Source organism: Anguilla anguilla, chromosome 6, assembly GCF_013347855.1.
Source record: "Anguilla anguilla isolate fAngAng1 chromosome 6, fAngAng1.pri, whole genome shotgun sequence".
NCBI lineage: Eukaryota > Metazoa > Chordata > Actinopteri > Anguilliformes > Anguillidae > Anguilla > Anguilla anguilla.
This window is the reverse complement of record NC_049206.1, coordinates 24,675,162-24,818,637: the sequence shown is the minus strand read 5'-3', so window position 1 is coordinate 24,818,637 and position 143,476 is coordinate 24,675,162. Positions and strand designations below refer to the sequence as shown.

Below are 143,476 nucleotides of genomic sequence, written 5' to 3'. Positions count from 1 at the left end.
AAAAATGTGAGCACACACAATTGGTCTATTTAAAGGTAAGGTTACCAAGGCCTAGCTCTACATCCCACAATGCATAACTGGTAGAAGGGAAAACTAATAGAATATGGCTACTTTGTTGGGGGGGGGGGGGACTGAAAGGGATCAGAACTGGAATGAAGTAGTTCACTGTTGTTTGTCCCAGATCCACCCGCTGGAGGGTAAGGGTCTGAGGGATTACAGTGGTTCTGGAGTGGGGTTGAAGGGGGCACAGGGTTCATTTTTACCTGTTTCCAGAGTGCATCACCATCCTTCGCTGACAAAACAGTTCTGTTATTCTGTAGCAATTTCTGAAAATTATTTTTAAAAAGGCATACCAAACAGATCAGACATTTGTATTATACATACTGTTCACTTCCCAGAATCCAAAATTGCTTATGCCAGGGCTCTTCCTGGGTGTCTAAACTGAATGTTACATTTATATCAAAATACCACAGTAGAGGTCTTGGGTTAGACTAAACCTCGGCAAATAATTTTTTCTGAACTTGTCTGTTTCAGGCTATGAATAAGCACACATTTAGTAAGCAGTTCAATGTCATTTTGAAAACTTAAGTTATTATGTTAATGTTAAAAACATATTATTCAACTACATGCCAGAAGATTCATTAAAGTATTCAGGTGAAATACGTTAATCATGTATGGAATAGCACTGCATAACGTACATTACATTATGCTGCATTATTCCATTCATTTGCTGAGTCATTCTTGTCCAGAGTGTTGTACAAAGCTAAAATGTTATCCATATTTAATGTTGGGTATTTTTACAGAAGCTATTCAGGACAGATGACTTGCAACAGCGGTGCCCAGCATGGGATTGGAAACCCACAACCTTCTGGTTACCAGCCCACAGACAGTGAATTAAAGTGGCTATTGGTATAACTCAAAATAGGTAACATAATGATGTTAACATTCCTGTGTGAGTGTATGTGTGCATGTTTGAATGTTTGCTTTGTAATTACACACACACTTTGGCAATATAGTAACTCAGAAATAAGAAATATAAAATGTTTATTATTTCAGCTTTCGTGTTTATTTGAATATCACCAGTTGGAAGAAATGATCTGTTTCACAGCATTGGCAGGGAAATAACTTGCGAAGATAAGTAGTGAAGTGCATACAGCTGTGGAGCTGGTCTGAAAAGCAGGGCTATGCTGTTCTCCCCCAGTCAAGCATTGATTTCTATCAGGCTCCACTTGCCTTTGTCTTCATGTTGACCAAAGAGTCACCCAGTGTCTCAGTGCAGCTGCTCATACACTGGAAATCTGCAAGCAAAATGAACTGACATTGATATCCTCTGACAGTCATTCATTCAGCTGAGCTAAGCTTTCTGGATTATCTTCCAGGTACCCTAGCTCATGACAAAGCGGAAAGAAGAGGTAATGTCATCACAGAGGTAGCACAGTGCTCTCAAACTGAAAAAACGCAAGACCCACTGTACTGTACGTACTATCACATGGAATTAACAAAATAAAAACAATATTTTACAAACTGAATGGTTCTACAATTCTGAATGAACATCGGTCATTCACATAAAATAAGCTGTAATCGTGCATGGTCTTATTCTATGAAAAGTTTGAATGGAAATGGTTTGCTTTTCAATCATTTAACACATAATCTGCCTTGTGACGACATTGGGTGGGTGGCTCTTGTTAAATGGTCACACTCGTGAACTATTGAAAAATTACATAATAATTTAAAAACAAATAAACTGTTCATACATGCCCTTTGGGGTAAGACATGGGGAAGATCTATATTAATGCCAGGGCTTTCAAATCTTGGCATTGTTTCTGAATAATTTATTCAACTTGTTCAGGTTTTATCAAAATGTGTCATCTTCCTGACTGGGTGATTTCCCAGATTAGTGAATTTGTGATTAATTCATTCAATTTAGGTCCCATGAATTTGAATGTTGGGTTTTTGCCAAAGGTGTTAGTCATATGTGAGATATTTGCATTGCAGTTATATCAGTCTCATATAAACTGAGCTAAAATCTCTCTAACACAATTAATTCACAGTAAACTTGAGTTAACTTAACCGGTATGTTTCTTTCACAAGTACTTTTTGTCATACATGCCTTTTTCTCAAAAGTGTGAAACTACTTTATCCTAAGTTATTATGGTTGGTATAATGCTCCTCCAGAATTATAACATTGGTTACAATCATAAAATGACAGAAAAATATTCCAATAGTCATTCAGTATACCTCTGGTTTAACTCCATTTGATTAGCTGGTACCTTCTTGATCGTGTCACATTCCCACTGGAAATAAAATTATTATATACATGTCAATAAATTCTTGACAATTTGGGCTGAAATGCCCATGTTCAGGCCCCAGGCGGAATGATCTTTGATAGGTCTAAAGGTCTGTGGCCTAGACATATTTGTTCTTCCTCTCAAATGACAACTTAATCCCTTCAGAACAAAATTCGAAGAAACCGGGAAGACTTTGGGAAAATGGTGGGTCAGAGACCAGAAGTGCTGCCTGAGGAACTTAATTTTATTTACACAGGATGGAGAAACACTGAACGTCCCACCAGTGTTGACAGGTTGAAACAGAAACTTATTCTCCAGTTCTCCATGTCAAACCTTCCTCAAACAAAACCAACTATAAATACAGCCCAGTGCGGCTGAGGTGAGGTCCAGTGCTGTAGACTGGGTGGACGTGTGCCAGTTTAATGAGCTGTGAAAGCACGGCTCGGTCTCATTTTTTCACCACAGCACTAGAGAGGTGTGCAGTCAGACAAAACCTGTGAGAGCCGATTCGGCAAGGTTAAGGATAAGTGGTGTCCTCAGTTACTTCCAGCTCTCAGTGTGAGGACCTTGATGCACACAGAGATCTGGGTTTGAGAGAAAAAGAACAGTTTGCCCTTTGGCAATTGGAGCGATTAAACATCAGCAGTCTGCCTCTGTGTGTGTGTGTGTCTGTGTCTGTGTCTGTTTGCGGGCAAGGGGGTACAACTGTACATTCATCTAAACAGTCAGTGTTTAGCTAAACATTTTATATGAGGCTACAAGATATTGGGTAGGCCATGCAAGAGGATCCAGAACTTTCAAACTAAAATACCTTTGAGCTGACTCTTTCAAATGTAATTATGTGAATAATCTCAACAGCATTGCTATTAAATTGAATCCTTATGTGCATATGTCAAAGGAATGTATAGCCTGTACAGCCTTCCTTGAAAGAAAAAGAGGGAGGAGTCTTCAGCTCTTCTCTTGTGCTCTCCAGCACCATCTGGTGGAATCATGCTATTTTTACTAGAATAGTAGAATACTTGCTAAAATAATCACTGAATGGAAGAAAGAACACAATTAATTGCTGTTAATGTAAGTAAATGCCATTTATTATGATTCTGTAATGCCAGTTTTCTCTCATTTTCAAATCCAAACTTAATTTCCTTTACTTTTATGCATTATGTTGTTACCTCCTTTTTAATATATATATTTTTTGTTGTTCTTTCCCTTGAAAGATTTCTTCTTTATTTTTCACTGTTTTTCTTGTCTGTTCTACATCAGACATTAGGGTGACTTTAGTCTAAAATATCTGGCAGTCTAGGGGTTAAACTACAGTTGAATTTTATGTTGTGATGCAGCAGCTGAGAGGCATAGCTGCTCCAGTGTAGGACTACACAACTTATGTTAGCATTGCACTCATCCTGTGGTACAGGTTATATTACTGCAGACTGTTTCCATGTAAACTCTGCATGAATAACACTGCTTAAATTATTGATTAAACAGAAAACAAAATGGATACAAGAAACAAATGTATAATAAAAAATTTGTGACTGAAGCAAGTCCTTCAGCTGAGCAGAAGGTTCAGTGAAGATGTAGAATTAAACTATGGGAGACAGAAGGCAAATGCACAGAGAAGTCCTCACTGCTCTGGCTCTCCCTATCAGAGCATCATTTTCTGTAAAATTACTGAAAATGAAAATTGGCACACGTTTAAGAGGTACAAATTCAAACAAGACATAATAAAATACTACAGGAGAAACAAATATGTATCCCACTACCCAAGAAGCTCAGGTATCACAAGCATTTGACTCCAAGCTTGCAACTCTCTTGATTGAATCAACACCTGTGCTTTACTTTGACATACAAATAAAATGAAGTGTTTATTTTTTTTTCCCTCACTAACAATATTGGCTATTCCTCAACTTTCCAAACTGGGTTTTTGAAGGAAAAAACAACCCCTTGAATTTGTCAGTCAAAGTTTAGGAGAATGGTGGCTGGGTAGAGTAATCTGATTTTGGTGTTTATCGAAAGGTTAGGCTGAGACATTTAGTTCATCATCCATTCACAGATTTAACTGGTGAAAGACCTACTCCTTCAGCTCCCTGCTCTTGTGCTAACAATGACTTCACTGGTGTGATGCCATGCCTCAGATATTTCAGACACGTGGAAAAGAAATCCAGTGGTGTGCCTTCAAGCATTTGTTTGCAGTAACTTACAGAGTTCATTTAACATTACTGGCTCTCCACTGAGTTCCTGAAGGGAGCCATTTTCCGTGTTGCCTATCTGAGCCAGACATGGTAACAAGGTTATAAAAGGAGGCCACCACAGAATGCATGCTCCGCCCCCTGTGGATTTTGTGATTGCATGCACAAAGGCTATCTTTGGAATTGTGAAGGCAAGAATGTGAACCATTAAAAATGTGCAGTTTACATATTGAAACGGACTAAGTGTTCTTCCTGAAACATCCACTCATCTATAAAAGGCCCTGCTTGGCTTTAATTTGGTTTATACCTCAACTGGCTGGTTTCAGGCAGCCATTTTTTAATGTTATTTAAATTTTTTAAATGCAACACAAGATTGTGTATTCAGGACTTATAATCAAATACAGTTTATTCAACTAGAGCTCATTAAATCTAACATGACCAAAAAACCATGAAATCAAAACTCTGTTGTATGACAATCCAGTTATTAGGTCTACAACCGTAAGGTCTGCAATTGGATAGATACAATGACAGAAAGTATTCAAAAAGCAATAATAAAAATATTTAATGTTAAACATTATTTCCATAATATCTTTGCATGCTGTTTGCATGCTTTGCATTTATCTTGGGTAACATACTTTTAATACTATTTGCGGGCTTATTAATTCATTAATTCAGGCTGATTAATTCATTAATACTTACTGTTACTGTTTTCCACAGGGGAATATATATCGCAACTAATAATTCAACTCAACAAGTCCAATATTGCTCCTGACTCCAGATTACTTTTAATCAGTGCTGAATTGATTAAATATTAAATATGATTTCTTACTCGTATTTAATGTGTAAAATATGTGTTTACTTTATTTTAAATGCAAGTTTATAATCTAGTTTTGTTTTAGCTGCGTAATTATTGTAATTATCTTCGGTATAACTGCGATTTCATCGTACAAAGGACAAGGTACAAATGAGCCTAAACATTACAATATTTCAAAAGCATCTGAAAATGAATTGTTTAAAATTATAGACCCACTGTAGCTGGCTGATCAAGTTTAACACAAAAGTGAGGTCATTGATAGCAAGTAGCTACATTTAGCCTTAGGGTTACGTAATTTAAGCATTCCACATGCGTTCCGAGTGTCGACAAACACATTTTTTGAAACACTTAAAATAGGCTATTTAGAGACTCAGAAAGAGTGCGGCGACTTTCATCCGAACTCGAAATATTTACAATAACCTAAAACACCGCCCATGCGCTTGTACAACGCTTCGTTGATTTGGCTACATTTAAGAGCGTACTAAACTCGAAATTCGGGCATAAACTGAGAACTTTGCAAACAGGCTCATACGACACAAAGGGTTAATGACTTCGCGTACTCAAGAAGCTGAATTTGCCATTGCCATTTGGAATCCCCCTAAAGACGAACTCTCTTCAATCGATATAATATGTTAAGATTAGCATATATTACGTTAGAAGCGTGAAGGGGCTCACACAAAGACCCCTGGAAGCCCATAGGGGTCAGGAGGGTCCCGTATTGCCCATCATTTCTCTCTCTGCAATTGTTACTCCTCCTATGTGAATGAAGGATTGTGATGTTTTTGATGAATATAGACCAAGTTAACATAATATGTAGCCTAATCAATTTCCTATTTTTTTTTTTTTTTTTTACAAAAAAGAGCAATATGACAATCACAAACCTCCAAAGAGGCTAAGTAAACTAAATATGCGATTACAGCTTTTAAACAATACCGATTTGAAGATCAAAGAATAATAGCTTATGGTTGCACATACACATATTCACTTAAATCCCACCACACTCTCCAACAACTTCGCTGTCAAAGGGGCAGGGATTACATGGCTAAAATCATAATGGAACACTATGCTATAAAATATAACATATCTCTACAGTTAAATTTATCAATATGCATTGAACTGCATGGCTTTGGTCAGGATATATGAATTAAATGGACTTGGGTAAATGAATGTGAATGAGCAAAGAATGGATTCACCCCCCCCCCCCCCCCCCCCCAATTTTAGCAGGCAAATGCATTTGTCCAACATACATTTTCCTTTTCATTGAGCACTATTGCATTCTTGGCTTGCATCCAACACTGATTGGATTTGATACAGCTGAAAATGCCTTTGAGGTGTCCTAAAGCCAGTCCTCCTCACTGGGGGTGTTGGGGGGCAGGGGTGGGGTGGGGTGGGGTGGGGGCGGTGTCATTCAAAGGACTTAATATACTGTCGGCTGAGTGAAAAAAATCTCATTAAAATGCAGTTGAGAATTTTATAGTTATAGAGAATGAACAGCATTTAAATATCGCTCTGCAAGACAATTAGGCCATACTAACACAGCAGCGCAACTTCCTGGTGGTCGTCTAGGACCAATATATTTGTCCTAGGTGATCGTGAAAGTGGCACTGACCAAATTTAAGTTGGATAATTGAAAATAGACAAATGTAAAACTTTTTTTTTTGCTGCGATAAAAGTTTTTTTCACCTCGCACATGAGGTCAAGTTGTAAAGTTTTTGACTTTTCAATGCCTGACGAGTAGGGAATAATAGTCTATTTGCATAAGGAATGAACCGGGAACCCACTTGGAAGTGGGAGATCTAAAACAGATTCCAGAGAGAAACTGACAAGAGTGAAAGACACATTCAAGGTGTGGAATGTTGGGTGAGAGAATGCGTGGGTGTGTGTGGTGGTGGTGGGGTGTAGGGGGGTGTGTGGGGGGGCATCCACCTAATCCACCAATTTAAGTCTGTTTTCTCTGAAAAGGAGTCTTAAATAGGTGGATTTTCTTTAAGTCTGAAAGCAGATGTAAATGGGTGGATTTTCTAAAGACAGGGGAGATATCTTGAGGTGACTATGTGCTTGGAAGAGTTCTTCACAGGACTTTCAGCTCATTAGTGGAGTGGAAGCCAGAGTAGGCTACTCTGTATGTTCATGTAGCAGTCAGAATCTTGACTTGCTTTGACAGCTCTTCTTTTAAGCAAGTGCCCAGATAGACTGTTTTTGACCTGGTAGAGGTTGTGTAGCCCTTAGTAAATATTGAACCTTTGAGAAAGTATACAGTAGGCCAACTACTATTTGCCATGTCCCAGAAGCAAATGAAACTATTTTTCAGAGGTACGCTTAGATGTTACCATCTTAACCTGTCTTGTAGATCTTCTTTAGTCATGTATACACAGACCAACTGTAGATCCACTATACTTGAATCAAAGGTATTTTAAAAGGCCAGTGGACAGTTTCCCTCCTTATGTATTTATGACTTTTTTCACTTTATAGGGACAAGGGGAAAGCAGAGTGATAAACACAGAGATGGAATCACTGCACAGAAATGACCATGGTAGGGAATTAAACCCTTGGCTGTGTGGGGGAATTGCATATGGGTTGACCAGTCAGTCTGCCCCAGTCGCAGGTACTTAAACTGTGTTGACAGTCCCAGCCCACTCCAGGCATGACAGTACCCCACTAGCTCCAAAGCTAGGTCAGGTAGGGTGAAGAAAACTTTTATTTTTACCGTGTGCACCACACTACAATATCTGTTTTATCATGGCTACAGTAGAGGTTACTACGAAAGAGGATTAGGGCCACGTGAAATGTTTTTTTGAGTTCTGACTTTAAAGTCAGAATTTTGAGAATAACGTCAGAATTCTGACTTTAAAGTCAGAATTCTAAGATTAAAGTCAAAATTCTGACTGTCAGAACTCAAAAAAAAATTTCACATGTGGCCCTAATCCTCTTCCGTAGGTTACTGTCTTGTTCAGATATCATTGAAAGTTGATGCTGGAAAATTAACAAATGCTTAATTTCCTGAGCTGTGGATTCATTGGATCTGCATGCAATTGGCACCATTTCATCATTTGGCCTCATGATATTTTTTGTAATATTCTCCCAAAACAGGAATAGCAGAAGCAAAATATCATAGTCTCTCCCTCTATCAAAAGCCAGATAGGAACAACTCCAAACTGGCAAAGCAAAATGTTCATTGACAAACCATCGGCATCTATCAAAAATGACTGACTGATTGGTGTGTACAAATAATGCAGTGTTCAATAATTCACCAGTAGGCTAAATAATTGGTTTTATAATTGACTGTTAAATTCAACGAAAGAAAAATGTAAATTCAAAACATTTATGAACATAAATCAGGAATGCACGGTCAGTTAGTTGTTCTGGCTTTATACAGACACAACATGTTATTATTAACAACATATTTCCCTAGCATAAAAAACAGAAATCTAAATTTATATGCAATAAAATCTCTCTCTCTCCCTCTCTCTCTCTCTCTCTCTCTCTCTCTCTCTCACTCTCTCTCTCTCCCCAACTTATTTTTTTAAGTGACTATTGACTCATTGTTATAGATAACTGCGATAATGACATTACCATGTCACGTCAGCATTCGTTATAAATAAATAAATAAATAAATTCGCACGACATCCGCTATGAGCGTGGTGTTTTAAATTCTCTATCCACTACGCTACGTACACCAGTGCGCAAACATCCCAGAGTGCTGTGCGTTTCTACATAGCTAGCCATCTTGTCGAGTGAGAGAGGGAGGGAAGCAGTTTGTGAATTTCAGTTCCCTGGGAGTCTGTGAAAAAGAAGAGAACCAGTCTTGGAAAGCTGAACCACACAGATTCCCTATCTTTCGTATCATAACGGGAGTTAGAGGATATACAAGGAGTAAGGGCTTAAGATATACGTGTCTTTCAGGATGTCTTATATGCATGTTCTCAGATAGAAAAAGTGGTAGCTAGCTAGCAGGCTAATACCGAAGAGTGGTGGAGAGCGGGCCCGCCAGCTGAAGTAGCTAGCTGTAGCAACTGCGGAGCTGTAGCTAGCTAGGTAGCCTGTTATCTGCGACAGCGGCCTGCTGGCAACTCCGGAGCCGGGACACAATCTGGCAGAGCAGGCCGGCTTTGACGGATCAGAGGAAAGGGAAAAAGCTGTCAGGAGGAAACGGATCAGTTTGGAAGGAACTGGATCTCCCGAGTTCGCAAGGTTTGGTCTTGTATTTTTTTTAAATATATTTTTTGCTAAGTCAGAAAATGCAACAGGAGAGAAGAGGGAAGGAGATGACGTAGCTACAATCTTCTCGCTAACAGTTAAAAACTGTGAAATTGTTACCATATATTTTACGTCAGCATTTTTGTACAACTTGGAGAAGTCTGTCCGCTTATTACAGAGGATATATTCCATAGGTTTTCAAAATGTCTAAAATGCCGGCGAAAAAGAAGAGCTGTTTCCAAATCACTAGCGTGACACAGGCTCAGGTAGCGGCAAGCAGCATCACTGACGACACCGAGAGTCTGGACGATCCAGACGAATCACGGACCGAGGACGTGTCATCGGAAATATTCGATGTATCCCGGGCCGATTATGAACCGGAGATGTGTGACATTAGTTCATCAGAAGAAACCTTAAATAACGTAGTGGAGACGGAGACGCATATACCTCAAGATGGGCAGCTACCGACAGTATCGGGTCCTCCGAACGGGGGTTTTGCTTATAGAAATGTAGGGGTGGCAGGTGTAGCTCTTGTCAATCAGCATGTTGTGGGCGCCTCAGGTCCAACGGGCCAGCTCCCTACCACCGTAGCCGGAGTTACACAGCACCCTGCACCGGTCGCCTCTGGTGGTGTCAGTAATGCGTCAGTGACCGCGGCCCAGCCCACCGCAGCCGTCAGCTCGGTCAGTTCAACAACGACCTCTACCACCAGTTGCAGTTCACGTTTCAGGGTCATCAAACTTGATCACGGTACAGGGGAGCCCTTCAGAAGGGGCAGGTGGACTTGCATGGAGTTCTACGAGCGAGACTCTGAAGGCTCCGTCATCACCAGGACTGTGGATAGCATTCGACACGCCAACGCCTTGGACCACAGCGCGGACAGGGACAGCGGGCTCGGAGCGACGGGAGGCTCGGTGGCAGCCCCCACCACGCTCTCCGGACCGGGGCCCGACCCCGCTGCCTCGGACTGCGCCTACGCCAGCGGCCCTCACCTGCACCCGGAGCCCCTGCCGCAGAGTTACTGCGCGGGGCCTCAGGCCCACGCTGGAGCCTTCCAGCCGGCCGGCTACCCCACCGTCCCCAGCAGTATAGCGGTGACCATTCAGGCCCAAGGCGCCGTTCAGCCAATGGCGCCTCAGAGCCTCGTTCCCCCCGGGACCAATGGCGTGCACCCGAGCCTTTCCCTGCAGCACGTGCAGAAATCTCCCAGCATGCTTTCTGCCGGTCAGGCCCAGCAGTTTGGGTATTCGGCCCAGCAGCAGCAGCACCAGCAGTTTCTCTCTGGTCAGCTGCTGGGCCAACCCTCGCTGGCTCCCCCAGGACAGGCGGAGTACAGGCCGCAGCACCTGCCCGCCCAGACCCTCTCCGTGGGGCAGCCGGTCAGCCAGGGCCCGTCTCCGGTCATGACCCCCGCCACCGGGGTGGCCCCAGGCCTCGGGCCCCAGCCCGGGGACGGGTCGGGGCTCCCCGCCCCCCAGGGTCTCCTGCAGCAGCCCGGGGGCAGCGGGATGGCGTCCGCTCTGTATCAGCCCCCGGGGGCGTCCGCGGGGGGGCCCCACGCGGCGGTCTCTGGCGTCCAGAGCGCGGGGGCGTCTGCAGGCGGGCCCGGCGCTCAGGCGGGCGTGCCGAACCACGTCCCCGCTCCCGCGGCGCAGTCCCCGCTGAGCCAGTCCCAGGGGCCCCGCGCCGTTGTGGCCCCTGGGCCGCCGGGTGTCGCGACTGGCCTCGGCCAGGGAGAGAACGCTCGCAGGAAGTCGGACACGCCGCCTCAGCCCCTCGCCGTCTCCGGGAAGGACCTGATCAAACCGCTAATCCCAGAAGGCCTTGCGCTTGGCACACCTACCGTGAACAGCCTGTTTGGAATACCCATCAACATCGACGGGGACGAGGATGGGTAAGGCTGTGCTTTCGTCTGTCTGTTTATCTGTTAATTACTTTGGATTGGGCTAAAGTACGCACTTTTACTAATAGATGCCATGTGTATTTGAGCCTGGATTGTAGCATGTAAAAGCATTCCTGAAAACACTTATCAGTGTGCTCCTTAATGGAAACAAATTAAACTAAGGATCTGGCATCAGTAGCATACACTGTAAACTTACCAGTATGAACATATCTTCACACCCCCATCCTCATACTTATGCACTTCCAGTACCCCTCTCCACAAATAGGAGGGACTGTCACAGGAAGGCAGCCTTAGCCGTTTTCTGAAATTTATGACATTTATTTCTATTAATCCTTATTACTTTACATTTGCAATATTGACTGTCCCGGTAAGTTGTCCCTTTGTTGATATCTCAGTGTCACAATTTTCTGAAAGTGGCGTCCCCTGTTTTAGGTTTATTTGGAAATTAGCCTTGTTATTTTTGCAACCTGTTTGAAGCAGGTCCGAACAGAAGTGGGCTGTTAACAGAGATGTCAATTTAAGAGCGCAGTTACGTGGTATGAGCTGGTGTCTTGCCAAAGGCATTCATACATCAGTTTGTTTACACTTGTAAAAATGTTTGGTTACTGTAAAAATAGTTTCTACTTGTGCAGCATTGTTTGTACTTTTAACACACATTCACTTTCGCAAACAATGGGACTTCTGTGTGAGTGTGAATGGATGTTACATTGTTTCTGTTTAAAGCATTTTGAACTGCACTGCAAGAAAAGTGGTATACAGAAAGATATTACAACGGTGACTGTAGTCACTACCTGGTGGGTATAGAGAAAGCTGTACCATGGGCTAGACATTCTAAGCATTGGTTACCTGATTTATAATTATACTTAAGAACATAAAGCATGTTCATTTATATTGCTTTCTCATCTGGCTGTAAAGTTATATTTAGGAAGACCTAAGCTTGTGAGTTAAAGGGTGTACTTCACCACAAGATTTGTCTTGACAAATGAAACCTTAAAACTAGCTGTTAGAATATGATTCTGCCAGCAGGAAAACCACAGGCTACCAGCCTTGGTCGCTAATGTTAATTTACTGACAGCTAGATCTGGTAATCAGATGTTTTAACTGAGCAAGGTGTATAGCTGGCTTGCTGTAATCAGTCAATTTCATATTCATTTATCTTTTCTTTTTTAAAATTATGTTCATACATCCGTAAGGGGTTTGAATACTTTACTCAGCCTAAACTGAAGATTAGTTCAAGAGGGCCTCCATTTGTGGGTAAGGGGACTACATATCCTGGCTCCTTTAGGCTGTTCTGCGATCTCGACATGCATTGCATTGTAAGAGGAACCTAAGCAGGTTAAAGGGGCCCCCCTTTATGAGCGGGGTGTGTCTCCGTACTTTAAGCAATTAGCGTTCCCACAGCACAGCGCGTTTTAGCAGTGTTTGCTTTTCAAGTGAAAGAGCCGTGCCTCAAGGTAAGGTAAGGGTAAGGCTGTTTTTTTAAATTTCTGAACCGAGAACAGGTAAACAACTAGAAATCCCCTTTCCTTGAGTGGGGGGTGTTATGGTAGCGTAGTTTTTTTTTCTGAAGAGAAAGGCCCCCCGGCCTCCTCGACGTTTCTCCCTTGCTCTGGCTGAAAGGGGAAGGGGGCGGGGGGCCCACGGTCGGCCATCGCTGGCACTCAGGAAGGAAATATAGCGTTTGGCGTTTCTCATTACCACTTCAAAAAAATTGCTGGAACCGTGGCCCTCGTCGAGAAAACATCCATATCCTCCTCCCCCAGCATCGCTCTCCTCCTCCCAGCAGAAACTTCACATCCCTTCTGGGGTTGAGCTTTCTAGATAAGTCTTCCATAATGGATTCTTTGTTGCATTTCGGTCCCCTGCCCTACATTACTCTCTTTTTTTATGTTTTTTTTTGTTTTCCTCTGTTTTCTAATTGCAGTCGTCATCATTCATTCTCCCTAATGTTGTATTTAGGTCTTAAAATGATAGGCTTCTGTTTGACTCCAGAAATGAATTTGTATCTTGTATTATAAATATAAATAGTTATAAATATTATATATTTATGACCGTTTCTCAGGCGTTGATCTGTTCCTTTTAGCGCACAACAGCTTCACACCTGAGAAACAGTTTCTTGCAGTGTTAAAACCAACATGCAATACAAAACAACACTGTGCTGTGTGGGACTTGAAATGATAAAACTTACTTTCTCGAAAGTGCATCTGCAAATAGAAGCTTGTAATTCTGGGGAAATGTTGCGCGTGTGTGGGTCGTTGTATGTCGTGGCTGACCACAGAACACTGTTGGTTTTGCCTGACCTGCACAGCGTCGGTAGCCAGAGGCCAGGCTTCCACGAGTTGTTGCGGCAGTGCCCCCTTGCTGCCTACTGGGGAACTGCAGCTTACCAGTTATTATTATTAATACCACTACTACTACTAACAATAATAATGATGATAAACCCTATTTATAAAGCATCTTTCATACATGAAAATGCAGCTCAAACAGGTGCTGTACAAATGTGTCACTGAAGAAAGCATTAATGAAATGTTGATGGCCAGGATACGGGCCTTCTCCTTCACAGAACGGTGACTGTGATGTGTGGTAAAGGTCACTGATTTATGAGTAAGTGAGAGGAGCGCACGCACTTCAGCGCGTGGGCGGGGCAGAGCCGCGGTGACTCGGACGCGCGTGGCGCCGTCGTTAGGGAACCAGGCCCGTCGCTCAGAGGTTGCGGGTTCACTTCCTCGCTGCGCCCTGGAGCGAGACTCTTAACCTGAATTGCCTCAGTGAAAACAGCGTTTGTGTAAATGGATCGTATTTTAAAAGTTTAGTCCGTGAGGTGCTCTGTTTGAGAGCGCCAGAATGTCGACGCAAATGAGCGTGAAGGAAGCGCTCGGTTTCAGTTCGTGCGCAGGTAGTGACACATTCGCTGTGCGCTGCCTAGGTGTAAAGATAAAAATGCACGCATTTGCTGCGGATGGGTCCTCTTTGATGTGCACTTTTTTTCAAAAGGAAATTTAAAGTGTTGTTCTGCAGAATTAGTTCTCACAACAGAACTGCACATAAAATGCATGCTTGCATTCTAACTGCTTCAGTGCATTTTTATGACTGATGTGAGTCAGGTGGGACAAAAAAAAAAACTTAATTATGATATCTAATATTGTCATGCAGGTTTTATTGTGCTCTACAGACAAAGGGTGCCTTGTGTGGACGGTCAAGTGCTTGCACCCCTGTGTGGAGTGCCGGCTGCCCTGCGTGTGTTGTGTGTTATTCTGTGTTTTGCGCCATTTGTAATACGGCCCTCAGCGATTTCGACTATCGTCTGTAGCGCACACTGGAGGGCCGTCCAGTCCTGTCGGTAGAAAGCAAAGCGCTTCGCGGATCCGTAAGGCCGTCTTCCCCCTTCGGGGGGGGCGGGCGCCCCCCGTCCCCGGAGCGGAGAGAGCGAGGCCGGTTAAGAGCTTCCCTCGGGCTCGCACCCGTCATAAATCTCCGGGGTCTCTGGGGTGCCGACCCGGGATGGGTTTAGCCTTTTAGCGGGTAATTGGTGAGGCCAGCGTGCGGACGTGAACCTTATCCATTACTGGCTTAATGGGCTCGCTCTCTCGCTGCAAGGCGCTTTATGAACGCGGGCTCCTGTCGCATCTGGGTCCCGGGGCCTGGGGCCTGTTCCAGCTCTGTGAAGTCACAGACGTTTCAGCTCTGTGAAGTCACGGGCGGTCCAGCTCTGTGAAGTCACGGGCGGTCCAGCTCTGTGAAGTCACGGGCGTTCCAGCTCTGTGAAGTCACGGGCGGTCCAGCTCTGTGAAGTCACGGGCGTTCCAGCTCTGTGAAGTCACGGGCGTTCCAGCTCTGTGAAGTCACGGGCGTTCCAGCTCTGTGAAGTCACGGGCGTTCCAGCTCTGTGAAGTCACAGGCGTTCCAGCTCTGTGAAGTCACGGGCGTTCCAGCTCTGTGAAGTCACAGGCGTTCCAGCTCTGTGAAGTCACAGACGTTTCAGCTCTGTGAAGTCGCGGGCGTTCCAGCTCTGTGAAGTCGCGGGCGTTCCAGCTCTGTGAAGTCGCGGGCGTTCCAGCTCTGTGAAGTCGCGGGCGTTCCAGCTCTGTGAAGTCATGGGCGTTCCAGCTCTGTGAAGTCGCGGGCGTTCCAGCTCTGTGAAGTCGCGGGCGTTCCAGCTCTGTGAAGTCATGGGCGTTCCAGCTCTGTGAAGTCACAGGCGTTCCAGCTCTGTGAAGTCGCGGGCGTTTCAGCTCTGTGAAGTCACAGACGTTCCAGCTCTGTGAAGTCGCGGGCGTTCCAGCTCTGTGAAGTCATGGGCGTTCCAGCTCTGTGAAGTCGCGGGCGTTCCAGCTCTGTGAAGTCATGGGCGTTCCAGCTCTGTGAAGTCACAGACGTTCCAGCTCTGTGAAGTCGCGGGCGTTCCAGCTCTGTGAAGTCATGGGCGTTCCAGCTCTGTGAAGTCACAGGCGTTCCAGCTCTGTGAAGTCGCGGGCGTTTCAGCTCTGTGAAGTCACAGACGTTCCAGCTCTGTGAAGTCGCGGGCGTTCCAGCTCTGTGAAGTCATGGGCGTTCCAGCTCTGTGAAGTCGCGGGCGTTCGTGATTTTGGAGCGCGTGGGGAGCAGTCGCTCTCGGTGATGTCAGCGATGCGGTCCCATCCGACGGACCGGTGCCCGGAGCGTAATCGTTCACACGCGCGCTGCGATTTCGGCGCGCCAAGAAGCTCCGTCAGCAGGACAGCACGCGTCTTGGCGAGACGCACGCTGGGAACTGCGTCACCGGGCTGCAGCTTGATCTACCGCACAGCGCTGGCCAACGGATCGATATCACTCACCGTGTGGCCTAGCTTCAAATGTACAAATTCCTTCACAAGAACATTCATGAATTTGAAGAACTACTAGGACAACTAACATAAATTTATGCTGATTTATTATACTAATTATAGTATATTATACTTTAGTACAGATTTATTCATTAATATAATAATGTAAATCAAATCAAAACATCGTCTGAAGAGGGATTTCAGACACAGACGCACAGAAACGTTCTTAACGCGCAGAGGAACGTGTCCAAACAAAGTTGTGTAAGAGGGCCCTTGGCTCCGTCTTCGTCGGGTCGTCTGTTTGCGGTGAGCGCTCTCCTCCTGGATCCGAGCGGCCCGGCGTGTCGCCGTGACCCAGATCCGGTTTGCCGCTCGGCTCTGCCGTGTCAGAGCGGGACTTTCAGTTCCTGCCTCGCGAGTCGCTGGCACGCGGGACAGGAAATGACACGGCCGGTAAATCACGCCGCCTCCCCCTCGCCTGTTCTCCATTGCGACGGGGCCGCTGCCTTCCAGCCCTCAACGCCGGCGCAGAGCAGCCACTGCAGCGCCCAGCTTTACCCTGTACCACTTTCAGGAATACTGTTACCACCCTGTACCAGTTTTAGGAATCAAATTTCTACTCTGTACCACTTTCAGGAATACTGTTACCACTCTGTACCACTTCCAGGAATCCTATTACTACTCTGTACCACTTTCAGGAATACTGTTGCCACTCTGTACCACTTTCAGGAATCCTATTACTACTCTGTACCACTTTCAGGAATACTGTTACCACTCTGTACCACTTTCAGGAATACTGTTGCCACTCTGTACCACTTTCAGGAATCCTATTACTACTCTGTACCACTTTCAGGAATACTGTTACCACTCTGTACCACTTTCAGGAATACTGTTGCCACTCTGTACCACTTTCAGGAATACTGTTGCCACTCTGTACCACTTTCAGGAATACTGTTGCCACTCTGTACCACTTTCAGGAATCCTGTTACCACTCTGTACCACTTTCAGGAATCCTGTTACCACTCTGTACCACTTTCAGGAATACTGTTGCCACTCTGTACCACTTTCAGGAATCCTATTACTACTCTGTACCACTTTCAGGAATCCTATTACCACTCTGTACCACTTTCAGGAATACTGTTGCCACTCTGTACCACTTTCAGGAATACTGTTGCCACTCTGTACCACTTTCAGGAATACTGTTGCCACTCTGTACCACTTTCAGGAATACTGTTGCCACTCTGTACCACTTTCAGGAATACTGTTGCCACTCTGTACCACTTTCAGGAATACTGTTGCCACTCTGTACCACTTTCAGGAATACGGTTGCCACTCTGTACCACTTTCAGGAATCCTGTTACCACTCTGTACCACTTTTAGGAATCCTGTTTTACCACTCTGTACCACTTTCAGGAATCCTGTTGCCACTCTGTACCACTTTTAGGAATCCAGTTACCACCCTGCACAACTTTTAGGTGAAGTAAATCAAGCTGCTGGAATGCGAAGGTGCGGTTTTCACAGGTGCACAAACAGAATGGAGCGTGAAGTTTTGAATGAGTTGCGAAGGCCTCAGAACGGAGCGTCTCCATGGTGATGCGGACTTCCGGGCTCTGTTCCTTCGCCGATATCGTGGGACCCGGACGGGCCTTTCTATCGGAGAGGGGCCAGCATGAACGCAGGCGTGTGTCATCAGTCCACCGACTCCCTCTCACACAGTCTGCGGGGAGTCTGTGCTGTCTGTGCCTGTCCTAAGCACAGCTTTATCACTGCGGGGAGTCTGTGCAGTCTGTGCCTGTCCTAAGCACAGCTTTATTACTGCAGGGAGTCTGTGCAGCCTGTGCCTGTCCTAAGCACAGCTTTTTCACTGCGGGGAGACTGTGCAGCCTGTGCCTGTCCTAAGCACAGCTTTATCACTGCGGGGAGTTTGTGCGGTCTGTGCCTGTCCTAAGCACAGCTTTTTCACTGCGGGGAGACTGTGCAGTCTGTGCCTGTCCTAAGCGTAGCTTTTTCACTGCGGGGAGTCTGTGCAGCCTGTGCCTGTCCTAAGCACAGCTTTATCACTGCGGGGAGTTTGTGGACCAGAGTTGCCGTTTTGTATGCGGAAGTCTTTTTCAAGCCAGGGAATTTACCATCTGTAAGGTATGCATGGTAAGCCTGGATTTACCACTGCAGGTTACTGCTGGGTAACACCCTAACTTTCCAGTATTTTTCTTGTGAATATTATTAATGTTATTATTGTTCTGCTTGTGAATATATGGGTGTACATTTATTTGTATGTCAAGACCAAAGCCTAATTGTCATACCAGTTCATTGTCTCAATGATATTTCCCCTCATTTTTCAGCCTACACTATATTTCAAGACCATAAGTTATTTGTCCTAGCAGTGTCTGCCCAATTTCCTGAACAGTTCTTGAACATGTTTCAGTTTTGGACAGTTGCCTGGATATAGAGTTTGGAATTTTTTTCTTTCCAAGAAATGGACTGTTTTTGTCCTCACATCCTTATGTCTGTTTGTGTGCACATGTCTGTGTTTGCCTGTCTGTGTGTGTGCCTGTCTATGTGCCTGTCTGTGTGCCTGTGTGTGTGTGTGTGTGTGTGTGTGTGTGTGTGTGTGTGTGTGTGTGTGTGTGTGTGTGTGTGTGTGTGTGTGTGTGTGTGTGTCTGCCTGTGTGTGTGCCTGTCTCTGTGTGTGTGGGTATGTGTTTCTCCACGGTGAAGCCCGCGGGGCGGGGTGGCAGACCCCTACGTAGGCCCGAGCGGGTCGCTTTGGCGGCTGTAGGCTGCGGGCGGGCCGCTGCTCGTGCCCCCCGAGGGGTGGGGGGTGGGGGAGCCCCGCGGTACGCGCGGCAGGCAGAATGCAGGCGGCGGGGGGGGCCCCCCGAAGACGGGGCCCCGGCTCCTTTTCCAGCGATAGCGGCCCCCCGCAGACTCCCCGGGGCGCATTCCAGGGGCGCTCTGAATGGCTGCGATTGTCAGACGTCCCTCCCCTGCGCTCCATCACAGGGAGCCCTGTCATAGCCCCCCCTCCCCTTCTAAAGGGATGCCACGCAGCCGATAACCCCTCTCGCACGGCCAGATGATTACAGGGCTGAGGCCGCTTCTAAGCCCTCGCCCAGCGCATCGATGTCCACACGGAGGGAAAAGCGCAGTGAAGATTTAAGAGCCGCCAAAGTCTTCCTTTTTCATCACAGTCTAAGGGGGAATATGATCAGAGAGCCCAGAAAACTTTGGGGGGGGAGTAGTCTGAGCTGTTGGTAAACTGCACTGAGAAAATGAATAGATCTCTGTCGAGTGCTACAATGCTGTAGCACAGTCATGGTTATGGTATCAAAAGCATCTGCAGGAAGTATGAAAATAGGCATGTTAAATGCAATTTATATAATCTATTTGCAAAGTTAAAGTTATAATGGAGAGCTACACTCAATTATAGTTTGACTCACAAAACTTTAGTTTTTCTAAAAGAGTTCAGTTGATGGTTGTTGAAGATAATTCATCCAGGAGTAAGCATGCCATAATATTCTCCTTTCGGTCACGCATTACATTTGGTATTTAACAGGTTTATTGTTGTTACCCCCCCCCCTCCCCCGCCCCCCCCCCCCCCCAGCCCCAGCCCCCCGGGCTTGTCTCCTGACTGGACCAGAGGTGGAATATCCAGGTTGAATGCTTTTGGAGTTCACCCTCTTTACCTTTCAGGAATGCTGGAAATGTATACCATCCAGAGCGACTTACAAAGCTTCATTCATTCACTCATTTTATCTTGTACATATAGTACATTTGTACACAATGTACATTTGTACACAGAATTTAGGCTAACTTAAGCAAGTCAGGTTGTTCAAGGTTACAATGGCCCAGCTGGCCCAGCTTGAACCTGCATCCTTGAAAGCCCGGTCCTACGCTGTCGTCTATTTACGTACGTCGGCCGCCCTCATTTTCCAACCGAGAAGGCCAAAAGAAAACCTCTTTTTTTTTTTTTCAGCGGTCCCGATGTTACATATCGGGGGGGGGACGGGACGACAAACAAGCGGCCTTGTTTTGAGTTGAGCCATGCAAATTCAATTAATTTCCGTATTGCATAACGCGCCGTTCCGGGAGGCATAGGCCTCTCTCCGGTTTCACTTTGGGGGGGGGGGGGGGGGGGGGGGGGAAACATCACATCTGTCGACGGCGCGTTTGGCGTGTTCCCTCCCGCGCGCTCCTCCCGGAGTCCTGACTTGGCATAAAAAATGGCCGCCGAGCACAAAGCGCTCGGTTGGAACAAACGGGAAATTGGTCCCAGGTGAGAGATCCGTCTCCGCGACGTGACCAAAGCTAGGCCATAAAGAAAGTGCTTCTCCCTGCTTCTCTTTGGGTCACCGGGGCAACCTTTGGGGTTTTTTTTTTTTTTTTTTTTTTTTCCCCATGCCTAAAAAATCTTTTGTTTTTGTTTTTTTTTGGTTCCATGGGACCTTTCTCGTGCATTAAGTAAAACTGCAGTCATATTTCTCAACTGTAGTATTTTCACTGTTGGTTATATATATATATTTTTTTTTTGCTCTGGAAAGTCATGTGATTGTGATGGCAAGGAGGAGACCTGGTGGCTGCTATGGGACGTCGCTGCATGAAATGACGTACGTTTACATTGGTGCAATCTGATCGGCCTGAGTTCAAGTTCGCCCCTGTCACCGGTGCCTAAATGGCTGTCGTCACTTCGTTAATGATTGACGTGTAACAATGCTAACAATCTGTAAAAAAAAAAAAAAAAAGAACAAAGAAAAGAAACGACAGCCAAACGAGCTGGACGACTTCAGACTCTCAGGTCTGTCGTTCATCGCGCATCCCGAGGTCATTCGGTCAAGGTTGAGCGGGTTCCGTTCGCCTTTCGAAGCGTTCGGCTGCCGCCCGGTTACGGTCGCAGGCATCGAACGGAAAGCCTTTTTTTTTCGGAAGCCTTCTTTGCTTCGTTTTATCGACGGGCCCTTCGGATCCTGTAATTGCGGAATAATAGTCGCGTACATCTGGCAGCGGAATGCTTGAGCTCGGTCCCGCTCGAGCTCAACTCCCAGAGAAGGCAAACTCGGCTCATTTTAGAGGGGCCCTGCTCTTTTTTTTTTTTGGAGGGGGGGGGGGGGGGGGTGGGAGGTGTCGGAGCACGTTTCCTGCTTTCAGTTCCAGAGGAAGAAACGGAGGGAGCTCGGTGGCGCGATGTTCCCGCCGTCCAATCAGTCGACTCCGAGCGCTGGGCGTGCTACGGCGGCGGTCCGGCAGCTCTGACGCGGGAGACGGAGGGCGAGCGGCGGCTCTCCCTTCCGAGCGACCTTTCGCTTGGTGGGCGGGGTCAGCGTGGGACGGGCGCGAATGGAAAGAGTTTACGCGAGAGTCCTGCCTGACAGAATGACTTGGGGGGGGGGGGGGGGGGACGTTCTGTGAAGTTTCTGTCCAGAGGGTGCTCTCTGTTCAGCTTTGAACAAACTGAGGGGCCTCGTTTGGTGAAAGCCCCTGGGCATTTACCACTATCTTTTGCTGCCTTTTATCTTAGGAGTGACCCCACAGTGCAGTGCAGGGCAGTCGCAAGGCTAGCTGGTAAGTGATCTGGCCATTCGGAGCTAATTGGGAAAGACACTGAATCTGGCAACCCTCCGAAGCAGAATTTACAGGACGCTTGGTGAGGAGTGCAGCTTGGATCCCTCTTACAAATCCCCCCCCCCCCCCCCCCCCCCAAAAAACACCTACCTATAAAAGTTTATAGATGTGAGACTGGCTAATGCGGTACAGGGGGAGTTAATTTTAGGCCAGGCCAATTGGAAGGCCTGAGTAGCATCTTCCCCATTACTGTAATTGAGACCTGCAAGCTTATTCTTATACCAAATCAGCTAGTGCTTTCCGACTGCATGAAGTAGATGCAAACTAATCAGCCCTGAAAAGTTTCTGAAAACACTCACACCCCCGCTCAGTGGGCCTGGCGGTGGGAAGGAAGCCATCGCCCGGTTCAGTTTAGGGTAGCTGGAATTTCTGAGAAATTTTTTCCATTTCGGAGCAGTTCTCTTCCTGTGATTTTGACAGTTGATAGTGATCATGACCCCAAGGTGTACTATACCCAGTGCTAGACTGAACCTTCAAGGACCATTTTTGAATTCTTGAATGAACTTTGTTTTTAAGGAACATTTTAATGTTTATTTAAAAATGTTTTGGGCACGTGTATTTTATTCATGTATTTTGTGACTGTTGAGATTTACGGGGTTTGGAAAACAGACCCCTCACACCAAAAAAACGTCAAACTCATTGTTCAAATAACGCCTCGCTGTCGAGAAGTTGCATTCATTCACACCTTCAAACAGGGAGCTTACTAATGTAGCCTAAATGTATAGTTTTAATGCAGGGTCTTAAACTTTCTCAAATGATGAAACACTTTAACAAGGATTTGGAATATTGACTTTTAGCAACAGGTGCTCATTTTTTTTTCCAAATGGTTTACGCAATGACGAAGGTGCGTAAATGTGTTTCTTATAACCGCGCTTCCTTGTAATGCTAGTAGTGACATCATGCTCCCTTTCTGTGTGCTGGTGTTTTGGTATTCAGGACCCCTGTTATGTAAGAAGCGTTCAGGGGGGGGCCGGGATTCTTTGCGGGCGCGCACTGCAGTGACTGTGGGACTGATAAGGCCGTTAAAGGACGGCGTGTAGCACAGTGGGTAAGGAACTGGGCTTGTAACCGAAAGGTCGCAGGTTCGATTCCCGGATAAGGACACTGCCGTTGTACCCTTGAGCAAGGTACTTAACCTGCATTGCTTCAGTATATATCCAGCTGTATAAATGGATGCAATGTAAAATGCTATGTTACATTACATTATCCAGAGCGACTTACACAACTTGTACATAGCATTTTTTACATTGTATCCATTTATACAGCTGGATATATACTGAAGCAATTTCGGTTGTAAAAGTAATGTATGTAAAAGCTATGTAAAAGTTGTGTAAGTCGCTCTGGATAAGAGCGTCTGCTAAATGCCTGCAATGTAATGTAATGTAATGTAAAGCCGAATATGAGGGCTGGCGGTGTGTGCCTGCGTAAGTAAGCGCCGGTGCCACGAAAAGGTCGCGGAAAGGAGAGAGCGCCTGCAAGCGGCTCGCGGGCGATAGTTATTCGACGCGTTTACGGTTTACAGTCGCTGGTTTTTCTTCAGTCGCATTATTATGCTCGCGGGGTTATCTTTCCTCTTTTTTTTTTTTTTTTTAAAACGCGGAGTGCGGATTTGGCGATTTCTGAAAACGGCCTCGGAGGTTCCGGTAAGCGCGGTCGATTGCCCGTAATGACTCAACGGCTGCCGAGTCAGAGCGGAAAAACTCACAAAATTGTGAAATAAGGGGTTGCGTACTCTTGAGCCAAAATGGTGTCATGTACCTGTCATTCATGCTGTTGGGTAAAGGATATGTGCTAAGATGAGATGTGCTGGGGAATGGCTTTTTGACGGGCAGTTGTTGTGGCTTGCTCACTCTTGCTCTGGAGTCGTTTGTGACTCATGCGCAAAAACTTACCACCCTGCTCCCCCAGCGCCCCCCCCCCCCCCCCCCCCCCCCCCCCCCCCCGTCCCCCGTCCCCGTCCCTCCCCTTTCCTGTCGGAGCATCTGTCACCAGTCGAGCGCCACAGAGTCTCGTTTTGATGTTTTCTCAAGCGCCCCGGCCCGTCGGGGCTATCGCCGGTGACCTCTGACCCCCGGTGCGTGTTGTCACATCCTGTTTTGCTGCTCGGCCTGACGGGAGGCGGCGGGGGCGGGGCTCGAAACGCACTCCTGGCGCTTCTGCGTTTCCGTGGCCGGTTGAAATAATCAGCCACGCGTCCCCTGATTCGCTTATTATTCAGGTCCCGACGCCTCTGATTCAGGGGCGGCTGGAGAGGGTTCTGTGAAGAATGAGAGGATGCCTGCACTTATAGGCTACCCAGGCTCTAATACCATAAGACCCAATGGAGGCCAATAGTACGGCCAGTTTTCATTCTTCCCCTCCAATCAGGACTGATTTAAACCTGGGACACCAGGTGAGTGGCCAGTCTCGGGCCAATCAGCAGCAAGAATCAATCAGTAAAATTTAGTGTTCAAATGTACTGTTTGTAAAAAAAATATATTCCTGATATGCTCATCAGATTAAAGCGTATATTTTTGTTCTAGATAAGCAAAAAAAAAACACTTAAAGTTGAACACCAGGGAAGTTTGAGATATGACAAGTGTGCAGAAAATAGATTATATAGTTCTTCTGTGAATGACTTATACTTGGTACATGCGGCACATTTTAGGAAGAGGTGTGTAAATCTTATCATGGGGAATGTACGTACGTGCGTGTGCGTGTGTGTGTGTGTGTGTGTGTGTGTGTGTGTGTGTGTAGGCCCACTTCCACAGAAGTGTTTTGTTGTAAGGGTTGAGTCACTGTCCGTCTTCCACCTTCGACTGAAAAGCCCACGCTCTTAAACTGCACCTCTGCTTAAGAAACTCTGAACACCGAGCGCATTCTGGGTTGAGCACCCCTATGTTTACTGAAGCTGACCTTAAAGCCCTCATGCTGCTTACGACACTGCATCCTCAAACCCCCCCTTGTCCTTGCAGTGACACCGAGTGCTTCGTTCTCGCTTTGCGCAACGGTTCCTGCTGTCAGTCGCGACTGTAACAACCCCCCCCCCCCGTCCTTTCTGTGTGCTCGCCGTCGCTGCGGACGCCACGGCCTGCTAACGGACTAAAACTCCCAAGCGTGCGACATGAGGGGCGGATGTGCGAAGCGCTCAAAACTCGAGGCAGAGCGACTTCCTGCCTGCCGGAGGAGGGCACAGATCTGAGGCCGCTTTCGCTTCCCGGGCCTCAACTGAAGAAGCAGCAGCAGCAGCAGCAGACGCGCGGACTGAGCACGTGCGGCCCCTTTGCTGCCCCTCCGCCCCTCTTCGGCGGTAGGTGGGCGGCCCGCTGCGTCCCAAGGAGCGGACGGCGCCGGTCGACCCCCCCCCCCCCCCACACACCCCCCAAGCCCCTTCACTCGTTGCCGGGCGGGTTCGCTTCCGCGCCCGGCGACCGCGTGCCGTCCGGCTCCGAAGGAAAACGGCGCGATCCTGGGGGTCCGGGGTCTTCAGCTTTTGAATTCTGACCTCACTTCCTGTGGTTGGTACCGTTTGGTCTGGACCCCAGACGCCGCCCCTGCGGTGTCCGGAAAGCGTGCATTGCCAGCGTTGTCTCTCAAGTCATTGCCGCTTCCGTAAAGAGCACCGCTATCGTACTTCATCATAAGAAGCAGGCTAACGGGCTAACTGGACCGCTGGTTTATCATAAGAAGCAGGCTAACGGGCTAACTGACCGCTGGTTTATGAGCAAAGCGCATGAACCTTCAGAATTTGGGCCGCCTTATCTCACTCCGGAAAGCGCAGGCTTTGCGGTGCCGTAAGGTCACGAGCCTGACCGCACGGGACGGGTCGCGTTTGACCCCTCTTTCTTAGTCGCGGGCTCAATCCTGTCCCGCAATTGGCCGAGCCCCTGCCCGCCCCCTAGCTTCGCTCCCCGCCCACATTTGTCTGATGGCAAAAAGCTTTTATCGCCATGAGAGAGAGGCGTGCTTACCCTCCAGGTCTTCACCAGGCAGCCCGTAGACCACCAGGTGAATTTTAAGGGTTCCTTCACGCTGGCTGAACACGAAACCCTTCACTCACGCGGGACGCACTTTCACACCCCTCTCAGGGCTCGGTTAAGCTTTTAGTAGAAAGGTATGTTTTGAACTCGAAAGCTTCAAAATTGAAGCATTTGTTTTCCGTGACTGCGTTCCTTTTTTTTTTTTTTTTTTGACCGTTCTGGGATTTGACGTTCACGGTGTCCCCCAGAACCCCCCCCCCCCTTCCCCCCGCAGCGAAATCCTGGGTGGAAGGCAAGCCGCCGCACGTCCCCGTGAAGGGGCTCTCCCCTCTCCGCCGCGGCGCGCTCGCAGGTGACCCGCCGCTGGGAGGCACATTCCTTGACCTATTTTTCAGGCTGCGGAGGCGAGTGATGAACGGGGGCCGGATGACGCGGTCGTGTTTTTTTTTTTGCGGCTGACGTCTGGACGGGATCGCCCCTGAGTCCCGAGCGCCTCTGTGCGGGACCGTCTGGGGGGGGGGGGGGGCCTGGAGTTTCAGCGCACGGGCCGCCCGACCCACAACTGTTCGCTTTCCCCCACCTTCGGGTAGAGAGAATCCTCCCCACGTTCGGTTCTTAAACACTGTCCTTTGCGAGTGGTGTGGCGCAAAGGCCATTTTCAAATATGCGTTTGTTTCACAATTATTCGAGCTGAAATTAATGAAGATTTTTCCCCTCGGCGACTTCCTGTTACTCATTTCTCTTGCATGCGAGAGTGCAGAAATCACGCATTGCAGTCAGGGAAAATGAGGAAGCGGGGGAAAAAGGAAAATAATGAATCGTCAGAAATGTAACTAAGCGTTCCGCGCGGCATAACAGCTCAATGCACGCAGCCCAACAGTGTATGTCAACAGTATGCCGCGTATGCCGCATGGCAGGTTTATATGAATTCATAATAAAAACAGAACTGAATACAGCTGTCGGTACGATTTTGCCTCTTCCCCCCCCGACTTCTCATTCCCGGATGACCTCATGTGCGGGAGACGCCCTGGATCGGAGGGAGCTTACGAGCTTTACGCTTTTCGCACTCGACCCTTCGCCGTTTACCATTTTGCAGAGAGGCAGACGGAACGCATTTAGGTTTTTTTGGCTGGACTCGGGGGTTCGAGTTCGCTTTAAAAGCAATCCGCGTTTCTGAGAACGGGGCCCTCTGAGAGAGAGCCGCTTGGGCAGCGGCCAGCTGGAACGCCGTCGTCGTTCGACGCCCGTTCGCGCCTCTTCGCGGGTCCGTAGGCCACCGAAGCTCGCTTTGAGATTTTAAATTCGGCCGTAGGGGCGCGCGCTGCACAGCCCCGGAAGGTTCCGGAAGGCGGGTCGTCGCGTCTCTCGGCGGCCCTGGGACTCGTACGCTCGAGCCCTCGCTCGAAAGTGGAGAGGGTCTCCGGGCGGGTCCCTCCCGGCAGCCCGGCAGCTCTTCTGGCCGCCTTTTGCATTGACCGTAAAAAACTGATGTAAAAACAGCGGCTTACTCTCCAAAGCTTCTCTCGAGGAAACCGTTAGCATCCTCCTGCGCGTTTGTTAGCCTCGCATTTTTTTGGGTGGGTGGGGATGGGGGGGGGGGGTAATGAAGGCAGCTTTGCTCGGTTGCGCAATATCTGGTATTTTCCAAGAACCGCGAAAGGTTCAGTGGAGGGGGGGTCGGAGGGGGGGGGGGAGAAAAAATGCACAGCCCCGCGCTGCGTCTGGCTGTGAGGTAATCGCCTGCCTTGCCAGGAACTCGAGGAAAAAGGCGGTCTGCTTCGAGTTAAGACGTCGGAGCGCGCGATAAATCAACCGGGCGAGCGGAGCCCCCCGCGACCCCCGCTGCGCAGCGCGGGCCTGAGAGGGGCGGCGCTTTTCCTGTCGCTCGCTCTCTCTCTCGCGCTCCAGCCCCCCGCGCTCCAGCCCCCCCGCGCCGAACACTCTGTACCCGCTCCGGAGGCCCCCGCCGTCGGGGGCAAGCCGTGTCGCGCGAGGTAACGCCGAACGCGCGAAGGAGCGCCTTCGCTGCTAACGCGCTGCGGCGTGCGGGACAGGCGGCTGGGGGCGGCACACGAAAAGTCCCCGCCTCCCCGCAAATTAGGAAACGCTTAAACCGGGGATGCAAGATACCGAAGAAAAAAAAAAAAGAGTTTGAGAAGGGAAAAAGGCTTTTAATTTGCTGCTTGCAGTGAAAATGAGTTGCAGTGAAAGCGCTCTTCGTGATGCAGTATTGCTGCGTGTGACTGTTATTTTGAAGTCCAGCTGAACGGTTGAGGAAAGCTGTTTGCGTACATACGGGTTGCCTGGTTGCCTGGTGAACGTAATGGAGATTGTGAGTGTAGAGTTGGGGGTATAGTTCTGTTCGCTGAAACATTCAGGCCTTCCACAGCACTGCCCCAACAGAGACACACTGTCTTAGTTACCAGCCACTCTGTTTATTAGAGATTGTGTAACATCTGCTCCCCTCTCTCTTTTTTCTCTCTCTCTCTTTCTCCCCCCCCCCCCCCCCCCCCCCCCCTCACTGAAAAAGACCCTCCCTCCCACTCACACACACACACACACACACACACACACATGCACACGCACACACACATGCATGCAGGCGCACATACCCACACACACTCTCTCTCTTACTCTGTTACTCTGTCTTTGTTTCTCTATCCCTCGCTTCCTCTCTCTCTTATACACACACTGTTTATGTCTCTCTCTCTACAACTGTCATTCACTCTCAGTCTTTCTTTCCATCTCTATATCCTCCGTCATGTTATGGGAGTCAGAATCACTGTGATGTTCAGGGAATAAGAGTCAGAATTACTCTGTGATGTTCAGGGCATGAGAGTCAGAATCACTCTGTGGTGTTCAGGGTATGTCAGTCAGATTTACTCTGTGGTGTTCAGGGTATGACAGTCAGATTTACTCTGTGATGTTCAGGGTGTGGGAGTCCAGAACCTCTCTTTCATGTTCAGAGTATGGGAGTCAGAATCACTCTGTGGTGTTCAGGGTATGACAGTCAGATTTACTCTGTGATGTTCAGGGTGTGGGAGTCCAGAACCTCTCTTTCATGTTCAGAGTGTGGGAGTCAGAATCACTCTGTGGTGTTCAGGGTATGACAGTCAGAATTACTCTGTGGCGTTCAGGGTATGACAGTCAGAATTACTCTGTGGTGTTCAGGGTATGACAGTCAGAATTACCCCGTGATGTTCAGGGTATGAAAGTCTGAATCACTCTTTCAGCCATAAAATTTCTCTCGCAAAACAACTTAATTTTTTTTTTTTTTACCACAGTAATCCACAGGTCACAGGGTTCTTAGGTAAGCCTTGCCCCAACCCTGGGCAATCGCTACAAACAGAAGAGATGTCTGAGAAATTTCCGGCAGAATCAAACGTAACCGAGCTGAGCTCGCAGAATGTTCTGGAAGTGTCGCGGGGGGGCGCGGAGACCGCGGCCAGAGCAGCTGACGCCGTGTCACGCGGCCGATTTACAGCTTTGAGACCGAGGCGCCGTCGCACGTAATTTCTTTATTTTTCCGAGATTTAAATAAATATCTGGTCTCTGAACGGAAGTTGTTTCAGAATGCAGAACGTCCATCGCGGCACTTGTGAAAAGCGAAAGGGGACCGAACGTTAGCGCCTCTGAATGAAGAACGAAAAGCGCTCGCAGGAAGTGAAACTGGAGGGGGGGGGGGCAGAGGGGGGGTGGGGGAAATGCAAGCCTGCAGAATAATGCAGAGGCACAGGCAGCGTGCCCAAGCCGACACTTATCACTCGCCGCAGAGATTTTGCACAGGTCGCCTGAAGGGGGCGGCAGAGAGTTTCTTCCCCAGTTAAGAATGCCTGGTTCTTTTCGGGAGAGCGTGGACACTTTCTTCCAATGGACCAGCGGTGGCGGCACGCCGTTTCCTGGGTGTCCCAGACACCCCCAGTTTTTGATTGGCACACCCAAAAATTGATAATTTCCCCCCGGTCCACTGTAATCGTAGTCCCCCTTTCCCGGTCCACTGGTGAATTTCTCCAGGAAACCTCGCCATTGGAACTGTGGAGCTGCTAGTCTGGCTCCCGCAGACACAGATGCTTCCACGCACGGCTCTGTATAAAAAGCGCAGGCGACGGCACGACCAGCAGGGGTCGCTGTAGAACTGCGAGACATGGTAAACGCACACGACAGAAACCCCCGCCTGTCCTCGGTCCTTGGCGCCGTTGGAGCCAATTATGTGCGGCCCTGCGGGGCCTCCCACATTCGGTGCCAGACCCCGGGGCCCCGTCTGTGCGGTGCCTTCACAAGGTGAGCCACCCAGGGGCCTCGCTGCGGTAAGCCTGAGGGGGCTAGTACACAAAACAAGCCTGCCACTTTGTCCCGGCTTTTATTCCGCCCTTTAAGCAGATCAGGAATAAAAATTGTAATTTAAACTTTAGAAAAGTGTTCGGTCGTAACGTCTCGAACCACAAGGTGTATGAGATACTATTCCCAGCCGATCCTGCAGGCTTACGGGCTCCCGAATGTTTTTTTTTGACACGTCGAAAACATTTGGGTGCAGTCGTCTTGAATTTGTCAGGTGTGAGAGGTCACGAGAGGCCAGTTCTGCGTTTCCGAACGGCTTGCGTTCTGACCAGTCCGGGTTATGGTGTTTTGCCCGCTGTGCTTTGAACATCGTCTGATCTGGTCGAGAGCTCGTGTAGTCTGTGCTGTCGTCTGAACGGTTGTCACAATCTGAACCTCTCGAATCTAAGTGCGAGAGGGCATCCGACCTCCTGACGTCGTAACCCGTGGGAAAACGGTATAATGTACGCCCGCCCTGAGGGGTCTCTCCCCCCTCTAGCGGTGGTTGTCGTTTTTTGGATTCAATTCCAGTTCCGTTCGTGAAATCGTTTTTGGAATTGAAGCGGTCCTCCAGGATGCAGCATTTGCATTGGAATTCTTGGAAGAAAAAATTTAACGAAATGACATTCAAATAAATTCTAGTCATTTATGGAACACGGTGACCTCGTTTGTCGTTTTGAAAGATGTCCCTCTCCCAAACATTGACTTCTAGTGTAGTTTAAAATACTACCTTAGATGTCAGATGTGCAAAAGTGTTGTGAAGACATCTGAGTGTTTATTCCTTCTTCCTTTAAGTGATGCATTATAGGCAATGTATTTTTCAAATATTTAGTAAAGTGGAAATCATGTGCTGCATGCATACGTTTTAGTACTGGCCAACAACTGTTCTTGAATTCATTTTAATTTTGTGTATTTTAGGAAATTGCCAAATGTTGCAATCCTGCTAAGACAACCCATGTGTCATTGATATCAAAGTAGACATTGCTTATAGTGATAAATTAAATGAATTGGATGTTTGAATTTCACTTAGGCCTAATTCAGATTCATTGTCTAGGTCCTGCGACCTTTTTCTGCTGCAATTCAATTTAGAAATTCCCAGTTCAATTAAGAATTCAGACTGCTCTCAAAATCACAAGGTGTATTCACTGCCCAATTTTTCTAACGTGAGCTAACCAATGCTCAGGCATGAATGTTCAGTCATCAGCATTAATATACAGGTTTCATGAAAAATTGCTACATGTTCAGGTTACCATGCAACCGACTATTGCATAGGTTAGCCAGTACAAAAGCGCTCTTATGAGAAAGATATTGTTCTTATTTCTACCCTGTAATGTGTAGGCTAGCTTTCGCTAGGCTATGTTGGCTGCCTGTTGTTTATTTTTAAAGAGTTAGACTTGCTCCGTGGATATAAAAAGCGTGGTGGGACGCCGCTGCGCTAAGAACAGCGGCTGTGGTTTCGTGTAGCTGTAGCGACTGGTATTACGGGTTTGCAAAGCAAAGCCTGTTCTCTTTGATCGGCTGCCTGCGCCGAGCCTCTGAGTCGGTGCGGTGGGGCCTCGGCCGCGGCGTCGCGTCGGTCGCGGCGCTGCGTCCGACGCGTGCAGCCGCACTGCACCCTGGTCTCGGGGCTCCCTCTCTGCGCCGCGGTTTCCTGTAGCCCATGTCAGCACCGCTATGGCAACAGTTGGTCGGAGAATGATTGGGGGGGGGGGGGCAGGACAGGCACACTGACTAGTTCTGTTGTTGTCACTGCTCTCTAGCGACCACTCCTGGTCAGACCCAGGTGTCTGCGGGCACACAGACAGTCTGAGCTCGTTGTCCTCCGATGGCACAGGCAGCGTTTAATTGGTGGTGCGTCTGCAGTGCGAACAGAAGCGAGAATAGGCGTCATATGACTTGGAGGAGTCGCTTGTCTGGCTTCTCCCCCCTGACGTCGGCAGGAGGGGTTCCAGCAGGAGGTCAACAAGTGAAGTTGTCCGGGTTGTGGAAATCTGGGATAAAATGTTAATTAAATTTAAACGATTAAAAAAGAGGAAAAAAAAACATCAGAACAATACTTCATGGTCACTCAAGATCTTGCTGCGCATGCTCAGTCCACTCCTCTTTCAATGTCAGGCAGGTTTCCTCTTGCAGCCGTGCAGTAATTACCAGCCACCAGGCCCGTCCAGCATTTTTGCACACGGCCCTACGCGTGCTGGGACGTCATTTCCTCGAAGCAGGACCCGCACCCGCATCGTAGCGGCTTGTTGCTGGTTTGATTCTCGCCGTCCTCTGCGCGTGTTTACATCGCACGCTGAGGCGTCACCGATTGGCCGAAGCTCCTCTGCGGCGGGTTTGACCTTTGGGGAGATGGACAGAGTGTAGCACAGTGGGTAAGGAACTGGGCTTGTAACCGAAAGGTCGCCGGTTCGATTCCCGGGTAGGACACTGCCGTTGTACCCTTGAGCAAGGCACTTAACCTGAATTGCTTCAGTATATATCCAGCTGTATAAATGGATACAATGTAAAAAATGCTATGTAAAAAAAAATGCTGTGTAAGTCGCTCTGGATAAGAGCGTCTGCTAAATGCCTGTAATGTAATGTAATGTAATGTCCCGCCCCTTGCTGCTCACTCGGGGAGCGGAAGCTGGTCATTGAGACCGTGCCTTCCTCCCTAATGCCCAGAGGAGTTAAAAACATCCGGCAGGCGCTGTGTGACCGGGCTCTCCCTGCGACGGGCTGCGCTTAATTAAAAAAGGGCCTCGTCCGGAAGCAGTCTCCCTCGGCGGTTAGCGTTCGCGCTGAGGACGGCCCGTACCCTTCGAATCCTGTGTTTCGCACCCGATGGTCCGGTCCTCCCTCGGTCAGAACGTTTCTGAACCGGTCGCGGTTGCGTCGCTGCGTTGGGGTTTTAGCCGTCCCTCAGGAGCCCGTCGGCCTGGCCCGGCCCGGTAACGCACCGTAGGATCTGGAGGATACTCCTTTTTCAGGCTCCGGGCCTTTTATTGCGTTCTGTACCTTTACGAGAACTGCTTTGCTTTTTTTTCCCAAATGGCCCAGCACAGTATGAGAACAACTTTTTTTTTTTGCTTTACTGCCCAGTACTTGAGGTTCTTAAAGGGGCCGTTCACTTCATGAGTTTCTGGATATTGTGTCGGTTTTAGTGTAATGTCCTCGATTGGCCTAGACGGTTTTTGTGTGTGATGAAGGATATTTTAGAACCGTAAGTTTCTGAAGACCTGCAGGCTTTATCATGGCCTGTGGAACGAGGCAATTTGTGTGGTTTAAAGCGAGAAGCACCCTTCAAGTAACTCTTTTATGGGTCTGATATGTCGATAATTAGTTAATTATCCCATCAAGATATTTTCAGAGGTTAGAATTACAGTTAACATTTCATTTCATTTCAAAGTTACCAGAAAGTGAACAGGGTGGTCTTTGTCATGTCTGCTTGCAGTAAAACCTGCTTAGCGCCCGAAATGGCTGTTCAAATTTACAGATGCTTTGCAAAAACAGTGTTACTGCGTGGGGCTACTTCTTGATTCTGTCGGTAGATTGAAACCTATAATTCTGGGTGGTGCGTCTGCTGGTTTTGCTGAAGTATGGGAGTCACTGGAGAAAATAGCAGCAACGTGAGGTCAGACTCGGCCCTAACACTGATCCTCTGCTGCTCGTGTTGCCTGACAAGCCCGCGATGAAATTCCCGACTTGGCTGAGCCCTTCAGCTGCAGGCCTCGGGCGAGGTATGACAGATATTCCACTTTCGTGGGTTTTTTTTTTTTCTTCTGTTGCTTCGCCTCAAGGTGAGCTCTTGTTTTCAACATTGAATGGTCCCACCTTGAGTTTTCTTCAACCTTTCTCACAGTTTCTAAAGTTGTGTTTCCTGCTTGCCTCATAGCCACAGCAGTAACCCGGTTCTTTCTATGAAACTTATAAATGAGTCTCTAAGCCTGGGCCCGTTCCACGTTTCGCCGATAAACGTCCCTACCGACGGCCCCTGTGTGAGCTGTGGTGACACCCCCCCCCCCCCCCCCAGGCTCGTTAACTGTAAACGGCGCACCGAAACTAACCTCATTTAACCAAGGCCGAGCCGAAGCGAGTTTACTGGAAAAGGCACGTGTGCAGCGTGACCGGACTTGTCCGCAGTGACAGGGCGAATCGGCGTCCCGTCACGATTAATGCCCAGTGGATGACGTATCATTACATTACATTTACCTGGCAGATGCTTTTATCCAAAGCGACGTACAAAAAGTGCATTTCACGGTCATAGACAACTGCTAAACACAGGTTCAGTAAGGTACAATACTTATTTTGTACAGCTATTTCTAGCCATGAACACAGTTTAGTTCACACAGTGAACACTATTCTGACCTAACCTCTGCAAAGCCAACTAGGCAGAAGAATAAGCTACAGTATTAGGACAAATACAAATTACCAAAAAAGTGCTGGGATGTAACAAGTGTCATGAAAGGGGGGGGGGGGGGGGGGGTTTATAAAAGAGTGAAATATACAGCGTGGTGGTTAGTCCAGGTATAGTCTGAAGAGATGAGTCTTCAGGCCACGGCGGAAGATGGATAGTGAGGGGGAGGTTCGAAGAGGGACGGGGAGTTCGTTCCACCACTGAGGAGCTAGGGTGGAGAAGCTCTGTGATCCCTTTGGGCAGGTGGGAGGGGGTACAAGGCGTATCGAGTCTGTGGGCCGGTCAGTGGTCAAACAGAAATCGCATTGCCACCGGTTATCGTCAGGTAAGGCAACCAATACAACCAGGTTAAGGACATTTTTGCTAAGGATTAGTCAAATTAACATGGAAATGTGATTAGTCTTTCTGCTATATAGCTCCTTCATGAACACCTGCAAGTACTTTAACGCGTTACATCTAGGATACATTGTAACTTCTTCAAAAAAAAGTTTGGAGCCTGATGTCTCAAGCTACAGCATCTGCAGGTAGATCCCAGTAATTCTGAGCTCTCAAACTGTTCGGAGCTGTTCTAGAGCAGGTCCTTTCTCTTCTGCAACAGCTGGAGAAAAGCATCGCAGTCTGCGTGCGTTCCGCTCGGCCCCTGTGTGATCTGTGGTGACCCCCCCCCCCCCCCCCCCCCCCCCCCAGGCTTGTTAACTGTAAACGGCGCACCGAAACTAACCTCGTTTAACCAAGGCCGAGCCGAAGCGAGTTTACTGGAAAAGGCAAGTGTGCGGCGTGATCGGACTTGTCCCCAGTGACAGGGAGAATCGGCGTCCCGTCATGATTAATGCCCACTGAACGCGTCATTTCCTCTCCTTGAGTGGATGACCGTATCGAGTCTGTGGGCCGGTCAGTGGTCAAGCAGAAATCGCATTGCCGCCGGCTATCGTCGGGTAAGGCAACCGATACAACCAGGTAAGGTAACCGACCCCCCCGGTTTCCACCGGGTGCGTCTGCGTCGCGTTCCGGCTGCGACGCTGATCGACGCTCGTGATTCCACCAGACGCGCCGCCACGGTTTTTCGGAAGCGTCCCGGGAGCGGCTCTCCGCTCCGCTCCGCTGAAAGTACGCGCCTCTGTCTGTTTTCGACGGAAGCCTCTTCTGGGCCGCTTCAATTTAGGAGAAGAAATGCAAGTGTTCTCCTCCTGCTAACACGCACTGTATGTGAAATATAGATACGAAATAATTACGAGGATGAATGTATTTTTAACGACTAAAACGCAGCCACAAATCTTTGATCCGTGTCGTTCATAACTGGACTTAGGCTAACTGTATTAAGTTTGTCTGTAGGCTACAGCACAACAAAGTAGGAAATAAGAACAATTAAAACAGACAAAAAAAGAAACAATTTACCTACGTAGCCTACTCACCCATGGCAGAAGCACAAAAATCAAGGAAAAATGACCCAAATCAGGAAAGTCAACAAAATCGGGCAGACAAAACGCTCTGCTTCTGAAACGTTCCCGGTGGGGTACGAAGCCGCGTGGAGGATGGAACAAAACCGCGTCACAGACCCGCACCCGGTGGAAACCGGCGGTGATTCTGTGAGGTGAGGGAACAGATATACACGGGTGAGGCGGCACATATCGCCGGGCACAAAAGGAAATTGGCTGGTATTCGTTTTTGCTAAACCACAGTGAAAATGGCCCAGTGCAAGATTTCTGGAGCAGAGGCAGTCGTGCCCTCTGAGTCACCCTCCACTGTAGGCCTTGCCCTCCCTCAAAGAGAGCCATGCAAGTGTTTAAGAGATTACAGTTTTGTTACACAATGAATGCAATTGAATTGGCTTATAATGGGTCTCTTTGCTGTTAGCCATGGCCTTACTTTACCTCTTTTACTTTGTTTTTGACCATCGAGGACTCCTTCTGTAAGGTCGATTAAGGGTCGATTACTTAACTTGATGACTTTATGATATTAGAGCATCTTCTGACGTTTCCAAGTTAGAGTTCCAAGTTTGGTAGTGAATGGCCAGCATTGTTGACCCGCAGAATTGGTCGAAACAGGGAACCGCTCTAAAAATAGGAACGCAGGGTATTTGGGTTTTAGTTGTTTTGTATCTGCTATCTACGCAAAGCTTGAAAAGGAACTGCAGTAAATCTTTCTTAAGTTGCCATACCACCGCGTCTCAGATTTGTTGTTCTGTGCTCGAACTCTCTGACATTTTACAATTTGATAATTGTCAGCCCTCAGCCATGGTACTTCAGTGCATCTTACACGTTGAAAGCTTCATATTACAGGGCCGACATTTTTGCTAAGAATTAGTCAAATTAACATGGAAATGCGATTTGTCTTTCTGCTATGTAGCTCCTTCATGAACACCTGCAAGTACTTTAACGCGTTACAGCTAGGATACATTTTAACTTCTTCAAAAAAAAAGTTTAGAGGCTGATGTCTCAAGCTATAGCATCTGCAGGTAGACCCCCAGTAATTCTGAGCTCTCAAACTGTTCGGAGCTGTTCTAGAGCAGGTCCTTTCTCTTCTGCAACAGCTGGAGAAAAGCACTGCAGTCTGCATGCGTTCCGCTCGGCCATCGCTGCGAGCGCACGACTGAAACTAATTAAGCCGACCGTTACACAACCGTATGGTCACGACCGTTACACAACCGTGTGGTCACCCCTGAAATCAGAGGGGAAAAATGGCTCGCGATACAAACGGCCGCGATCGAGGAAGCGAGCGCGGGGTCCTTCTTGTGAAGGTCAGTACCCAGCCCGTGTCTGTGCCTCGGTCAGTGCACCGGTCCTTCACGTGAGGGTGAGTATGTGTACCCGGGAAGGGGTGCGGATTGAGTCGACTGACCCCCATGGGACCGGTGGAGCGCTCAAATAAATGTAAATTTGTACATTCCCCGCCAGGGCGTAACCGGTAGAAATTTAAATGAGTGCAACAGCTAATGTCATTTCAGGGCATGAATATGAAAAAAAAGAATTCGAGAAAATCTTTTTGAAAAGGCTTGCTTTTCCCTTAAATATTTGATTTTACTGGGTGCGTTATGTAATACTATTTTTCGTATGCAAATTTCCATACACTGGACAAATAAAAACAGACATTCGTCTAACCTTTCAGTGAATAGGCTAACAGGTTGTAGGCTGTCACGGTATAGGCTAGATGCTGCACAGTGATGTAAAAAGAGTATAAACCCTCTTTCAGTTCTATGGTTTTACATGAGGACATTAACCCTAGTCAAATCTTCAAGTCCTAACGATAGATAAATCTAACCTCATTCGACTCAAAACACACACACTTTTTACTTTATCATTATTTATTCAACCAAAAAAGCCAACATGCAGAACATGTGTGGCAAAAAGTAAGAGCATCCTTACTGGTTTCATATCCATTAAGAAGTCAATTAGAGCCAGCTGCTACTAATAAAGTACATATGATTAATTGATTATTAGGAAGTACTGCCACTTGTATATAAATGCAGCAGCTGACACTTTGGTCTGGAGCATCCAGGTTTGTTTTAATAGCATGCAGAGGACAAAAATGATCTGTGATGATCTCAGAGAAGCAGTTGTTGCTGCTCATCGCCCTGGGAAGGCTATTCCAAACAATATGAAGTCCGTCATTCCACAGTGAGAGAGATTCTTTGCAAATGGAGAGCATTCGGTACAGTAGTCAATCTGTCCAGGAGTGGGCGTCCCAGCAAATTCACCTTGAGATCAGGTCGTATGAGGCTCCAAGTAAAGAGCCGAAACGCTACATCCGGGGGTCTGCAGGCCTCTGTCAACACGCCAAATGTTAAGAGTTCATGACTCCGCCATTAAGGAAAGAACCGAACAAGCGTGGCTTTCATGGAAAGGCATCCAGGAGAAAAACCCCTTTTCCTGAGAAAGCATAAACAGCGTGGAATAGGATTGCAAAATGGCGCCTGTCTGAATCACAAGAACGCCCGTTATCTGGACAGGTGAGGCCGAAAGCGGAGAGCAGAGCTGTCACCGAGGACAGGGCGTCCTCTGCGCGGTCGCGACATCGCCGGACCGCGCGCCGCCGCGGCGACCGAGCCCGGCCCCGCTTCAGACACGCCCCCCTCCCGCCGTTTAACTGCTGCGGCCGTAAAACGGGGCTGCTCAGCCAGGGGGGGCTACCCCGAGGACCTCTTCGGAACTCTCCCTCGAATGAACCCGTCCCTGGGTGGGGTCGACGTGTGGGGGGCGGGACTGGCTAGCAGCCAGAAGGTCGCAGGTGCAGTTCCCAGGTGGAGCGCTACCGTCGTTACCTTGAGCAGCGCATTTAAGCCGTCTCGGGCGTCCCCAGCTGCATACGCAAGTTATACAGGTTGCCATGGCTATGGATTTCTACAAAACAAAAATATTATGCAACGCAAGCCCACTGAGGGGGAGCGCAGCCTGAACCATAATGCCTCTGCGATGGGCTATTGTTGCTTTACTGAGACTCCTTTATAGATTTCGTAACTGCAGCGGTCACCGTATGGAATCACTTTGTCTTGTAGGTACGGGCGTACGGGCTCTCCTGCTGTTCATTTTCTCTGCTCCTCTTTCCTGCTCTGTTTGTTGTCCTGAGCAGACCCGGTTCGCTTTCCTGTCCTTTCTGAATTTCGAGTGATCCGTCTTCAGGACCCGACAGCCGTCCTGTGAGAAGAAACGCTTGCGTTGCGCACGGGCTCTTTGACCTCTGACCTCTGACCCCAGGTATCGTTACGGGGTCAGCTGGCGACTCGCTGACCCCTCCCTGTCCCCTGCTTTATCTGGGAAGCGCGCCAGGTCTAGTGATGATCCTGATTGTCGCAGCATTCTCCATTCTCCTGGCCAGTCCCCCAGACAAAGGACATCACCCCCACCTCACCCCACCCCCCTCACCAGTGGACATCTAGTGTACAGATGGGCCCCGTAGGTATCGAATCAGGTATCGAATCCTTGCTGTGTCAGGGCTGACTGGTCATCAGCACTGCAGAGGGATGCACAGCCGACCCAAGCATCAAATTCCCATGATAGGGGGAGTTTCAGTGTGTTAGGATCAGCCTACAAGTGCTCATCGCACACCAGCGACCCCTGCTGGTCGATTGGGTGCCTGCAAGTCCAACTCGAAGAACTTCGACTGGAAGAGGCAGCTGACGTGACAAACTTTCTGAGGCGAGCACACGATCGACTTTCCTCTCCTGAATCAATCACAGATACGACAGTGAGCACTGCTGAATAGGCCCTTCCGTACTGGGGAGAGAAAGGGGGTAATGACGTTTAAAAAAACAACGCTCACCAAAAGGAGAGCATTAACATGGCAATCCTTTTTTTTTTTTTTTTTAAAGATGTCAGTTTAATCATAATGTAAGCGAGGGCGCCTTTTTACCGTGGCTCATGAGAGAGACTCACGGAGAAACGAGAAGCACTAAGACTACGAGCGAAAGGAAACAAAGAAACCGATTCACAGGATTGTTGGACTCAACCAGACTGCTGGTCTCCATCTCTCCCTGTGGTCCGGCCTCGGTCGTTAAAACCGCGCTCCAGCATGCCCCCCCACCCACCCCGCCACCCCCATCCCCACCCGCCCGCTCTGAAATAGACCGATCGGCCTGGGCCTCGGCCGCTGACCATCTCGGTCCATCGTTAGGCCAGGCCTACATTTTCCTGGACAACGTGTGTCCTGTGTCCTCCGTGTTTGTGGAGTGAACTCGTTCGAGGCCTTCTCAGGCGGGGCTCTCTCGCCCCCCCCGGGAACGGGGTACGGCTTTTGGGAACGACGCGGTCGCTAAGGCAGACGGCGAGGGCCGCGCGACGCCGTCTAGACAGGCGAGGTGGGGGAAAGTCCAGCGACCCCAACGCCCCTCCAGCACTTTGTTTAGGGCCGACCTATGCTCAACTTTGTTTTGCGGACCCGCGCCGGGATATTACTGCACACAAAAGTGTTGTTTGTGCGCTTGTCCAAGGACAACTTTTCACTGGCCATGGGTGTGGGGCGAGGGGTTAGGGGAATGCTCGTCGTCAGTCGAATGGAATTTTGGGTGGTTACTGGTTCGGTAATGGTGATTTTTCACTCACCGGTCGCAATAAGATCTTTGTCCCGGCTAAAGCCCTGGCTCTCTAAAGTACAGCGTTATGTATCCGGTTTAAAGTTTAAATATTGACCCTGTCGGCGTCGACCGGCCCAGCAGCCCCGTAGGGTTGCCCACGATGTGGCGTCGCCGGGGGAGGGAGGGTGTTCGGTCGGCGCGGCGACTGCGTCCTGGCATGCGCCGCCCCCAGGCGCGGTAAATGCGCCGCTCGGCCGGCGGGGCTGCTGCGGGTGCTGTATTTGTGTGCGTCCTCCCAGTCTGAGGTAACCAGTTTTAGCCAGGCAGCGGGCCTAAAATAATTGCCAATCCAAAGTGGGGAATAAAGAAATTGTTGTGATTCACATGAGCTGAAGATGGAAGGAACTGGCTCAAGGCCTGTCACGTGAAGTTCTGAACATCCTAATAAAATTGGATGGCAGATATGCCATCCAAGTTACGCCCTGGCGGGGCATGTATAAATTTACATTTATTTGAGTGCTTAAAGTTCTGAGCATTGTGGGTACTGTATCGATTCCCATCTAGAATTCAGCCCTTTTCTGCTTTAGCTCACTGCTTCTCAGCATTGGTGCCCATATTGCTGGAAAATGCCATTACATAATTAAATTATCTTAGTTCAGTTATCGCGTTGCAATTTATGACGCTTGACTAAAGTTGTTAGCCAGTACCTTTTTCGTGTTCCTTTTTGTAAGGAAACCTTGTTCACTGTTACTCAGGATTTGTCAAACTCAGTATACAAGTCTGCCAGCAGGAGGCGACATTCTCTGGAATTAATTAACAGCTTATTTTTGTGAAGTTTTTCCATGTGCCTGTTTGTATTGGCTTGCCGGGTGGAGGGGTAACTGGCAGAACAAGCTGGGTCTGAATGCAATTTTTCATCAACTAATTCCCACCATTTGCTTTTTTTGTTAGGTAAATTAGCCTAATACCAATATTTGATTGTAACTATCCGCATTTCCGTTGTTTTAATATTCAGCCTCTGAACAGTGGTACATCTTCCGAGGTCTCTCAATATTCACGGTGCTTTCACCATCATTTAAAGTCATATTAAGCCTATTTTTATCAGCATCTGCTCTGCTTATTGTGCTGAAGAACATTGCGAAAAGGCGTGTGGTTATTGTTACGTTGCCTGTCGTACAGAAGCTGTTCTGCTTTCATCCAGAACAGAATAAAGAAAATGTGTTATATCTTCACCCCCGCTGTGCAAAGGAGGGCAGGCAGATGTTGCTGTCTGGCTGACGGTGATTGAGTACCAATCAGGCGCCTCCCTTGATTGTGGCGTGTAGGATGCGGTGTGTCTGCAGTCCTTTTGTGATTGAGGAACGTTTGCCATCGACGTGCGGTGCGCTGTAAAGCTTCAGAACGGGAAAGGGTTCGCGACAGTATAAGAGAGGTACGCTCTGTGCCAATCGCCGTCGTTAATTACACACTTGACTTTTTAGCGCAAAATTGCTTGTAAATGTCCGAATGCCCCTGTAGAGCCTCCGTACATGGCTTTACTATATTTGTGTTGAGTCTGAAGGGGCTGTCTTCGGGTGGGTGGGGGTTAGAGAAAGCTGTTTTGCGGGGGATAAGTGCTTATGTAACTCCACATGAGGTGGTCTGGAGGGCCACATGTTGACTGTTGTTAGTTTTGAACTGGGAGTCGTTCACGAGAAACATTGAACCGTGTGTCTGCACTCCCCTGACTTCGTCACATTTTCCCCCTCCTTCGATAATGCAGGAGAAAATGCGGAAAAGTTCCCCGGATACTAATGCTGTCACCACGGGTAAAGGACACGAGTGCCTTTGCCAGCACCTAATCTCCATAATTCTGGATGCATATAAGTCCTGGTCGAACGGTCAGAGGATGGAGTGTCTTGTCTTCTGTCTGTTTATATAGATCTTGCAGTCAGGGGAAAGATTGGACATGTTGTACACTCTTTTCCTCTGCGTTTCCCGCCCCCCACTCCGGTCATTATGTAATTAAATCGATCGGGTTACGATATTAATGGTCCAGATACCATCAGGGAATAACCTTAGTCAGTTTATTATTGCCTGCCCCATTTTCACTACATATGTAGGCCTACCTTTTTTTGGTGGTAACTGGGAACTATAGCACTCAGATTTTAAGCGTGCCTTTAATGACGTTTTAATTGATATCACAGAACTGTTAAAAGTAGCGGCTTTAAGTTTACTGATTAGAAAAGGTTCTAAACATCGTTTAAGAAAATGACCATGTCAGTTATGCGCAATTGTACATCTAGGTTTTTTTTTAAATTGTTGTTGCGAAAATACAGGGAATTATTTGGGCCTGTATAGCCTACTTTTGATCGGTATTATTTGAGAACTACTTGTAGAGCGCAGTTAATATAATCGGGAGTGCCTGTTCTTTTTGAAGGAATTTAGTCATGACGGAAGATTATGCTTGTGAATTTATATTGACATATAATTTGGAATAAAACACTGTTGAAGTACAGTTGTCTTGTTTGGAAAAGAACCGCCTATTTAAAACAACCGACGCGAAATACGATTAAAGAAATTGCAATAGGATATCTTTGTAAACGGCCGAAATTCTGTATTATGTAATTTAATAAAGTTATTGACTCTTAAACATGATTGTATTTCAAAGGTATTATTCGATCAACACTACGAGACACGGCTGAAAGTAAACAGCCTTTGGCAGACTAAATCTGATAAATTCAGCCAGTCGACATTCGAAGTGGAGGGGGTGGCTAAACCTAACCCCACCTCTTCTGTTAGCGGAGGCTTTTGGCTTGTATAAAATACCTTCTCGGGTTACAGTCTTCAGTACAAGATTTTTTATGTTCAGGTGAGCTTGTAGTAGAGCAGGATTTAAGATTTAAAGGCATTGGAAGAAGTGTTTTCCTTAAAATGCGTGGCAAAGTGGCCTATATACTGCCCTGTTCACCTGGGTCGTCACCCACATATTCGGGTCATTTGATATCCTACGGAAGACGCTGCAGGTAACCTCGATTTTTGCATTTAAACTTTATTTTGGAATATAATACTTTGCCTAATGTGTAAGTTGTTTTCTGTAAATTGTAGAAATATGCACACGTGGTTAAAAATTCTAGATAGTTTATACTGTCCGTTGCATTCGGGATGTTTTTCTCGCGGCTCATTAGTCAATATCGCGTGCTGCGAACTGAGAGTCCTATGTAACAGCTGAGCAGTTTATAACGTCTTGTTATTGCCTTTATAATAGGTTGCGCGTAATTAAAGTAGGAAATAAAACATTCGTCTGTGTAAAATGTAGTTATGGTTGTAGCTCTTAACTTATTTTTTTATCTTAAAGCCGCTTATGTTGACCGATTGTTGATGTTCTGTAGATTTTTTGTCATATAAAATCTTGTACGCTTTGTGGCAGTGCCTTGCTTAATATTTACGAGGGAAAGCCGAAACCTGTTGTGGCAGCTTTTGAATGTAATACTGTTTTATTTAGTGGTTGTGTTTTGCTTAGATGTGGGATGTGAAATGTCACGTAAAGTAATTCTATCAAGAAAGTCGTTGGAGCATGGTTTATTTCTGGAGAAGAAAAATATGAGACTGCCATATTTTGTTTTGGCACACCTCGTGTACCGAGTGAAGGGTCTCTTGGGGGAATAGAACGCTTTATCCTTTGAACCCCCACGAACTTTACAACGAGCTTCAGATGGTGCAGCTACCAGCAGAACAATGCTGCGGCTCAGAGAATGCTGGGAGCTAAATTTGCATGCCTTGTTTTCAAGAAACCTTCCAGAATTAGGGCAGTGGGTGGTACTTTTAAATTAGACAACCCAAACGTATGCAAAAAACAAAAAAAAAATGTAATTGCTTTTCCCAACGGCTATTGCTGCCATCGCAGAACAGGTATTCTCATGAACAAATTTCAAAACAGACTGGAATTTGCGAGGAATTTAGTTCTATCGCTTGATTCACGCACATTTCGATTCTAATTTACTTGCTACGGGGTCGTGGAGACGGAAATAAGGGCATGCGGAAGTGTTTCTTTGGAAGGGAATCTATATGGACGATTACCATCTTACTTCAGAAATTCCTACGACGTGATGGCTTCTTTTTCAAGTTAAAACTTGAGCGTCTAAAAAAAGAAGATAAACCACTGGAAACTAAAAATATACAGTTCCCTGGAATGGCAAGTGGATGCCTTGCCAGGATATGTTTACTTCCCTGTTTTAATAATGTCTTTTTTCTCCTCTCTCTAGGGCATCTGGAGCAAGTGTTGTTGCCATTGACAACAAAATAGAACAAGCAATGGTAGGTGATGGATTTCTTTTATATTTCTTGTGTTTCTTTTATTCATCTTTTATTATTTCTTTTGAGGGAATGCTGATAAATTTGCTTGAGAAATTGCTGTGTTAACCTTATTTCCAGGTACGTCCTCAAATGTGGATTGCACTGTTACTTCTAGCTACTAGCTACTGTCTTGGTTAAATACATTTTGAATATGCGTATTCTTTACCCGGCTTCCACAGGTGGATTCTTTATCGTGTGGATTTTTTTTGCAAATCATTTTCTAGGAGTTTGCACACCTAGTGATAGTGAAAAATAGTGATTTCTGCAGCGTTGCCCTTGGCGCTCAGTTAATCGGGGGTCTCTGGCCTTGTCTGCAGGATCTAGTGAAGAGCCACCTGATGTATGCGGTGCGGGAGGAGGTGGAGGTCCTGAAGGAGCAGATCAAAGAACTTTACGAGAGGAACTCTGTGCTGGAGCGGGAGAACGCCGTGCTCAAGTCCCTGGCCAACAGCGACCAGCTCTCCCAGCTCTCCCTGCAGCCCGGCAACCCCACCGGAGCCACGCCGCCCCCCCAGCAGCAGCAGCAGCCGGAGGCCCCGCCCCCCCAGCCCAACGTCTCCTCGGCGTGAAGGCGACCCTTCGGCCCGCGCGCAGGCGAGGGGACAGCCGTTACCGACGACGACGACGGCGACGAAAAGAGGCCACCGCCCTCAGACTCGAACCGTTAAAAAACAAAAAAGGAAAAAAAAAAACAAAAGAAAAAAAATCTCAAACTAAAATAGATCCGTCTGTATCTTGTCTGCCGCCCGCTTCGAAAAAAAAAATGTGAAGATCCGCCGCTTCAGTGTGTGTGTGTGTGTGTGTGTGTCCGCGCGCCGCCCGGCCTTCCACGAGGACCCGGGCGATGGTCCCGCGGGGGGGGGGGGCGTTTCTGTGGGCTCCCCCTCGCGTTGGCGCTCGGGCGAGGGGGCGGGATCTGGGGCGGGGCCCGGCGGACCGGGAGGAGAGCTCGCGGGATCAGCGAGGGGGATCCGTTTCGGGATCCGCTCCTCGCCGTCACCCCCACCTCGCCCCAACCACCCCCCCCCCCGCCCAGCCTTCGCGACGGGGGGTGAGGGGTGCGGCTCGCACGGGAGAAGAGCGGAAAGAATCACAGCGGAGGGGGTGGGGGGGAGACTATCTTGCGGAGGAGGAGGAGGAGGAGGAGGAGGAGGATGAGGAGGACTGGGGCCTTGCTGTTTCACGCTGTTGGAAGTGCCAGTCTGTCAGTAGAGCCACCGCACTTTTGACATGCGTCCAATCCGTCACACACCAGTTCAGTTTCACTGTTTGCGTTTATTTATTACAGGGCTGCTATTTTCATAATGTAAATGAACAGTGTTCCAGAATCAGTTTAATGCGAATACTTATTGTTTTTGAAACCTTTGAAATATGTAATTGGTCATGCAATGGATGGGGTGGAGTATTGCAAAAACTAGTTAACGATGTAGGCAATAATAAAGACAAATTTTGGTGTAGTTCTAACACTAATGGCAATTTTACTTTGGGATTGTTTATTTACAAACAGTAGTTCAGTTCCAGTTTTGAATGTACAGTTGTATAGAGTGTAAAGTATTAAGAGCATCGAAAGTTTGTACAGGTAAGCATCAGTTCTTGTGATATGAAATCTTAAATGAATATTTGGTGGGATATTTTGATGAAGAAAACTGTTTGCTTCTGTCACTCGTTTCTTTGTCTGAGAGCGGAGAGGTAATTGCCATACTTGCTCCCCCCCCCCCCACCCAACTTTAAATAGAAAGAAAAACAAAAATCTTGTGCTTATTTTTATATTTTTTTGAGGGGGGGTGGGTTGGGGGGGGGGGGGTGGCGGGGGGAAAAAAAAAGCTGTGAATTTGTTCAACCTACTTTGTAACCAAAGATGCAAAGCTGTGTAATTCATTTATTATTTTGTAATGCGCACTCTATATGTATTTTAATTTGTTTTTTTTTTTTGTTACTCTCCTTCACAAATGTTTTTTTTTTTTTTTTGCTGTTAGCATGTTTTGCATGATCTGTAATCTTCAAGCCACTCTCTTACCTCATGTTTTTTTTTTTTTTTTTTTTTTTTTGTTTTTTTTTTATTTTTTATTTCAGCCCTCTTATTGTATCATAAAGTAGTCTGTGAAAAAATGTCCGTAGGGAGGATGAGCAGAACAAAGAGCTGGCCGTGAGTCGGAGAAAAGTAGTCCCGGCGCCTGTGTGCACGGCGAGGGCCGCACACGCGCGCCGCGGGCAGAGAAAATGAAGTGAGCCATCTTTCTGTTCCTTTAAAAATGGTGTTTTTGAATTTCATATGCAGATAAAAAAACGTTTTTGTTACTTTGCAAATTTTAATGTATTTAATAAATGCAACGTTCAGATTCCAAAACAAAACGCTTGTTGGCACGCTTTTTTTCCTTTTTCCCCCCGCAAAATGCACGGTTCGCCGTAGCCTGCTCTGTGTGGAGAGGCCTGGTTTCCACCGGTTCTGTGGCCCTCTGTGTGTGTTCTTGGGATGCCCCATTAGACCCCAGGATGTGTGTACTAATGGTCAAAGCTACCAAAGAGATAGAGCCAAATAGCACTGTGTGTTATTTGTGCATGCAAAAAAACAAACCAAAGTAAGGACAAGGCTAACTCCACAAACCAAACCGGATAAACTACTCTCTTGGCAAGCCCTGTGCTCCGGTGGATGGAACATCAAAAGGTGCGACCTCCAGACTTGTAAACCGCTCAATATCCAAATGAAGCTCCTGCATCAGCCACAAAGGTATGCACCAGCTCACCACAATAGAACAGCCGAGGGGGAGACACTAATCCCTAAGATTCATCCTTCCTGTGCTTGGCTAAAAAAGCCTGCAAACCAGGGCTCCAACCAGCGCAAGTTTCTGTGCAGGGTGAATGTGAGAGAATGCGCAAAATGCCTGTTGGCAAAACAGTGCAGTTTCCATGCCAGTATGTGTCACTCTCTCTCACCTTGAGCGATGACACACCTTTAGCCCTTTCGGAAGGATAGTGTCACAGTCAGTCTACGCAGCACGTGCCAAAAAATAAAGCATAAACGTTTGTGCGAGAGACGGGCTTATCTTTAAACACTTAACGCGCACACACGTACCTTATAACTTGCAGCTTGTTTTCAACATTTATTCATGTACTGGTCAACTGTAAATAAAGCATCATGTTTTGCAAGTTATCTTTAAAAAAAACTCCACAATTACCAGTGTTTCCCCCAAATCTGTGCATTGTGTAGGGCTGAAATGGCCAGTTGTGAACATTTCTTGAGTCCCATTTTCTTGTAGAGGCCGATATACTGTATACTTGAAAGTATGTTGTAATGTTAGTTTTTTCAACGTGCTGAACCCCCCCCCCCCCCCCCCCCCCCCCCCCCCCCGCTGCCCGCATTCTACATTTCCCTTCAATTTGAATTTACCTTGAACAAAGCTTCAATGTGCTGTGACTCCTGAAGATGCTCACCACGTGTTTTGACAAAACATTTTTTGCATTCCTTTTTTGTCAAAGTTAAAGCAACCTCTTGCCAGTGAATGCTACTGTGGAAGCATCAGCTTCCTCAGTCAGTGACCCTTTTTTTCCTAAAATTGTTTCCTGAAATTAGGACCGCTATCATGCCATTGAATAATAATGAATTAGTCATTTAGTGTTCCAATCCATAACCTCCTGTTCTAAATGATGGGAACAGGGTTCTAAGGCTTCTATATGCCAAGGCTATTGTTAACTGCTTCTTATTGGTGCAAAAATAAATAAATAAAATCCTTTAAAAAAAGCACAAGCAGAAAAAGCACTTTATAATAAATATCCATACAAATAAACACATATGCGCGCAAGCGCACACACTTAGATGCATGTGTGCGTGCTTGTGTGAAATGCACTTCGATGAAACGTGTTCAGACCCATGTAAGCAGGTAGATAGTTTCTTGTCATGGAGGTGATAGCAGGAGAGGGGAAGGGGGGGGGATTCCTGGTAAAAGCAATATGAAAGATGAAGTGAGGTTATTGTGAGTCACCTGATTCGGTGTAAATTGCCTGTTTTTTAAATAAAGATTCAATGATTCAATTTTAAATCCTCTGTCCAAAGCTCCCTCTGGATTAACAGTGGATAATGTGTATGTATCATACAGTAAAGGTGTACTGAGCAACTCAGATAATTAGCCAAACACTTGTTTATCAATGCTGGTCCTCCAGACTCACTACACATGCTAAAGTTAGTGGCAATTAAACCAAGACCTTTTTATTGGCAACTTTGATACTAATTGTACAATATCTTATGGAAGACCACCAATTAATTTTTTAATCAGATGGCTTGCCTTTATATCACATAAACTATAGTTCCAACATAGCTGTCTTTCACAAAACTATTCACAAAACTTATTGATAATAATCAAGGCTGTCATACAGATGTGTTTAACTATTGAGACTAAGCAACAAGGGTCTCACAACACACTGTCCTTAGGGTTAGTACTGAAAAACACAACTGCACTAGAAACATGCTAGTGCAAGTCTATTGAATATTTCTGTCATGGAATGGAACAGAAAGTTGTCTTGCTAGTGTGAGGAATTAAATGCGTTATTTTAATCGCAATGCATTCCAAATGCATCCCATACAAATCGGATAAAATTATTTTCTCAGAATTGTGTATTAGTTCTTTATCGTGAGAAAAGCTGGTTATCTCTTTAATGGATGTTACAATTATCTTCTTTGTCTGAACTGATTCTCTTAAAGTCAACAACGGAGCAGTACATGAGTAAACAAGTATCTTCTTTGTCTGTACAGATTCTCTTGAAATCAACAAAGGAGCATTACATGGGAAAACTGTGAGCTGTCCATTAGAAATTTGATAAACAAGCACAGTTTTCATCTTGTAAGGCGTTCCTGAAAATACCTACACATTATTTCATACCTTGCTTTCTTAGATTGAGAAAAACCTGAGCTGTTGGGAAAAACTTGTCATGTAAAAAGTTATTTGCTCTGGATAATAGCGTCTGCCTGTAATGTAATGTAAAAGAGGTGAGTTGTTTGAATGACACTGCAGTACGCCTGATTTGAGATTTCAATTATTTATTTATTAAGATTATTATTAAGAGAAAAATTTGAGAAACATGAGACACCGTCACGGTCTGATGAGCTCATTTTGCTCTCAGAAATTCCCATAAAAATGCAGCAATGTCGAAACCAACCTGGGTGATTCAACGCATTCCATACATGTCAAACAGCACGTATCACACAAAGTGTGAGATAGGCTTACGTGCCATCCTCTTGGCTGGTTCACGGACTACAGTCTCTTAAACAAAAGTAACGTATGTCAGTACAATCACTCGGTAAATAAAGTGAAACTACAAGACTTAACTGACCTTCCCTGCTCCAATGTTAAATGACAAGACTGGACAAGGTGATTGGCTGATGGCACTATTTAGTCCATGAGTCTGCAGAATATCCTCATTTTCTAATGGTCATTTTAGTTGCCTGTTTGTGCATTTATGTAACATCTGATCTCAGGCAAATGTATTAGACCTGAGAGGTAATAAACTCAACAAACCCCTTGTCCTCACACTGTGACCAAGTTCCAGAACTTCAATGCATGCGCCAAATCCACCATTATTTACGGCACAGATATTTACTTTAATGGTTTTAATGGTAATTAGTTGATGGGTATTTGACTGAAGCTAGACATTCAAAAGAGCAACTTCCATCTTTTGCTCATTTTCATTTAAGGCCTTTGGTTAAATGTATTTTCATTTTTAACTTATTGGGAAATCCTATAAAAAAGGGAACATTAAATTTTCTACAATCATGTAAAGCACGCTTGGCATATAAGTCCGCTTCAGGAACTGGAAAGACGGAACCACAACCCAAACTATTGTATGAGATTCATTACAAATTGTATGTGGTATCAATACTTCCTGTCCAAATTGTGCTAGTCATCACTGGCTATGGTAGCAGGTACATTTCTACCCTCCTGTTCCTTTCTTGAGACATCTCAGAACCTAGGCCCTGAAGAAACTAGGTCTAACCCTTGAGATAAGACCTGCTCTAAGTTACTAATGAACAGTTTTACCAAAGAATAGCCCAGTGCTTTCCCCAAGACTTTTTCATGCTTTATATACATTCAGAAAGTATCCACTTTTTTCATATTTTTTTCCTGTTAGTGCATTGAAATATTTTATCCGTTCACCCCAACAACATAGATTTTACACATTTAAAAAAGTTTTCATTTATAAATGTTTTCACTAAATGTCTGTACTCCACAGACAGGCCTTTGCCAGCAATTACATTTAGAATTTAGAATATTTGCTCATTCCTCCATGCAAATTCACTCCATCTCTGCCAATATAGATGGAGTGTCAGTGAACAGCAATTTTCAGGTCACACCACAGACCTTCAATGGGGTTTATGTCAGGACTTTGGCTAGGCCATTCTAGAATACTGACCATCTTGTTTTAAGCCATTCCTGTATAGTTTTTGCAATGATTTTTTGGTCATTGTCCTGCTGGAATATAAATCTTTGCCCTAAACACATTTCTTTTTCAGATTGCAACAGGTTCTCCTCAAAGGTTCACGTTTACTTGGCTCAATCAAAATGCTTTTTATAATTCCTCATTTTAAAGGTTATTAAACAAACATTCACGAACAACCGAGATTAGTGCATCACATCACCGTTTATTTGAGAATTTTTTTTAATTAAAGAAACACAACTCTTTTTTATAAAGAAACTAATTACTAACTATCATCTATGCTGATGCTAAGTATGGTGTTACCTGGGTGATGGGTGTTTTGTCTGTATCATAGTGCTTTGTTTTCAGACCAAAGAACTCAACTCCTCATTGGGTCTCATCAGACCACAAAACTCACTTCCAGAAGGTCCTGGGTATCACATGGCTTCTGGCAAACTACAGGCAAGTCTTAATGCTACCCACTTCTGTCTAGCCACACTCTCCCAGAGACCACATCTGTGAAGTGCAGAAGAGATAGTTGATCTCTGGAGAGTCAGCCAATGAGCTCTGTGACATAGCTGTATTCTTGGTCACTTCTCTGAAAACTGTCCCTCTCTTCCAATTGTTCAGTTTGGTAGGGTGGCCTGAACTAGGTACCTCCTGAACAGTTTTTAAAAAAATGTAAACATTTTATTACTGTGGACTAACAGTGCTCTTAGTAAGATTCAAATCTTTGAAATGGTTTTCCTAACCTTCTACAGTTTTTTGACTCCTAAGACCTTCATCCAAAAATTCATGGGCAGTTCTTTGGTCTTAATGACAGCCTGACTGCTCTGATTTGCCATTTCAGTAGTGAGACCTCACAAAGTTACTCATACTTTGCAATAATACAATTAAACACAGGAACTCAGCAGAGGTGGACCTTGTTAACACACTTGTGGTGATCTCTCAAAAAAATGAGATCTCTCAATAAACCTGCCAAATTTAGATTAATATAAACTGGTAAATACCAATTACACCATTTTCAGGTTTTAATTTGTAATATAATTCCAAAGACATTAATTTACTGCATTTTGCAATAATTTCAGTTTCAATTCTAGAGCTACTTATATAAAAGCAGGAAAAAACAGGACCAGGTCAAAACCTAATATATGGCTGGACCGGCCGACCAATGGTGTAACTTCATAACTCGGCCGACCAATGGTGTAACTTCATCACTCAGTCACAGAAATTCGCGTTTATAGGGCTGGCCCCGCTGTTGCAGTCCAGCCAAAAATCCCATTTAAAAATATTCAAATTTGGCTTAGCAACGCAGTAAATTTGGAACCAATCAACAGGGGGTGAATGCCAATTCATCAACTGGTGCCCTGCAATAGAAAACTAGCGAGGCAGATACCTCAAAAAGATGGAACCATATTTAAAAGCCAACACCATTATAAAGAGCCAGATATTCATGCCATTCAATTAATACACGTAACACATAATAACCTTCTGGAGTAGAGTATTGCTAAACAACTTTACTATAAAGAGATTATTTTCCTTGGCCAGAGTTCTAACATAATAATGTGTCACTTTGCATGACTATGAATGGTCAGGGGCAAGTTAAAACCAGTTCATTGTCAATGCAAAAGATTTGTTATAGGGAAATTGACTTAGTCATGCATAGCAATACATGCCAGCTGTCAGACAGCCAAAACACTCAATTGCCTTTTCACTCGCTCAGAAAACCGGTATCGCAAGAAATCCCTAAAAAACAGCCCTATTGAACTGACATTTTAAAGGAGAACGCTCAGAAAAAGATATATCACCCCCCAGTGGACAATTTACATATTGTTTTCTTTCATGGCACCAGAAAATGACACTAGAGAACATTCCGGCCAAATATTATCCCGGTCACTCATCAATCCTGATGTAGTTGCATTGTATTTTGAGCAAAGGTATGTCTAACATACTCATTTACATTGCCTTTTTACAAAAGGGGTGCACTCAACCTGACAAAACACTGCATTCCCCAGAGAGCCCGAAAGGATGCGAGGTCCAGAGTTGGTCCTAAACTACTCCACGACAGTGGGCTCTGAACTTCACCTCCCGTTCGCACCGCTGTGAAGTATTACACTCGAGAGAGAAGGCTGTTCTGGAAACAGCTGCCAAGCGGAACAGAGAACTCCGTGTGCCGCTCTGCAGCAGGGTTTATGGGAGGTGAAGTCCACGGGCGTAAAAGAGCCCACCTGAATAGATTCTGATATCGGCGGCGGGCACAACAGGGCGGGCTATTATACATTATGTAACACGTAAAACAAGCCGGCTATGTTGCTGCTGCCAAAATTCACAACAAAGGTGGCTGCCAGGAGTCCACACTAAGTCATCTTAACATTTCCACGAGCGAGCCTCCAGGTAGTTGCACAAGTTTTAGGCATTAGACAAAGCCGACCATTCAGAAGCAAAGCGGCTGCGCTTACTGATCACAAGCCCGATCTTCTGAAGCCTACTTTCCTCCCACAGTGTGTGCGCTCTTACCAACCGGTCCACACGCCCCACATTACCCAGGGTCCCAGGGGGCCAGAAACCAGATGTGTGCAGCGCAATCGACGCGCGTTTCGTAGCGCATATCAAGATCAAGTATTGACAAGCCTCCTTCATACTTGGCACCAGTAAAAACATACGGCTGCAATTATATTCGCCCTGTAGGCTGATGTGGAAAGCGTCACTTGTGCCAGCGTTTTAACAGGAACGCGCCAGGATCCGAACACTCCTCAAATTACACAAATAAAACGGCTCTATACTCGACCGCTTTCATAACTCCCGACTTGTACAGGACATAAAAGAAACATTCGTAAACAACCAAGATTACAATCTGCCACATCAATGTTTTATTTGAAACGTTTTTATAAAACAAACACAACTTTTCTTTATAAAAACTAATTTCTATTTAAAAAAAAAAAAAAAAGAAAAAAGAAAAAAAAAAAACCCTAAATAACTTAAACCATTCCTGTTCACATAACACTTGGCTCTCTGTTCTGGGCTTGGCATCGACCTCATCGGGAACAAGTCGAATTTGCCCTGGAAAAGGCACTCCTGAACACAATGCCTGAACGCGGAATCAATTCTGGTCATTATTAACAGTAAAAATAAGAAAAAATGTTTTTTTTTTTTGTTTTTTTTTTTTAAGACAGGTGACCTCCTTCCGAGATTAATGCTCCCCTAAATCCTCTGAAGTTTGTGTAGCGCAGTCTCTTTCTGGGCTCGCTGGATTCCTATTGTTCCCCCAAGAGAATTAGAATTAGACGGGTCTTGCTTGGAAATGGCTGTGCTGGGTTCCCGGCTTGTTTTGGCTTTCCCCCCCCCCCCTCTCCTCCGCGGTACGCCCGGGTCTGCCTGGTCTCCCGTCGGTCGGGACGCGGTCGAACCCGCGCCGCGGTCAGCCCACGGTCACGAAGCGGCCGGCCTTGCCGCTCTGAGCGGCCGCCACGCGCCGGTCTTTCAGGATGCGGAACCGCTCGTTCAGCGTCATGGCGGTCTGGAGAGGGAGGGAGGGGGGGAGAGAGAGAGGAGAGGGGGGAGAGAGAGAAAGAGAGAGAGGACAGGAGAGAGAGGGGGAGAGAGGAGAGAGAGGGAGATAGAGAGAAAGAGGAGAGGAGAGGAGAGGAGAGGGGGGACAGAGAAAGAGAGAGGGGAGAGAGAAAGAGAGAGAGGACAGGAGAGAGAGAGGGGGAGAGAGGAGAGAGAGAGGAGAGGGGGAGAGAGAGGACAGGAGAGGTGGGAGAGAGGGGGAGAGAGAGAGAGAGAGAGAGAGAGAGAGAGAGAGAGAAGAAAAGCACATTCCTTCAACATCCCAGGGTAATATACATTCTAGAATATTCTAGAATTCTCTAAAATAAAATACACACAAGTCATTCTAGAAAAATGAGTGTGAGGAGTCTGGGTGAGGCTCTTCAGAGTATTCTCTGCTGCTAAAGCAGAAAAGGAAAACCCACTTGTGGTGAGTACGTGTCTGCAACGTAAGCGTGCCGATGCTGTCGACACAAATTCACATTCTCACACGCATGAGCAGACTGACAGATACACAGAAAGAACCAAATTTCCAGCTTTGAATGTAGGAGTCAAGCAGTAGGCCAAAGGACAAGTCATCAAGTGTAAGAAGAAATAGTTCAATCCAGGCAGGGAGAATGGTACAGTCCTAGAGAATGAATGCACAGGCAGTGAGAATGGTACAGTCCTAGAGCATGAACGCACAGGCAGGGAGAATGGTACAGTCCTAGAGCATGAACGCACAGGCAGGGAGAATGGTACGGTCCTAGAGCAGAGGGGAGTCACCTGTTTGCCCACGCTGTTGATGTCAAACTGCAGGGGCACCCCTTTGGGCGGCGGCTTCCTTTCCTCCTCTTCCTGCTTCACGGCCAGTGGGGGCGTAACGGGCGGGTGCAGCGTCCAGGCTCGGGGGGGCCTGAAGAGAACAAGAGGGAGGGACACCAACATTAGGGGGCTTCCTGCATACCAGCCGAGCATCAATTCTACCTGCACCTTGGCACTTCGTTTTTCCCCTCAGAATCTAGAGCAACTGGTTATATAACAGCAGCCTGCACTTGAAACAGCAAGGCTACAGGACTTAACCTGGACATTACACAGCTGTCTTCCTTTGGTCCGTTAATGTGTGTGCATGCATGTGTGTGAACAAACAAGGCCCCTTCATCTCGTAGGTCTCGATGCCTGTACCTCAGCAGTGGCATTTATATGACAAACTGCAGTGCTTCTGGTGTTTGCTTAATATGCCAAAATGCACTTTTATAAATGCATTTCTACTCAAGTGTAGTATAATGGCAAAGAAGCTGGACTTGTAACCTAAAGGTCACAGGTTCAATTCTTGGGTAGGACATTGCTGTTGAACCCTTGAGCAAGGTACTTAACCTGAATTGCTTCACTATATATCCAGCTGTATAAATGGATGCAATGTAAATAATATGTAAAAGCTCTGGATAAGAGTGTCTGCTAAATGCCTGTAATGTCATGTAATGTAATGTAATATAAATCTCTTTGGCTAAAAGCGTCTGCTGAATAGATAAATTGTGCATGGGCTCACTCTGGCTGTGTCCTCGCGGTCGGATTGTCAATGGAAACGGTCAGGATTCCGCTGCTTGTTGTCGAAGTGCGCCACCTAGGGGAGGGGAGAGGAACACAGCTGCCACGCACGTTTGCTATAAGGTTGGCCCCCACACAAAGAAGGCCGTTGGGCTGAGCAGTATGGGAGACCGCTGAATTAGCCATGGCAGGTGCTGGCCGAATTAGAGAATGTCCCCTCCCAGGTAGCCGCCACCCCCCGAGCGTTCAGGGCCAGACTTACGGGCGTGTCCGGTGTGCTGCCGGGGGTGGCGCTGGGCTGTTCACTTGGGCCTGGACCTGTGGCGTGGACAGACGAATGGGAAAGGGCCATTTTTAGATGTTCTAGAAGTAGGACGCATTCAAGCCTGTACCTACTCAAATTTACGACCTCCGCACATCCAGGTGTAGAGTGCAAGGGGGAAAGGAAAGATGGACTGTACCTTGAGGCCCCTGCGGAAGAGAAAAGTTGCTTGTCGAGCTTCCTTCTGGATCTGCTGAATGGGGGGCGCATTCCTACACAGAAAACATGGGTTGGAGAGAGAGGTGCCGATTGAGAAGATGGCCGCTTGGTGGACATGGAAGTGGACATGGAAGTGCATTCAAAGGACATGGAAGTGCCTTCACTGAATAAAAATGCAACTCATCATTATACAGTACAGGTCAGAAGTACTAGGCCACCTGTAGTTTAAATAAAAAACTTTAGGTAAAGAAGAATTTGGTTAATATATGCACATTTATTGAATAACAAACTGGAGTACAAATATTATTTTTTCAATTTCTACCTGCAAAAACACAAAAAGTTAACTTTTACTTGAAAATAGTCTACGACTCTCCTCGAAATAGTCTTCTTTGGCTTCAATTAAAATGCAATTATTGGAAGTCTATCCAATCATTTTGCAAAGTGGGAGGTGGAGGGATAATTAAATTGAGTGAAATCTTATATACCATAAAGTTTTTAAAACCCCAGTAGACTAATACATTTATCATGTAATGCAAGTAAAATAGGCACTAAAGTTGCAAACAAATATGCCACAGGAAAAGCCCTTAGGCTTAGAAGTGTGGGGCCAGGTAAACACCGTGACACAATGGTTATCCCCACTGAGAAATTGCAAAGAAGCTTAAGATTTCCAGGTTCAGTACACACCCAGAAGGTTCCAGTTGATGGGCAATAATGTTAACAGGAGAAGACTAGGAAGATCAAGAAGGAGAAGTCAAATATCTTGTGTTGCCTACTGCCTAGTCAGCAAAACTGTTGTAAAACTGCACCAGAACTACAGGAAGAACTCAATGCAGCCAGGCAGAAACCAGTTCCTCTGACTACAGTGAAACAGCAACTACGATCTGATGGTATCTAATCGTTTTATTTAATAATAGGTTTAGGCATTTTAACGTTAGCTAGCTTGCTAACGGTACCTGCCGTCACTGACAGATTCGACAGCAAGTGTAACATTAGCTAGGCGTGCGGCACTGAGATGAGGCATACAAATATGAGTTGTGATTGGGTCCTGTAGGTACCAGTTGCATGGGAACTGCTGTTATAGTGATGGTACTTCGGTACCCCACCCTACCTGAGACGCTCCATCATTTGGATAGGGAAGCAACAGCTCAAGATTTTTAGCATAACCAGTCTGACTGGTCCCAGCAAGGTCTAGCCAGCCATGAATTTGACTGGAGTCGCCACCAACAACTGAAGCCCCAACGACCCAATTTATAACTCCACAGAAGAACAAATTGACCACTGCTTTGTTGGCAAAGCACATCCTATGCAATTTGGCAGACTTATCTCACATCACCATCAACCCAGTCAGGTTCATGGTACCGGAACATTGCAAGCCTCACCAGAGAGGGGAGGTGGGGGGTAATCCATCCCTTTTTAGTGGGTGTGAGGAGGGGAAGGGGGGGGGGGGGGGGGGGGGGAGGGATGTCCTATTCTCAGCATTATAGCCAAAACAAACAGTTGGAGACCAGAAAGTTTCAAGACATTCTGAGGGCTCTTAAGGCTCTACGCATTTGAAAAGCAAATAACCAATCACAATGCGCTACACATGCACAGTGCTCCCCCCTCCCTGCCTCTTCATGGAAACCAGGAAAATGTGACAAACAACAGATGTATTACAGGCATTTCAGCAGGCGCTGTTAACCACAGCGACTTACACAACTTTTACATAACATTTGCATTGCTTACATTTACACATGTCAGAAATGTCAATCGGTTTTTAGGGAATGGAAAGGGGTGAAAAACAAAGTGCTGAAAATGAGAAGAAATCTCTTTCCTCTGAGCTAATAGGCCAAAAACACAGAAATAACGTTGAGAAAAGGCAAAAAAGTAACCACTGCCTCCTCGCAATAGCAATACTTTGTACAAAGGAGGTTACTTAAACATAGGGCTGGGCGATATCTCTAAAAATGATATGATGCTAGCACTAAATACCCCCCCCAACACTGAACTACATCCTTTGGTACAAAAATTAAAGGTGCACTAAGAAATATTTTAGAACAAATATAAATAGACACTTAAAAATGATTCATTTTCTTTAATATGGTTTGGAACATGAAGGTTACACTCACCTGAGATGAAGATTTAAATTATTTTGTAGGCTTAGGGGGACCCATTTTATTCTACATAAAGCCGGTCGTCTCATGTGCCAGATAATTCACCATCAGGGCAAATCAGGTAAATGACTTTCTAATTTATAGTTCAGCTGTTCACCAGTTGAGGACTGCACGCCGTGCCACCAGTGGCAGTAATATTGTTCAAACTCACAAACGGTCAGAAATAACCTACTTTCACATTCAATTAACGGCTTATTTATGAGGAACAAAGGCACATATAGGAAACATCGAACACAATACATTGACAAAATCCTCTTGTTGCACAGGCCATGTATTTTCCTTGGATCTGTTTTTCGTTAGACACGTGGTAGAACAGTAAAACTAGAGCTTGAATACCAGGGCTGGGAAATGTGCATTGATCAGTCATAAAAAGTGCCACTGTTTTGTTTTGTTTTGTGTGAAAAGTCTGGTGTCAGTAGCCTATGAAGCAGCACATTTGAGCTTGCCCAATAGCTTGCCCAATGAGACCCAAGTGCCATTATGGCAGCTATATATCGCAGAGATGAACTGGCTTCGCGTCAAGTACTTTCCTCGCATTCTAGGACAATGATCGCTGGCCAAGAATTCAAAGTGGCGATGTAGGTCCACAACACTCGATTGCACTGTCCTATCGCCTAAGGCCTATTTAAACACAAAAAGGAGTCATCGGTGTGGGCACAACAGCTTTTGCCCTGCATTTAAAAATCAGTCACAGCAATCAGAGCAGTGTTGGCAGCTGTGTGCGAGCCCGCCAGCAGAGGGCAGCGTGTGGCCGTCACTCACTGTCTGTGCAGCTGGACGGGTCTGTGCGCGGCTGCGTTCTGGCCCCTCTGTGCTCCTGCTAGTCTGTGCTGCCGCCGCTGTATGTCTGTCTGTGTGGGCTGCGCTGGCCTCCTCTGCATAAGAGGCCGTGGTTTCTGGAAGAGGGGGCAAGAAGCGACAGAGTAAGAAAGAGAGGGGGAGGGCAAGGAAAAGGGAGAATGGTGGGAGTGAGGAAGACATCAGAAATGAATGAATGAGTGAATTTATTTTGCCTCCTACAGGAGCCTGTTTTGCATGTACAGAGTCTCACATATTCACATACAAACATTCATAGAAAAAAGCACATTTAGAAATAGCCGTCACTGCACAGTGGATTTCCTTTTTAAATAATCAAAAATAAAATGACAGGTGACTATATGAATGAGGAAGAAGTGAAAGACTGATCTCACATCTTTGTCAAACAGGTCATACACATAGTGCCACAAGGTTTTCAAGCTGACAAGTGACGGTATCATACTAGTAAATATATAAAGTAACAGCTTCCCATACATTTCTCATAGTGTAAGTATTTTAAAAAATGGAGACAAGCACAGCTGATTTGTCAATGAACTAACTCATCTGATGGTCTGAATGTAGCCTATATGCTAAAGGTCATAACAAGGTAAATATGTTATTTCATGTATTTTCATTGCTTCTGTACCTGAGTTACAGTGGGCCGGTTCAATGGGCTGATTCCCTTCCATAGAGCGGCTGACCGACGGGCTGCCAGACCTGTAATGACCCCCTGACCCCGTCGACGACCCACTACAGGCAGCATCCTTCGGCCACGGCCACCCAGTCTCGCTACACCCCCACCTAAAAATGAGGCCAAGGTATAAGCGGTCTACCTAACAGAACAAAATGCATATACGCGTTTTAGCTCTTGCATTAAAGGTGCAGGTAGGTATCCTCTCCCAGAAGCATATTTCAAAAGACTCCACGAAATTTTCTGAGCAAAGAGTAATTATTTGACGTGAGGTTTTCGTGTACATCATGCTCTTTTTCCACATAAGAGTATTGCACAATTTGCCAATACCTCTTTGTGACGGGCCACTAGCCCACGATCCAACCCTCCTTCCCTGTGAGAAACGGCCATTCACGAGTGTCTTGCGATTTCCCGTGCCAGACCTCTGTGTATGCTGCTCTCTTCTGTTCAAACGTATTATGTCATCTGAAAAAAATTGCAATGCAGCGTAAAGGCAGGCGCGGCTGTCAGGACTACATTAGCTTGTTGAATTTGCGGTGTGATTTTAGCGGTTACCTTTCGGGAAAAAAACACAATTTGGCTGATGTCTGCGTACCCACGCGAAGTTACACCCAAACTTCGCCAGTTAGCCAACACGGTATATGTGGACGTAAATGAACGCAAACATATGTGGAGCTGCTTGCATCAAGACACGAGCTAGCAACTGCATTAATCAGTATTATAATACTTATAGCTGGCTACCTACCTATAGAGGAGACAATGGTTATCTAACGATGTTAGTTACCCGTAGTCCTCTGAAGCTGTGTTTTACACAGTGCGAACTGCGAGGTGCTATTATTACAGAGAGCAACCCAACAGAACACTCCGTGCACCGTGCGGCCTTACCTAAGGACATGTCGATTTTATCGAGTCCCTCAGCGCTTTCCCCCCCACCAAGGTCTTTCCTTAATCCTGGTCCACCACCAGATTTGAAGTCGATATTGCTCATGTTTTCTATGTTAGTCTTGTTGGTGAATTTCAGAGGCAAAATAATCCTAGCGCAGCGTTCACTCCATTCACTGGTTAACCACCATATACTACCAATGTTATACGCACGCGTGCGCTGTGACTCCAATTGAGTGGATTGTGGGATGCGTAGTTTTATTCAAAGATTTTCATATAATGTTTAGTTTCATATTATTTTATTGTTCAAACGTTTATAGACATTATTATTATTATTATTATTATTATTATTATTATTATTATTATTATCAGTTAACTTCATTTCATTTAAGAGAAAGATCAGCTCAAGATTTTTAGGTATTAATAGAATGTTAGGCCATAATATGGCTCACAGCCGATATAATTCATTTCTTGTCAAAGTAGTGTGTAATTCATCTCATGGGGCTTTAAATGAAGTCTATAAGAATATCAGGGCAAGAAATTAACTTTTTTGAGAACCAGTCTGTGTGACTATTGGATGAAGCCCTATACAAAATGAAGATTGATTGATTCAAGTGTGTGCTACTGTATGTTGCTTCCTTTGCATTTTATAGTAAAATGGATCACCTGTTGATCTATCAGTTTGCTGAAAATATCTATTGACTTAATTTAATTGAGTAGGACACTGTCATTTAAGCAAATCTTCAATGGGGTCAATACATTACATCTTATTTTTTAATATGACATTTAACAAAGACCCTTATCACGAGTGAATTGCACAGCTTATATTACTTGCATTTCTTTGCATGCAATATTAATACTACTGGATATTTACTGAAGCAATTCAGGGTGAGTGCCTTGCTCAAGGGTACAATGGCAGTGCCCCCAACTAGGAACTGAGACTACAACCTTGGAGTTGCAAGCCCAGTTCCCTAAGCATAATGTCTACATTGTATCAGTGTCATTGTATTAGTTGACAATGTCTCATTGCTGACCCCAAAGTCATCTTCACTACTGTTACTCAACTCCTTTAAGCAAGGAAGCCTGGCAGGAATGCTCCAATGAAGCAATTAATAATACTTTGAAGAAATAAGTAGACTTTCTTTCATTACAAAAACTCTTTCTGGGCAATGGGAAACTGGCTGAAAGCTAAGCGTTGTTTTGAAGGCACCGTAGTTTCCAGCTCTTACCATATGAATTGTTTGTTAAAAATAAATAATATCACCGCATGACCACATATTGAACAAGGAAACAATGCTTACCTGCACAGTATGACCACTGTTTTAATTTAGTGGATGCACTCATCTTTTTGATTAAGTGATCAATACACATCTGACAGTATTGGCAGTAAGAGTATTTTGACGACATAGATAAAGATGCTGTAGGCAGGAGTGGGATGATCTAGCCAATATTGTACGACAATATAATTATGAATGTTTTTGGATTTCGTAGTGAGGATATCTGGGTTTGATTTATTTATTTATTTATTTGTTAACCAGGTATATTGAAATAGGTATATTGTGAAGAAATTTGCAAACAGCGAAGCTTATTATTATTATTATTTTCACACACAAAAAAAAAAAAAAAAAAAAAAACTGCATATTGTGATACTTCTATGGTGGATCTGACTGTTTTTGTGCACAAAAGGTTCCATTTAGCTCATCATATCTCATATCTCAATAACACTCCACCAAAGGTCTTGCTAAATGAAGGGATTCAACTCAATTTGAATAATAAAAGAACACGCAAAATTTGACAAAAAATAAATCTGAAAACAAAAACTTTTTATCCACATTTGGCAGACAGGTGCTCTACTTCAACCCCAGTGTTTTTCCTTTTACCTCCACAGATTAGTTAATTTATTTTTGATTCAGCACCCCCTACCCACACTCACTCGAAACTAAATTGACAATTTACCTAAAATGGATTAATCATTCCTTGTGCACCCCCCACCATCTCTGATATTGTGCTTAGATCCCCAATCCATACTTAATTTCTCCCTCACTCCTTTTGCAAATGGGATTTTGCAGCCCTTCCAGGGGAAGTCCTGCTGGCCACAGAAAAAAAAACAGCTGCCTTGTTTTCTCACAACATGTTGTTCCTGGGGAATCCAAGGTACCCCCTCCCTACAAAAAGCATCTACCCACTTTCAACTGTTGGTCTGGAACCATTTAAAAACATGGAATTTGGGGGATAGTGCAGGTGCATCTGTTTATGAATGAAATAATAATAAAAAACGTTTATAGTTTTATCACTGTTAACAAAGTAACATATGGATATCTCTTATTATAAGCAATATATCATATTTCAAGGAGCAAGATCCATAAAAACTAAAATCTTTCCAAAAGAATATTACAGTACAGCAATTGTAAAACTAACGTGGAAGAGGCCATACATCATCCCTTGTTGAGAAGGGTCTGGCTACAGCACGCTGGGGAACAACAGGAGGACCTACACACTGGGGCTGGAAGCATGTGACCTCCATCACATTGAACAAAACTCACACAACCCAAACTACTAGGAAACAAGTTCTCTAAAGTAAACAAACCACAACTCAAAGTTTTATTTCTTTTAATTTTATTAGTTTAAATGGCCGAATATTACATAGCCTACGGTATTTGTGTCGTGGAAATCACATGTAAAGTCAAAAAGGAAGAGAGACTATATCTTCATGTTAATCACACAGAATAACTTCTTTAATATATTTTATCAAATAGCAGATAACAGTTCAAAACATTCTCACAGGATCCTTTGAAGTTATCTCAGCTAGGCTGAGATTCTGCTGGCTTGTATACTTTGGGCAAACAACCTTTGCTTATGAAGATATAATCTGAGGCGATCTGTTGTACTTTTCCATCCTTTTTTCTTACTGGTCTTTTCTCACACACACAGGATGAGGGAGTGGGGAGTACATTATTTCCTTTCTCTTAAGGCCGAAGTCCTTCTTGTAAATGAAGAGTCAGAAGACTTCAGTTAGATAGATGCTTCCTCCCCCTCTCACCTCAAGCTACCTTGAGCAACCACTTTCTGCCAGCAAGCACAAAAACACCTTGCAAAAACATATTGACAGAATACAAAGTTTGATTAAACACAAATACAAAGTACATTTTATATTTTTCTCTCACAATTCTTCCACTGGTGTCCCACCTCTATTATTATTATTATTATTATTCCACTGTGTCCCACCTCCAAAACAGTGAAGAGGGCCAATATTCAGAGGCATGTGGATGCTCATGTGAAAAATGCACTGCATTTGAAAGGTATGCATCTGTTAAATCCACATGTCCATTTCAAATGACACCAACGAGAAAGCCTAAAATGTACAAGATTGTTAATCAAAAGTTATATCTGGGTGGATAAATAATTTTGATTTATATTTGGAAGGTTAAACTGTTTATTAAATCTGTTTTTTATTAATTTTTATCTTCATATTTTGCTTCCTACTCTTCCTTTGCTTTCATTTCATTTTTGTTGGAAGTAAGGCAATCATTTTCAGTTAAATCTGAGGCAATGTGTCTATGAAGTTGACAATGGATGCTGGTTCTGAACTGGTAATTGGACGGAGTGTGGCACAGTGGGTAAGGAACTGCGCTTGTAACCGAAAGGTCGCAGGTTCGATTCCCGGGTAAGGACACTGCCGTTGTACCCTTAAGCAAGGTACTTAACCTGCATTGCTTCAGTATATATCCAGCTGTATAAATGGATACAATGTAAAGTGCTATGTAAAAAGTTGTGTAAGTCGCTCTGGATAAGAGCGTCTGCTAAATGCCTGTAATGTAATGTAATGTAATGTAATGTTCTTGTGACAGGATCTTGTATAAACACAAAATTATCATAGAATAAATTAATGCCAAGAGGTACTGGCTATTGACAATACTCTTGTCAGAGTAGATACCTCCCCCACTCCCAGAAAAAATAAAAAACCCTATGGGCCCCACCGCAACTGCACCCCATCCATCTTCCCCTGCCCTCTCCTTCACCACTGTCTCTGCCCATCTCCTCACCAATGTCTTTATGGCCTACTGACAATGTAAAAAATGAGCTTATATTGATCACCAGGTACAAAGTCTTCATTTTTTACTTTCCTTATACTGATAGTATGCATGTAAATGTAATGAGTTTTTGTGTTTTTACATTACATTACATTTAGCAGACACTCATATCGAGAGTGCCTTACTTAATTTTTTATATAGCATTTACACTATAGCATGTACATTGCATGCATTTATATAGCTGGATATATACTGAAGTAATGCAGGTTAAGTGCTCAATGGTACAATGGCAGTGTCCACCCTGGGAATTGAAACTGTGATACAGCTGCTGTATACAGATGTGCACTTTTGAATCGGTGCAATGCTGCAAAGGCAAGGGGAGACTTTTCACAGTGCTGGATCTTTTCTTCCTCACCTGAGGGATGCAACATTCTGTTGTGGGGATGAAGTTAGAAACACCTGTGATAGGTGAACATACAGTACAGATGAAAATTTTGGCTACCTGTTATTCCTTAGGTAGAGAACAATTCAGTTAATTTATGTGCATTTATTGAATAACAAAATAGAGAACAAACTTTTTAAATTTCTAAAAACAATAACACAAAAACTGAGTTTTACTTAAAAATAATCTTAGACACAACTGTCCTCAAAATAGCGTCCTTTGGCTTTCATTACAAGTAAACAAATTATTGGAGGTGGAGGGGTAGGAGCGAGGTGAAGGGATAGTTAAATTGACTGAAATCTTATCTATCTTAAGTTTTTTTAAAACCACTGGTAGCCTAACATCATTGGGCTGTACTGTAAGGAAAATAGGCACTAACGTTGCATGAAATATGGCAAAGAAGGAGATTGGCTTAGATGTGTGGAGGCAAGTAAACATATTGTGGCAAGGTTATTCTCTGTGTAACATTGCAAAGAGGCTTAATATTTCCAGCTGCAGTGTTCAGTACACACTCAGAAGGGTCTCGCTGATGGGGAGTAATGTTAACAGAAGAAGACTGGGAAGAGCAAGAGGCAGAAGGCAAATATCCTGTGTTCTCAAGCAAAAGACTCTATCACAAAACTGTACCAAAACCACAGGAAGAACTCAATGCCACTAGAAAGAAACCAGTTTCCCTGAATACAGTGAAATGGCAACTATGATCTGCTGGTCTAAAGGGAAGCGCATCTGCATTTTCCCAATCTTGCTTGACCCACGGTCTTTTCTTCTAGACACACACACACACACACTGCATTGTATAATTTCACTACACTGCCTTTGCATTTTACCTGGTAACCTCATAATTACCCCTGGAATAATGGACTAATATGCTATCTGATCCTGGCTACCTGACAACCGTGTCATAGACATAGACCATGCTACCAATTTTTGATGATTTCTTTCTGTACTGTCAAGTCTGTGTTTAGTCTCTGTCCAATATATGCCTGGTGTGCCCTGCACTATATGTACTATGTGTGCAGAATACACTGTACCACCTGTATTGTCATTAATTGTCACGCCAAAGGAAGTTCCTTTATCATTGTTATATTGTGTTTTGATTGTGATTGATATAAATGTAATTTTCACTTTGATCCCAGAACTTGCACAAGGGATTAAAAAGTGGGAGCACAAGGTCCAGCAGGATGTATCTGTGGGAGAAACCCACAGCACCATTAAATCTAAAACAAATATGCTTCATGTTAATGCGAACAAGGTTAATTAATCAGATTTGTTTCACTCTGTTCTTATTAAGCTAAACTTTCAACAGTCTCTTTAATCTTGTTATATCTAAATGTGAAGCACTTTGTAACTGTGTTTTTGGAAAGTGCAATCCAAAACAAGTTCTCATGAATAGTTTAAATATGTACATTTTCCAGATCTTTATCACTGATTCCCAAAAGACTGTCAAGCTCATGAAAGTCATAGACTGCTACAGATGTGCAACACAAATTGACAGAAGTGAGTTGAACATGGACTACCTCTCTGATGTGATACTTAAAGAGGTAAGACGTGAACGCTATTTTTGAGTTATTTTTAATTGGCAATGGTTACATGATAAACAATACTAGATATGTAAACGTGACTAGTGACTTGTCTTTGCTGTTTTAAAGGTAATCATCAGGACCCTGGAAAGGAAGGAGTGTCAGCCAATATCAGGCATAATTTGCCATTGGACTGCATTTATATAATGGTCAGAGGAATCACGTTTTTACCATTAAAAGCTTATTATAAAATCAAACAATTTTTTTGATTGTTTATCTATTTTTTGGACGCTTGAATAAAGAATAATGAAATTGTTTTTGCCTCACTTTATTAAGCCCATGCAAATTTTGTCATGTACAACTATATCTGGGATGTGTCCACAGTTGACTCGAATTTTGAATGGAGAAAATGGCCTGTGGCCTGCAGTGTTATCTCCTTTTAGACAACAAGTGGGGGTACATTCAATAACTTTGAATGCAACTGAAAAATAATAGTAATACATTAAAACCCATAACGCCGGCATTGCTATCATGCTTCATCAACGTAGGGAGTAAAGAATTATCCACCGTTATACAATCATAAATGACAGGCGTACAAGTGGCAACATCTTACTAATATAATTTTTACGTTTTAAGAGTCGTTTATTTAAAAAAACACACACACGAGCCAAACAAAGCAGTTAGCTGCTACTTCCTTCTCTTTAAAAAACGAACTCGTTTCCTAAGTAATTGAGATCACATGATTTCCATTCCTGGTGTGCAGATCACGTGCTTGGCTGGCGCGAACGCAAACGTTTCTTTCATTGCTTCCGGTTGCTTCAGCTAGCGTTATGAGATATGGGTTATGTAGTCTTATCAAAGAAGCGGAAGAAGGAAAGAGTGGGTATTTGTGATGTTGTGGTTGGCGGTGGTGCACTCTGTGACAGCTCGATAGGAAAACGCCAAGGAAACTGGTCACTATACGAAAGCTAGAGACAGACGCAATCGAAGGGGTGAAGTAGATTAATGTTAGATAGTTAGCTCAGCTGACTTAACAATGCTGGCAGCTGTGCTACGGTGACTGGACTCTGTTGTGAAGGGGGAGCTGAAATTCGGTTCCCACTTTAATTTGTTGCGCTATCGGGAGATCGCCAGTCATGGAGATTACCGAGACAGAGGCCGGGGAGCGCAGGTGACTCGATCAGCGTCGGTTTACGTCTTTTTTCAAGCCTGTTAATGTTAAGAAGCTTACTCTAGTGGGGTGGTTTCGTCAGCTAGCTGACTATAGATCGAATTTCTCTTAATTTTAACTAATGCATGTTTTAATTCACGTAGATGACAGAAATGGCTAACTACTAGTTAGCTAAATTGGCTAGCTAAATTCGCTAGACTAACTTACCTACTAACGCCGGTAACTATTCTGTGGCGTTACTACTGTTATTTCAGCTAGCTGTGTTAACCAAATTGTAGGTATACAATACAACAGTAGAACACTCAACCTCATTTGTGCAGTGGTTACGCTATCTAACGTTATCTAGCTAAATTAGATTGAAGGTGTGGTCCTCAACCAACGATGATTTATGGACCGGTTGTTAGTTAGCAAGCTAACGTTATCTAATATCGAAGTGCATTTTAGTAACACTACCGTTATCTGATTAACGTCGTTAGCCAGTTTTTTGTGTGTGAGGATATGTGACGTTAGCTAGCCAGCTAAGAATGTTTGCATTATATAATAACATTTCTAACGTTAGATTATCTTGCTAATTTATGTTGTTCTAGCATTATTACCGAAGTGCTATCCTGATGACTAGCTTTGTAGCAGTTAGCTCAGTGGTTGTCAAACTCTTTGGCTATGCTGGTTTTTGTTGCACCGAATATCTTGATCAATTACGGGTGTTGAAAACATGTATTTAGTTCTACGTTCTAACAATTTTCTAGTTTCTTTCACTTATTTCAACGTAATGCAGGTTTTGCTCATTTCCCTATGCTCTGTCATAGAACAGTTCACACACACGCACGCACGCACACACACACACACACATATATATATGTAGATATGTATGTATGTATATATTCATAGAGATAAAGCATGTTACAAAAAAACTAAAGCAACATGTATAGCTATTTCAGACATAATGTGACTTCTGGGGGTGGGTAGTGATCCTTCTGTAAAAACGATTTATCTTATTAAGAGCAAGTAACAGCTCATTACCGTTGCAATTATGATAGGAATGAAAACCAGCACACAGTGAGTCACCAGCATCGAAATTTGAAAACCCTGGTCTAGCTAACATCTGCTTGTTAGTTAAAGTTGTTTTCTAGCTTGCTACCACAAGTAACCTAACCAGATTAGTTTTTCAGCTAACTTTACTTGTTACAGAGTTAGATCCATATCTGCTTTTTGACAAACGGGTTCTTGTTTACCAGTGGCGGTATCTAGTCTGCCAGGTTCTCAAGTGGAATATAATGCTAATGTTAGGTAATTCTTGGGGGAAGCAAAATGCAAAAGCAGTTGTGCTGCATCAGTATAACATGCATGCATTACACCCCTGGGCCTCTTTTTGATGATCTGTCATAAGCATAACAAATGTCAGCAGGCACAGGGCAGCACTTGGCATATTTGTTTATCTAGCGTTAATTGAGCTCCGTTACTCAAATCATGGTAGATGTCACGGACAGTCTGGCCAATCAGCAGCATTAATTGTTCAGTTAATTATCTTGGAGAAAAGAAAACCCGGGTCGTATTTAGATTTCATGGCCAGATTTCAGTATCTAGACTAGATACCTGGAGCTTGTTCATCTCAAGCGGTACCTTGCACCGCTGATTTCAGGAGAGTGTATTTTTTGTTCCCAGATTGATGGCCACTCTGCTCCTCCAGAATGTGCCCATAAAGATGATGTGTTTTTGTCATGTTTAAGCCCTGTGTTCGCTCTGACTGTGATTTGATTTGAACTGAATGGGAACTCATGACAGCAAAGCAAGTGGCGCAGGCATTTTAGCAGACTGAAAGAGTGTACTGACCTCATGAATGCAATATTGTCAACACATTAAAAGATTTAGTTTCTGCAGTGAGACAAACAGATGTTTGTCTTCTATGCTGAATACTGGCTTTAGTTCCAGGATTGTGATGCCACTGGTAACTGTGGTGTCCTTCATGACTGAAAGATGCAATTGTTTAAATGGCAGGAAAAAAAATGTTCCTTCGTTTTACATGGAAAGCCAAACTACCAGGCCCTGCATTTTTTAGTGACGGGGTAACATGGAAGGCTGCTGCATGTGACTTGCGACCTCTGACCCCTGAGCCCTCCCTCTCTCTTTCCCAGGCGGGAGCACTGGAAGCTGCTCTCAAGCCTGAAGACCACGGTGGAGGGGCTTCTTTCCACCAACAACCCCAACGTGTGGTCGCGCTACGGGGGCCTGCAGCGGCTCCACAAAGACATGAACAACATCCTGAGCCACGGTCTGAGGCACGAGCAGGTACAGAGGGTGCCGGAGAGCCCACGGCTGGGGCCGCAGTGTGTCAGGGCCGCTCCACTTTCAACCTGTAGCGTCGCGGCGTGTCGAGTACCTGCAGAGGCTGCAGTGTGCAACGGTGACCTTTAGCGCAGCAGTATGCGACTAGCCTGCAGTGTTGTTGTATTTCACTGTAGCCTGCAATGCTATAGCGGGTAGCTGTGTTATTTAGCATTGCGGCATGTGACAGAGCTCTTCTCCGTTTCAGGTGTTCTGCAAACAGAAGGACTACTGGCCCTTCGTGTGGTGCGTGCGCCACATCAGCCCCCATCTGGCGCCGCATGTCGAGCAGGTACTGTACAACAAACGCTTATCAATTCTATTAAAAGGGACTGTTTCCTGTTAACCTTAACCATGCGCAACCTGTTTCACATAGCACGACCGCTAAACCGAGTCATTTAAGAGCTAATGTAGCTCAGCGGCTAATGACTTGGCTGTGTGTGTGTGTGTGTGTGTTTGTTCGGACCGCAGTTCAACAAGCTGGAGCCAGTGGTCACCGGTAGGGTGCAGAGTGCGGGGGAGGGGTACAAGGCAGAGCGCTGGCTACTGCACAGTCTGCAGATCCATTGTCTGTCCATCCAGCTCAGACCCCTGCTGGAACATCAGGCTCTCGTGCGCAAGCACTACAACGGTAAGAGGCTTTGCATGGAGACGTCCTGTGTATATAACAATAAAGACACTTCAATATAACAATAAAGACACTGTTTATAACAGGGACACTGGTGGATTCCACGAAGTCAGAGTGATGTAGGCGCTGCTGTGTTGATAATTGGGAGGGAGGATACCAGTATTTGTGGCACTTTGATGCCCTGTGTGCCGGTTGCTTGTTTGACGTGGCACAAAATTTGGGAATATTTTGAGGAAAAATACTACATTTGCTCTTACTTGGGTAAATTAGTGGGTGTTCCTTTCCTTACAGGATTTAGTGTGTTGGTTGCTCTTTTTTTTGCCCTACAAGTTCTGCAGGATTTAATGAGAATGCTCAACACTTCCTTCACCCATTAATAGGCGGTGCCTCTCAATAGCCTTTGTGTCCCTGCCATGTGTGGAGGGTGTGTTTAGTCTGACTCTCTCTCTCTCTCTCTCTCTCTCTCTCTCTCTCTCTCTCTCTCTCTCTCTCTCTCTCTCTCTCTCTCTCTCTCTCTCTCTCTCTCTCTCTCTCTCTCTCTCTCTCTCTCTCTCTCTCTCTCTCTCCTTCTCTCTCTCCTTCTCTCTCTCTCTCTCTCTTTCTCTCTCTCTCTCTCTCAGATGAGGCCTTTATTCTGAGCGAACCCCACGTTTCGGCCATGTTCCAGTGTCTGGAGGCTGTGGAGCAGAATAACCCACGTCTGCTGGCCCTCATTGACACGTGCAGGGTCAGTCTCAATATCCCTTTCTATCTGCCGCTCTTCCTGACTGTGCCTGCCATTCATCTCTTTTGCGTGTTCTGCCTCCATGTTTTTTCTGTGGCCCTTTTCTTCTTCTTTATTCTTCTGACCTTTCCTTCTGTCAATCATTCTCACTGCTGATGTCATAATGCCTTGCCCGTTAGTGGCTCATCAGCAAGCAAGGCATTTTGACACCAGCAGTGGGAATGCTGATGTCATAATGCCCTGCTCCTTGGTGGCTCCCGTCGCCGTGACGACAGATCCTTCTCTCCTCCCCACCCCAGTTGTCCCACCTGAAGGAGCCGCCTTTTGGCCTGCTGAAGAGCCAGAGCTTGAATGTGTTGCCGGGGGCCCATAGCAACCTGCATTGCCGGCTCACCTCATCCCAGGCCTCCCTTAGAGATGGTCTTCCAGGTATCTTAAATAGTCATTTCAGGGCTTTGATGCATTTTATAGAGAAAGAATGCGACAAAGAGCGTTCCCATAATAAACGTGTCAGATAGAATCATGATTTCGAGCTCTCGCACTGTTGTTCCCCTCTCTCCCCTGCAGTGCTACGACTGTAGTGTAGTGTGCTCGCTGTATGAGTGTGCTCGTTCAGATGTAATGAGAAACGCAAATGATTGGGTTCTCTTTCATAAACTTAATCTCTAGGGCTTTACGGTGCTCCCATTTTAGGAGCATTTGCTCCTGAAAATTGATGTGTGCTAACTAGAAAAAGAATTTGGGGGCACGTCTACTTACTAGGACACATTAGTGTGCTCCTGGGTTTTTCAGCTGAGGAACGTGTGCTCCTTGGAAAGGAATGTTAGCGTAGAGCCCTGATGTGATGTGCTGTGATGTGCTAGACCACATGCAGTCAACTGTCCTGAAAGGGTCTGCAGTGAGACTGTTGTGTTGGATGAGTTCTGACTGGCTAATCCCGACCTCCTCAGGTGCCCCTCTCTCAGGAAGTTCTCTTGGGCTCCCCTGGGTGTCTGTGGTCGGAGATTCGGGGCCGACGGACTCCAGCGCCTCTCAGGGGGTCCAGGCGAGCCCACAGGCGGAGCCGGTGTCCGGGGGGGAGCCGGGGGGGGACGGGGATTTCGACGACGGGCCGGAGTACCTGGCCATCGGGAACCTGGGACAGCGGAGTCGCCGCGTCTCCTCCAGCTCCACCTCCAGTGAACCGGGGGAGGGGCCTGCTGCAAGGCAGGGATTAATGGCTCCGCCCACAACACCTCGCAGCTCCTCCTTCTCCGAAGGCCAGGGAGGGCCCGGCCGGGGCTGCAGGGGTCACGCACGGTCACTGTCTGACACGGACATCACGGCCGTCACCCACAACAAGCACAACCAAGGTGAGTGAGCAAACGACTCTGTGATAAGCCTGTGTGAGTGAGTGAGCGAACGAGTGAATCTGATCGAGTGAGTGAGTGAGCGAGTGAGCGGGTGAATGAGTAAGTGAGTGTGTGAGGGAGCGAGCAAGTGTGTGAGTGAGTAAGTGAGTGAGTGAGTGAGTCTGTGTGAATGATTGATTGAGTGAGAGATTGAGTGAGTAATTGAGCTAGCTAGCTTGTGAAGCGTGTCTGCTACAATGGACTCTTCCTTTTGCTAGTACTGCTACCCTTCTCTCTTCCTTAAACACCTTGACCTCTAACCCCAACCTCTGTCTATAACCTCTCTCTCTATTTCTCTCTCTCCTTCTCCCTCTCCGCCTCTCTCGTTTATGAAGGAGGGAATCACAGGAAAATCAGCGTAATAATAGAGGATCCTGTAGCAGGTTGGCAGTGCCCTGGTGCCCTGCATTTACTCCTCTCCCTCCATACCCTGCATGACTTCCCTCCATCAGCTTTTTTTAATCCCTACGTGTTCACTCTCAGATAATGCATTGGAATGTTGTTGTCATGGTTACGTTTTTAGCTTTAAGTTGATTGGCTTTGGGGCCTGGGTGGGGAGTCGGCGACTTACAGAGCAGGGGGAGGGGACTTCAGCAAGTGAAGGCACGCTCCTTGGCCGAGCAAGTTTGTCATTCCCTCCAGATCCATAGTTTTGTTCATTTGTGAATGACTTTATTTATTTATTTTTTGATGTTTTTCTCCATTGACGTATTCCTCATCCAGTAATGGTGGTGTCGCATTTTGTTGTTTAGGTGTTCACCCAAGACATCTGATTACAAAACATGTTAGGGGCCATTCCTTTAACATGAGCATACTTCATACAAGGATTTTCCCTCGTTGTGTGTTAAGACAGCATTTACTCAACATCAGTAATTGACCCAAATTCTGTGTGTGTGTGTGTGTCTCAGAGTCGGCTGGTGAAGTTTGTAGGGTGAAGGAATATGGGGCTTTCTCTCCGCTGAGCAGCGACAGCAGCACAGCCAGTTCTCTGTACATGGAGTCAGGTGAGGGCTCGCCTTCAGCCCACTGAAGCATGCCATTCTTCTCTATGTCCCTTATCCTGCTCCACTTCATTAGGAGATGGGCCGTTTCTGTCATTTAGATCCAATGAGCGCTTTGTTAAGTAAAACCCTGATCTTGTATCATATTACCCTCAATAATTGTTCCCTCATAGTGTGTGTGTGTGTGTGTGTGTGTGTGTGTGTGTCTCTCCCAGATGGCTGCCAGGGCAGCATGTCCGACGGCTTGTTCCGAAGGCCCTCGAAGGGACAGAGCCTCATCAGCTACCTCTCGGAGCAGGACTTCGGCAGCTGTGCGGACCTGGAGAAGGTGGGCGTGCGCGTGCGCCGGGATCGGCTCGCGGGGTGACCTCGAGCCTTTAAATTGCATTACAGGCTTTCAGCGGACGCTCTCATCCAGAGTGACTTGCACAGCATTCTACAAAGCGTTTGCATTGCATCCATTTATGCAGCTGGGTACATACTGAAGCAATGCGGGTTAAGTACCTTGCTCAAGGGTACAACGGCAGGGCACAATTCCAGTTCATTACCCATTATACTACACTTCCTCCCCCTTTAACGGCGGGTTACGATAACATAACATACTGACGAGAACAGGCGGTTCAGCCCAAAAATGTTTGCCATTTTTCCTAACTAAATTAGTGCTCTGATTACCTACAGACTAGATAGTATCTAACACTGTGTCAAGCCTAGTCTTTAAAACCCCCAGAGTTTCTGCCTCTACTACGGGTAACTTCAATCTGGCCGCCGGGGCCAGTAGTACTGCTGGTTTTCATTCCTCCCCTCTAATCAAGGACTGATTTATACCTGATGCACCAGGTGTGTGTGATCTTAGGCCAATCGGTGGCATTATTGGACTATGGGTCTACCAGGCAGAAGAGAACATTAGTAGTACTACTGACCTTGAAGGCCAGATTTCAGTATCCCTGCTTTAGCGTTCAAACTTTAATCGTTAAATGATAGGTCTGCCGAAACCCAAGACTCACAGCTCCTCCCCCCCCCCCCCCGGCAGGAGAACGCCCACTTCAGCATATCCGAGTCGCTCATCGCCGCCATCGAGCTGATGAAGTGCAACCTGCGCCGACGGGAGGAGGAGGAGGACGACGACAGCGACTGCGAGATCCAGCAGCTGAAGCAGAAGATCCGGCTGCGCAGGCAGCAGATCCGCAACGTGCGGCTGCAGCCCGGGGGGCTTCCGCAGCGCGGTGAGCGAGCGGCTCCTTCCCCAAACCCCCTCCCTCCCCCTCCCCCTCCCCTCACCCGCACGCCGTTCGGCTCTGCCAGCACCATGGGCTGCCAAACTTTCGGAGCCGCATTACCCCCTAAGGGAACTAATACATTCTCTGTGACCCACCCTTTATTAAATTGTAGCATTAAATCTATTAATTTATAAAATGGCGTATTTTGTATGCATTTTAAAACGACGTAGGCCGACTCCATGATTGAGTGCTATGGCCTAAAATTGTTAAAGCGATAAATTGTACATTTTGGTACGGAAGAATAATTATCGGAGTATACATTGCGTAATTCTGTAGGTAAAACTTGAGGAGGACTTTCAGCTTTGGACTCAATATAAGACATGACAAATAAAGCCAGAAGGAATCAAAGAGTTCACTAATGGCTTGAATTATTTATTATCTTAAATGGAACCAACAAGCCAGCATTCATTGATTAAATCAATAGCTGTACAAATACAATTGAACACAAGATAGGAACACTTCAGGAATGTGAGTAATTTGGACCTCCTCACATTGTAGCTATAGAATTCTCTACAGTTAACCAATAGTAAAACAAACTTTAAGCAAAAAAAAAAAAGAGAAATGAGATTTTCCAACATTCTTCTTTCCAAAAGAAGCAGCATGATAAGCTGCAGCATTAATAATTCAGCAGAAATAGCTGTACAATGTCTGTAGTTGACAACTGCTAGCAGAAAATTCTGCTTTCGTTGCATTCTTAAAAAGGGAAACATTGCAGGCTGCAAGTACAGGTCATAAAAGTTTCAGAGTGTGTCAGCTATAGAGGAACTGAAAGCTGTTGACCAGGAACAGTGCAGAAACACACACAAGGGGGTGAGCTGCAAGTTGAAAGCAAGCTTAGAGAGACCGTTCTGGCAGTTTCATAAATAACATGGCATCAGTGAGGCAACATTGAAAAGGCAGCATGGGTGTGAAGGCCCAGGCTGCTTCTGACTTGCACAGACTGGTTCTAGCGCTGTTAATGAATAAATTCATCTGTCGATATGTGGAGAAAAGGCATTAAAGGTCGTGTTTTATTGTACGCTGTAAGGTATCGCGATTTCTGTTTGATTATGCCGCACCGTCTGAACGTTGCTCCCAACTCACTGGTTTTAAATGGCCCCAACGTGCAGTTTCAGAGGGAGAGGTGCATCCAGTTGTTTTTTAATCTGTCGTGTGGCTACGCTTTGCTCAAAGTCGCTGTTGCTCTCAGCTTGGCTCTTCCTGGTGTCCTTGCTCAACAGGCATGGTGTACCTCAACGACGTGTGAACTGTTGCGCAGCCGTATGCAAAGAGACTCGACACACAAAAAAGACTCTAAAGTAACAGAAAAGTCACAGTTTTCATGGCTAATTCCATTGTGATAATATTTACAACATTGGATATTTCTACTGCATATACACTGTAACCAGTACAGTGTGTGTAACATTGTATGATTTGACTGGAGTGAATGTCAGTGGAATATGTGAGATATGTAACAATACATTTTCTTTTGTAATTTTTGGCCTCAACCCCTTCCATGACCTCCCCACACAATGCTTTCTCTGCCTTTTATCTGGCTGTTTTCTTGAGGACAATGTCAAAAAATTTTCTCTTTTCAGTTTTCCACTCCACCGACAGCGGCGAGTCTGGCCGGAGCTCCCAGAATTCCCTGCACCTGTCGGACTCCGGCTCGGCCGAGGAAGTGGAAGAGTGTGAGCTGAAAGGTATCTAAAGGGCAGGGCTCGCCAGGGGAATTCACGAGGTGGAGGGGCACTACCCGCGGTTGACAATTTAAAACCATGTCCTCCATATTGTTCAGTGCGTTTGTGTACAGCAGTCTGTCCATCGCATGCATTATTTGCAAATCCATGCCACGATCCCTGTGAGATGTGTTAAATGGACTGTTGACCTTTTGCCCGTTCATTCTCTCCATAGGGCTTGGGAAGAGAGGGAGGGAGAGGGTGAAAGTGTATCTGCAGTAATTATTTTCATCAGCAGCTGAGAGGTTGTGGTTCATTTTAGGAAGTGAGGGGTTGAGTGAGCATAGATTGGTGGTCAGAAATCTCAGGTGCTGCACTCTATAAATACTAGCAAATGGACTAATAATATATACTCTCGTTCCAAAGAAGTTCCAATTGTAGTTTTATAAAAATCAAGAGCCTCTAATTATAAGGCTTTCTTGGACTTAATTATCAAGGGAATGCTCCATGCTTTGGCTTTTTGCTTTAAAACTGATTAAACATGCAAAATGTTTTACCCGGAAGACTAAAACTTAAAACTAACGTGGATGCAATACAAATCAATGCTTTCCAATGGGACTCAAAAATTCTGTTGATAGAACCTTATAATAGCATACTCTGGAAATGGGAGCCCGTTTTGTGTCTGGTACCTGGCGATGTCTGTGTAAAGGTGGTTAAGTATGCCAGGTCTGGAGCTGCCATGATATAGGTTAATTTCACTAGGTTGTACCAGTGGTTGAGATGAGATTTTTTGGTGTCTGTGTATATGTGTCCAAATTGGAGTTGCTGGGCGTGAGCAGCAAGTTGACTCCAGGCCTTCTGTTCAAATGTTAATCTAACCTTCCAGTGTAGTGTGCACTCTGCCCAATGGGGTCGGGTGTGGGCATGTCAACGTTGTCTCAGCACCTGCCCAATAAGGCTGGGCGCGGGTGTGGCTGGTGAGTCTGTCCTCGGCACCTGTCCAATAAGCTGGGGCGTGGGCGTGGCCTGCTGTGTGTCCTTAGCAGTGTCTTTGTCCTTCAGATGACAGTGAGGGTGGGTCCCTGATGGTGATGTCTCGGAACGGGCTGTCTCTGTCACTCGCCTCCCTTTTCTCAGGTATCTAAGGAAGAGTCGGGGAAGGGTTGGGGGGGGGGGGGGGAGTGTTTGGGCTTGTGCCGTGTTCTAGCTCCTAGAGTGTTGGTTGGTCTGTCCCTGACAATGTGCTCATGTTAACGGCTTTTCTGAGCGGGCGTGTTAGAGGTTGCGGTACAAAGAGCAAGGGGTGTAGGGGATGTGGTGCTCCGTAGAACCTTTTGTTTGTGTGTGGATTTCAGAGGTGGAACGTCCGGGGGTTGGAAAGTGAAAGTCCTGCCATGTGTTTCTTCCACCCATGAATTCAGCCAGCTGATTTCACTAAATAGTCTTCTCCCCCCCCCCGCGCTGAAGAATTGTGCTAATTAGGTGACTGGAACCAAATACTGGGGAGGACTTTTATTTTCTGAACCTGGACTTTCCACCTCTGGGGGGGTTTGCATGTGTGTGTGTGCGTGCTTGAATGCCTGTGCAGAGTTTGCAGTCGGGTAGTCCCAGCAGTGTGTGACTTTGGGTTTCATTCAGTCTTCCGCTCACAAACTAACCCTTTCACTCTTTTCTTAATTCCGCATCAGCCTCCGCTTGGCGTCCTAACGCTTTTTTTTCCCCCCACTCCGCTAAATCAGTCACGCCGCTGGCCTCGCCGCTCAAACACGCTGCGCCGCTGAAGCGACATGCTAGCGAGTCTCGCGCAAAAAGCGACGTCTCCCACGACCCTCAGAATTTGACCTTTCCACCGTTTGTTTCACCCTTTTCTACCACGTCTCCCCGTTCTTTCTCTCTTTCTCTCTCTCTCTCTCTGCCTCCTCCCAGACGCCGACATCAAGCGCAGCGTGACGTGCGCCAGCGCCAGCAGGTCGTTCCTGAGCTCCGAGTCCGTGTGAGTCCGTCGGCGCCTCTCCCGCGGGTTCTCGGCCGCTGCTCCTTTTCTTCCGTCGTCTCCTTTTTCTTCACCGCGGGAGTCTGCGGTGCTGTACTGCAGTAAACAGTACATGTCTGTAGCCGCTACACTGTTCCAGGTCTCGCACCTCAGAATTTTGTGAGAATCCACTAAAGTGGGAGGTCGGCCTCAACGGCAAGAGACTGTCGGCCTCAACAGCAGGAGACTTAGAACCTTAGACCTCTTGTTACAGTCCGGAAACAGCGCTTACTGGGTAGCAGACTGAGGTACACTGGTGAAATTCCTACAGATTACTGCTTTAAAATAGTACTTTATTTTCAACAGTATTATGAACAAAATTATTTTCATATACACGTAGATTTTGGTTGGTAAGATGTTTCGTTGACAATTCTCAGGGATATGTACTTGACCCCCGGCGTGTTAGGTAGTTCCCGTGTTATTGACCGAAAGTGGTACATTCTGAGTTTGGGAGAGTTCCCCTCCCCCTGTGACCGGCGTGACTGCTCTCCTCCCTCCTGCAGCTCCCACTCCTTCCTGCAGTCCAACTCGGCCGAGTCGGTGGCCATGGGGCTGCTGCGGCAGTTCGAGGGCATGCAGCTGCCGGCCGCCTCCGAGCTGGACTGGCTGGTCCCGGAGCAGGATGCTCCCCAGAAGGTAGGGGGGGCGCTGTTGCCAGAGAAGAGCTTTTCTCGCATGCGAATGATTGGTTGATTATGAGTGACTCAGACGTATGATGATTGTTGTTTAATCCAATCATAGATCTGTATAGGCCGTGCTCCAAGAGATAGGCCGTAGTTGCATACTGAATGTGAATGTTGTATGTGTATATTGAATGTATTTTGTAATTGTGGATCTGCTTGTACGCTGTTTGAAATGTTTGTACTCTCCTGGCTCAAAATTAAACTGGAGGGATGCATTTATTGCAAGTAATATTGTGTTTTATAAGCAGAATGCCCTCCCACTCAAACAACAAAACAATTGAGAACTAGCACCCAAGGTCATTAGAATAAAATACTCACCTTGCGACTGTTCTTTGCACACAAAGACATATAATGCAGCTAATGGTAGGTTTGCTTATTCCACCCACCTACAGCTCCTTCCAATCCCAGACTCGCTACCCATCTCCCCTGACGATGGCGAGCACGCTGATATCTACAAGCTGCGGATCCGGGTTCGAGGAAACCTGGAGTGGGCCCCACCCCGACCTCAGATCATCTTCAACATCCACCCGGCCCCCAAGTGAGTCATGGGAGGGGAGGTGAGGGGAGGGGCGGTCAGTTTGGGGATCTTTCATTCTCACTCCCAAATTTCTGTGTATATGCATACATACATACAGTGAGCTCCATAAAGTTTGGGACAGATTTGTACACGGTGAAACCGAAACGTATAGAAAAATTTGTATGTATAAAAACCCTTTAATAAATAAGTCTAAAATTGTGGAGTACAGAGCCAAATCAAGAAAAGAAAAGAAAAAAAGACTGTCCTAAATCGTTATGGGACATACTGTACATGGAGTGCTGTGCAAAAGTCAGAGACCACCTTTTTTTGTTTACTTTCCAGTGAAAACAGCGGCGAAGTACGGGTTATTTATTGTTCAGCGTCAGAAAATAATGCAGAAGACGTATATTTAACACAAAATGACAAAAACCTAACGATATCAAATCTTTCAGTATGTAGTCCATCCCCTTTTTGTCTATATTACTGCTTCTAGTCTTTTCTGGAAGTTTGTTTTTCAAAGAAATTTGCAGGGATATATTTCCATGCTTCTTGTAAACATCTCCAAAATTCAAGTCCTTAGAGGTTGGTTACATTTTCTGCTTCTCTCGATCAACGTAATCCCAAACGCATTCAGTGAAGCTGAGGTCTGGCCCTTGGGGTGGCCAGGCCATTGTTCTGAGAACGCCAGCAGCTTGATCTTCCTAGCAGTGTGCTTAGGGTCATTATCTTCCTGTGGAATGACATTGCTCCCAAGCAAGCATTGTCCAGAGGGCATTGCATGGTATTCTATGATTTATTTGTGTTTAGCAGCATTCATGATGTCTTCAATCAAAACCAAATCACCAACTCCAGATGTTGTTTTACAACCCCAAACTTGCTCTCTTTCTCCATTATGCGTGACTGATGGTTGTGGACATGGTTTGGCGGCATACATATTACCTTCTCTTACTTCCAAAAATCTCAAATTTAGACTCATTGGTCCACAAAACCTTACTCCACATCTCGGGGGTCCATTACAGGCATTTAGCAGACGCTCTTATCCAGAGCGACTTACACAACTTTTTTTCTTCATTTTACATTGTATCCATTTATACAGCTGGATATATACTGAAGCAATTTCGGTTATGTACCTTGCTCAAGGGTACAACGGCAGTGTCCTACCCGGGAATCGAACCTGCGATCTTTCGGTTACAAGCCCAGTTCCTTACCCACTGTGCTACACTCCTCCCAGTTTCAGTTTACTAGTACAAATTTTCTTCTGCAATTTATTTATTTTTCTCAGTAGTGGCTTTTTGACAGCTACACATCCTTTCAGACCCATAGCATTGAGCTGTCTTCTCATAGCGGCTCGACAGAAACACCAGTGGATTTCTTCAGATCTGAAGCATCTGGATTTCCCCCCCCCCCCCCCCAATGATAAAATCTTCAAGTACTGTCTTTGTGATGGTGATAGTTTCGGTGGTCTACCAGTTCTTCCACTGTTGTTAGGGAACTCCTTTTGGAGTTTGGAAACTCCTTTTCTACTTTTGGAAACTCCTGTTTTTTCTTTTGACTTTCACTTTCCTTATGCAGTTGAATTATCTAAAATCCAGTATTGACACAAACATCTCCTTTAGCCATTTTAGTTGCACATGACAAAGAAATTTGCTAAGTTTGCTAAGGTGTTTTTGGATAGTTGTTTGAATGTTAGTGTTGACTTGGTTTTGACATAATGTAATTGACACTTTTGGTAACAACTTTTGTTGGGATTAATATGTTTCCTGCATTATTGTTTAACTGGAAAAAATGATTTGCTTTTACTGGAAATTGAATAAACTGAAGTGTGGTCACTGACCTTTGCACAGTACTACACACACATACACACACATGCACACACACGCACGCACGCACACACACACACACGATCCTGGACCGTGGAGCCCATTCATACAGTAGAACAGCGCCTGAACAGAATGTGCCACCCAGCAGCCCTTACGCCCCTCATACTTGATTGGTGGCTGATATTTGGTGTCTCACTCCCTCTGGCCTGCTCCTTCTCTCTCCGCCTTTAGGAGAAAGGTGATTGTGGCCAAGCAGAACTACCGGTGCGCTGGCTGCGGGATCCGGGTCGACCCAGGTGAGGGGGGGGGGATGTTTGTACCATAGACATGCATATTTAACTAGACAGGCGTGTCTAAGCTCGTGAAATCCTGAAAGTAGGCCTGTACTACGCGTGTTGAGGGTGAAACATTGGAAACATTAGACTTTTGAGGCAAAATGAAATGTTCTGAATGGTTTTTGAAACTCGTATTTACGACCGTTACGTTTCATATGAAAAGCAAATTGAAAAATATGCATTATGTAATCAAATATGCACATTTTAATAAATATTTTCCCAAGACTTCTGGACCAAAACAACCATTGTTTCAGAAACTGCTGCACATAATGAAATTTATAATCACAAAAAATGGACCGATTGTGTTTTCTTTGGTTGTTAAATCACCGTGGATTTCTACATTGAATTCAGTTGGCAGCTAGGTCTTTTGACCTCAAACATGCGCAGTAGAGGTTGTTTCATGTTACTTCCTAGGCTTACCACCTGGCCCCTCCAACCCTCTCCAGTTCCTGTGTACGCTCTATGGTTTGTACGTGTGGGAAAGTTTGTATGCGTCTCTATTTGAATCGCATACATATCCCATCTTTATATCCCCCCCCACATACAGACTACATAAAGAGACTGCGCTACTGCGAGTACCTGGGCCGGTACTTCTGCCAGTGCTGCCACGAGAACGCCCAGGCCGTGGTGCCCGGCCGGGTACTCAGGAAGTGGGACTTCAGCAAGTACCCCGTCAGCAACTTCGCCCGAGACCTGCTGGGCAAGATTGCCGGAGATCCCCTCTTCAACCTCAGTGATATCAACAACGCCCTCTACAAGAAGGTCAAGGCGCTGGAGACTGTGCGGGTATGGCTAACGCCGCCATTGCATTACACGTTCAGACTTTGGAAGCCCTTACCCCAGCAAATGAAAATCGGCAAATTGCATTTCATTTTCATTCGATGTGCGTGAAAACCGTAATTCAAATGATAATGGAAAAGCCCACTCTGCCTTTTCATTTTCAAGTTGATGCACACACTTTATGTGATCATTTTAAAATTGAAATGCAATGTCCATTTCAAATGCAGGATTCATTATTTCGTTCAACTCAACCCTCTCTCTCTGTCTCAGCTCCTGAGGGTGCAGCTATATCACATGAAGAACCTGTTCAAGACTTGTCGTCTGGCTAAAGAGTAAGGACTTTATTGCACTCTCTCTGAATGGTGTGCTATTGGGGTAGCCTCCCCTCTCTGACCCTTTCCTCTGCTTTGCTGTCAGGGTGCTCGACGAGTTTGACAGTATTCCAGGTCACCTGACCGAAGACCTGCACCTCTGCTCCCTTAACGACCTCGGTGCTGTGCGCCGCGGCGAGCTCGCCCCCCGGCTGCGACAGCTGCTGAATTTGGGTTCCGTGCACGTTGATGGCTGTGTGGTGAGGAGACTCAAAGCACGCGCATGCTGTCACACACAAGATACCACACGCCCCACACACACACACACCACGCACCACACACATCCCGCACACCACAAACAGACACACAGACACCATTGCGCTCAAGATACCACATACACACGTACATAGACACGTAGACATAGACATGCATGCATACCAATACAGGCAAGATACTACACACACTCACACACACACATGCATGCATGCACACACACCTTACCTTCTGCACTGTATGTCTTCAACAGCTCTGCCAAGCAAAGGGATTTGTTTGTGAGTTCTGTAGCAATGACAAGGACATCATCTTCCCATTTGAGCTTAACAAATGCCAGCGTTGTGAAGGTGAGCTCCCTCTACTGACTGGAGGCCGGGGTAGCACATACACCCTGCTGTTGTTGTTGTGTCCTATGTGCAGCAAATAATACCACCAGCACTTAAATATTTCTAATTCAATTAGCATTTTAACATACTGTAAGTTACATTTAAGGTGTGACCCATCTACCTTTGAAAGATTACATTTTTAGATTTATTTTAGAAGATATAAATGAGAGGGTATCAGTTGGATAAATGTCTGCTTATTTGCCAGTGTACAATAAAAGCTGAGGTGAAACATTGTTCAGAAATGGGCACAATTTAGGGTTTATTCACTACCGTGCGCACCTGATGCAATACAAACAAGAACTAAAAACAATCAATGTTGCGTTGGTTGGAATTCCAAATAAAGGCACTCAGCACATTAGAGTATTTGCAAATGGCACATTTCTAACATTTCAGATACCTAAAATGCATTTCTAATAATGTTACCAAGTACATTCAAACACCATGTATTTATGAATTAAAGCACTTGAAGCTAAGCGACATTGAGCTGCTTTTCTGGGCGTCTTTCAGACTGCAAGGCGTGCTACCACAGAGGCTGCTTCAAAAGCGGCAAGGAGTGCCCGCGCTGCCAGCGGCTGGCGGAGCGGCGGGAGAGGCTGGCGCGGAAGATCATGGACGAGCAGGAGGACGACGCGGAGGACGAGGGCGGGGGGAGCTCGTAGGGACGGAGAGACGGAGGACGGGGGGGGGAGGGCAGCACAATCAGGCCCTCTCCTCAGCCCTCCGCCGCTCTCCTCGTTTCCCTCCCGACCCCGGACACTGGGAAGTGCGCCCCCTAGTGGACACGCATCGGATTCGCCGGCTTCAAGGGCTTAAGGTCGGCTGCGGTAGAAATATTACATGCTTCATGTGAGGTATGGTCGCTACGCTTTAGTATCCCAAATCTCAAAGGTTATTGTTTTTGTTGCTGATCTGGTGGGGTGTGAACTGTTCTTTTTTATAATTAGGTTGTTAGTATGAAAATGGATTCACTTTCTTTTTATCACGGCAAGAAAAAATAACAAACAAAAAAAAAAATGCGCATAAAATAAATCTGCTGCATAGTAACACTACACTTGGCCTGCTGAATCACGGAGACAACTAGTTCTTTTTCGTAGATGCTAAAGACTTGTAATATTTCAACCCCAAGCCTACATAAGCCCTTTTAAGCTCCCTAATGCTTGTCCTGCTCCTCCGCCCTGTTGCTGTGCAGCTCATAGGAGTGGCAAAGAAGGCAAAAGGCTGCACTGCACTACGGGATTGCTATGCGGCTAACCTAGAAAGACCGGTGGAGTGTGCGTGTGAAAAGGGAGGGAGGGAGAGGGCGAGTATGCAAGAGAGAGAGAGAGAGAAAGAGAGAGAAGTGCACTTACGGAGATTCCTGGAGATTCTCTTCCTGTTTGCGTCTGCGTCCGTCCTGGCCAGACCGCATCGATGCTTGAATGTTTGGCGTGCAGGTGCACTTTTGATTCTTTCGGAGTTTCTTCTTTTTTTTTTTTTTTTGAAAAATGCTGTGTTGCTGCATTTTATTTATTTCCATTGCACTGGCTGAGACTACGAGGGGTCAGAAACGCCGCATTGCTTGAGCAGACGTAGACGTTAAGGGGATAGGTCACCCAAAAAAATGAATTCTGTTCATTCTCCTTTTCCTCACTTTTCTCATTGACCCAACAGTAACAGCCATCTGCAGTGGACTTTTTTGGAGTCAGTCAGAAAGGTTCCCCAAAGCCTCATATGAATGGAAGTCTATTAACAAGGAGGATCTAGTCAAAGATCTGCTTTGAGATGCAAAAAATATTAAAAACTGAACAGATGCACATTCTACATTTTACTTTTGAATACCATAGTACAACTGTTCCATAGATTGTGTTCTTCTGCACAAATCAGGCAATACACTGAAAAGTACCACATAGTGACTGATTACCTAGCAGCCTTCAGCCTTCAAATAAAATAGTTTCCAGCTTTCTATGTAATCAGTGACTGTTTGTAGTACCTTTAACAGTAAATCTTGCCTCGCTAATATGCAAATACATAATCTGCAGTTGTACTACAATTTAAAAGAATTCTTTCCCCAGGATCAAATAATGTAGCGTACACAGCTGGTTAGTCACTTAGGTTGTTAGCAAGACTGATGAAATAAGATCATTTGAGAGGTTATATATGCAATGCATAAGGCTGTAACTGTTCATATCATCCTCCATGTGTTTGCATCCCATTTGCATCCTTTTTTTGCAAATTATTGCTTTTTAAAAATTTATTTGGTTATTTCATAGATCTTTTAAAGAATTGCTTTCGCTGGGCCTTTCTTACCACTAGACTTCTATTCATTTTTATGTGAAACCACATGGAACCATTTTGGCGGACTGTAAGATCTGCAACAACAAAAACAGACACTGCAGAAAGCTGTCATTGTCTAGTCAGAATGCATTTCTTGAGGTAAGAAAATGAATGGGTAGCATTCATTTTAATGATGAACTATCCCTTTAACGGTTCTGTGGGCGACCGATGATCTATTTTGTTTCGGTGGTGGTGGGGATACATTAACAGTGCTTGATTGTTCTAACTTGTTGGTTCCATTAGAGGTGGGCATTTGCCCAACTACGAGACATTCTTTCACCGATCGCCACCTCTTTGTTTCATGAAGCATATATTTGTCTGATGTATTAAAATCATTCCTATTATATAGCCTGTTTTATACTAATTTCAGCCTCTTGACTGACTGTCATTGACAGGGATATTACCAGGATATGTAAGTGTGTGCTTTCACATGATGATCTCATTCCTTGCTAGCAGTGAAGCACCAATATTAAAGTCTCTGTTGGCCATTTTAATGGAGTACTTTATATGCATAGGAACATACCAAACTGTTATCCTTGTACAGTGAATGAGATTCTTTTGATGGGTCATGACTGTTTGGTTTGTGGAGAGTGAGAATGGCAAAAGATGCTGTGGTGGTGTGTGTGTGTGTGTGTGTCTGCTTGCGTGTGCATGTATGATACCTTCTTTGTCCCATAGGGTGAGGATACAGTGGGGAAGAATTTTCCTGCGACCTTTAACCTTTCCCATCATGCTCTGCGCTTCATATAGGTAGACTACAAGGAGTGACACTTGCTTTTAGGACAGTATGTTTACTCCATGATTAAAGGTGTGTTTTGGAGGCATTGGTCATCGTTTGGTTGAAATGTCATGGGTCAACAATGAAGTAAACATTTTACCGCAAGTGTTGCACATTTTATTCTATTTGTGTGTAGAATTATTGTTTTGATGTAGCACCTCTGCGCGGTGGTTTATGCAAAGACTCCAAACAGCCCTTTCCTCCTCGTATCCGAGTACAGGCTGATTGAGTCGAGCGCAGGTGCTCGTCAAATCCTTAACGACCATAAAGCACTGATTTCTTTAAAGGGACAGAGGCGGGCTAAACCAATCTGTTCAACTCTGTTATTTAGGAGTGGGTTTCGCCCCATGCTATAGCTGCTTAAGAAATACTGTACGCACTGTCTAAATCAATGGCTATCAGTTCTCTGTTCTGTCCTGCTGAATTTCCCCTCAGCCTTGTGTGAATTCAAATTTGTCTTTATATACTAAGCTGCCTTTTTGTGTTGAAATGAAGTGCACTACCGAGGAACCATCCTGAATATTTCTGTAAATTATTTCTTTGAATTGTAATAATAATATTGACAATAAAGAATTGCGCTGCCATGTAGATTTGCCATTTTTCTGTGGATTTGTATCATTACCCATCACTGGAACAGACAATAACACGAACACATTGCTCATACCATAGACCCCATTAATCACTGCAACACACAATAACATCAACACACACTAGTCATACCATACAACCTGTTAATCACTGCAACACACAATAACATCAACACACACTAGTCATACCATACTACCCATTATAAATCACTGCAACAGACAATAACACCAACACACACTGCTCAAAAATAGTACAGAGAAAATAAATTGGTGTAGAGATGTTGGTTTATTTATTTATACAGTTTGTGTATTTTTACAGGACTTACATTTTAATAGGAAACGATGTGCAGTTATTTCTCAAAAATACGAAGTAACAATGGGCAAGCACCGGCTATAATAATCGCAGGGATTCAAGCAATTCGTTTCACTAGTGGGGTTACAAAGTGAAATAATGTATTTTACGAATTTTCGAAATGGCATTTGTTCTAAGTTGCACCCCACAGCACAACAACCTGAGCCCAACGTCAGTCTGCTCATCAGTTTAACTTTCACTCCGTTTGTAATCGGTGCCATATTAGCCAGTAAACACAAACCCAATAATAAACAAACACAGACCGGAAGTTAATTTAGGGCCAAGCGCATAACCTTGGCAGCGCGCGTGCGTCCGATGAAAGGGTCTATAGACGTACACGGCGTAATGGCAACCGCGAGCAAATGTCAAAGCCATGAGAAATTATGAATGCGAAATCATGGATCAATTCTGCGCAGGTTTAAACATTTCCTGTCGCCAGTATCAGCGACAAACTTCGAACCCAGACAGACGGTAACATTTTATGGTGTCATAATTAACATTTTTCACAGATTAATTTTCACTTAAATAATGTAAGTAAATTAAACTGAATGGCTCGCGTGTGATTTTAAATATCAGTGACACTGCGCGAGTTTTGCGCAGAATTGTGTCTCGATCTGATACCGTTTCGTAACGTGGGCGCTGTTCCGGTTTTACACAACACATTCGTGTGTGGATTGACTGACTCCAAACTAACAGTCGATTGTCTTTATGAAGTTAAATTGTGGACGACATTATATTCATTATTGCAGGTAAGATTGCATACTTTCTTTCTTGCAGATTCTGACCGTTTCTTTGTGTCTATCTGTGTAATTTTAACTAGCCAGCGAGGTAGAATAAATAACTGGTAGCCTATTATATTTTGCTTCAATTGTTTATAGGTATTATCCGATGAAAAGATTAGAGAGCCGTAGCATCTTAAAACTTTACCATTGTATCCTTATGACCATTACAACCTAATGGGGTTTTGTATCAAAATTTTTGTAGCACTTTGTCACAAATTTTCCGTTGTTACCACTTCTAAACATGCGGAAAAAACACCCAAATTAAGTGTTGAATATTTTCAGCCACTGATGTGTACATAAATGGCAGGCCACTCAAAATAAAGCCATACAATAAGCAATTTACTCTAAACCGAGATTAATATTATACATCTGGAATGGCATGTCTATCTTAAAAGCTGTAGGCTAGGAGTACTATGCAAAAACCTAGGCAGAAAGAAAAGAAGTTTGCAGTTGGCAACGGTAGCAATGTTGTGAAAGCATTTTGAAAATCGTAACACCTGGCACACAGACACACTCCCTTCCTGCTTTTCCACACACCTAATCGTGAACGCGCATAATTTTTAGTTTTGACTCCCAGGGAAAGGGAAAACATTATCTCATGGCTGAAACGTTGTCCCACGCGAAGTTATTATTAGTACTATATATGAGATGGGGACTACTGTATATGAGAGGGGAGATACTTTCCCGGGGAAAATTTATGGGTGAGAAATTATGCACGCACTCCTTCATTTTAAAATAGCCCCGTATTATGCGCATGTGTATTTATTGTAATCTAGGAGGCTGCACACCTAATTTTGTGCATTTAAATCACCTTTTCTAAGTAGAAGAAGCATTTTAAGGATTTAAAAAAAATGAAAAATTGCAACAAAAAAAAAAAAATCCAATGTGTCATACTTTATGGGTCCTTGAGGTATATTTGTTTGCAGTGAGCCAGGGAATCTGTGGGGAAAAGAATTTTGACAATAGGCTAAACGGTTCAAAATTCATAGCTGAAAACAATCTTCTTCCTATAGTGCCACCATCACCAATCTTGGCGGGCGGGAATGGGAACCTACCTTTTGCTGTGCAAACACTTTTAAGGCAGAAATAATATTTTTAAAAGTCTGAACAAAAACAATAGGGTTCCAACACTTTGTGCTTGTACCCCTAAAAACCTGAACAAAAGCAATAGGGTTCAAGCACCTGTGGTGCTTGGCCTCCTAATAAAAATAAGAATGAGAATAATAAGTATGTAAGAAAACAGGCTGTGGATTGCTGAATAATGTATGAGCATGTTATTTGGCAGCGTAAACATGAACAGTAAAAGAGTGGTGCAAATACTTACAATTTAGTGAGAAACATCCTTGTGCTTCACTTGTGATTTTTGTCATTCTGGGTGTAAGGGAGGCAACTGCAGCGATCAGGCTCTTTTCCTGCCATAGTTTGTTTCTTTGGTTTCACGCAAATAAACGGATCTGAAGGGTAGTAGCTGTTCCAAAGCTTTCATTCCCAGCTCACCGTCTTCCTTCTTCACACACATCAGAAACTGTATCAGAGTGGATCTCTCAAACGTCTGTAGGTCATGGTCAGATGACACATCCAAGAGTTTTTACTGAAGACTGACAAGAAGCTTGTCAGAAGATTTGGGTTTCTCTCCCAGTCCAGCTGTGCTGCAGATTTCTCTTCAGTATCAGGGCAGTAAAAATTAAAACCACAAGTCAAGTTGGCCTATTGTGCCTCTATTATTGACTTCACTAGAGCCCTCTCCATGTCCTCATTGGAGAGGAAACCGACCTTAGGAAAGCAGGGGAAATCTCCTTCTCCACATGCCCATTTTGCAGCCCTACCTTATTGAGAAAACCACCCACCTTGTCATATAGGTTCAGAATGTTTGTGTCCTTGCCCTGCAGAGACACATTCAGTGCGTTTAGTCTGCTGAATAGGGCCTATATCTGCAAGATAGGTTAGCTCTGCTAGCCAGCACACGTCCTGAAACACGATGACAAGGGAAGATTCAAGGTCTGACAGAAAGGTGTGCACTTAATTAAAAACAGCCTGTTGAGAGTTTGCCCTCGGGAAAGCCAGTGCAATTCTGTGTGTACTAACAGTTGTGTGTCTTCAGCTCCTGTGTTTTCTCGAAGGCTGTGAACACAGCTGCGCATTAAATGGCCTTGACTTAATGAAGTTAATTGCCTTGACAGCGTCATTCAAAACGTAATTTAACACAGGACTGATTTTGTTGGATGCCAGTGCTTCCTTGTGTGTGATGCAGTGATTCCACTGCACATCAGAGTTCTTCTCTCTAACTGGCACTACCAGCCCTTTGACATGACCTGTCATCGCTGTGGCCGCATCACTGCTGTCACTGGTGCAGGATTTCCAGTTCAGACTGTTGTCACGGAAGAATGCATTAACAGGATTTACAATATCCTCTCCAGTTGTTTTTCCCTCCAGACTCTTGCAGAAAGCGTATGTTCACAAATGTCATCAGTATTGCCGTATCTTACAAAAGCAATAAGTGCTGCCTGTCTAATGACATCAGTTGACTCATCAAGCTGGAGTGAAAATGATTTCCCGAGTTTTCCCTCTACTTGACCAACAATGTCTGTGCCCGTCATATCTATTGTGCGGCTGTCATTTGACAAAAACACTCAAGTGCTTTGACTGATGTTGTGGAGGCTTTTCGCATCACTTTTTGGGATGATCATTCTGATGTCTGAAAGTCTTCTCTTAAAAAAAACTCTGGTGGCTTACCGGCATTACACTGATGTTTTGTGCCAAGACTTCTTTGGAGGTGGGCTTGGTTCATGTGACTGCTGGCTAATTTCTCCCCGCAAAAAAATTACAATGAGGGTTGGTCTTTGCTTTCATTTTCGCAGATTATTCTTCTTTCTCCTTGTTTTCAGTTTTACTCTTCAACCAATTATCCATTTTCTTTTGTTTGGCTTTCGGAATGGTACAGAGACTCTCAGGGTGAAAAAAAAGATGGACCGAAGTCTCCTTGTTTTTCATTGGCGGTCTACATTGGCGTGAAAGTGATATGCTCATTGCTTTTTGAAATAATAAAGGATGTACTGAAAATATGTAGCATAGAAAATATTTATCAAAGTTGTATGTTGGTATCCAGGTTTAACTGATTTTAATAACATGGGATTATTTTAGAGTTGTTCATATCCAAAAAAAAAAACAAGAACATTTTTTGAGAAGTAGCCCAAAGTACCACTAGGGGTACACGTAACCCTCATTTGAGAAACACTACGCTAGACTGTCGGCCGTGGCAGTTGCCAATCAGCCAGCATTTAGCAAATCTGCGCAATAATTGCACATCGTTGGCAGTTAATAATTGAACCCCTTCAGTTTAGCTCTTCAATAGTTTGTATAGCTTGTAATTTCTTGTAATAAAACAAGAATTTTAAAAATAAAGTTTCTGTTTTAGTATTCAAATGGATCTGCAAACCCTGCTACTCTCGCATGTGTTTGCTCAGGTCCTTATTGTATCCAGTGTGTGGAGGCCTCCCGCAGCGTGTCTCACCAGCCCGACCAAATCGAGCCCCTAGGAGCCTCTGCTCTCTGATTCAGCTAAGGGTGAGTTTCAGCTGTTCCAGCATGCGGGCCGGTAAGAAGGCGGAGACGGGGGCCGCGGTGGCGGAGCCCGAAAACAGCGAGGGCCGGAAGGTGACCGGCAAGCGCAGAGGAGAGCCCGTGGAAGGGGACGGCGGAAAGCGTGCGAAAGCCATGCCTCAGAAGGAGGGCTGGTTGGCGGAGAAGATCGCAGAGGAACGGAGGTCGGCCCGCTGCGTCAAGTTCAACGAGAGGCGCGTTCGCTTTTTGTCCCAGGCCCAGAAGATCAAAGAGGGGGTGGAGGGGGTGCTGTACTGGATGTACCGGGACCAAAGGGTGCAAGGTAATATATGTCGAATTACAAGAGTGCCATGTGTGTCTGGAAGTACTGCGTGCTTACCCATTTTCTTTACCCACTTCACTGCTCTGGTCTGAATGCAAAAGATTAAGTTTCATATCATGGGACACACTGACCTGTGTAGTTTAAAGTAATGCTTTCCTTCAGAGAAATGTACAGCACACACTTAACAATGTAAGCTTCAGCTGCACAGTTATGCTAATTGTATGAAATGCATTTGTTTCTCTTTCTACTTTTATTGCATATACATTTCCACGAACTAACCCAGGGTTGGGACTTGTTTATCGGAAGTTGCATACTGTGTGTTTACATAAGTAGACACAAAGCTTAATATTAGTGAGGACAAAGAGTCTGTGATCCTAGTTATTTCTGTTGGAAACTCTCAAAAGTGGCAAACTTGGTTGGTGTATGGACTATCTCTGGTGTGGCTGAGGTGAAGTATCTTCTAAAGAACACACTTGCATTGTCCTACGTGTGATTCAAGCCACCAACTCTCAGACCCTGTCCGGAGTTCTAAATGTTGTACCTCATAATGTCCTGTATATGCCTGCAATTCTCTGAGAACCTGAATCTCTGTCTGAGGACCAGGCCCTTGTCTGAAGACTCTGTCCACCTCCTGCAGATAACTGGGCCCTGATCTACGCCCAGAACCTCGCCCTGGAGGCACAGCTGCCCCTGCACGTGTGTTTCTTCCTGGAGCTAGAGGGCCCAGGCGCCACTCTCCGCGAGTACAGCTTCCTGCTGAAGGGACTCGAGGAGGTCGCCGAGGTAGAGCCGATCGGTTCCTCATTACGCCGTTTCACTCCATGCGCGATCGACTGCCTGCAGCAGGGGTGTCAAACCCCAGCCTTGGGGGGGCCGGGGTGTCCACAGTTTCATTCAGCAGCCCATTTAGACTGAAGGTGTGTGGATTCTTTAGCGAATCGATGTCGTAATTGAAACATCAGGTTGAGTTCTGAAACGGGCCAAGAAAAGCAGCAGCCAATGAGGCCGTCCAGCACTAGTGTCTGACACTCCTACTTTAAAGAGTGATGAAACTTTATGTCATTTCTGATTGAAAGCATATTTGTAAAGACAGCTATGCATTTTTTACACAGAATGAATGCTGGTGTGCATATGGACAAACCAAGAGCAAACTTGTTTAAGCGTCCGCCAGAGCACAGGGAGATTGGTTTTGAGCATTATATGCTTACATAGATGATGTCCTCATCGAAAGAGCTTCATTTTTTTCACCATCATCTTATTAATAATTCAGGCTATTTGCTGAATCGTCCTGGCAAATGGTGAGAAGCGAGTGGGAAGCAGTGGCACCTAGCTGCTGGTCTGAGCCCACAGCATTGCGGTCACTTCTTTACATTGTGCTGCCGCTGACTGGCCCCTGTTCCTCAGGAGTGCGGTGCCCTCGGGGTGCAGTTCCACCTGCTGCGCGGCTCGGCTGGGGTGATGCTGCCCGGCTTCGTCAAGGAATGGGGCCTGGGGGCCGTGGTGACCGACTTCTCCCCCCTCAGGACCCCTCTGCAGTGGGCGGAGGACGTGAAGGAGGGACTCCCGCCTGATGTCCCCTTTGTACAGGTCTGTCCGCGCTGGACCTCTCTAGTCAGGCCTTTCTGTATACCCCGGCATTCTGTTTTGTCCTTATGTTCTCCCTTTGCTGGGCTTCTTCCTAAAGGCCAGTTCAGATCAATGATTCGCAATGAGACTGGATGCAACTTGCAAAATTTCAAGACGTCTGATTGTAAACGTTCTGCAACTGCACTTGGCGATTTGACAAGGTGGGCCTTTTGAGACCTCAAGGAAACGGCTTCAGATGCTCTGCATCTAACCAGTTCACACCGCTGCAATTTTCTCTGCAACATTCTAAAGCCGTTTTGTCTCGTTGCGAATCATTGATCTGAAATGACCTTAACAGACACAAGGTCTAAGTTGCCAAAACTGGAGGACGACAGCCAGGAATAGTGCAAAGCAAACACTTAAATTAATAAACAATAGGTATCCGATGTAGTACTGCACTGGTGAAGACAGAGAAACTTTATAGAACCTACACTGGTGAAGACAGAGAAACGTTATAGAACCATTAACATAACAGACAGACAACTCACTGAACTTACCTTTAGCTGTAACTTAAATTGTACAAAATGGAAAACAAAACTGTTTCCAGCACTAACTAGGGACAAAGTTTTAGTATTATTTAAAAAAAAAAAAGTTTTTATTCACTCTGTGACTCCGCTGCCAGGTGGATGCCCACAATGTTGTGCCCTGCTGGGTTGCCTCAGACAAACAAGAATACGCTGCCAGGACCATCCGGGGCAAGATCACAAAGCTGCTGCCCGAGTTCCTCACACAGTTCCCTCTGGTGGACAAGCACCCACATTGCGCCGCAAGGCTTGCAAAGGTAGGGATTCAACTGGGATTACCGGCCATTTCTAAAAACAGCATATTAAACTGTTAAGCGGGAGAGGAATATGGGCACAGACCAGTGGGAGGCTGTACCAAGATGTTCAAACAATCTTTCAAATTGTGTGAGATATGAAGTTATACAGTTGAAGGCTTTGTTTAGATTGTGTATTCGTGTTGTTTCGAGAAAATGAGCCACAATGTTTCAGACCTCTGTTGGCGTGGTTGTGGTGGAGCGGTACCCTCATTGCATTGCCCAGTGGTAAGAAGATTCTGGGGTGACACAACAGACATTTAATATAAAATATTAGGTGTAAATTTCCCACTATGCCCTATTGTGTGCCTGCTATGAAGTAAAGTTGATGGAATGGAATTAAGGACAGTGTAACATTTGATATGACTGGCATTTCTGCCTGAACATGCCTTATACAAGGATGATTTCTTGTTGAGACTGATGTGTGTTTGATTAAATGGTGTTCACACCCTGACTTACTTCCTCTGGGGGTTTGGGACACCTAGCGAGCGAAGGCGTTGTTTGCTGGGTGTCAGCCAATGTGATAAAATGAAGTGGTTTATACATGTATTGATCGTGTACATGCTGTACTTGTGGTACGTTACTGTCCTCTGCAGCCTCTGTCTCTGGGTTTTAAATTCTGTTGAGGTATTTTGCTATAATTTCCAGCCCTTCACCCCCACCCCCCATCTTCCCTTCTCTTCTTTTGGGGGTGGGGGGGGGGGGGTGGTTGTGCCTATGGGTGCATATATGTCTGTGTATGTAGCTGTATGTGGGTTGATGGAGTTTTGCATAGGTGTGTGTATTTGTAATGTGTTTTGTAACTTTTTAATACTAATTTTATTGCAAAAAATCAAAGCAGCAGATCCCTGTCGGGCACTGAAGGCCCAGATGTCTGCCAGAGACCCAGCTGTATAAGTTGCAGTCCCTGGGTAGTCATATGATAGTGAGGATTTGTGTGTATGTGTACATGCACATATGTGTGTTTGCCAGTGTACGCACTTGTGCAAATGCGCACTCGTGTACACACACACACACACACACACACACACATGCATGTGAGTATGTGACCAGTCAAGCAATCCTCTGGAGATAACCTTTCACACTCTCCCTAAATGGGCTGAATTACAATATTCTGTCAGAAGAACATCTTTATATAATTCCTATTGCTGTATCTGGAATATTCCATTCTTGGTGCAGTTAAAACAAAATGAGATATTTAGGGAAAAAAAACATTTTCTGATCTGGTGCTTTTGAGTTGTCTTTTTTGTAACTTAAAAAGCTGTGTACAGTATTTATATCTGAATATTATTTTTTTGTGGGGACTTGAGCAATATTAGAAGCTCCAGTGCAATTGCAGTGTTTTTAAGAGGCGCTTGGCCTGATCTCCTCTCCTCCTCCCCCCACCCCTCCAGCCGGTGGACTGGGCGCAGACCCTGTCCAGCCTGGAGCTGGACCACAGCGTTGGGGAGGTGGAGTGGGCGCGGCCAGGGACGGCCGCCGGGACGGCCATGCTGGAGTCCTTCATCGACGAGCGCCTGCGCCACTACGCCCCCCTGCGCAACAACCCCAACTCCGAGGCCCTCAGCCAGCTCTCCCCCTGGGTCCACTTCGGTCAGTTCGCCCGCCTTCGCGCGCGTCGGCCAATGGGAAGGTCGTTTTGGCTGTCTCCGCGGTGACCGTAGTGCAGTGCAGTCTGAGGCTAGCTCCTGTTTTTATTTCTGGTTCTGTGTGTTTTCATTTTTTGTCTAAGTGCGTTTCTGTATTTATAGTTTGTATAAGGGTGTTTGCAGAATCCCACTTGTACTTCTTTGAGTGGTCTTTGGAATTTCAAAACAGAACCAGCTACAGTGCATTGAAAAAGTGTTACATTTTACTGTGCCACAAAAATCATTTTTGAATGCATTTTCAGAATGCATTTATTAGGGATTTATTTTTATTTAAGGTGTAGAATAAATAAATAAGATGACAATAACATAACCAGAAAATGTGAAGGGCAAAAGTATTCACCTCCCTTGTTTCGAAAGGGATAGACAACTTCAGGGGCAAAAAAGGGGTTAACTTTTTATTCTAACCCGACCTCAGCTGAACTTGTCGATCTCCTGGCGACCCTTCTGCTAGATTCAGGAGGATAGAGCCATAGGCACGTGACTCCTGTTCACAGAACGACCAATCTTGCTTCCTTTCACACTACAGACCCACCACCAATCACATACTTTAGAGGAGGATTGTGAGGTCAGCACGTTCTGGGTTTGCGCATCTGCAGGTGCCTGGCCTGACCAGGAGTGGCCGCTAGAGATCAACAAAACTTCCCTGGCTTGCAACCTATCATTTCCCGGTGAGGCTGGGCCCAGTTGTTGTCCCACCCATCCAAACCTCGCAGTGAGACAGCTGGAACATCGCAGGCTCACGCTGTGCTTTCAGACGGAGCATCTTTACAGCGTGAGCAACGCTGAGGCTCATTTCCACATTTTTTTTAACATGCCCAGATCTCATGTTGAGGCTGATGCAATGGATGTGGAGCAGTATTTGTGGGCGAATGTTGCATATTTATTAACAAAGCTGATATCAGGTCCTTTCAATATACTTCAATTGGAGTTTTGGCACAGGTTGGATAAAAAGTCAAGCATACTGTCAAACTGTGGTCCTCTCCCTTCAGAGTCATGGGGGTAAATACTTTTTGCAATTTACATTTTCTGGTTACATACGTATTATAAAATAACTTAAATGATTGAATGTCGTTTAATCAATCCGAGTTCTAGCTGCGATAGAATAGAGGATTTTTAAAATACATCTTAAATAAAAACTAATTTCAAAAAATGCATTTTGAAATCTTTCCATGGCACAGTAAATTAAAAAAAATTCAGAGGTGAGGACTTTCGCAATCCACTGTATTTCAAAGTCAAGCATTTAGTCTGCACAGGCTAGTAATTAATTTTGCGACAACTGTCTTTACAGAGAAAAATATAATTGATTCCAAAATAATTTTTTTTCTGACACAAGAAAATGGAGTCCATCAGTCATCCTTATCAGTTCTGTCAAGTCTTTTTGTGTCATATCACTACTGAATCAATGGCTGATCTTTTTACTTAAAATCTGAATCGAACAAAATTACATTTCGCTGATTCTTAAAATTAATCTCATGCAACAAAGGGGTTATTGTTATTGATGTATATTTACCTACACTTGCCGTGGAAACATTGCATTAAATACCTGTTTGTTCATCCTGTGTAGAGTATGTTTGGTCCTGGAAAAGATGCGGTTGCTGTTGGTTTGTGATGACACACCGACACGTGCATTTGATTTTCATTTCCCTGAATGACTGGCAGCTTTTGACACATCGCGTCATGACGTTTAGCGGCTGTTGGGGGCCATTTTGCTTGCATTGATTCCGGAACCGTGTTCCATTTTTTAGGCCACCTCTCAGCCCAGCGGGTGGTCCTGCAGGTGCAGCGTAGCGGGGCAAGCAGGGCGCAGTCGGTGCCGGCCTTCGTGGAGGAGATGGTGGTGCGCAGGGAGCTCGCCGACAACTTCTGCTACTACAACAAGAAGTACGACCAGGTGGAGGGTGAGTGAATGGGAGAGTCGTCACGATTGGACTATAGTCTTAGGGGACCATTCATGGAGGACCACAGTGAGGTCTCACTTTGGACGCTCAAGATGGGCATCCAGTATTAGAGGCATGTGATGGGGAATAAGGTTATTTTTGAAAAAGAGCACTGAAAGTAAAACAAAAACTAGCCAATAAAAACATTTGTTATTTTTAAAAAAATCATTTCGGTTTAAAATTAAACATGCAAAAAAGGATAAAAAGCAAGCGACCTGTTTTTCAAGCTTCTGGGTAGTTGCAGCCAGTAATTGGTGCCTGTGTTGCTTTGCTGCCTCGTGCTTATCATCACTCTAACCCTTTTGAAAAAACGTGATCAGACAGGTAGATATGAAACCAAGCCCAGTGTTGTTTACAAATGCTGTAAAACCAAATTTCCAAGTGTCTAAATTTCTTTAAAAAACTTACATTTTCCCCTGGAAACTGAAAATAATAACTGAAACTAAAGATAAAATTTAAACTAAGTAATATAAAAATAAAAGTCATGGATTTCCAAAGCTAAAATGATGTAAACCCCCCAATACTAAACTTGTGGAGATGAAATGGTAGTATAATAGAGAAAATAATATAGAAATTAAATGATTACAAGAGACCTTAACTATATTGGGCACATTTTATCATAAATCATGTATTTGTCAACAACTTAACACAGTTTATCCATCTATGGTTAGTGAAGGACAGCTGCCTTAATACAGTGTTATGATATAATCCTCCTGGAACTCTGTGTTGGAAATAGTTTAGTAAATTTATGCAGAATTTGTTACAAGTATTGAATGTATTCCAGAGTGTATTTAATGTCCTAAAATGAGTGTTGGCCTTACTAACTTAACTGTATTCTTATTACATCCCTGAATAGCAATTTTCATAATTTTTAAAAATAATGTTTCCATCTTAGGACTAGATTTGGCTGTCACCCTTAATAGCACTGGCCTATGTTTTTCAGTATTTTTATTTATGGACCTGCATCCTGTCGTTTCCTAGAAATTCAGCTTAATATTGACTCTTGAAAAATGTACATTGTGAAGAGTTGTGTTTATAAATGCTATAAAAAAAGGACTGATTTATAGTTGCATTTGAGAACGTTCTGAAATGAAGATGATTGGTCGTTTTGTCTGCGCAGGTGCGTATGATTGGGCACGGAAGACACTGCAGGATCACGCCGGAGACCCCCGCCCATATGTCTACACCCGCGAGGAGCTGGAGAAAGCCCAGACTTATGACAATCTCTGGAACGCTGCCCAGGTATAGGCATCTGGAACTAATGGACTTATGCTTCTTAGGTTCAACTACCATGCACAAACTTACACATATACACACGCCTACGTACGCTTATAAGCAGAAATGTGTGCTTACGGGGAAAATAAATTCAGTAGGTTTTATATAATTAAACACTCAGCCTCTGAAAATTACTCCCCGGGAAAGTGTCTGTCTGAAATCACCAGAAAGACACCAAGTCAATAGCTTTTAAAAGTCTGAAACAAGATGCATATAAATAGCATGCTAGCCCAAGCTCTCTCTCGCTCGTGCACACACATACATACTCACACACACGCACACACACACATACACACACGCACACACACACACCCTTGACATTTCAGGAGCCTTACTCATAGTCTGTACTAGGGCTCTCATTTCTGGGTCCTATGAGCTTACTTCCTGAACCAAGGAGATAAATCACAGTGCCTGATTTCCTCTATTATTGCATACCTGTCACACTGAATGGTTTCAGATTCAGATTTAGACAAAATGTGACATTAAACAAAGGGAACCTGAGTAAAAAACACAAAACACATTTTTAAAATTATTTCATTTTTTTTAAATGCAAAAAGTTATCAAACAGCCAGATCACCTGTGTGAAAAAGTAATTGCCCCCCTTAGTTCATGTCTTATCTACAAGTCTTTGGACAAGAACTAGAAGAAACTGCACGCTTTCAGCTGTTTCTCTCCTGTCTCAGTACCAGATGGTTACAGAGGGCAAGATGCATGGGTTCATGCGGATGTACTGGGCCAAGAAAATACTGGAGTGGACCTCCTCACCAGAGGAGGCGCTGTCCATTGCCATCTACCTGAATGATCGCTATGAGCTGGATGGGCGGGACCCCAATGGATACGTAGGTAAGCAAGGGTGAAAAAAAAGAAGGTGAGTTATGGGTGGCAGGGGGCTATACAACCAAATCAATTTTAGAGAATTTTACACCTGCAGATCAAATGCTCCTAGAAAGGTATGACTTGACCATGACATTGTGTACAACTGTGTCTTAATAGCACAATAAAAACGCCATTATATCCCATGCAAGAATGGTGATGGTGTTGAAGCAATGAAACATTCTAAACTAATTCCTTCTAGCCAGATTGAGAGTTTAGAGGAGGTCAACCCTTCCACACAGAAAGATGAGGTCGATCTAATAGCCACACAGCTACAAGAAAGAGGGCGAGCTCAGTCGGGCAAATTAGTGCAGCTTTGGCCCTAATCAGATTCCACATTTGAAAAATTGATCCAAGCAAAGTGGTGGTGGATCCTTATACAGTCCCATCGATTGGTTGTGCAACTTTCCATTACTTGGAAATTATCATACTGATGTGGAAAACCCAGAACGGTTGTTTACTTCTTGCGTTTCAAGTATAGGTTTAGCCATCGCATTTTGTCCTTTGTTCTGCCGTTAAAAGTTTTGTGTTGTTGGTTCGAAATACTACTAGTAACTCCAGGAAATGCATGTTTGTTGGGACACTTTGTTGACTGGTTTCAACTTTATTGCTTAGAGCTTCATTATTTTGCATTATTTTGGTGGTTCCATTGTCATGTTTAAAGCGCACACCTTATTTTCTTTGATGGGCTGTAATTAAACAGGACTTTTAATTATGAAATGTTTTATTGCGAAATTTAATTGAATTTGGGAAATTGCTTGGTGTGAGAACATGGAGGAGATAAGTATGTTCCGGAAGGAAAATGGCCTTCTAGATTCTGTATAAATTCTCCCTTTGTTTCTCCTTCTCACTGTGTGCAGGATGCATGTGGTCCATTTGTGGAATCCATGACCAGGGCTGGAAGGAGAGGCCTATATTTGGGAAGGTGCGCTACATGAACTACGCCGGCTGCACTCGCAAGTTTGACGTGGCACAGTTTGAGAAGCAGTACTGTCCTAAAAGGCTGTGACCGTGTCGGTGGAGAATCGCTGCCGTCTGTCCACATTCAGATAATCTCGGAGCTACCTGCGTCACTGCGGTGCTGCGCCGTGATGCTCGTTTGATTGGTCCACTGCTGTGTCTTTTCCATTTCCTGTTTTGTTTCAGTTTTAAAAAGTTCAAACTGCCAATAATACGTATAGCTACAGTGGTATGTACTAATGAAATGAGGTCACTTCCAGCTCGAGAAAACGTGAACTGACTCAAAGGAGTATAGCTGAGCTAATTTTTTCTAGGCTGTGACAGACCTTTGGGGCAGACTGATGCTCAAAATAAAGACTGAGCAACCCCCCACCTACACCCAAAAAAATTGCAGTGTAAACTAGTGTCAACTCTTAATGTTAATTAGTGGCCTCATTGCGACACTGCCGCTCTGTGCAATAATAATAGGTCTTTATAATGTAAGTCTAGATGATAATTCAATTCTCAATACCAGCTGTTTCTGTAATGCACTACAGATCCCATGGCATAAAAACATCTGCAGTGCGCTCGGTTTTATCATGGTAGACCTCTTTCATTGAAAAGATTTTTGAAGCAATTTCACATTGAGAACTAAATTTAACAAACTAAATGCAAAACCATGCTGAGGATACTTCTGAGAAAATCTGGATGGGGCAGTGAAGCTAGATGAGCGAAATGTTTCCGGTGCTTCATGCCATAGCCAGCCGTTATTCTCCTTCCGCGCTTTTGTTTTTTCCATTTTTGTCAAGCCTAGAGCATTGGCTTAGAGCATCTGCTTTGCGTGGTGAGACCTGAGAGGAACCACAAGAAACCAAAGTCTCTCACCGCAGGAGAAAGTTTTTTCGTGTCAAGCTACCGATTAGTTGAACGTTTACCACTCGTTTGTGTGTTATTTTCCCCTTTGTAGAAAAAAGTTAGAACTAGAAGTGGAAATCTGTCATGGAAATGCCTGCTATCTGATGACTCAGCCTTTCTTGAACTCCCCCTCCCTGGTAAATAAGCAAACGTCATGCATTGAAGAAGGATACAATATTTATTTGTACTCGTTTTTATGAATAAATATAATAAAACAACGTGTTACAGTAATACTTATCGTCATTTAAGGCAGTGATACATTGCATAATACCCAGCTAATTTATTACTGCATTGAGCAGGTTGAGCAGTGCTGTAACAGACTACCCGACAACATGAAAGAAATCAACATAAGCTAGGCTTCACCATCGTATATTTAAACCTGCAGGTCATTCAGTGTGTAATAGCGCTGTAATACGGAGTTTGAGACTGCTTTCAAAACTAATGTTAGTGTACTAACATTAGTTTTGAAAGCAGTCTCAAACTCTGGGCATTACACCTGAATAAAGAAAGGCTTTAATTCCATATATCTAAGCTTGAAAGCTATTTCATTATTGCTAGCTAATGGTAGGCCTACTTACCGATCCATCACGTGTCTGTTCTGCGACCACTAGGAGATGAATGTCACACTAGCAACAACAGGGAGGGAGGGAGAGAAGGCACTGCACCATGCACTAGCTTTTTAGCAAAGCTACATTTTTTGTAGATAGTTGGTGAAGTCCTCCTCAGGAAAATTTGCAGTACAATTATTAACTTCATTTTTTGGAAGAGAAAAAAGCGTATTGGTTTTCCTGTGTCCAGTGAAGGCACAATGCTTAGGCATTTTCAACTTAGCTTGCCTGCGGTGGTAAGAGTAGTAAGAGCATCATTGACATGTTACAAGGAAGAAAGGATGTTAGAAAGGATTTCACACATTTTAGTGACATACATTGTATCCGGTTAAATCCGGCTATTGAACACTTGATGTTTAGCCAAGAGGGAAAACAAGCCAATTTCAGGCCTGGCTTTTCTACATTTTTTTTCATTAATCATTTTAAAACAAAAATTTCTCGGTCATTTGTGAAAGAAAAAAAAAACATTAAAACAACACATTAACAAAGAATTCGGATTTCAGCTTTCTGGACCTTTTAGTCAACGTAGTAATACATTCTCTCTACTCAAGAGGGCACTGTAACTATGAAGAAAGAGATTTACTTTTAGCTGTATTTGGTTGTAACATTGGCCTGAGCGTTTTACTGTAAGGTTGAACTCAATGTGTGTGCTGCTCTCAGTGGCTGTACATTCATGTGAGCACTCCTAATCAAAGCATTGCACCCTTTTGCCAACATCTGCCAGCATGCTGAGGGTGTAAATTAGGGTGCCTCCTTGTCCACCCTGCCAGTGTTCAGTTACACAATGTGCAATGTTTCTTCAGCAATGTGTCAAAAATTGAGTGGGGGAGAAAAATGAAGGGAGACTTTAAAAAGCCAGGGTCTGAGTGCACAAAGCTTCTCTGAGCCAAGGAAGCCTTTTTTTTTTCTTGTAAAATTTGTCCAGAAAAGGAGCTGGATCATCTTGAAAGAACCATTGGGCCAGCTGTACAGTGTCAATTTTATAACTCTGTTTCTCTGATGATGGATAGTGTTGAGCCTGAGCGTGCACAGGTGACCCTTATATGGAGATAAATGAGGGTGACAGCCGTGCAGGGAACCCCGATGGGGTGAAGTGCACTGCACTGGCCGCACTGAGCTTGGTGTTAGTGTTCAGCTCCACGGTGTTCGGGTTCCTCGCCATTCGGCCCGGCTCTGCGGACGTCATTCTACGGCAGTTTCCGATGTCGGTGGCCTGCGCTACTGCCCCCTTGCTGGGTGCGGCGCGGGCCCTGTTCCGTGTGGCCCCTGGAAGAAGGTGATGGTGGAGTACTCCACGCTGTCCTGGGGCTGTGGTGGTGGAGAGCTCCTCCTGTCTCCTTCCTTCCCCCCAGGCCTTCTGTGAAAATCCAGAACATTGTATTCTACAGAGCTGGATCCCTCCTGCTCTACCTGCCAGAGTGAAATTAAGGTAAGTCATACTACATACTGACCCTTTGGGGTAATTATTCATCTGCATTTGGCCCAAACCTAGCTACTTAGGAGCAGTGAGCAGGCACAGTGCAGTGCAACTCCAGTTCTGAGGCCAGTGCCTTGGTCTAGGGCAATGGCAGGAGTCTACCTAACCTGACACAGTCGTTTCATATAATAATAATAATAATAATAATAATAATAATAATTATAACAATCTTCATCAACATGATTAGCAAGACCATTCAGGGGTGGCCAACCCTTGTCCCAAAGAGCTGCAGGGTAGCTGGTGTATGACGCGAGTCTCCTTTGTAATAACAATGTAATAATGAATAAAATACTCTGTGGCCACCCCAGTCATAATTACTATATTAAGCCATTCAATAATATGCTGTACAATAATACGCCATTCAAACAGGCTGCTCAGAAGTCTGGTGCAGAGGTGTTTTATCCCATAAATGTAATTATAGTTCCATCATAAGAACTTATTTCTTATAACAGAACGCATTTACAAATTTATGCACTTCCTCATTTGTGTGCTTGTGATGTGGGATCACTCTTGCTCATGATGCTGTGATTCTCAGTAAAGCCTGTAAACGAGGAAGACTTCCTGGAAGAAGGAAATTAAGACTAGCTCTCACCTGACACTTGGCACCGGCGCCCTGCGTACATTGTTCTTGGTGTGGAAGCTGACAATCTGGAGAGAGTGACACTAGTTAGCAATTTAGACTCAGTGATCCTCTCAGCAGCATGACCTCCATTGCATTTGAATGTGTAACATCCCACAGACAGATGGGTGGGTGCGCTGTGCAAGAGCAGATGTAGGTGTATTATGTTACTTGGCTTTTCAATATCTGCATTATTACTATTAAGACCCATTGCCCAAGCCAGTCAAACAGCTTGTGAGTTTGGCTCCACGTGAAAATTAGCTGTGAAAGGAAATAATGATACTTATAGTTAGAACTCCATTTTTACACTTTCTCGCATTGTCTTCGCAAATTTAAAACGGCCAATCACGTAGGCTACATCCGGGCACGTGCTGTGATCCCCCATGCTGATGAGGGAGTGTACACCAGCACACGCACTCCTCCGGAGCACGTGATGTTGCCAGTGGCTGCTGATTTTTTGCAGGAGAGACATGACACGACTAATAAATTCAAAATAATGAACAATTTTCCTGTATTATACTTGAACACACCTAGAAGAAACTATGGTAACGGTCTGACGACCACAGAGGTCAATAAATAACCACTGATATATGTAAATTTGAATCAAATACACACCAAAATGTTATGGCTAACATGAAAAGCCTGTCCCCATTTACAGCCATCACTATAATGTTTTTGCCTGGAAGCCACTGTTCCTGGTTATGAGTCTTGTGGTCAAAGTGTTAACAGTCAGCTGTGGATCTGAGTGCTCACATTTGCCACTTGGTAGTGGTTTTTGTGAACAAGTAGTTTCTGTGAAAAAACAAATATATGCTAATTTGACTTTGAGATGCCGGGAACATCTTACGAGGCGGCTGCGCCAAATGAAACCCTAAACCACTGTCTGAGTCACGGGAAGACGCTTGCGCAGCCTGATCGACTAGCATTTACCGCAGAGCGATGAGACACGGATCGCACCCAAATGAATCCTCCCTAACACCCGGCTGATGCTATTGCCAATTATGCGGGGCTACCAGCCACCGCACAGGCACTGCTGGGATTTGATTCCCCTCGACTCCCCTTAGCCACATAATCACATAAAATTTGTTGACAAATGCAATTAAGCGGATTCTACTGTATTACAGCATCAGTCTAATCTATTACTTGTTGAAAAGATATTTAACAAAAAATATAGGCCTACCAGATTCAGTAAATTAGCAGTCCAGGCTATAGCCAGCTTCTGGTTTGTTAGCTGAATAACTTGCATGTTTCAGTAGGCTCATACTCGGGGGTGTAGCACAAAATTCTGGGCCCTATACATAAGCAGCCTCTGTGGGCCCCCTTCCTCTCTTGATCCATGTCTCTCACACATCATTCCAGGCTTCTCAAGGGCCCTCCCCCCATTCGGGCCGTGGGTAGTCAGTCCCACTTTTCCCCTCACTACGACGCCCCTGCTCATACTGCTTGACTATGACCACTAATGTTGTTAGGGAATCAAGAGGATGATCCCAGACAGGGGGTAAAGAGGAAAGAGACCCAGCAACAAATTTAAGGAATTTGGACAAGCCAAGAAGACTCTGGTTAGCTATAATTCTGAAAGTTTGCATCATTCTTAGAAAAAAAATGAAACCATAATGTTACCCTCAACCTTGTCCTCTGTTTGTACATCAAGGGGGCAAATTCAGCATGGTTGCAATACAAATGGAGGCTTTATAATGAAATGAAGGGAAATAATCATAACAAAAAATCTAGCTCTAGAGGTAATACAACTAGCATAGTTAACCAGCCAGCTAAGTAGCACCTCCACAAAGGGATGTAGAAGGCGGGAGAAAGAGCAGGTTGGAAAATGAGGGAGACTGGGAGAGGGATAAGATTGGGAGAGGCATTAAGAGTGGAAATAGCAAAATAACTACAGCTAACTATTACAAATCCCTATTGATAAAGCAGATAATGCGATTCTCTATGGCAAAAGAGTGTTTCGCTCAGTCTCAAAGAGCTTGTTTTAGCGGCACCAGAATATGATTATTTGCCTCAAACTATGGACAGAGATATTGAAAATCTTCAAATTAATTAAAAACCATTTTCACTTCATGTTCAGAAACAGAATTAACCCAACCCTGCTTTGAACCACTGTGAAAGAACATGCGTTGTTGGTTTGAGGTCTGTTTCGTGTGGCTCTTCCTGGAACAGTTTTTTTCTCAGCCTCAGCACAGATGATATGCATTTTGGGTCAGTCTGCTATTTGTGACATCCTTCCGTGACTGTTTTTGTCAAGTCTGCCAAAATGCGGGTCTGTAGTGGTTTCTTACCATTCTGTTCTTCCTTTGTACTCCCCCAAGTAGCGGCTGTGTGTTGATCTAAATTTGTTGGGGACTGCATACTTAAAGATCATGAAGGATTTGCGTAAGCATATTCACTGTTAGCCCAGACACTGGAGCACCCTGTGTATTTGGGTCAGTGAAGGGAGGATGAGGGGTCTATTTAAAGTGACTGAAATTGAAACATCCTCATTCCCTTCCCTCAAGAAGTAATTTCAAGAGTGTTTAGACAAATTGCATCTATTAATTGATCTTAACTATATGGTGGCTCTGAAGTGCAAAACACAAAAACAAAAAGAAAACGCAAAAACAAAAACTTTTGGCCCTGAGGTGCAGATTCAGAGCCACCGTATAACTAATCTGCTTATCTCGACTCTCAATAAAAATGAATTTCTAGTAATTAAATTAATATGAAACATTTATTTACACATTGAAAAGGTTAATGAACAAACAAAAAACTTATGTGGGATCTAGCTATGACACATTCTGAAAAACATCTTATAGTCAATAAAGAAACCTCTGTTGCACATTTGATGAGAATTTTCAACGCTATGTCGAAAGGTAGGGAATGAGAGATCAGGCATACTTTTATATATTACCGAACGATCATAGTGTGTTTCTAACTTGCTGTCAATGAAGCTTTCTTTCATCCTCTAATTTACTGGTGATGTTGTGCTAAGCTATACAATAGCAGCTTTCTTAACACCACACACAGTGCAACATTTACTTTACTCCACAGATCTTTTTTTGAACAAATAAATTAATTTGTGTTATTCATGTCCAAATCAAGGTATTTTGATGATTCAAATGAATAATTTCTGCATATCACAAACACGCAACTGCATCTGTTTGCTAGCTTTGTGCATATTCTAAGACAGTCCTCAAGTTTTTGGCCATGATGAAGTGAAACCAATACTTTGAAATGTTCAAACTGACATTCCATTCCTTGTAGCTTACTATATCCCCTCACTTCAGAAGAAAGAAAATGCTACAGCAGGGGACAGTTAAGAGCAAACTTTGTGATTACTTCCCATCAAATCATTCTCATAATGGACATGTTTCTTGATCAAGCAAAATAAATTGAAAGCTACATTTATTGTTGCACTTCCCTTCAAGGTTGTGCCCTTGCTGTGAATGCATGTACAGGAGAAGTGGTCGGAAATTAGTTGTAAATATTTCCATGCCACATTTGGTGATAAAAAAGAAGCAGCATGCTTAACCATTCTATCAAGAGTGCTATAACCCTGGGTGCTGAGAGTCATCGGAAATAAGGTCTCAAAGTTCCACTTCGATGTTCGACTCGTGATAGAACTTATGAGAATGGGAAACCGAAACTTTTGCAATCACTGAACCCTTTGCCATAAACACCTGCACTGAAATTTCAATGGACCTCTAAATAGAATAACCTGCAATGCTAATGTGTACTAAATATGATATTGGTGTGATGTATGAACTGTCATATGGTCTGAAAACTGCTGTTGTCCATGACACATTTTCTCCATCATTTGGTTCAGTAGGCAGTGGCAGATTCTAGCTACATTTATTTGGATGATTGATGAGACATTACCAACACTGCACACCAATGTTAAATAATTATTTGAAATTGAAATCTTTCAATTCAAGATTTTAAAATGCTCCACAGAACCCTAAGAATTTTCAATTAAACATGTTACAAACCAAAATTTACATTATGAAAGAATCATTTTGTACTGAATATTACTGAAAAGTAGTTCATTTTAAAATCGCCAGTAATCCACAGATATTTTACTGAATCAAGAAAGTTAAAACTATTTCAAATAATAATTTGACCCCGGTTTGAAAAGTTGACAGTGAGAACTGAACCTCCTTTTATCCTCGTACTCAAACCCCTCCCACCAATCCCCACCCTTGCAACAAACCATACTCACCTGTGCTTTTATTATGCATCAAATATTGCCACCCTAGCAACACAGAGGACAGAATCATCATGATGACCACAATCCCAGTGATGATGGGTATGTATACAGATGAAGTGGTTTCGGAAGGGACACTCCCTGTGTGATTAGAAGTGGGAGGAGTCACTGGAAGGAAGAATAAGTAAACGTGAGAGATCTGGATCTTTGTCACATTGTGCCAAGACATTGGTAGTCTATCCCTTTACATACAAAGCTTCCTTGTAAGAACACATCTCTATCCTTGGCCATCTATTTTTAATAGATAGGTTTTCATTCTGTATTTAAGAATGTGTCTGAGATATCAGTGAATCTACCTGACAAATAAATTAACCTAAGTCTGCTAGTGAAGCGGGTTGCAGATGCAATACCTGTGATGTGCTCTTCAACGTGGATCCTAAGAATTGTTCTCTTGCTTTCAATAAGCTTCACAGCTGGTTCTTTGTAGTACAGAGAGACATAGTACTCTCCTGCATCAGTAGTCCTCAGGTTGGAGATATAGAGAATGGGCTCACGGGAAATGAGGCTGAAGTTACGCCTGTTGTCCATTGGCATTTTGTTAGACTCTTCTATCTTTGACCGATTCTTATGCAGATTGGCATACGTGAAAGTAAAATTGTTGTTGAGATTTCCTTTAAATGTGAACCGGATAGTGATATTCTTGCCCTTTGTCCCTTCGATTTCTTCAGCCTGGAGGTAATCTATCCAGAAGGAAAGAATGCATTTTGTATTAAAGCTTCAACAGACTGTATGTTAGCATCATGCAGGTAGATTTTATGTCATGAACTGTATGGAAAGCAACGGCAGTTCTAATTGAAATAGTTGTGCCAAAAAACATTACCCACTACCCTGCCCTTAAGTGGAACTCACGTAACATATGTCTGCTTCATGGTATTACAATGGACAAGAATTTATAAATAAATTTGACATGGGATTATTTGGACATTATAACAAATTGATATTACTGTATTACATTGTGGTGATTCTGAGACCACTTACATGGTCATTAATGGAATTTGTTTGGTTTTGCTTGGGAACTGTTTGGCCTTATTCTGGTTTTCTTTATATCAGAAAGATGTGCAGTTTATTAGTAGAGCCCAGCCTTAAAGTACCTAACAGGATTATCCAGTGACATTTCTGAATGTGCAAAATGTCCAAAATTAGTATAAAAATATAAAACAGAGTAGCAGCAAAGCATTTCTCCCACTGCAGATCTTCGTCAGGCAAAATGACTCACCTGCAAATGGTAAATGTTTCCTTTACCCTGTTTTGTGTTCATTGACATCTAGTTATTCATTTCTGTAGTTTTTTTCAATAGTGTGCAAATGATCACATCTACTGTGTAACAGTGCTAGGTGGGTGCTACTATACTAATATACAATTTTTTTCAATAATAAGTGCTCATATATTTTTCTTCCTTTGGATATAGGTTTTTTGAGTGCATCTTATATGTCACTATAGCTCACCATTTGGAACATCCTTTATATCAGACACTTTATATCAACCTTTCCAAATTGCATTCTTTAGCAATAGTACTGAGACATACCCCTTTGACTAATGAGGATAGTATTTACGTTTCTCAAAGTCACTGGATTTCATTTAACGCTGGATTTCATTTAAGTTAGAGCTTGATATTGATAAGACATAATCGCTGGTGCTACTTCATGTTTCTCGTGGGTTCGGTTGAATGCTGTGAACCCGTTGGCTGTGGAGCATTGCAAAATCATCAATGTCACATGGTTGTATATTATCATATCAGAAATACTAGATAAATAAATATTTGTATGACAAATTATTAAAATAATTATTTTATAATAATGATAATAATACAAATTTTTAAAATAAAGAAAAATACAAAAATAATAAAGCAATATTTTAGGTTTATATGTTAGCAACTCATGCTAAAGCATGACATGCCTTTCTTCATTTGGTAGGTTATCTTGACCCCATCATTTGGCTGGAGAAGCTTACTTGACTTGGTAGTTCTCTATGGTCTTTATTCTAAGTGGAAAATAAAGCAGCTGTTTTGATTGCCCACATCAAGAAACCAAATGCCCCACCACACCTACAGATAATTTACTCCTCTTAAACCAACCATTTTTATAACTGTGCCTCAGTCTCACTGCTGTTTTTATTCACAAAATTATAGAAATTGAATTGGATGTGCCTTTGTTCGCCATCACCGTGAGTGTGATAATTGCGCCTTGCCCGTGAAATTAAGACCCAACGTTTCCTCCTCCCACTTGTCTGTGTGGGCCTAAATGGGGAAATGCACAGTGACAAGAATCAGGGCCTAATGTCACCTTTTGAGATAAAGCATATTCTTGTAAGCATTCTTCCTGGCAGAGGGGACGCAGCAACAAGCTGAGCTTACAACACAACAAGGCATTCCAAAATGCGGATGGTAACTAATGTCTGGATGCACTGCAGTGCTCTGTGAATTTTAACCCCATCTCACAATGCTTCCTGTCACATGGTTCCTGTACAGAACTGACATCACACCTGTGGTTAGTCTGACATCACACAGCTTTTCCCCTCATTGTAGACAAACACTAGAGATAGACTGGAACATTTTCAGGTACTGTTCTTCGATTCCCGCAATGAACATACCGTTAGCTCCATAATGTTTGGGACAAAGACTTTTTATTTTAAATTTTCTTGATTTGGCTCTGTACTCCACTATTTTAGATTTGTAATCAAACAATTGATGTGCGGTAAAGGTTCAGATTCTCAGCTTTTAATAAAGATTATTTTTGTACACTTTGATTTCACTGTGTCGAATTACAGCATCATTATACATAGACCCCCCCCCCCCCCCCCCCCCCACCCCCCATCCCCCATATCAGAGACAACATAATTTCTGGGACAAATGGCCTTCTAATTAGTCAGTTGTGTTAAATTGTTTTCTTTGTTCAGGTATAAGAGAGCTTTCGGTATCTAGTCTGGATTTATAGGCTTTTGATTGCCTCTGCAGTCTGTTACTGGCATTTATCAACATGAGGACCAGAGTTAGGCCAATGAAAGTTAAGAAAGCCTCTATGAGGCTGAAAAAAGATACAAAAAGTCAGAGACATAAGCCAAGCCTTAGGCTCACCAAAATCTGTTTGGAACATCATTAAGAAGAAAGAGGGCACCGCTGAACTCAGTAATCGCAAAGGGCCTGGTAGGCTAAGGAAGACACAATTGATGACCAAAGAATTCTCACCATAATGAAGAAAAACTCTCAAACACCTGTCCGACAGATCAGAAATACTCTTCAGGGGCAGACGTAGATGTGTCAGTGACTGCTGTCCAAAAAAAGCTTCACTAACAGAACTACAGAGGCTACACTGCAAGATGAAAACCACTAGTTAGCCACAAAAAAAGGATGACCAGGTTAAAGTTTTCTAAGCACCTTTTCCAGAGTTCTGAAAAAAGATTTTGTGGGCAGATGAGATGAATATTCACTTGTACTGGAGTGATGGCAACAGAAAAGTATGGTGGCCAAAAGGAACTGCCCAAGATCCAAAAAAATTGCTTTGGGCAAGAGGCAGAAATGTACTCTGGACAGGCTGCCAGTTCATTGCAGGACACACACACACACACCATTCACTCACACACTCATACCTAGGGACAGTTTAAACCCTCCAATCAACCTGTGGGAGGAAACTGGAGTACCCGGAGGTAATCCAACAGAATGTGGTTCATACATTAAATATGTCACAAACAGTATGGTGCCCTGAAATGGGGATGATGTATAAAAAGTTCTGTAATCTTCAAATGCTTAAAAATAACCTTGAATAAAAGCTGAGAAGGTGCACTTCAAGTGAATTGTTTGATTACAAATCTAAAATGTTAGCCTACAGAGATTAATAAAGAAAAAATATTTTTATTTGTTCCAAACATGGAACTACCTGTATATGGGCGGATGTGGTGTTTCTCACCGTGGTAAATGATAGCATGTGCTGATGTGGAAAAAATGACTTATGTTAATATTAGTTATTGCTCCATTTAGGTTTGGAAATGGCTATACAAGCAAGATTCTCCGTAAACAGTTTGCTTTCCATTTTCCATGTCCTGAAAAAATAAACTAAACAGTTAAAACAGATTTCATATTCTTGCAATCATGTGGCTAAATAAGTATCACATTATTTAGTGGGTGCGTGTTGTGAAAAAAATTCACATTTCAATTTTTAATGACACTGTCCAGAAAATAGAAATTTTGAGGGAACGCTGCAAAGTAACATTGAATGTGTGTGTGTGTGTGTGTAAATGCACAGGTGTGCGTTAACCATGATTGGCTGTGCATTGTTAAAAAATATACAAAGCCATAGGTATACGCAAGTTGCAGAAATAAGGTAGAATTTGGAGAATAATACATAATGTAATTAATTACTTGTTTTAAAGAGCTAGACTCACACTTTGTTGGAGTTACAAAAAATTAAGCTCATCGGCTGTTAAAAAAATAATTTGTGTGTGTATGCACTCTAGCAATATGTATAATTTGTAAATAAATAAATATGAAAAGATATCTGGCTAAATAGTTTCAAACATCACCCTTCAATGGACTCTGTCGGCACCCAAAAACTTACATTGCCAAGGTGCTCAGTAAGACCACTACCACATAAAATAAGAGTTAATATCTCAAAAAATAATAATAAAGCGGCTAATGGTTCTTAAATTGCACAACAGCATAAATGTAGCATAAACATTAAATCTGTGATTCCCTACTACTCAATTACTCTATGACTAACACTTCTTGCATCAGCAAAGTCAATCAAAAAAACCTGGAAACTCCTTCTCCCACCTCTTATCTTCTGTAGGTTTCACAATAAAAACTAAACATTTTTAAAAAATCAACAAGGCATGCTGGGGTTTGAAAAGGCACTGTTTTCTGAGACTAAACATTAGTTAAGATTCAACATTCCTCTTCGTAGCTGAGCTCAGTAGACATAGGTTGAATTGGTTGTAATTTAAACTGAAATGTATTCTTTGGTATTGGACCCTCTCTGGATTTCACTGAATATACAACATTTTGGGTGTTTTTAGCTCATCCTAGGTTTGACTGAGTTTAACTGAGTCTATTTGTCCACATGGCATGGCAAATTGCACTTCTGTAAAGTATCTGTGACTCAGTAAAGGTGGTGCATGACACATGCTACTTAAAGTAAATATACTTCTCTAATATAATGCTCTAATATACTGTATTTTGACTCAGCTGGACTAAGACAAGGGAGTCTATATGTGAGAGTCAAAACTCGGTAGGACTAAGGCATGGGAGTCTATTTTTGGAATCCATTGCGGGTGTATTACCATGTGGATAGTGTATTAAGATATTTTGGTTCTAGGATGGTAAAGGTTAGCGTACCTGTAGTGGTCTATTTGTTATACTTACACTTGCTGATTTGGGAGTGTTTCACTGTTGCTTACATAGCTATAGTAGATGCGCCTATGTCTTTTTTGCAACCTTTTGGTGGTTGCTGTCTGTTTAATATGGATTAGTGCTCATTAGGGTACTTATGTTCTTGTTTGTATAAATTAGTGCACTTATTGCACTTGCTGTCACACTTGGCACTATACCCCGCTCCTCCCTCCCGCCCCCCCACTAGGGAATTTTGGCACATTGATCTGGTCTTTGCACTTGTGTTTGCACGGTAAATTGCTCTGGATAAATGTGTTTGCCAAATGGCAGTAAATAAGGAACCTTATACACAGAAAAAGTCTATGAATATTCATGACTAGCAAGGGGAAAAAAATCCCCTAAAATATTTCTGTGTCACATTTTCCACAAGTAAAGCACAAGAGCACAACATGACAATGTAAATCTGTGGGTTTATGCAATTTTCCCTCCCCAGCCCACACAGCTACATAATAGTGTATTTCATAATATGCTCTTTTCCATTGGTAAAATGCAGGGAGAATTCACTGCAACGTCTTGAAATGTTGATATGTTAACAATATGTTTCTGACTTTATAGTGTGACATTTACGAAGGCTTAAAATATCTTGTTTAGCTGGGCTCATGGCTTTAATCCAAGCACACTGATACAAGGGACTAAACTGAGGAAAGAGGAACGAGTAAGAGACAGACAAAGTGTGTCAGGAGATCGTTTTGAGACAAACAGCCTGTAAATGCAGATGTTTAAGTACAGCTAGTATAAGATTAATATTCTCTAAGAAACAATAAATACAGAAGTTTAAGGTGTATGTCACCTGGGGGCTATTTAACAAAGTGCAACTGAGAAGTTAACTAGCTAACTTGAAGAACAATTTTCAACATGAAATCTTATTGAACAAAACACTTAATTTACATTTACAAATATTTATGAAAGCTAGCCAGCTAACGTCATGAAATACCGCCCAGATTTGTCATTTCAAATGATCGTTCAGGTGTTCGGGGTGATTCAGTCAGCATTTGAAACAACATCAATGAAGTCACCATTTGAAACACCATTTATGTTCTAGTCCAGATATCTTGGTTGTACTACCATTGAGACAAAGAGAATGATCTGTGACTTACCTGTAAAAAAGAACAAGAGTGACAGTAGCATGGACAGCTTGACAGAACGGCCCATGATCCCAGAGGACTGGAACTTTGATGGCTGTTGGTGTTTTCGAGCCCTTTTCTATATTGCTATACAGTCTCTCTCTGTCGTACTCTCGGTGGATTCTACATTATCAAGCAATCTGGTAGGGTGTATCGGTGCATGTGGGAGGGTTGGGGAGGGGGGGGCGGGTGGCTGACACAGGAACTTGTTGCTCAACTGCCACGTTGTTCCTCACAACCGCTGTCATATGCACACACGTTACAGATGTTCAGGGAGCCATGCTACTAGCAGTTAGATCGATTGGCCTAAATCTTGATTTTAAGAATGAATTTGCTCTTCTTTCAAAAATGAGTTCAATTTGAGTTAAATGTGAGATTTTGCCTCTATATGAGCTATTAATTTAAGTATTAAAGCAGGCACAAATATACAGTAATTAATCAATACCTGTTTGATTTATTTCATTGAATGGTTAATTGGACCGTTATATAAATTGTTAGTAAATGTTTGAAAAACCATATTGTGAATGACAGGGTTCTAAGTAACATTTTTGTCGAAAATGAGTTATATACAAATGCATGCGGTATTTATCATTGTTCACATGTGTGGGTTGTTAAAAATGGAAGAAGTTTAAAAGCTGGACGCAATTCCATTTTTTAGGAAGTTCTAAGAGATAAAATCAATGAACTGACAAGAACTTTAAAACTCATTATCTCAGAAGTGTAGAAATGGCAGATAAAACCCTGCAATTTTCAGGTCTTGATATGAAAAAATCAACACAACCGCAATTATACTTGTCAAACTTGGCCTGAGGATATCACTTTTTTGGCTGTTTGGTGCTTTTGCTGATGATGTAAAGATCGGGCACACCCCTCCTTGCACTTCACAAACCACTTTCCATTAATTGTTTGACCCTTGTAGTCACCAGCTAATCTTTAACACAATCTAAGGCACTCAAAGAGTGAAACTGCTCTTATTCAGCACTGGGGGTCTTGTCAGAGGGGTGTGTGGGAGCAGTGAGTAAAGCACAAATCTTAGAAAGCCCACCACAATGAAACAAAGCAGATCTGTATAGGGGCTGTGAGATCCAGCAGTGGTTTGAAGCGACCGACCACCGTCTTGTTCCCCCTGAAGCCAGTTCACAGCCTACCCACAGTCAGACCACAAAAATCTGTTTTGTTTCATTGTGGTGGGCTTTCTAAGACAGGGAAGATGATAACACGTGATATCAGATCACAGAACTGTCACTGTACAGATATACACAATCGTGAGATTCCATCTGAAATTGGAAATGAACTCATATATTGTTTACAATATGTCCTACATTTCTATTTACAGAACACATTCAATCTACCCAAATCAAATCTAAACTTAATATTGAGACAACGGCATCATAGCACCAATACTAATTCCTGGCTTTTATCTTTATTAAGGTAGCCAAAGTACACCATGCCCTGCTAAATTTACGTTTTTAAAATAATTATACAAAATATTTTTTGTTTGCAATGGACCATTCATCTACAGTATATTTATAGTTTAGGAGTGTGACTTATGTATCACAAGGAAAGGGGTTCAAAAATTTCAGCATTGTAAGGACGCATGCCCTAGCACTCATTTGAAATACAGTTTAAAATTGTCTGTTACTCCAATTTCCTTGACAAATATAAAAACGAGGTACATTTGACACACTGCTTCATAACATTATCTGAATAAATTCCGTTTATATTAAGCCAGATCTTCTTCATTAGTAAAAGTCTAATAAACTGTTTTGCAGTGTGAAGGCGTGAGCAGTTTCGCTGGAAAAAAACGTTATCTGAAATGTCTGCCCCCCCCCCCCCCAGTTTTTTCCACTAATCGCACACTATGTACATGTACATGACTTTGACCAGTGAAGGAGGAAATGTGTTTGAGAATGAACAGAGGTTTCAGTTCAACATTTTCATACTATATCTTCAGGCAAATCATCAGCTTTCACAATGAAATAATGAAATTTTGCATGATTCATTGCCCAGTTGCTTATGAAATTGTTATGTCCAGGACAACCACACACAAATGCCATGAGACTCCACAGTGCACTTGGCTTCTTGCTGTTGTGATTGTGTAGAATACTCACTCAAATCTGTCAGTCTTTGCAAACATGAACAGTAGTGATGAAATGTTCCTTTTCTACATAAAATGTCTACAAGACATTATATGGTGGATTAAATGATTTATTCACAGACATACAGTATACTGTGGGTTTATGACTATGGAAAAAAAAGGTTTGTCTGAACATACTCTGAAAGTGTACCCTCTATTGCCCATACCATCCAAAGGACATTGAGGTAGTTATCGTCTGGATATAATGTCCCCAGTGGGGCCAGAGTTAAGGTTATGATGGCAGTTTTTTTCACCCAAGTATGCAGGACTACATATCACACACTGCTCCAGTGAATTATGAATGCTTTTTTTATATATAAACCTTTATTTGACTATGAAGTCACATTGAGATTAAAACCTCTTTTACAAGTGAGACCTAGCATACAACAGCATACAAAACAACAACAATGACAACAGTAGCACACAGAATAAAACAACCAACATGATAAAATACATAAACTAAAACAGTGTTAAATAACTTCAGGGTTTAAAACAAGAACAGGTCACAGACAAGATATCAATTATCCGTTTTTTAAAATCTGGTAACGAGATGAGATAATCAAGTTTGAGTTTAGCCTGCAACTCGTTCCAGGATCATGGGCCTTGATAGAACAAGCTCATCTTGCCCACCTCAGTTCGGACAGCAGGTACCATACAGTGCAACCACTTTTGAGATCTTATGTTGTGACTACCTTGCAGGAATAAAAACTTGGAGTTTATGTACCTGGGCAGTTTACAAAGGATAGCTTTATAGATAAAAATATACCAGTGCTGCATCCTACGCATTGCAAGGGATGGTCAGCCAACTAGGTTGTACAAGACACAGTGATGGGTCCTATAATTAGAATTTGTAATGTATCTCAAGGCTGAATGTTACAGGGGGTCGAGCTTAGCCAAAGTAGAGGGACAGGCAAATCTATAAACAGTACCACCATCGTCAAGTTGTGGCAGGAAAAGTCCGCCAACTAAAGTTTTCCTTGAAGACATCTATAAACAAGACTTCAACCTGTACAAGAAGCTGAGTGTGAATTTCAATTTCTTAGCTAGACTTTCAATGTGATGTTTAAAATTTAGTTTTTTGTTCAACCAGATTCCGAAATATTTATAGCTGTCGACGAATTCAATGGAAATGCCGTTTAGAGTACTAATGGAAAAGGACTGGGCCTTTGCGCCTCCAGAGGAGAAGACCATGGCCTTCGTTTTGTTAGCGTTCAACAATAGTTTGAGATTTGCTAGTGCATGTTGCAAAGAGTTAAAATCTGACTGTAGGTTAGTGAAAGCCATCTCATCAGAAGGAGCACATGAGTAGAGGACTGTATCGTCGGCATACAAATGATAATTACAATGTTCAATCTGGTCACAAATCTTATTTATATAAATGAGAAAAGGCAAGGGACCAAGAATTGATCCTTGTGGAACACCTATGTCTAAGCTGACTGAATCTGATATGATATTGCTGTGTTTTACAGTTTCGATCAGAAAGATAACTCCGGAACCACACCACTGCACCACCACCAACACCAGCCTTAAGTAATGTGCCAATGAGTAATGAGTGGTCAACAGTATCAAAAGCCTTACTGAGATCAATAAACAGAGCTACACAGGTGGATTTACGGTCAATGGCAGTCTTTATATCATCCAAAACCTTGAGAGTTGCAATTACTGTACTGTGCTTAGCTCTAAAACCAAATTGCATATCAGATAGTATGTTGTATGAAGCCAAATGATGTTTCAATTGAGATACAAATAAAGACTCCATGATTTTGGCTAAAACTGTAAGATTTGAGATTGGTCTGTAATTATTCATGTCAGATGGATCATCAGCTTTTAGCAACGGTGTGACATAAGCTTTCTTCCAAGCAACTGGTACCACATTTAGTGCAATTGACAAATTAAAAATGTAAGTGATAGGCTCAGCTATGACCAATGCTGCAGTTTTTAATAAAAATGGATCTAGTCCATCAGGACCGGCAGGTTTTTTGGGGTCAATTGATTGTAGAGCATTCACCGCTTCTAGAACATGAAAAGACTCTAAGCAGGGAAATGAGGAGAGGGGCCTATGTGGCACACCCCAGTTTCCTCTTGAGTCATTAAGTGGAAGGTCTACGTATTGCTCTTCAAAAATATATCCTGCTCTCTGAAAGTGATGGTTAAAAGCATTTAGCATGTCAGTTTTGTCAGTAATGGAGATGTTACCAGTGTTTAACTGTTGAGGGAGCCCAGAGACTTTCTTGTTTTGTAATGATTTAATAGTTTACCAAAATTTTGTGATTGTCAGGTGTTTGTGCCAGGTAGTAGCTGGACTTAGATGATTTGATTGCAGATGTACACCTATTCCTCATGTTTCTAAAGAGCTGCCAGTCTACCTCACTTTTGGATTTCCTGGCTAGGGCCCACTGCTTATTTCTAGCATAGATAAGCTCTGTCAGCTCTTTGGTGTACCAGGGATTATCTCTATTCTTACATCTGATTTTTCTAATCAGGGCACGTCTGTTAGCAACAGATAAAAAGTGATGTTGGAAAAATTCAACAGCATCATCAACAGTGGGAATCAGTTTAAGTCTATCCCATTTAATCTAGATAAGTCATGTAAAAAGGCCTGGTCTGAAAAACAACACCTTAAAACTATCAACCCATTTGATTTAGGTAATTTAGTGTTTCTTACACATGCAATGGTACAGTGGTCACTTATGCCATTTGCAAAAACACCAACTGCTACATAATTGTGTGCCATATTAGTCAGCATTAAGTCTAGAGTATCACTGTCTAGCTTAGATGGGTTGATTCTAGTTGAACTGCTAATGAGTTGAACCAAATTTAAAGAGTCACAAACCAACCTAAAACTCTCTGATTTAGCACCAAGCCAGTCCCAGTTAAGATCACCTATTAGGATAGTTTCAGATTTACATAAATTGGATAGAACTTCAGTTAAGCTTGAAAGTGTTTCACTGATGGCAGAGGGAGGCCTATAGCAACCTATAGTTGTAACTGGGGTATTTGCAACCATGATTTGCAGTGCCAGCAACTCAAATTGCCGCGGAATCGAAAGGGAAAGTAATACAGACACATGAAAAAAAAATTTGAATTTTGAATCTGCAGCAGTGTAATAATAAAGTAGTAGTAGTAGTAGTAGTAGTAATAATAATAATAATAATAATAATAATGAAAAGTATGCATAGACCAGTGGTTCTTAACCTTGTTGGAGGCACCGAACCCCACCAGTTTCATATGCTCATTCACCGAACCCTACTGCCCACTAACTGCAGACTAGACTGAGGGGTGGACCTCTGCGGCGGAGGCTCCACCGAACCCCTGAGACCGACTCACCGAACCCCTAGGGTTCGACCGAACCCAGGTTAAGAACCACTGGCATAGACGCAAGATGGACAACTCAAATTCTGGAAGTCCTTTGTTGTTCCCATGTACAATGGGATTTACACTTGTGCTTAGTATGCATGCATAGTAAAATGTTCAGTGTTAATTCAGCTCTAACAGAATGCATGTGACAACAGGGATCACTTTTACGCTTATCAAAATGTACTGTGAGTTTTTTTAATGCAGAACATTTTGCTGTGTGTGAATCGAAAATAAGTCTTTAATTATGTAACTTTGGATAAGGAACAAATTTCTCGCTAATTATTTATGGAATAAATGTTATGGCGACCTCAGATTAGACCAAGGCCATAGATTTTGAACACTAGATGGTGTTTCCATTTGATCACTTCTTTCCCCAGCTCTGTTGATATTTACTTTTATCACTTTTTTCCCACAATTTCTAATTCTGCCAATTCCATTAGGGGATATGGGTTTGGAAACATATCTTTATATGCATTTATATTTAAGATGGCAGTTAGCCATATGTCTGTATACGGGGCACAGAGCACATAAGATTTTCATGTCAAATAATTAGTCAGACAAGTTCATGAAAACTTTTTGGGTGATTAAAAATCCATGTAGAATTTTCCACTTGCGAGGTATAACCGTGTACACTGCAAGGGTTGAGCTACTGTACATTGGACAGGGGCTGATATGCGGGCAGTTGTTTTGAGTTGTGGGATATGTCACGGCTTCAGAAAGTTTTTTCCGCTGTATGCTGTCTCATAACGAAACTCTCTTAGCGAAACACCCGCTTACTTTCTGAGGCGAGCTATGTAAATAAACCACTTAGGTGTTACCATTTCCAATAAAACATCTCCGAATGCCATTTGTCGAACCACGCACCAAACTGTACCGTGTCAGTTTTCTGGGTTTTCCAAAAAAAATAAAAAATTGGTTTTAGAAAACATGCTCACAAGAAATTTCCTCACAACTGTATCTAACATGGATATTTGACTTTTCTGGTATCTTTATTTCACAGTGTCTCACATAACGTGAGTAATTAAATAACAAGGGCCAAATTCTGACTTGGGAGATTTATGCTAATCAGAGATGCGCATAGAGATCCTCACTCGAGATATGCATCTGTTGAACTCTGAAATGCTTAGTCCATACTGAGTTGCATTCAGTTAGCTTGTCCCCACCCACACACACAGAAGGAAAGTGTGAACGTTAATTCCGTTCTATAAGACATAGGTGACGTCAATTATAAAACAGAAGTATACAACATTTAAAGGGGGTTCACATCAATATCTCTATCACCCAAATCGACAAATTGACTAAATTCTGAGAAACAGCAGCCCCGGGTGCACACTTAAGCATAGGCGTTACAAGTGGCATTTTCATTTTGGTATTTACGATGTGGAAATAAGACGAAAATGAGCAACATTTGCATAAGTTTTCAGCTCCAGTTGTGGTTCATCATGTTCTGTAATGTAAAGTCAGAAAGTATAGTCTTTGTTGTGATTACATTGATTTTACACAATTTAGGCTAGTTAAAAATGATTTATATGACTTGAACATAGAGAACCGTCCTGTGTGAGGCAAAATGAATTTCATGTTAATGGTGAAGATAAACTCGTTAAGCTGTCACATTTGTTGATTGAAATGAATTGTAAACATTTTGAGACCTTTCAGACTTTGGTATTACATTCACAAATATCATAGATATTTTGAACATGCACATTATATGCTGGCAGAACAGAGAAATGAATTACTATGTATCTGTTATAAAAAAACATTATCGGTTCATTTTATTGTTAGAAAAATAATTGTGACAAATAGGGGGCAAGGCAAAAGCCACAGAGCCATACGTATCAATGCTAATCCTAGAATGCAAAAAAATGATTCGCCTCTCCCCCATTGTTTTGCTAAATTCCATCAAAACAATTTGCAGACCTGCCAACCTTAGGAAAATATTTTGAGTACCACAATAGTCAGTGTAACGCTTAGTTTGCATGCTTTCGCACCACTTTGCACGCACACATGCACACATGCACATAAACCTTTCATCATAATTCTAGCTTTGACTGTTGAAGTGATCAGGCAAAATTGTATAATTTGACCTGATTCTAAAATATCACTTGCACTGGGCTACATTATGATATACTTGAAAGTCAAAAGTTTGAGTACACCTGCTTAAAACAATTTTTTTCATGATTAATATTTAATTATATGATATGTGTGCTTATACAAACTGATAACATAAGTGAATTACATTCAATTATTTAATAAATGGAAATAATTTATTTTGTATATTATAACATGTTTTCATTTTCAAGTATTTACAGAAACCTATGTTGTAATGTTAAAAAAAAAAAAAACTTATGTTGCGATGTAAAACACTGTCAATTATTAATAAAACCAAGTTTCTGTTCATGATTTCCATTTTTATTTAATAATTAAATAATTGAATCAACTTATATAGGCACACATCATAAAGGCCTAATGAAAAAAAAAGTATTCAATTGAAAAATAATCTAGGAATGTAGGCTTTTGTAACTAGAGGTTTAGCTAAATTATTACCTGAAGCTCCTTGGTGGCTAATGTCGAAATCATAATTGCACAATGTGCAAAATGCATGGTGCGGAAGTTTTGAGGGGCGGAGGCACGGCCATTGCTACTGATATTTTTCGAGGAACTTCTGGGGGGCATGGACTCGGTTCTTTTCAGTAGGTCTGCTGCTCTCTCTCTCTCCTTGTTAGTATCCTCGTCATCTGACATCATGATTATTTTCTAACTGCAAGGCTGGTCGAGTGACTGGCTGCAATAATAGGAATTATTTGCTATGTTAGCAGTCTATAGTCAAACACCTTTGCAATGGTCACTTTGCTCCAACAGAGCGTGCGCAATTCAAAATTTTAACAGGGAGTCTCGTTCGAGTTATTGCAGCTAAATTACTCCATCAGTTATTCACACGTCTCGTAACGAGGCTAAATCGTATGCGAGCTATTACTACGGCTAACTATACACAAATTTATCTCATTAGGATATACCCCTTGAAATGCATAATTTTGTAATGTTACCGAACATGTTTTAACGTTTTATATGTTAACAGTACGGTCACATTTTTGTGCTTGATTATTACTCCCCACTTCCCATTTTACCTCAGCTATGCAGCGTTATGCCTCGGTGGATAATAAAGTACCGCTGCGTATCAGTGGATGTTGAGTGGGTCGGGGAGGGGTTACAGAACCACAAGCACAAGGTCGCATCTGGTCCAATCTGAGGGATGTAGTTAATACATGTACGGTATTGTTTTGTATTAATTGATTGTTTTCTGTAATTAAATTACAATAATAAAACATTTTTTTGCGTAGTTTCAGCTGGCATTTCGTACCTGCGTATTATGACCGAGAATTGCGTGGTTGGTATACAAAATGCGTGCAGGTTGGCAGGTCTGAGTTTGTCTTTGTTAGCTGATACGTATGTATTCTTCAAATATGTATTCTTCATCAATGTCAATGTCATATTCCACCTTCACACTTTTTGAGAAAGCAATGCTTTATATTATGACCACAACTCAATGGGCCAAAATGGCCACTATGCATTTCATACAAGTTTCAGCAGAACCTTGGACCCTAATCATATTTATGGTCATAACATTACATTACATTACAGGCATTTAGCAGACGCTCTTATCCAGAGCGACGTACACAACTTTTACATAGCATTTTACATTGTATCCATTTATACAGCTGGATATATGCTGAAGAAATTTCGGTTGCTCAAGGGTACAACGGCAGTGTCCTTACCCGGGAATCGAACCTGCGACCTTTCGGTTACAAGCCCAGTTCCTTACCCATTGTGCTACACTCCGTCCATCATAAATGGGACAACAGCTTAACAACAATAGTCACAACAACAATATCGACACTCTGCGACTGTCAGATATCTGCATATTGATACCGCATAAATACGGCTTCATTAGTTTGACTGAAATGTAATAGTTTTGTTCACAGATATCAGTATGGCCATAGGAGGTTTTACCATACGTCATAGGTAGGCAATTGCTTGGGGCCTTGTCCGCCAAAGGGCCTTTTTTTTTTTTAAATTTATAAAACATTTTTCCTTTCTTGTCACTCCAAACGAAGAATAATCTGTAATAGATAAAAAATAAATCTGTCTACATGTAAATGTGGGCCTATCCAATTAAATATCTATATTTGCCAATATTTATTATCACCCACATTTCACATTTAATGGACTATTCCACCTTGACCTTCCTGTACCTTTGCATGCTGCATTTGCACGGCGCGCCAAATCAATGATGTAGCAATTCAAGTTGCCATCAGAGACAGACAGTCACTCTTTGTTACCATGAAGCGTTTTCAAAGTGGATTTCAGAAGAGAAAGAGGAAGAAGGAAGATGCCCAGTTTAAAGTTACAATCTTGAAGATTTCCGTTTCGTTCACTTTGGCGGTACCAATGGCGAGAAGCGATAATTGCAGGTGTGTTTTTGGACCTCACTTCCCATTGATCCAACCGGATCCAACCAGTGTCGTCTGTGTGACATCAGTCAGTTGGCACCTGGGCCACGCCAACTATTACACTTATTATTTACTGAATAAAAAATAGTTGTTATACAAGTAACGTTATGTACATACTCATTCATTGTCTAACATTAGGCTAACTTTACACTGCCGAGCCGGGTTAAAATGCTGTAGAAGACCTGGGGTAGAATTAATAGTGATGATCAATTTCCACAAACGTTCTTTATCCACCTTTTGCTCGGTATGAACATCTTTACAATGCAGAGAAGCATTTGCAGGATTCGCTGTGGCTCGTGCAATTATGTATCTCGTGCACAATAAACAGTATTTTTCATGAATGATTGTTGTGTGATATTTTTGAAACAACTGCCTTGTTGTTTCTGGTTTTGCTAGCTAAACTGTTCGAGAATAAAGCTGAGCTGGGTGTTAAATTAGCAATCAGAATAAGAAGAATAAAACAAAAACAAAGGAGATTTCATCAAAAAAGGGCATCAAGGCTGAAGGAACATATGAGGAAGCGTAATAAAATAATAGCAACGCTAATCCATACTGCCGTATTCTTTTAATTAGTTTTCTCCGGCTTGACATCTTTACACAGAAATCAGACCCGGCTCTGCTCCACCTATACCCCGGCTTTATTCCGATCAATATATTGATGAACTTGATGGCAATATAAATAATGGTAACGTTAAGGACAGTTCAGATCAATGATTCGCAACGAGACAAAACGGTTTTAGAATGTTGTGAAAATTGCAGCGGTGTGAACTGATTAGTTGCAGAGCATCTGAAGCCGTTGCATAGGGTCTCAAAAGACCCACCTTGTCAAATCGCCAAGTGCAGTTTTAGAACGTTTACAATCAGACGTCTTGGAATTTTGCAAGTTACATCCAGTCTTGTTGCGAATCATTGATCTGAACCGGCCTTTAGTTAGCTACATTGCAACGCTGCAACAAGGTAGCATTGCATTCGAGAGGTCGGTACCCGTTTGTGAGGTCGGTACCCGTCAGTAGCGTTAGCTAGCCTTTTTTCTAATTGTTAGCTGACATTAGATTGTGTTAATTACATTAGCTAGCTAACACAACGTTACCTGATATGAGAGATGGATACTGTGCGCAACGTTGTCTGAACTAATGTTGCCTTTATTGACATGGTCCGGTAGCTAGCGTTAGCTGTGCAAATAGCTATGTAATTTAGTAACGTTACATTGTCATCAAATGTAATACGAAATCTACATCAAAAATAATATGACCTCTCATGTTACACAAAAACTTATTAGGGTTCCATAACCCCCCCCCCCCCCCCTTAATGCTAGCAGGAATAAACAGTACGCAGCTTGAAGAGCGAGCCTGTTGCGTTAGCCCCGCCTACCCTCTCTGGCGGACCAACCACTGATGGGTGATTGAAAACGCGTCACTATCTATGCGCCGCTTGTGATTTTTTCCCGGGAATGTCGCCACAGACACCGAGTTCTTTAATCATAAATTATAATAATAATAATGATATAAATTAATATAATAATAGGCTCAATCACCATTGTGTTACCTAATTCAGCGATAGATAGTGACTTAACAGACATTTATTTTAATGAAAATCTTATTTCATTAAAATAATAATGATTATTACTTTAAGGAAAGTTTGCCTAAACGGACAAAATTCTTTAATAAATCAGCCAGAGACTCCACGACTGAGGAGCAACAAGTAGAGTAAGAGCACCTATTATCGACCACCCTAACCGCTAGTGTATTTACTTCGTATGTACTAGAGAGAACTGGACATTGTTTCCTATTTAAATGTAAGTCCAGTAAATTTAAACTAATACAGCCTTATTTACTATATCAACTTCAAGACAAGCAACACGCTCGGAATTATCTCATCTCAACCCATTAAATCAGATGGCGCAGACGTTGCTTCATAATTTCAAACTGCTTTCCTAACGGCTATTTTGCGTCCTGCGACTTGGGTTACAACAGCGAATATGTACGGATTCCTAGACATGCTGATGGCGACCACCCTGTCTCATATTATCCTCAAATATGCAAGACAGGACACTTATACAGTATGCTAGCAAATTTATGTTAAGTTCCATTCATTTATACGGGGTGGTCGATACACGCCCCCTTAGCAACCAAAAGCAAGCGCTGGACCACCTCTGAGTTATTTGCCGGCACAGAAAAAATAGCAAAAGTACTGAAAAAAATAACCACTGGAGGATAGCAAGGACATTTTTTCCTACATAACTAGGTACATGTTGTTACCGATATTTCGCCTATTTCATATATAGTTGGTAATCAGTTTACGTTTTCCTGTCTGTCAAACGAAGGTGGTCGATAATAGGTACTCTCACTCTAGCTGACGTTACAACAGGTGTAACGTTAGTTGAAGAAGCTGAGCTAGCTAACGTTAGCAGCCTTACTGCTGCCTCAGCCTGTTGTGCACCCACTGCACCTACTACAACTTCTAACGTTACTGCCTCTGCTGATTGCGGTGAACCAGCTACAGTGTGGGAGGATAGCGTCAGAGGCGACACCGACAGACAGCAGCAGCCCACCACAAACCAGACACCCCCTCGGACCGGGACTTTTACCCCTAGAGAATAGTGGATGTTCAAATGCTTTATCAAAAAGCATGTACTATACTTTTGTCTTGAAAGAATTAAAGATTATATACTTAATATAATTTTTTTCTTGCCACATAGTCTTCTTCTAACTGACTGAAGGTCATCTGAAGTTCTTCAGTTAGAACAGTTAGAATTCTCATTTGGGTCTGTCCTTTCATTCTGTGGCTTTGTTAACTGAAAAGAGCCGCCTCCAAATAGTTTTTGCTCACTAACTATGATTGCGTTAAGCAAAATGGAGAAGGGCCTCACATTGGTCTTTGTCTGGGGCCTCCAAATCGCTAAAACCACCCCTGAGTACAGCAATGGGAAGGTGTAGGGTGACTACAGAGGAGCCACAAAAGAGGAGACCTCATGGCCCAGCGAAAAGTAAGTGGTGTCAAACATGCCCACACACATTCTCTCTGTGTGTCTCTCTCTTACTCTCCCTCCCTCACACATTCTCTCATGCAAGCACACATGTATGCATTCACACATACAATTTAAATGATTACTCTGAACACACACACACAAATATAGATAATGATATATATAATGATGAATTCAACAACAAAGCAAATGATAATGACCCAAACCAAGTTTGATAAAAAAAGAAAGAACAGAAGCATGTGTTTAACAACCTAATTAGAGCTTCTTGATCCCCCTCAGTCCTGAATTAGATCACTTAAAATTTTTCATGACCTCTTTTTATACAAGTGTTTGCAATGTAGCACAATAACCACAATGAACAGGGGGCTTTTATATTCTTCATGTGGTTTGAGGCTCATTTGATACCTTGGACCGTTGAAAATTTAAAGCCGTCCTGAATTAGATCACTTAAAATTTTTCATGACCTCTTTTTATACAAGTGTTTGCAATGTAGCACAATAACCACAATGAACAGGGGGCTTTCATATTCTTCATGTGGTTTGAGGCTCATTTGATACCTTGGACCGTTGAAAACTTAAAGCCATTCAGCCAACAAATGTGTTCCATACTGTATCAGCATAATTTACAGCTGAATCTAGTCCAACCCCCCAATTCCCATAGAGATCCATTCAAATGCAAAGAGTTTTTGTATTGCTTGTAGGACAACCTGACAATGCCATGCAAAGGAGATGCAACCAAATACAAAACATGACTGTTTTATTAGCTGCGACCGCAGCTCTATAGCTCTGTCTGTCAGCCGGTTGGTCGGTCGGTCGGTCGGTCCGTTGATCCACAAAAAGTGTCCCACCCCGTAGTGGCCACAGATTTTGCTGCAGGAGTTTGAAATTTGGCATAGACATTGGCCATGACCGGAGGTAGAGCTGAGTAACTTCAAGGCCGATTGACCAAGAGGGGGCGTGGCGATGGCCGTGGCCTATCACAAAAAGGTGCATAACTCCCAAATGGATTCACAGATTTGCACAAGATTTTGTGGAAAGGTTGGTCATGAGCCAAAGAAGAGGTCACATATTTTTGTGAGGGTGTGTGAGGGGGCGTGGCCTATCACAAAAAGGTGCATAACTCCTTGGAAAGGTTGATCATGAGCCAAAGAAGAGGTCACGCATTTGTGTGAGGATGTGTCAGTGGGTGTGGCAATGGGCGTAGCCTATCAAAAAAAGGTGCACAACTCCCGAATGGATTCACAGATTTGCACAAGATTTTGTGGAAAGGGTGGTCATGACCCAAAGAAGAGGTCACGTGTTTGTGTGAGGGTGTGTGAGGGGGTGTGGCAATGGGCATGGCCTATGGCAGAAAGGCGCATAACTCCTGAATGGATTCACAGATTTGCACAAGATTTTGTGGAAAAGTTGGTCATGAGCCAAAGAAGAGGTCACATGTTTGTGTGAGGGTGTGTGCGTGGATGCATGCACACATGGATGCATGCGCGTGTGCAGTCGCAGCTATTCGTGCTTGTTTGACATTAGGTTAATTTGTCTAAAACTCTGAAATGGGGGACTACGTATAAAAAGTGCTGTAATTACTACATGGTGAAACCAAAATGTATAAAAATACCCTTTAATAAAAGCTCTGAGTCTGTGGTTGGACCACATGTGAATTGTTTGATTACAAACAGAGAAAATAAAATATTAAATCAGAAAAAAGCAGAAAAATGCAGGTGATTTTAATGTTGTGGCTGATCGGTGTATACTGACTACATACTGAAGCAATGCAGGTTAAGTACCTAGCTCAAGGGTACAACAGCAGTGTCCTGGGACAGCAACCTGGGAATTGAACCCATGACCTTTAGCCCAGTTCCTTACCCATTACACTACACTGGGTAAATGATCCCTCTAAACATGGAAAGCACCTAATTAAGAAAAATAACACCTTGTTAAAATTCTGGGATTCCATTGTAGTTGGAATGAAGACCAGCCTACATAGGAGGTCCCCAGGACTGAAGTTGAGAACCACTGCTCTAGGAGTAAAAGTTTTGGTGAATGTTTTGCAGAAGTTCTATGCTGTGAGCTATCTGTCACTCTGTCTCTTTGAATCCGAGAATCCTTTGGATATTGGCATGGTCTACATGGAGCCAGAACTCATGCCCTTCAAGATATGCCTGGAAGTGATGGACCATCACCACCCTTGCCAGCTGCTCCCACCTTGTCATGCAGGAAATGCTTTCTGCCTTGCTGAGCAACTGGCTGACGTAGGCGACCGCATTCTCTCCCTTTTCAGTTGGCTGTGACAGGCAATGGTGAATTTTGTCTGGGGCAGGCTGCTTCTGTTAGGGGAACCTACCAATACCGCAGTGGAAATCCAGGGAGCTAAACCAAGTGGACCCCTGATGGTGTTCAGGGCATTGTCAAAGTGAGGGAGGGATTACAGTATTTCTTTGTGACTCAATTCAATTTCATGTCATAATTCCATGTTATAACGACCACTGTCAAAGGATCAAAAAAAGTATGGGACAAGTTTAAAGAAAGTATGGTCTAGATGGTCTATGAAATGATATAATCAAAGGGTTACCGTATATGAGAACAATGACTACAATGCTATCTCTGTGTGAGAAACAGCATTGTACATTGTCAAGACAACTGTGAGCTACAAATGTTACAAAATTAGCTACAAAATTAAATAAAATCTTGAATTTGTTAGTAATTTTGTGACTTTATTTCCACATATGAGTAAAATAAGCTAATGGTATGCTAAATGATCAATATGTAACTAATTTAAAATCTGGACAAACCTTAAAAAATGCAAAATGTGTGTTCTAGTTTTTCAACAGGTACAAAACAGATGTTAGGCTACCATTTCCACAGTTTGAGAAAATGTGTTTCTGTATGTGTGTATGTGTGCGTGTGTGCATATGTATATGTTCGTGTGTAAGATGTGTGTGTGTGTGTGTGAGTGCGAGATAAAGAGAGTGAGAGAGAGACCACACGAAAGCCTTTTCTTTCCGTGGTTCACACAGGCTCGGAGTTAGACGTCGAGAGTTGTTTTGATGGCCCTGCCTTGTGCAGTTTCAGTTACCCAGATGGGGTAGCGGGTTGAGAGAGGCTGGATGTCTGGTAGCGGGGGCTGTTTCAGGCACGGATACTGTCATACTGCAGCAGCTATCTTTTTCCATCCCCATTCTCTTTCTCTCCCGCGCACACCTTTCATGTCGCCTGAAATATAATGGCCCATTGAACTTGTTTTTCCCCCCACAACTGCAAAAAAGTAGCAACGCTTCAAAACAACAGATGGAGCCAACAGTTATATCTCATTTGCTCACCTGCAATGTGTGGGTTCATTCACTCAGCCAAACACACATATGTATAGTGTGGCCCTTGGTTTTTCACGAGGCAGTTGCTCCACAGACAGTTACAGGTAATGCAGCTAATGGAATGGAATAAACCTTCAGAAAACGTTTGCTTTCTTGTTGATATTCGGTGTGGAAACTTGCAAAATATGTGAGACGCTGTAAGGTGTGAAGTTTGCACCAAATGGTAAGACAGCTGCTGTAAATGTTTATCACTGGTTGACATCACACAGTTTAGCTAACAGTCCAATAAGGCAAACACAACTAGATTTTTTCACAGTCACTGCTTGATGCTACTGTATTTACAGACTAAATATAAATCGCTAACAAGAGTTGTTTGGGAAAATTACCCTGATGCAGACAATGGTTTCTCTTGCTGTTATAATTGTTTTGTATCATGTATGATTTCAGCTTTGATCTTCTGGAAGAAGTCAATCATTTTTTGAAAAGATTAAAAAAATGTTTCATTAGATGCAATCACCACTGCAGACCCATCTTTCAAAAGCATAATTTTGTGTAAAAGAAAATGCAGGCCTATCAATATGAAAGTCATGGCAGAATTAACCATTTACGGGACAAACTTTGCCCATTTGCTCCAAGCTGCATGTGCTGTAAGTGCAACTGTGTGAAACAAACCTACATGAAATAATAATAATAATAATAACAACTTTATTTATATAGCACTTTTCAAGCACAAAGTGCTTTACAGCAGTAAATAATAACACCATAAAACACAAGACCATAAAATAACAATAATAATAATAAAAGTAACACAATAAAAAAACTAAAATAAAAAAAAATAAAATATTTTAAACACCAAACACAGAGACACAAATATAGAGCAATAAATGAGATAAAAGCAGAAAGAAAAGAAGTCAAAGAAGCAGTTTGATAAAAATTGGTCTTGAGAATGGATTTAAAAGAGGTCACTGACTCAGCAGCTCTAGTGCTCAAGAGGAGGCTGTTCCAGAGTCTCAGGGCTATTACAGCAAAGGCACGATCACCTTCAGTTATTAACCTAGACTCTGGGACCGCTACAAAGCCATAATCTGAACATCTAAGAGGTCGCTGTGTCTCATGTGGAGCTAACAATTTGACAATATAACGCTCTACCATGCAGGGCCTCGTGATGAGAAATTAAAAAAAAATTAATACTAAAGTTAAATGCCAACCAATGGAGGGCAGCTAGTACAGGAGTAATATACTTTATGTAACAAAAAAATGAACAAAAGTGTTTTCAGTATGCCTTTCCCAACAGATTCTGTTCCTATAAAGCAACTCGTTCATTAGAAATTGTCCAACACTGCTAAATATTTTGCCCTTTTAATAAATGAGGCAATATATTGATTTAGTCATGGTCTCAGTCTGTTGACAAATTTTAGTCGACGAAAATAACTATTTTAGTCACATTTTAGTCCTAACTTAATTTTTTATTTAATGTCCTGTCTCCAGTAAATGCCATGACTATAAAATACTTCGTAACATACTCAGAGTGTTTGTGACAGCACACCAGTTTTGACAGTGCATGCCCCTTTTACATGAGTGAACGCTGCTTCACATGTGCATAGAGCAATCTGTAGCCACATTGTGAATGCAACTGTCACAAAGCAGCTTTACTTTTTTGAAGACATTAAAGATTAATGTGAAACATGAATTGGTTTTATTCAAAAACTCATAGCTCTTGTTGATTCATCTTTATTGATTTAAATAAATATAGGTAATTGAACAATGTAAGTGCATGCATTTGTTTGGGCACAACATTTAATTTGAATAGACGCCATTACAAGTATCCAATCTGAGTGAACTGCATATGTGTGTGACCTTTGCCGTGAATATTCTCCATGTTTCTTTTTTGCCGTGCTAAATAAACTAAAGCGACTTTGAAATCATGGACATCGATCTGTCCAAGTCACAGAACTGTCTTCGGTCAAAGTTCATGCTACTTTACCAAACCATTTCTGTTCCCTGTGTTTGGTGCAGCAATAGTAGCAGCCATATTTTTTTATCAGAACTGGAGTCTGAATCTGCACTCTGCCCTGTCATAGAGTGTCACTAAATGAACACCGCAACAAGAAAAGGTATTCCCACTTTTGTATGCAGTGCCGTGTTCGGATGTTTGATTTCGCCCGAGTTCACTTTCTCCCATGGAGGAGAAGCGAGAGCAAGATGGCAAAGCACCTGGCCAATGAGATGAGCACACTGTGTACACACAGTGGTCATGAGAGTTGTAGTATTATTTAGTATCGTCACGAATAGACAGAACTATATCAGATGATTTTTGTAGACTACAATATTTACTTTTTCATTGAAAATGCTGCCGAAAGGTCACCGGCCTAAGAGGCTAGTAAGAGTGACCTCCGAATTCAATGCATTTGGCCAGAGACAGATATTAATGTCAAGCCCTGGTTGTAATACTATATATTTGTATGTGCAACAAAGCAAATGCAACAAAAATCGCCTGGTTCTGTTTTTGTTCCGGTGTATTTTCCTCATTTAAAATGCAAAACAAATTAGCTACTGTCATCATTCCGAAAAGGCATTTTCATCACGTTATTGTCTTTGTCATCAAAAAACTGGGTGTTGACAAAGAATTTTGCCATAATTTTAGCTGACAAAACAACACTGTCTCTGAGGCGGAGAAAGTATGCCTGGTGAAGTCACAGAATTCTCCAAGGAGCTGGGCAAACTCGCAGGATATGTGCTGGATGGGGGATGGAGGCAGTGATTTCTCATGTCCACCAAAAGGCCATTCGCACAGAGGAAACCAGCAGATAACTCTGGAATCGTCCAAAAAACCTTGGGGTCACCAATGTAGCATTTGTGTTAACAAACAGCGAACATAAACCAAGGTTCGAATTGACATTTGGTACTGTGCTTATCATAGCATAGCAATGAAATAAACCAGTTTCGAAAACGCTGAATTACGTCAACACTAAGAATCACTCTTAAAAAGGAACAGAACTGCAGGCTCTAGGTGAACGTCCACGAAAACAGTTCTGTGAATTATGTAGGCTACTAGCCCTATGTGTGTTCGTCCACCACTGATCTCATCAGAGTTGAAAAATAATAAAGGTAGCCTACGGACAGATGAACATACAAGAAATTACAGTCAAGAAAATGAATAATAATATGAGTAAAGAAAAAGAATAATTAAAATAAATATATAAATAGCAAAATAAATTAAATAAATGCACAACACCTCTTTTGGACCTCAGTTGGTTACACTAACAAATATACGTTGGCGCCGCAAATGGCTGCCTCGGTGTGTTGACCAAAGCAAATTCCTCGTATGTGTAAATGTACTTGGCAATAAATTCGATTCTGATTCTGATTCTGATTCTGATAGGCTACATAGCCTATATTTTACATACTGAGTAATTTATAAAGAAATTGGCATTCAAGACAGGTAATATATATATTTTTTACATATGATGCCATTTCAGGCAAATCCATGTTGAAAAAGCATTGATTCCTTTTATTCTCTTGCTTACTATGGTACTTACCAACCAAAACATTAACACTATTTAACCCAAAAAAATAACTATGTTTTAAATGAGAAATTACGGTGAACAAAAGCCGAAAAAGAAATTCACTTGTGCACCTTGCCATTTGTCCTGATCTCTGCACTGAAAAGGGCTATTAATGCACAATTATTTGATACCCTCACCACCGGACAGGATGCTGAGGATTCAGTAAAACATTCTCATTCAACCAACAACAAAATAAATTATTTTCAAAGGAAAACAGGACTTGTACATGGTAAATGTTTTGTTGCTACATTTACTGAAAATGCACCAATAATGTGTCCTATTACTTTCTAGAATGCAATGCTCTGTGCGTTGCTTTTGACAAATAAAGTCACTGGGGGTCTGAAAATTTGCTATACATAGCAATAAAGTCGGAAAGTTGGGACCGCTGCACCTAACTACATAGCTGTTTGTTAAAATAACTGGCAAGCTTGGTAACTTCTGACAGTTCATTTACAATGAAACTACCTAAGTGTAACTAGCTAGTGTGTTTCCTCTGCCCACCCACAAACGTTAGTTGGGTAGCAATAGGCAACTCTATGGTTATGTTTATACCACAGGTCTTGATGCCCAGTTCAAATTTTTTGGCTATATCCATTTTTTTGACTGCCTGTTTGCATCTGCTTAAAAGTGACCCATGTCCGATTCCTGTGTTAACACATTTTACACTTGAAACAACCCACATGTGTACATGAGGGTTTGGTTACCCACACAAAAGTGAACAACCATACCGCCACAGCCATCTACAAGGGTCATAAAAATAGACAGAAATAATCATTCAAGCTGTTGCTTTTCAAAGCATCCTAGGTTCACAACGAACATGCCCTACATTTTGGCCTATATTGACTCCTCACGCCACAGGCTTAAAAGTCACGTAATCTCAGTATTCCTCCACTGGGAGTCTTCGTCCTCCATTGAACAGTAAGAAACCCCTCAGATACACCACACAGTTGAAATATGTGGCAAAGGAACGCATGTAGTCTTACTCCTGGAACGGGATTAATTTAATTTAATTTTGGTCATCTGACTCCGAAATAGTATTTTAATTTCTTTCCTCTGTACTAGCAGTTGTGCATAGAAGGAGACTGCAAATGATCCACCAGTAGTGTGTCTCTATACGGAACACAATCTATTGTGGTGGACATGGACGTGCCTTTGGCATGTGTAGCCTGCGTAGATACCATTGTATAACTTGCCATGGCACTAGAGTATAGGGAAGTGACTGCGGGGTGCAGGTATCCTGAGATCTATGTTAGGACCTTGAAAGTGCCAGGTGTGCAGCGATAACAGTCAAAAAGAAATTCCAGGTTTAAGTAAAGGCAGTTTATTTTATTTATTGTGCAATGATGGTAACGTAAAGATGCAAAACAGTGTGTGTAGTGAAATGGCTATACGCGACTGGCCCGTAGGAGGTGTTATTGACAAGTCTCCCTGAACATTTGCACCTTCCCACGTATATACTCAAAGATGCCAGCAGCCATACCTCCATGCACTCTGCTCCTGCCGAATGGCTGAAGCTAAGCAAGTGTGGGCTTTGTTAGTACTTGGATGGGAGACCACCAGGGAATACTGAGTTGCTGCTGGAAGTGATGTTGGTGGGCCAGCAGGGGGCAATCTTCTCCTCTGGTCAAATAAACCCCAATGCCCCAGTGCAGTGACAGGGACACTGTGCTGTAGGAGATGCCATCTTTCAGATGAGACGTTAAACTGAGGTCCTGACTCACTGTGGCCATTAAAAATCCCATGACACTTATTGCTAAGAGTAGGGGGTTCCCCGGTGTCCTGGCTAAATCACAGATCTGGCTATCGCAAACTTGCCACCAAAAATCATCCCCAGATTTAATTGCCTAAAAAATGTTCTCTCCCTCTCCACCTTTGCTAATGTGTGGTGAGCTTTCTGGCACAAAAATGGCTGCCGTGCATCACCCAAGTGGGTGCTACACATTGATCACTGTAAAGCAATTTGATCATTCGGAAAAGTGCTATATAAATGCAAGGATATATAAAGATAAAAGCAAAACACCAAGTCATCAAATAAAGACACAATCTTGACAAAACAGTACAGATGAATGATCCTGCTCATACTACCCCTGTAAGCATATCACACTAGGTTAACCTTTGTAGCTAGGACTCCAACTTGTTCCCCCTGACATTGGCTTTCCAACAATACAAACATGATTACACTGTATTATGGAGAATATATGTTTTGCAACTGAGCACTGTCTCTTTATCAGACCCTGCTGACCCCCTGTCAGTACACTAGTCTGTTTTCCTTAGGGGCACACTTTTGTAAACCTACAGTTTCCCCCACTCTGGTCCTATGGAACACTGGGAGGCTCAGGGGTCTAAGCACAACAGGACAACGCACCACTAAGTGTACGACACCTGTATAACATCAGAAAAACCATGGAGAGTTTGTGCGTTTATCTATTTGGTGTCATTAGATAGATTCAGGTTGAATAAGACTTACACCTAACAAAATGTACAAACATCAAATGGGGAATGAGACAGAGGTGTAACAATAATTAAAAGTAAAGAAGAGGTTGAAAGCAGGAGCATACTTCAGTCACAGGGTCATGAATTGCATGTTTAAAGTCCACAATTTAAATTAATTTGTCAAGTTTAAAATTCTTTTGCAGATTGTTCCAACTATAAGGTGCAAAATATCTGAAAACCATCTTACCAAATTCAGCAGTGGGACAAGAGACTTTAAAGAGTATCACATCCCTAGAGCAGAGGTGATAACTATGTGAATCTCTAATTAGCAGACAGCTGAGGTAGGGATGGGTATGAGTAATGGAGTTCTTACTAGAGATGGGTACAAGTAATGGATCGATTAGTGCCTACTCAATTTTTTCCATGTTCTCATAAGGGCTATGTATATACAACTATGTGTTGGAACTTGGCTCCATTTATTAATTTATCACACTAAAGCCTATGTAAAAAGGAAGAAACACATATATAAATGATATTTCTTCATCTAATAGTAACAGAAATATATTGTCAGATATCTAGTGATTATATTATGGCCTAAGAGAGAGAAACAGTGAATTGGATACAAAATTACAGTATATAGCTTCTAAGAATGTGGCCTGCCCTCCCCTCCACAAACATCCACGCAAACATGATTGGGAGCAATTTAAAGTCCACTGATATCCTTATCTAGGCAGGCAATCTATGGGTCTCACTTCCTGCAGAATTTGCCTCAGAAGAGACAAAAATATTATTTTAAGTTTGAATGCAATCTGTGATGCTGACAGAGTGAAATCAGTGAAAATCTTAATGTCTATACAGATAATCTGTTAAGGCCTGATTGTTGAAATCTCTATTTTTGGCAACCGTTTCCAGTTTCAAGTGGAAACAAGCGTAGTACAATTTGGTTTTGTTATACGGAAAATATTTTGACTGAAGGTGGAAGTTAAAACTGGCTGGCTTTCACAATTATGTCTACAAATATCATCCTGTTGTACAAGCAGAGATAAACTTCTTTGCTTTTTATAGGTATTTAAGAGCTGAACCTCCTTACATATTCATGTTTGATCTCATTAAAAAGAGTTAATTCAGGAATTGTTAGATAATAATTGCATAGTGCTTAGCCCTGCTTCCCATAATGCAAGTTCACTTTAATCAATAAGTACATGGTCAGCTTTTAGGCAGGCCAGTCCTTGCCATAAATAAGCCTTCATTCCCTCCCACACCTTAACTTGGCATCACCCAATCAGAGCAAACATCCTCAAGCCATGCTGGGTAAGGTATTGTAAGATGGCCGCAGGAAAAAGTTGAGTCGTGCAGGGGTTGGATTCGGAGCCTTGGAGAAGTAGAGTTTTTCTCTTTTTGGCTGGACCGCAACAGCGGGGCCAGCCCTACAAACGCGAATGTCTATGACTGACTGACTGACTGAGTGAGTGAGTGAGTGATAGAGTTACGCCGGGCACCCACCGCACGCGTAGCGCAAGCGGCGCCCAAGCAGCACGGCGAAGCAGCACGGTGCGGCGTGTAGCGTGTCTCCACTGGTTCCGTTTGTGTCGCGCAAAGGCTTGCTTAAAGCTCTACATTCCTAGTAGCTCTCGCAGTCTGCAGTGGGATTACATCGTGTATTTCACGTTTGTTCACGACTGTTGATTATGGGTAAGTGAATACTTGGTGAGAGACCTTTTTCAGTCTGTTAATATGGTAATATTTTTTAACACATGTTAATACGTGAGAAAGTAAACGCTTTAAAGAATTACCATAAGATTAAATCGCAACGTAGCCTACATAATAATCAATTTCAAACTGCATTAATTTATTTGCTTGGTTAACAAGCGTGCCAATTTTATGAAGAATATGTAATGATCATAATAATAATAATAAATAATCCATAATCAACCATTGGGAATTCCCCTGTCGTCTTGTTATTCACGTCAAAACATTTATATGATCATATTTGGTAAAATCAGTTAATCGTCAAAAAGATAGCGTAACAGTTTAAACTTGAAGGGATATGAACACCACAACGTCATGAACACCGGAAGCTTTGAAGTGCAATAAAGGCTTGCTTACAACTTCATTTATAAAATAGGTGCATTTTCATCGGCAAGACCACTAAATCTGATTTTTTAAAGCACTGTGGATTATCTGTTTTTGTCAACAAGCCCTTTTTGAAAGCACGGCGAACGAAGACATCGGAAAAGTCAAATAGGCTGAGCAATGGTTGGTTAAAAACTACCTTCCAACACTCCAGCTAACAAACCGCTGCTCGGTGCATTCACTTCTACATCATTCAATAGGCTACGTCTTTCTGTGGTGTATTTTCAAATTTACCCCGCCCCCTCCGCAAAATACAATAGCGAAACTAAGTTTGCCTTTTTCCCAGGTTCCAGTTTTAATTTTTTTTTCCTGCCAGGACAATAGAAAAACGAAAAGGCTTGTATTTTTTAGCTGCTTATAAAATAGCTGGTGTTTATCTGGTTTTATCTTGTTCTCCACTACTGCAAGAGGGAACTAGGGACACACCCCCAGTAATATAAGGATGAAATATAAATCAGAGCATGTATACCTAGCATTTTAGAGCATATTTCTGTGTATAAACAGGCCATCGTGACGCGCGACAAGCCGAAAAAATAGAACAGAAGCGAAAAACTACGCTTCAGTTTGCTTGTGTCGCGCGAGCTTCGCAGCCGGTTCGCGACGCGTTCGTATCTGGTGGAGACGACGTCGCCCGCTGCCGTTGTAATAACAGTACTACGCTTCAGTTACGCACGTAGTTTGCTCGCGGTCGATACGCGTGCGGTGGGTGCCCGGCTTTACACCGGGCATGTCTGTGACGTCGGCCGGCTCGGTCCAGCCATGTAGTAGGTTTTAACCTCGCTTAGTTTTACCTACCATTTAAACTGACTATGACGGGAAGATAGCCTATCTAAATGAAGAGGAATAAACTTGTAGTTTAAATTGAATCGAGAAAAGCATGAAAGAAGCTCAATGTCAGTCGCTACCCCCCATAAACATCTTTTATTTTCTTTTGTGAGAAATAAACAGCAAGTCAGCCAGCTAACCGAATTTAACGACAAACATGTTATCGCTAACGTAAGCCTTTATTGAGATCACACATTGTTAGATTTCAGGTAAAAGTACAGTGGGTAATTCACAGACTTTTTGTCACGCTAACGTTTATTTATCTGTTTTCCCGTTGTGACTGATTCATTTTCGTGGCTTGCTAGCAAACTCTGCTTCAACTGCTACTAATGGGTGTGAAGCCAGGGTTACATAACGTTAACGTTAGTCTAGCCTATAGCTCCCAAAGTAACGTTTAATTATTGCAAAATATTTTGAACTCAAATTTTCCGTTTTATAAAGTGTTAGTCTAACTAGTTGGCTAGGTGGTGTACTTATTTGTCTGACGCTATCGTTAAGAGGGCAAGAGGTCTAATTTACTGTTGAGATTAGCCCAGTTTAATTTAGCAGACATCAACCTAATAGTTACAAGCAAGTGAACTAATCATCCAGGTTATCACGTTAGTTGCATTGCGCCACTGTACAACCGTGTCTGTGCTATCGCTGTTTGCTTTGTATTAGCCATGATTTAGCTGCGCACTTTAACCCCAAGTTAGTCTACAATAGACAAGTTTACGAATTAAGTTGAAGTTACACCATTGGTCGGCTGGTCCGGCCATATACTAGGTTTTGACCTGGTCTTGTTATTTTGGTGGTGGTTCCTTGGCTGTGTGTTTTTAGCCCGCTTCCTTTAACCCTGTGGCGCTCAAACTGGAAGAGGGTAACACTTTGGCGAGTTCTGGCTTATCAATCTCCCCTCTTTTCTGGCATTTCCAAATGAATTATTTAATGTTTTTGTTTAATGTCTTCTCTTTCTTAATTTAGAAGTGCATTCAACAAAGAATGTATGATTTCAATTCATTATTCAAATTGACTGCTTCTCATTGAATTACATTATTTAATCATACAATGTGATATAGATTTTGTTTTGACTCATTGGTTGATTAAACCAGTTTCTGTAGACTGACCTATTAATGAATTTGGTGATTTAATTGATCATTTCCATTTAACAATAATTAAATCATGTAAAATATATTTTATATGTAGGTTAAATGAGGGATTCTAGCACACAATACTACTTGTGTTCAGTATAAAGAGTGCTGAACATTCTAACAAGGACATTAAACATATTTTTAATTAATCCTCGCTTGACCGACAATATATTTTGAAATGCATGTTTTAATTGCAATGATGCTGTTTGTTGGTGAGCCGTTGTATAAGCGGAATCATGTCAGAGTGGTTGAGCATTATGCAGTTTGAATACCCTGCATTTTATACAGTCATTCATGGACATCATGGAC

At 43.5% G+C, this 143,476-nt stretch overlaps 5 protein-coding genes across 8 annotated transcripts; 3 read left to right on the top strand and 2 right to left on the bottom strand.

The window, feature by feature from the left end:
- The first annotated feature begins 8,997 nt into the window (after positions 1-8,997).
- LOC118230328 (TSC22 domain family protein 2-like) lies at positions 8,998-46,525 on the top strand. The gene is made up of 3 exons (XM_035423220.1): positions 8,998-11,376; positions 44,730-44,781; positions 45,138-46,525. Exons 1-3 carry the CDS (start codon positions 9,686-9,688, stop codon positions 45,387-45,389), a joined length of 1,995 nt encoding a protein of 664 aa, XP_035279111.1. The 5' UTR covers positions 8,998-9,685; the 3' UTR covers positions 45,390-46,525.
- A 7,608-nt stretch (positions 46,526-54,133) lies between these two features.
- On the bottom strand, positions 54,134-61,517 carry LOC118228972 (UAP56-interacting factor-like). The gene is made up of 9 exons (XM_035420567.1): positions 61,307-61,517; positions 60,752-60,886; positions 60,377-60,531; positions 59,698-59,831; positions 56,763-56,835; positions 56,564-56,619; positions 56,303-56,377; positions 55,540-55,669; positions 54,134-54,742 (listed from the first exon to the last, which is right to left on the bottom strand). The coding sequence occupies exons 1-9, from the start codon at positions 61,407-61,409 to the stop codon at positions 54,644-54,646; spliced, it is 960 nt and encodes a 319-aa protein (XP_035276458.1). The 5' UTR covers positions 61,410-61,517; the 3' UTR covers positions 54,134-54,643.
- Positions 61,518-68,159: 6,642 nt separating this feature from the next.
- On the top strand, positions 68,160-88,286 carry LOC118230014 (run domain Beclin-1-interacting and cysteine-rich domain-containing protein-like). Of its 3 annotated transcripts, XM_035422679.1 has the most exons (22): positions 68,160-68,467; positions 70,600-70,753; positions 70,998-71,081; positions 71,261-71,420; positions 72,038-72,144; positions 72,441-72,570; positions 73,092-73,493; positions 73,868-73,915; positions 74,441-74,536; positions 74,749-74,861; positions 75,564-75,756; positions 77,388-77,492; positions 78,531-78,605; positions 79,395-79,461; positions 80,004-80,136; positions 80,576-80,721; positions 82,752-82,816; positions 83,403-83,641; positions 83,906-83,967; positions 84,053-84,206; positions 84,473-84,566; positions 85,113-88,286. In XM_035422679.1, the coding sequence occupies exons 1-22, from the start codon at positions 68,433-68,435 to the stop codon at positions 85,262-85,264; spliced, it is 2,814 nt and encodes a 937-aa protein (XP_035278570.1). In that variant the 5' UTR covers positions 68,160-68,432; the 3' UTR covers positions 85,265-88,286. The 3 variants fall into 3 exon arrangements, with proteins under 3 accessions (XP_035278570.1, XP_035278572.1, XP_035278571.1); XM_035422681.1 differs by lacking the exon at positions 78,531-78,605; XM_035422680.1 differs by lacking the exon at positions 73,868-73,915 and having other exon boundaries at positions 68,161-68,467.
- A 585-nt stretch (positions 88,287-88,871) lies between these two features.
- On the top strand, positions 88,872-103,549 carry cpdp (CPD photolyase). 2 transcript variants are annotated; one of them, XM_035422520.1, is made up of 10 exons: positions 88,872-89,106; positions 92,882-93,300; positions 93,938-94,083; positions 94,705-94,887; positions 95,549-95,707; positions 97,138-97,336; positions 99,138-99,290; positions 100,450-100,571; positions 101,288-101,447; positions 102,338-103,549. In XM_035422520.1, the coding sequence occupies exons 1-10, from the start codon at positions 89,009-89,011 to the stop codon at positions 102,484-102,486; spliced, it is 1,788 nt and encodes a 595-aa protein (XP_035278411.1). In that variant the 5' UTR covers positions 88,872-89,008; the 3' UTR covers positions 102,487-103,549. The 2 variants fall into 2 exon arrangements, with proteins under 2 accessions (XP_035278411.1, XP_035278412.1); XM_035422521.1 differs by lacking the exon at positions 88,872-89,106 and adding an exon at positions 89,216-89,384.
- LOC118229943 lies at positions 103,489-116,924 on the bottom strand. The gene is made up of 5 exons (XM_035422524.1): positions 116,762-116,924; positions 110,635-110,964; positions 110,240-110,392; positions 106,009-106,064; positions 103,489-105,296 (listed from the first exon to the last, which is right to left on the bottom strand). The coding sequence occupies exons 1-5, from the start codon at positions 116,814-116,816 to the stop codon at positions 104,979-104,981; spliced, it is 912 nt and encodes a 303-aa protein (XP_035278415.1). The 5' UTR covers positions 116,817-116,924; the 3' UTR covers positions 103,489-104,978.
- Between the last annotated feature and the right edge of the window lie 26,552 nt (positions 116,925-143,476).

What these genes read in the sequence shown, in the direction of transcription:
- LOC118230328 (XM_035423220.1), top strand. Translation starts at nt 9,686, where the DNA reads ATGTCTAAAATGCCGGCGAAAAAGAAGAGCTGTTTCCAAATCACTAGC. An exon ending in ATCGACGGGGACGAGGATGG is followed by an intron (nt 11,377 to 44,729) that starts GTAAGGCTGTGC and finishes TCCTCTCTCTAG; the next exon opens with GGCATCTGGAGCAAGTGTTG. An exon ending in ACAAAATAGAACAAGCAATG is followed by an intron (nt 44,782 to 45,137) that starts GTAGGTGATGGA and finishes CCTTGTCTGCAG; the next exon opens with GATCTAGTGAAGAGCCACCT.
- LOC118228972 (XM_035420567.1), bottom strand. Translation starts at nt 61,409, where the DNA reads ATGAGCAATATCGACTTCAAATCTGGTGGTGGACCAGGATTAAGGAAA. An exon ending in CCCGTCCAGCTGCACAGACA is followed by an intron (nt 56,836 to 59,697) that starts GTGAGTGACGGC and finishes TTTTCTGTGTAG; the next exon opens with GAATGCGCCCCCCATTCAGC. An exon ending in ACCGCGAGGACACAGCCAGA is followed by an intron (nt 55,670 to 56,302) that starts GTGAGCCCATGC and finishes TGTTCTCTTCAG; the next exon opens with GCCCCCCCGAGCCTGGACGC.
- LOC118230014 (XM_035422679.1), top strand. Translation starts at nt 68,433, where the DNA reads ATGGAGATTACCGAGACAGAGGCCGGGGAGCGCAG. An exon ending in ACAGAGGCCGGGGAGCGCAG is followed by an intron (nt 68,468 to 70,599) that starts GTGACTCGATCA and finishes TCTCTTTCCCAG; the next exon opens with GCGGGAGCACTGGAAGCTGC. An exon ending in TGCACGTTGATGGCTGTGTG is followed by an intron (nt 84,207 to 84,472) that starts GTGAGGAGACTC and finishes TGTCTTCAACAG; the next exon opens with CTCTGCCAAGCAAAGGGATT.
- cpdp (XM_035422520.1), top strand. Translation starts at nt 89,009, where the DNA reads ATGAGAAATTATGAATGCGAAATCATGGATCAATTCTGCGCAGGTTTA. An exon ending in GCGCCGCAAGGCTTGCAAAG is followed by an intron (nt 95,708 to 97,137) that starts GTAGGGATTCAA and finishes CCACCCCTCCAG; the next exon opens with CCGGTGGACTGGGCGCAGAC. An exon ending in GGACCCCAATGGATACGTAG is followed by an intron (nt 101,448 to 102,337) that starts GTAAGCAAGGGT and finishes CACTGTGTGCAG; the next exon opens with GATGCATGTGGTCCATTTGT.
- LOC118229943 (XM_035422524.1), bottom strand. Translation starts at nt 116,816, where the DNA reads ATGGGCCGTTCTGTCAAGCTGTCCATGCTACTGTCACTCTTGTTCTTT. An exon ending in ACTCTTGTTCTTTTTTACAG is followed by an intron (nt 110,965 to 116,761) that starts GTAAGTCACAGA and finishes CCTTCTGGATAG; the next exon opens with ATTACCTCCAGGCTGAAGAA. An exon ending in GCGCCGGTGCCAAGTGTCAG is followed by an intron (nt 105,297 to 106,008) that starts GTGAGAGCTAGT and finishes GGATTTTCACAG; the next exon opens with AAGGCCTGGGGGGAAGGAAG.